Genomic DNA, 113,801 nt, shown 5'->3' with positions numbered 1-113,801 from the left:
TCACAACCATTCTCCCTCAAGTGTAAGTTAACAACGAAGCGGTGCAAGGACATATCTGGCTGATGAGTACATTTCATGCATCTCCATGTGCTACATTGAACCCTCAAAAGTACCAAACAGCAACGCCAAAAAATATTATTTCAAAAGGTTTTTCAAACTTGTGGGCACTTTTCTATTAGAGCACCAATGTTTTAAGATACCAGCGCTTGTAAAACTTCACAATCTATTTATTTATATACATTTATTCTGTCTAAAGTTTGCCGCTTAGAAAGTAGAGATATCACAATTTCTCACTGCCACTTTTGTCAATGACAAAAGACCTGAATTGATTTTCAAACCTGACAGCAAAATGACCGTAGCAATTTGAGATTCCAAGTTATGGAATGTAGTTGTAGAAATAAGGCAGTTGATGAAACATAACTTATATATTCACTTTTTTTTTTATTGTAAACAATGAGCCAGACAAAGATTTATGGAATTCATGGTGGAGGTTATAGGGGGATGCATAAATATATATTTTTTGTAGTTTACTAAAAGAAAAACATCTTGATTGCTTAACAATTCACCCCATGTTTGTAACATAATCTGTGGTCAAGCCAATTGTCTTATGAATTGTCAATTAGTTGAATAGTCTACACAGTACGCTCATCTTTTTATTACCATCTTCTAGTTATAAACATCTCAGCTGTTTATAACTAGAAGATTAAACTGAATTTAGGAAGTCAAATACAAGTATTAACTATTTAATGGATAAATCTGGGATAAATGTGTGCAGCTCCTTCAGGCTGAGGTGTAATTTTCCCATCTCCATTGTGCTACATACACCGATCAGCCATAACATTATGACCACCTGCCTAATATTGTGTGGGTCACCCTTTTGCCGCCAAAACAGCCCTGACCTGTCGAGGCACAGACTCCACTAGACCTCTGAAGGTGTGCTGTGGTATCTGACATCAAGACGTCAGCAGCAGACCTGAAGGTTTGCGAGGTGGGGCCTCCATGGATTGGACCTGTTTGTCCAGCACATCCCATAGATGCTCAATTGGATTGAGATCTGGGGAATTTGGAGCCTAAGTCAACATAATGTTATGGCTGATCGTTGTATGTGCCATGCACTGACTAAAATATAACATTGTTTTTTAATCTTCTGGAGCATGTATTAAAGTTCTCTGATGTTTTGTCTTTCTTTCAAAGAATGCAAGTGAAAGCTAGTATCAAATGGTTAACATGTAATTGTTTACTATGAATCAATCACACTGTCATCAGTCCCACATCACTGACAGACCTATCTTACTGACAAATTTGTGCACACACTTGTTAAAAAAAAAACGCTCTGTCAAAGTCCTTCTGTATGATTGAGAGAATTCGCTTGAAAAGGTTCTGTGCAGAATTACTGACAAAACATTATCCTTCAGCCACTTTTCGCTCTATCGGATTAGTTCTCCTTTCACTCAGGTCTTGACGATGCAGTCAATCATTCCCGCATGGGCCACAGGGTTGGGTTGTGGTTAGGGACTCAGTCATCCTCCGTCCCTCCAGTTTCTAACGTCTCCATAATCTCCTCCATTACCTCAGTTTTCCGTTTCTTCTTAGTGGTGTCTGAAATTGAGAAACAAGTCAAAACATCGGCCTGAAAAATGTTATTGCATTCATACAGTTTACTGCATCCATGTGCTGGTATGCACACACGCACGCACACGTTTGTACAGCTACCCTCATGGGGACCAGAAAATAGAAATTGCATGCTCCCTTGCCCTAAACTTAACCCGAAACCTAACCCTAACCTTAACCTCAATAAAGTGACATATATGCCTAAAGTTTACCTAGATGTAATGCCTAACCTTAACCTTAAACTTAACCAACAATGCCTGAACCTTAAAGAAACCCCAATTCTAACTATAAAATCAATTGTAAGTTTGGCCCTAAACCTAAACCCTGAGCCAGAAATTTACTTTTGCCTCACGGGACCGGCAAAAGGTCCCAATTAGGTCAATTTTTCTGGTTTTACTATACTCATTGGGACATTTGGTCCCCATTCGTTCAGTAAGACCTAACCCACCCATCCACCCAAACACACACCCAAACACACACACACCCAAACACACACAGGGTGTTACCGTGGAAATGCTCTGCTGTTTTTCTACGTAGGGTCTCCACAGTATCTTCGGCATCTGCCCACTCTAGAACCAGCCGTCGCCCATACAGATGGGTGCTGTGGCACAACGCTGAGAATGCTTTCTACAGGGGAAACATCACACTTCTTTAACAGCACTGTACATCCAGAGGGGAAAAACACACCATACTCATCACCTGAACTCACCTTGGCATCCTGTTTTGTTAGGAAGTCTACGAAACCAAACCCACGATGAGCCCCGGTCCCAGTACCAGACACCTTCTTTGGCAGACGAACCGTTTTCAGTTCCCCAAAGGTGCTGGGGGGGAAACACAGTTCATCATCAACATTAGTGAGCGTGATGTTTAAATGGAGAGGTGTGTTTCAGTTACAATGAGTGGAACATCCTGTCCTACATCAAGGACAACACTCCTGTCCTACATCAAGGACAACACTCCTGTCCTACATCAAGGACAACACTCCTGTCCTACATCAAGGACAACACTCCTGTCCTACATCAAGGACAACACTCCTGTCCTACATCAAGGACAACACTCCTGTCCTACATCAAGGACAACACTCCTGTCCTACATCAAGGACAACACTCCTGTCCTACATCAAGGACAACACTCATGTCCTACATCAAGGACAACACTCCTGTAAGTCTGACCAATGCTGCTACACAGACCTGGACTGGTCTTAGGATACAGAGGAACCTCAGTTCAGTAGGTCTCCCATTCCATGTGTTAGAAACGTGATCGTTTCATGTAATTGGTTAAAACAAGGTTACTCATTCTTCCCACAAAACTAGATCCATCACAAAAATATAAGATTCATGAAAAATGTGCATGGATGGGCTATGCTGTCCTATTTTAAAGGGGGAGCTGGTTCCACCAAGACACCAACCTTACTGGGCTGATAGAGAGGTGGCATAATATTGAACTTAGGTAGGGATGTGGGGTTTGAACCTTGACTGAAGTGAGGGAAGGGCAGTTCCACTGGCTGCTCTGTAGGAAAGCACCACAGGAAGCCAGAGGGGTGTGTGGAGCACCAATGGGACATGGGAGAACATGGGAAGATTGAAAATCAGACGGGACAATTCTTTTTCTGGATACATTGCAGGGGTTTGATGCCACAACAGGTTTCCCTACTGACACAGAATTGCAGTAGTACAGGCGTGAGATGACAAGTGCCTGAATTAGTCCCTGCACCGCATCCTGTGTTACTAAGGTCATCGATGTTTAGAAAACGACAGTGTGTTTGTGCAGGGTCATGCCAGCTTGCTCCAGGAGGGCAAAACAGTACGGCTGTCAGCAATAATGGATCATAGTACCATTCTGGAAGTGGGTTTGTGATCAGAACGCTAAAAGGACCAGGCGTTCTGTTGACGAGCTGAAACTGTCAGCCCTTCATTTTACCCTTTAACTGCCACAGCTATCAATGGAATCCTGCTGCACTGATTTGAGAGTGGCCTACAAATGGCAGGCATACATAAGTCAAGGGAAAAGCAGGTAGCGAAGTACTGCTCTGTGACAGCGGTTGTACAACTGACGTGGGCATGTGAAGCATGAGTGTGCGTGTGTGTGTGTGTTTTACCAGAAGAGCTCTCGTATCTCCCTGACAGTGGCCTGGAAGGGGACATTGCGTACAAGGATCTTAGAGCTGGTCTGTTTCTTCTCGGCCTGCTTCTTACGAGACACTACCGTAGACCTGTACAAAACAATGACATAGAAAAAAATAAGGAAATACTAAAGTCTCTGAGGAGAAGTTACAATGTTTCATCAGTGGATTTTAAGTACTATTACTATTCATCAGTTCTAAATGGGTGTAACCACAGTCAGTGTGATGGCGGGACTCACTTGGTGGCTTTCTCAGAAACTTTCAACTCCAACTGGTGATCATCCACACTACAGTGCTGAGAGAGAGATGTGTAAGATATCTGTAGCTGTAGGGGTTAAGGTAAGGGGCCACAATCAGGGCTAAGGTTAGTACCTGTAGCTGCCTTAAGGCCTTCTCTGCTGCCTTCTTCGTCTGATAGGTGACAAAGCCATAGCCCATCGACAAGAGCCGACCTACAGGGACAAAACAGGACTGAGACATCACTGATACACACATTGTTCATCTAAAAGTAATGTCCAGTAACAGTCTAAATATCATGTGGAGTACCAGTCTAAAGGTCATGTACAGAACCAGTCTAAAGGTCATGTCCAGAACCAGTCTAAAGGTCATGGACAGAACCAGTCTAAAGGTCATGGACAGAACCAGTCTAAAGGTCATGGACAGAACCAGTCTAAAGGTCATGTACAGAACCAATCTAAAGGTCATGGATAGAACCAATCTAAAGGTCATGGACAGAACCAATCTAAAGGTCATGGACAGAACCAGTTTACAGGTCATGGACAGTACCAGTTTACAGGTCATGTACAGAACCAGTCTAAAAATCATGTACAGTACCAGACTTGTCTTTTTTTTGGGAGATGGTACAGGACTTCACTGTGCCACATTTGGAGAAAGTCTGTAGAAAGACACAAACCCAACACATGAGACATGAAAATAAAACATCACACGCACAACGCATTCTCTAAACCAGGGGTGTCAAACCAATTCCACGGACGGTCGAGTGTCTGCAGGTTTTTGGTTTTCCCTATAAATTGGTTCCCAGTTAAGTCCTAAAAAACCATGTGATGGTAGAATCTTAGTGGTAGAACCAATTAGTGATCTAATAAATCAAACAAGTACAAGGTGAGAGCAAAAACCTTCAGACACTCATCCCTCTGTGGAACCGGTTTGACACCTCTGCTCTAACCACTCTTCTCATCCTACTTTTCATCCATTATCCCTGAAATTACAACACTTATCCTCTTATCCCGATTCCAGAAATCTAATGCTATTACCATACCTCTCGCAATGTCTCCTCTGTTGTAGTAAAGTTAAGGTTCTTGATGAAGAGTGTAGATCCTGCTTCTGCTTCTTCTTCTTCTTCTTCTGCTTCCTCCTCCTCCTGTTCTGTGGTTTTCGAGGTGGGTTCTGGTACAGATTGAAGTGTCTTGCTGGGCACGGGAGCTGAGAACACTCCTATCGGCGCCCACTCTAGGTATAAGGGGATGTGCTGGAACTAGAGATAGACCGGCAGAGAAAGACAAATGAAGAGTATGAGATTAGCCTCAAAGCAACCATGTGCTTCCTAACAGTATTCAAGTATTTAACACAAATGTCATGAACATTTTTCACATTTTAGCTGCCACATTTGTATGGAACAGACCCACAAACCTTGCTATATGCCAGTCTTGTGAAGGCTCGTTTGGCCTCTGTAGGCTCCAGGTATTCTATGATGGCAGTTAAGCCTGCAGGTGGAAGCAGTACTCTACCCAGGGTGCCATGTGGCGAGAACAACGCCTCCAGGTCTCCGACCGTCACCCCCGCTGGAAGGTTCTTCACCAGGAACACACATGTGCTTCGAGGCCCTGCTGCCTTTGAAGGAACCGAAAAACGTCAAATCTATATTTATTTACATATTCAATGATTCTTCATAATTTTGTATACCATTGTGTATACCATTGTGCAATTGGGCTGAACTCTTTTGGCAATACTCAGCCCTCATTTCAGGGTGGTTGCGGTTGGTGGGTGCTTCTCTGCTTGATGCTGGGCAATGTGGGTGGATTGATTTCCTGCCTGTTAGGCCCTGTCCGGGGCCACAGTGTCACTGGACCACCCTGTCTCACCCCCAAGGTCTTACACGCTTTAGATCCTTGTAGATCTAAGGGATGCATTTTCAAATATTTCCCTGTCTCCTGCCCTGTTTTAAACTTAGGAGGACATGAGGTCTTGGTCTTGTCCCTGTCCTCGTCCATCTGGTCATGCTTCCAACCTGGACTAGGTGTAAATAGACTCTGGACTCAGCCCACATGCATTTATTAATTATTACAATTTGTACTCTTAATATTTCACCCGGCACAGCCAGAAGAGGACTGGTCACCCCTCTGAGCCTGGCCCCTCTCTAGGTTTCTTCCTAAATGTCAGCATTCTTAGAGAGTTTTTCCTAGCCACTGAAATTCAACACTGTTGTTGTTTGCTCCTTGGGGTTTAAGGCTGCATATTTTGTAAAAGCATTTTGTGACTACTGCTGATGTAAATAGGGCTTTATAAATACATTTGATTGATTGATTGATGTATACATACACACTTAATTTATATCTTAGTAGGCAATCATTGGAATGTTGACGGTCAACAGATGTTTCGACAAGGTGTGAATACAGGGACACAAGGTTTGCTTGTTATTGCCTAGCTGGCTTGCTACTCAAGATAACACCACTCTGTCATATGAGATGGCCCCAGATCAGATCATAATATGTCCTTAATTGATAAGGGGTCTATTCTTCAGGACTAGTTTTGTTATCCTTATGTCAGTAAACCAACCATCACACGTTTGGTTAGGGGATATAGTTTGGGAAAGCTCTCTCTTACATTTTCCTCCCTCCAGCTTCAATCTTTTATCTTGTACTGTAATTGTAACTCTCTTTGTATATTAAAATAATTTGTTACATTAATTCCTTGACTATTTGGAATTAATCTAAAACAGGACTAAATCCCATTCCACCACCTTAACATCAAAATCAGAGGACAATTAAAAACCAGTATCCATGAAATGAACATTTTAAGACAAGCATTGACTGTTTCATACAGTAAGATGACTGTAAATTGTTTGCCCATTGACTTAATGTCTGTCAATTCCCATTACTTATATCACTAGTACTGCATTTAACATCCCCATCTATAATAATCCTTAATGTTTGGTTACAGACATTGAAGATTATTTAATATACACAGGTCAGAAAATTAGGGGAACACGTAAACATCCCAGTATAACATCAAGTCAAATAAACTCCAGGGATATCAATCTGCCCAGTTAGGAAGCATAAGCAATTATGAATCAATGTCACCTGTTTTGGTGCAAATGAAAGTGACAACAGGTGCACCGAAGAGGCAACAGCAAAACAACCCCCCAAAAAGGGAATGGTTTTGCAGGTGGTGGCCACAGACAATTTCTCTTTCCTTATCCTTCCTGACTGATTCTTCTCCAGTGTCCTTGCCACTACTGGCAGCATGAGGCAGTACCTGCAGCCCATTCAGGTTGCACAGGCATTCCAGCTCCTCCAGGATGGCACAGCCATTACACAATTTGAGCTGGACAGGGCCGTAGAAGGGCATCAACCCAGCAGGAGGACTGGTATCAGCTCCTTTGTGGGAAGATTACGAACACTGCCAGATCCCTACAAAATTACCTCCAGCGGGCTACTGGTGTGCATGTTTCTGACCAAACTACCAGAAACAGACTCCATGAGGGTGGCATGAGGGCCCAACGTCCTCTAGTGGGACCTGTGCTTACAGCCCAGCACTGTGCAGCTCGATTGGCATTCGTCAGAGAACACCAGAATTGGCAGGTCCGCCACTGGCACTCCATTCTCTTCACAGACAAGAGCAGGTTCACAATGAGAATATGTGACAGAGGGGAAAGTGTCTGGAGACGCCATGGTGACCGTTATGCTGCCTGCAACATCATCCAGCATGACCTTTTTGGTGGAGGGTCAGTAAAGGTCTGGCCAGGCATTTCCTTGGAGGGTCGCACAGACCTCCACATGCTAGCCAACAGTACCCTGACTGCTGTTAGGTACTGGAATGAAATCCTCAGAACCATTGTCAGACCTTACGCTGGTGCAGTGGGCCCTGGGATCCTCCTGGTGCAGGACAATGCCCAGCCTCATGTGGCCAGAGTGTGTAGGCAGTTCCTGGATGACAAAGGTATTGATGCCATTGACTGGCCCTCAAGTTCCCCAGACCTGAATCCAATTGAGCACCTCTGGGACGTTATGTATCGGTGCATACAACGCTGCCAAGTAGTGCCACAAATGTCCAGGAGCTCAATGATGCCCTGATCCAGGTCTGGAAGGAGATCCCCCAAGGACACCATCCGCCATCTCATCGGGAGTGCATTCAGGCATGTGGGGGCCATACACACTACTGAGTCACATGAGTTGCCGTGATGAAATTCACGCTGGAACAGCCTATGATTTCAATTGTTTACTTTGAGTTTGAATCCAGCCCTCAGACGGTTGGTGATTTTGGTTTCCATTGACCGTACAGTAAGGATTTTGATCTTTAATATATTTCATTCATCAAGATCCGATTTTCGAGCAGTGTATTTTTCAAGTTACTAACTATTCACCCTGTGGATATGCTTGTGGGTATACTTAACGCCATTTACAAATAGTAAATTTCTTCCTTTCATGTTAATGTACCACTCAGTTGTTGGCTGGCACACAAATGTATAACAGAAAAGTTCACATTTGGGAATGTCTGAATAGTATTTTGAATTGTCTTAACTTACCACGACCTGTTGAGCTTATCAATCAATTTTACTCAACAAAAAAATAAAATAGCCTTGAATTAAAAAATGTGTCTAAATTTTTGACTGGTACTGCAAATTAATACTGTGAGACTAGAGATCTTGGTTCCACTTAACCAGAGTCAGACAAACACATTGAAATAATTTAGGTTTAGGTCTTTGCTGACACCTTGGGGATTTCTGAAGTTATTTTACAGTCATTTTAGCACATTTGCTAGATTATTTTTTTCACTCTACCAATAATTAGAGGGCATTTTATATCTAAAATCATGCAGTATCATTTTAAATGAAGACTCAGCAGAATTGACTATCCAGACAGTAAAGAGCATAGTGGTTACATTTCCACAACAACGAAGAGTGTTAAAACGTGTTTCACCCTGGGTTTTGTCCTGTGGGTAACAAAAAGCACCAACATCAGAATAACCTCTATCATGTTCAGAGTGTTTCTGTGTGAAAGCCATCTATCTCGCCCATCTCTATTTGCAGTGCTGCTTGTGGCAAAGTCATTTTGCAGAGTCTACCTTTCATTAATGTTACATTCTTCACACAGTGCAAGCCCATCCTGGACATACCTGACTGAAGGAGTCCAGACAGACGTGGTTATCTAGCAGGAATTGGCGAGTCTCCTGGACAATCTGAGTCTCTCCCAGAGCCATCCTCACTGCTACACTCCCCTTGGACTCCTGAGAGAGAGAATCATTGAAGACGATCAGGCACAGAGGAAGAATGGTGTATTTGAGGAAGAGGAAAGTAAAACTCACATGGTCCAGGACTTGGCTCTTGGTGGTGTTGTATTTTTCAGCAATAGCATCTGCGACAGCACTGGTACCCAGAAACAGCGTGTTCCAGTTATGGGAGCTGCAAAGGAACAAACATCACAATGTTAACAAACACAGAAAATATCTACGGGGCAGCGCCAATACTGGGTTGTAAAAGGAAGCTGGACTACGAGAGAGATACTTGAAAGTACAAAGTAGGGTGGTCAATGAATAAGATCTTTTTTGGTCAAATGTTATTTATACAAAGTTGTTTGATGCTTAAAAGCCACCTTTTGATGAAATAATACAAATCAAGGATCAGTATTGGAAAGACAACCAGAAATAAAATAAAAAAGTTCCCGACTTGATTCACTGCAGCCACTGGCCTTCCCAGATTCAGCCACTTAAAAAAGTATTAATTATATTGAATATTTCTCTTGATGTTGCAGAATGCCAAAAGCCTACAAAAAGTGCTACAAAAAATGACTGCAAAAAGTACAACAGTGTAACTATGTGAAGTAAACTCCAAGTACAAAAATGGTATTCAGCCTGCAAAACAGCAGATTAAACTCGCCAATATAAGAGATTAGTGTATATTTCAGAACCACAGGAAGCGAACGATAACCACCACCCTAAGGAAGATACGTTTGTAGAGAATAACTGACCTGGAACTAGCTGCTTTGTCCTTGGCATCTTTCTGGCGTTTGTAGGAGGATGAGCCTGGGCCGGAGTGGGCACCATCAGACTTCTCCTTCTTCAGAGTGGATGGAAGAAGGTGCAGAATCCTACCCTGAGGGGGGTGGCATTATATGGACAGATGAGACGCAAGATGTGATAAACAAAATGCAGTTATGTATCTATGTTAGATGGAATAGACATAATGCAGATGCAGTACTACATCTATGTTAGATGGAATAGACATAATGCAGATGCAGTACTACAGCTATGTTAGATGGCATAGACAATGCAGATACAGCACTAAAACTATGTTTGATGGAATAGACAATGCAGATACAGCACTACATCTATGTTAGATGGAATAGACATAATGCAGATACAAAAACCCTTAACACTGAGATTGGTACCTGGAATATGTGTCCATCCAGCTCAGCCAGAGCTGTCACTGCGTTCTCAGGGATCATGTAAGAGACAAAGGCAAACCCTTTAGGCTTCTTGGTCAGATTGTCAATGGGGAAGACCACCTCAGACAGAGGACCTGTAACATGTGAACAATCATAGGTTTCAACTTACAGGTTTGTTTAAACTAAATTAAAAAAAGAAATGAAAATACCATAAAATCAATAAAATACAATGTGAAGATAGAAGGTATACTGAGTGTGTGTGTGTGTGTGTGTGTGTGTGTGAATGCAAGCATACCGTGCTTGGAAAAGAGGTCTTGAAGCTCCTCTTCTGTGCAGGTGTAGGGCAGGTTTCTTATAAAGAGTCTTCCTGACTCTGCTATATCTTCTTCCACTTCATCCTCCTTTAGCTCCCGGGTGAAGCTCCTCTCACTCACTTTCTCCCGCCTCTCTGACTGCCACTCACCCCTGCCGCGTGTTGGAAACACCTCAATATAGCGCCCCCCTGAGGACAGACACAGAACACATCGTTGTCATTTCTTTATTCTCAGGGAAAACACCAACGAGCATATGCTCATGCACAGACAGAGAGATGCTCACCCATGTAATCTTTGTTCTTCTTCAGAGCTTTTTTCACTTCCTCCTCTGAGTGCAGGTCCACATATATATACCCGGTTCTGTTTCCTGTTGTGTTCTTAAGGATTCGAATGGCTACAGGCTTCAGAGGAGTCATGAACTCTCGAACTTGTTGCTGTGGATGTTGCATAAACATTCACATAACACCACACATAATCAACTGGTGCGATGTTGAACATTTGTTGAAACTCTACTTTTACATTCTCACACAATTAGTCAATTAGGAAAAAACATTACATGTTCTTTACTACTATTTTGATGAAAGTAACAAAAGTAATGATTATTTTTGAGTAATCCAAGTGACAATGTCAGTGATTACTTAACTAACCAATAAGGCATTGTACTTGTCAAGTAATCCACCCCACCTTGCACACACACACACACTCACCTCTTTGACATTGAAAGGACATCCTCTCAGTTTCACTGTGAACTCAGTGGTGGGCTCGGTCTGTGGGGTCACACACGCAGGCACACGTTACCAAAGAGACCACAACAACCACAATTCTCTGACCTAATGTCAACGACAGAATGCTTTATCATCTGGTAACCTCCATGTGCGGAAGACTGGATCTGAAGTACAATCTGCAGTCCCAGGCCTGTGGGTCAGGAATCTGCCCTACCTCCTGCTTTTTGCCAGGCTTGCCCGGGCTTTTATCCAGTGAAGGGGTTGGTGCTGTGACCTTCCGATTACTGTCTTTGTCTCCACTCTCATAAGAACTGTCAGTCTGCATCAAATGGACAGACTTGTCTCCATCCTCCTCAGCAACCTCTGTATGAGCCACTTTGGAACGCAGGTAGTCCATATCAGACAGGCCTGACTTCAGGGCCTCCTTACTAGCACCTAACAGAGAAAACACAGTGTTCACACACACAGCTTAACCTAACAGTGAAAACACAGTGTTCACACACACAGCTTAACCTAACAGTGAAAACACACTGTTCACACACACAGCTTAACCTAACAGTGAAAACACACTGTTCACACACACAGCTTAACCTAACAGTGAAAACACACTGTTCACACACACAGCTTAACCGCCACCTGTCAAGGAAAGCTGGCGTGTATGCATGTGTACTCACCTTGGTTTCCCTCATCCTCCTCCTCCTCCTCCACCTCCTCCTCCTCCTCCTGTTCCTCATCGGACTCATCAGAGTCAAAGTTAAGGTAATCATCCGAGTCAGGCTTCTTCTTCCTCTTCTTCTCCTTGCCTATGTCAGAGGCTGCTGATTGGGGCAGCGTGTCATTGGCCCAGACAGGGACCTGCTTACGATTCTGATGCACTGATACAAACTCCTGGAAACCCTCATCATCCTCCAGCTGACCAAAACAAAAAATAAAACAGACATTTTATTAACCAGAACCCAAGCATGTCAATGCCTCTGTCCATAATGTGATACAGACATATGCTATACAGACATATCCTTACCTTGCCTAGAATATTGGATGATTCCTTTTTCTTCTCCTGGTGAAAGAACAAAAGAACAAGAAAAAGAAATAGATCATATAATAATCGTATACAATAAGTATATCATAATCATTGTTATTATGGCAAATAAACAGTAAAAATAATAAAACACCAATATCACCCAGGACCCTGTGCATAGGCATGACCAGAAGATGAAGAGAACACATCATGAAGAGACACATTTCAAAAACATTTAGCCACTGGACTGCAGCGCAGTTATCACAACCTACCTTAACATTCTCCACAGGGCCTTTAGCTGAGACACGGGTGTGTTTACTCCAGGCTCTGGCCTTAGTGGGGTCCCCAAAAGATTTGCACATCTCCACCTGGGCAAAGGAACAAAACAGACCATCATAGAGAACCATGACAGGATCTGTCCCCAGGGCCAAGCAGTCACAGCCTATTAGATGTTGGCATATAACCTGTCATTGGTTTGCTATCCATCTTTTATTTTATTTAACTCTTATTTTACAAGGCAAATTGACTGAATATACACTGATGAGCCAAAACATAGAGACCACCAGCCTGACAAGCTGTGTGTCCTCCAAGTACCGCCAAAACAGCATCTGAACTCTACAAGACACCTGAAGGTGTCCTGTGGTATCTGGCACCAAGACATTAGTAGCAGATCCTTCAAGTTCTGTAAGTTGCGAGGTGGATCGGACTTGTTAGTCCAGCACATCCCACAGATGCTCAATCGGATTGGGATGTGTGTAATTTGGAGGCCAGGGCAACACCTTGAAGTCTTCGTCATGTTCCTCAAACCATTCCGGAACAATGTGTGCAGTGTGGCAGGGAACATTATCCTGCTGAATGAGGCCACTGCCATCAGGGAATACCGTTGCCATGAAGGGGTGAACCAGGACTGCAACGCTGTTTAGATAGGTAGTACACGTCAAATTGACATCCACTTGAATGCCCGGACCCAAGGTTGCCCAGCAGAACATTGCTCAAAGCATGAAACTCTCTCCACTGGCTTGTCGTCCTCCCACAGTGCATCCTGGTGCCATCACTTCACCAGGTAAACGGTACACACGTACACTCCCGTCCACGTGATGTAAATGGAAACGGGACTCTTCGATGAGTCTTGGGTCCTCAACACCCTGTTGCCGGTTTGTCCCTCCTCTGACCACCGTCAGTAGGTACTCGCCACTGCTGACTGGGAGCACCTCAAAAGACTTGCAGATTCGGGGATGCACTGACCCAGTTGTCTGGCCATAACAATTTGGCCCTTGTTAAAGTCGCTCAGGTCTTTACTCCTGCATCCAAAAAGTTGAAAACGAGAACATACTGTTGCCTTGTCATCTAATCTACCTAGACCTTGACATGTGCCCTTGTTAGGAGAACAGCAACATTATTCACTTCACCTGTGAGTGTTCATTATGTTTAGGCTCATCAGTGTACATTCATCATTTACAGCAACAACCTAACAGGCAAATACTAACAGGACCAGGAGAGGGGATGGATGAGTCAGTTGGAAGCAGGGGATGTTGAGGTGATTATATGAGGACCAGATGGGAAATTTAGCACAAGCCTTGCACAGCCGCCTGATCCCGCAATCTGAAATTTAAACGCTACACAGATATCACACAGATATCAGTTTGGTCTTTTGGACATAGGGCAGTAAGAAAAGTTAATTTGAATGTGATTGGACTGACCTATAATTAAACGAACAATGCACATAACGTAGCACCAAATCGCCATAATTCACAACAACAAACAGTATTGTACATCAAGCAACAGCAATCAAACAAGTAGATCAGTAAGTGTAACTGATTAAAAAGTCTGAAAACAATTATTGACATAATCTTCACAAACATTTGCACATCAAACGCACCTTGGCTACTACCAAAAAAAAAAGCCAAGTACACATGATTACCTAGATCACATCCATAATTCTTGAAAGTGTGCTGATTGAATCGGTTAAACGGTAGCCAGCTCCAAACTTAAGTCTACTCATTACGACCAGACTGATATCTGTTCAGCGTTTAAATGTAAGATTGCCGGACCAGGCAGCTGTGTGAGGCTAAGCCAGCACTAGGATGCAGCGTGATATGCTGCTAGCTTCAAGAATCTTAATGTTCAACTGTCTCACCGTTACTCTGGACGTGTCCACAAAGCTTTTATTAAAATGTTTCAGAGCCTTGTCTGCATCCTCTTCAGTCTTGAAGCCCACAAATCCGAACTTGCGAAACTTGCCATCCTTGGTGAACTTCAGGTCGCAGTCGGTCAGGGTTCCAAAGGCAGCAAACATCCCCTTAAACCGCTCCTCTTTCATCTGCAGGTACAAGCTCAGTCATCAGCAACCTACTCCAGCCTAGCCCCTACTCTAAATGTATTCACTTGTGTAGAGAATACATTTGAATATTCCTTTATATCCACAACTGCATAAGGAGGCACAGGTTAGCAGTAAATGAGGAACATCTATAAATGTGCTACTGTTCATTTTCAAGTTCTCCACATCCAGGAACATCAACAATTTCACTGGATATGCATAATCTCTGTGAAACTCTGTAACTAGCTCATCCAAGTTAGCGTCCTGTGTCAGCATAGCAACATCACAGCACGTTAAAGCATTCAACAATGCTGCCACAGGATTATTGCTCCATTTATCTATCCTAAGCTGAGGCCAGAACTTTACCACAATCATGACTAGGTCCATTGCCATAAAAAAAAAACATAGTATCATCTTTTGGTTGGTAATAGTTACTACGTTTTTGTTTCTTATTTTTACTCTTACAGTTTTTCTCCCGAATTTCATGATATCTAACTTGTGATTAAAGCCATGCCTCATCGCCACATCTCCAAGTGGACTCAGGACAGTCTACCACAAATAAAAAACAAAGTATGTCCTAGTTCTTGCCAAGCTGAGGGACCTCAGGGCTAAACTGAACATGGATAGTTAGTCTAGTGGTTTCTCAACCATTTTGGGTTATGGCTCCCCAATGACTCCCACGGGGGTCCTAGGACCCTAGGTTGGAAACTGCTGACAACTTTTGTAGGCAAACCAAAAACTAAGATAGCTACAGTAGCTTGTCACGCCAAATGCAGGTTTGTTAAAAACTATCTGGTTAAGTCTTAAAGGGCTAACCCGTAAACGGAGAATGAATCATCACTTTGTCCGTTTCATAAGACTGCTGTTTCAACCTGAGCCAACCCTAAATCAGTTTAGTACACATTACTATAGCTTGATAGCCACTGAAATGTATTGACATAATGTAAATGGTCTTAGTGAGACGCTCTATGCAATATTCCATTCCAATGTAACTTACCCCGTTTGGAAGGTTTTTGACTATTAATCTCGACATTTTTCATAACCTAAATGATGACAATACACTAAAGATGAAATAACAAATGTCAACAACACACGCATGGACGCTTGAACTAGGTTGCCATTGCTAACCCGGAAACAGTTTGATTGTTCTACAAAATCATTCCGGATCAAATTAGCCTTCAAAATAAAAGTCGTTACTGAAATAATATGCAACAGTATACTACCTGAGTATTCAACATATCACAGCAAAATGTTATTCAGCAAATAGTTTATCTATTTTGGCACTTCTAACACTTCACTGCAAACCAACTAACATTACATTAAATCTCATTCTGGATGTATCTGCATTTGCATTTTTACATAAGAATATCCACTGGATGTTTTTTCTCAATAGTCCTTTTCGCACTAAATATACACTGTCCCATTAATCCACATTAGATTTTATTGTTTCTATCGTGGCTATATGGCACTGGGATTTTCTTTATCTATCCTTTATTGGTAAAGGAATCGTGTATTTTTGTCACGATTAAAACCGATATGATGGTTAATAAAACAAGTTACCTGTGTAATATTTCAAAACATGTTTCTAAAGTTCTACGTATTGATCACGTATATTTGAAAACGTGGTGTTTTTGAAAAATCCATTCCATTTGCCCATAATGCACCGCGTGGCACTTTCCATCTTCCCCAAAAGCACCTCGGATGTCGATATATTGTAAAGTTAGGGCTTCATGTTTTCGTTGATCAGTTACATACCCTGAATGTGATCGTAAATATATAGGTATTCGCAAGCAAACGTGCAATACTATCGTTGGCATAAAAATGTCCGTAGTGAATTATGCGCGAACGTTACAGAAAGTAATATTGAATATTGGGCCTAGATGTTATCACCGCTGGGTTACAACAGCTTCAGTGGCTCTACGTATCAGAGATTCCAAGCAGAACTTCAGGTGCCGACTTTGGTGTGGTCTTTTAACACCTGTACATTATCAGTACAGTACAGAAGGTAACACATCAAAGGTAATTGATTAGGAACGACAGTTTTAACTACCTTAAGCGTAATCATTTTCTGAAGTAAATGTTAGATAGTATATTAGAGTCTGACGGCTTGGAAAGCTGCTAGCATCCAGGTTGTGATGTAGTTTGTTGCCCAAGTTTAATAATTTCCATATTTCACCAAGGTACCCAGTGTAGCAACATGGGAGCCTGTACTGGAGAACCAACTACCTCCAGTTAGTAGGCTATATGTTACTTTTTTAATCCAGTGTTTTTATTAGATTATAAATTAAGATAAATCCACTTTAAATGACACTGAATTTCTTTTTTTGCAGGCTAAGCAAGTCCCTGCAGACCTTGTTGACAAATTAGAGAGACTAGCTTTGGTAGATTTCCCCAACCAGGAGGGGCTTGTATGTCTGAAGAAAGCCATCCGATTTGCTGATCAGCTGCATGTTGTTGACACAGAGGGGGTAGATCCAATGGATTCAGTTCTAGAGAACAGGTTAGAAGCCCAGACTTGACAAATCTTTAACCACACAAGTCCTTGAATGTTTGCAGATTTGACGATCAGGTTGCGTGGTATGCCATCGAACATTTTCAGTGGAACATTTGGTGGAGCATGGTAACAGCGGACCTGTAATGAAAATATCCTTTGTTCCTTGAGACAGTTAACCCTAATCTCTCCCTAAGCAACCAATGTGGCATCCCTTTGCATCTTACCAATTTGAAGTGGTCAGGTTAAAATAAGTACATTTTTGACAGATTTTCTAAAATGTACTTATACGCCCTCCCCCAAATTAATTGCTTCAGATCTACCAATGCTGATGTCACTTTAATAATCTCAGTCTGTCCTTTAGGGCATTGTATCTGAGGGAGGATGTAGTAGCAGAGGGGGACTGTGCAGATAGACTGCTCCAGCTTTCCAAAGACACCGTAGAGGAGTACTTTGTGGCACCGCCAGGTAAGTAACTTGGCTATTGTGTTAACACCTTGGAAAGTGCAGTTTGTACTGTTGTTCTCTTTTAATGTGGTTCCCTGTTTTTGTCTTGACACATCTCTACTATTTTCAGGTAACATTCCACTACCAGGGAGAGAGGAATGTTGAAACACATTCCGACTCAACAAAATAAGGAAGGACAGGACTATCTTGAAGACATAGACCTTTGTAAGGACATAAATGAATAAAGACTGCTTGAACCATAAGGAAAGTTTAGGTCTGGGTGCCTTCAAACCAGATGTATGCTTTAAGAAACTAAAACAAACATTCTAATAAGAGTCCTCGCTTTATTTAAAAAACAAAAACAAAACTTTTTTTTACAAAGCTGTTAGGAGATACAAACATTATTTCAAGAATGGGGACAAGAGTACTTACAAATCATTTCACTCAAGTAAAAGAAACAAAATGAAGATTAGTGCCAGTATTTGTGAGGCAACCATCCACAAGGCAGGGCCATCTAGACAGGCTGTTACAGAAACAAGATCAAAAAAAATCTAAAGAGCTGTATAATGTCAAAGCCCTCTAGTATGCAGTCTCCTTCACAAATCTCCCAAATCAGCAATATCTGAAGTTTGAGAATGAATCAATTTAAATGTGAGGCAATGCGGGTCTGCTGTCTATGCTATTTAAAAAGTCCTCCTTTGGAGACAGTCCTCATGATGGAATGCACATAACAGACTATAACAAAAACGCAACAAAAGAAAGTCACCGGTCTTGGGTCCCCCTGCAGCTGTATTATCGGTAGTGACGGGGGGGCGGGCTGCGGCTTTGCGGGCTGCGGCGTGCTGCAGATAGTCGACGTGGAGGAGGGCTATGGCGAGACAACCTTCGAGCAGGGGGTGACTGATAACGAGGGGGAGGAGAGCCGCGGCCTTGATACGCCGGTGAATAACGTCCCCTGGATCTGGAACGGGACCGCGAGCGTCCTCTGCTGACCCCCATCTCGCCATGGACACGGATACAGGAAGTCTCCCCCTGGAAGACGTCAACCATGTCAATGTCCCCAAATGCTGCATTGTTCTTAAGACTTGTAGAGCTGTGCATCTGAGCGCTTAGTTACCTGGTGTGATCTGAACTCTGTCCTGTCCAGGCGCCGCATGGCATACTCCATGTCCTCTCTGCGGAGGAACTCCACCACCCCTTCCCCGTCCCGCTGAACATCTGTGAAACAAACGTCTCCCGCCTCCCTCATGTGGTCTTTCAAGTCTTGCCAGCTCCCAGTCGGAGGCAGACCTGGGGGAACAGAGACCAAACCATTGAGCACACTGACCTTGACAGACAGGCCCCAAGGACAGCAGGGTAGACTGAGCCTACTCTTTATTTCCATACTCTCTAAATACCTGTCTTCGTAGCCTCAACTTTCTGCTGTCACAATATAAGAGAGAAATGGAAGATAGAAATTAGCTTTGATAAAACAACAATACAGACTTCATCCACTTACCAGTCACAATAACTCTGAACTCTGACCTCCGAGTAGGAGGCCCAAACCTCCCTTTAGGACCACCAGGACCTCCTTCCCCAGGCCCTCGACCCCCCCCACCCATAGGACCGTTAAATTTAGAGGAGGCAGAACGAGGGTGCTCAACACGCAGCTTGCAGTCACCAAATCCATAACCATTTCTTCCATAGACTGCATCCTCAGCATCCCTGATGAGAACATGAAATATCACACATTACATATGGTAGGCCTGGACCCTGTTTCCACAAAATGTCTGAAGCTCCACAACAATTATCTTACAACTCTCCCAATAACAATTTAAATGAGGAAAAATTTAGTTTGGTACAAATTATATTGTCTCACCTAGTTGTGTTCAGAAGAATGCACAAACTTAAAGGTTTGGTCAAAAATCTGTTGGCAATCTTAGCGGTCAGTGACTAGTAACTGATTATTGACCAATCCCGTTCAAGTTGTGGCTGTTAAGAAATCCCTTTTAGGTGCAGCAATATACAATGCCCTTTCATAGTACCAAGTTGAACACCAGTCTAGCACTGAACAATGCCATGGGTGATGCAAACTGGCTAGCATTGCCTGGGGATGCAGTATTTTTGTGTGCATTTTGTGATATCAAATCTTGTGATATCCAATTAATAACAACTCCAAGCAGACGTAGGACACTCAATGACGAGGTATGAGTCCTCCACAGCACATCCTATGCTTTTCTGGGTTTTATCACATTGCTTGCTTAACCAGGAAGTCTGTACAGTTATCTTTACACATTGGATGCAATTAATTTTCCAGGATCACACCTTGTTTGAGATTTCGTGTGCCCAAGTAGCCACAAGAAGTCCCTAAACCATGATTAGGCAATGCTACCATATTCAATTATTAAGCTCCCAAACCAAGATATTACTGGCCAATTGGACACATTACTAAAGGACACACAGTCTAATGTTTTGGACATAGATGTCTCACTTGTCTTTGTTTATGTAACCCCTAACTGCAGTGGTATAGAACTATGTAGTATATACATAGATAGTATACTGTACAGTGAATTATGAAGCATACAGAAACATCTTCTTAGCTCAAATACAAGCAAATGCTTCAGAACACATTGGATGAAACTACAACCTGCTGCAGCTCGATGGCCCCAAACATACCGTTTAAGCAACCAAGGAGTTTTAGACAAGGCCAAAAAGTGGAATGTTCTTGACTGGCCACGTCAATCAGTGGCCCTGAATCCAACTGAGCATGTGTTTTACTTGCCTAGACTAAAGGAAAAAATGCCCCGAAACAAACTAGTTGAAGATGGCTGCAATACAGGCCTGGCAGAGCATCATTAGGGATGATACCCAGTGTCTGACAATGTCTGTGGGTTGCAGATTTAGGCAGCCATAGAATGAGAATAAATATGCAACCAAGCACTTAATGACAACTTTGTATTTGAGATTGTTAATTTGTCCAATCACTTTTGGACACCTAAAATGGAAGGCAGTGGGGGTTATTTATAAAACGGGTTGCAACAAATGAACACCTGGTCCAACCCAAATCTGACTTCATTTTTTAATCCAACACAATCTAATTAGAGAGGTTCCTAGAGAGCAATTAGGATTCATGAACTTGCTTGAAGAGAGAACTGATCGTTAACCCTACTGGCTCTGGGATTCCAACTAGAAACCCTTCATAACTGCACCTATTTGCCACCCTTTAAATCACTGTTGTAGTGACTGTCAAAGCTCCTTCAAAAATCCTTACAAATGAATATGTATCTCTTATTTTAAAAAGTTGATTAGGCTGTCAACAGTGGTAGGGAAAACATTTGATTTGAGCATGTAAAAAGGTGAGTAAACTTTCACTAGTAACTATAAACTAATGTATTTACATGATAGGTTATGCCATTGAAGCATGCCATTTATGGACATGGTGATTTTCTTACCTTGGATCTTCAAAGCGCACAAAGGCAAAGGGAATAGTGCCTCTGTTGTTCTTCAACTCAATATCTCTGATTTTGCCATATTTAAAGAATATATCTTCAATGTCTCTCTCTTGCACATCAGCTGGAAGGTTCCCCACATAGATCCTGCCATCTGCCATGACGTTACAAGAATTATCCTGATGGAAAACACGAAGAGAATGTATCAAAACCGAACACTGATCATCAGTCATGAAAATATTGTGTCTACCAACAGTTGTCCACCAAATAAGTGAACATAAGACATACAACTTGAATATGGAGTTATTATTAAATAAGTATTATAATAAAAAACAAATGCACTACGAGCCAATATTATTTAGGCTGCTAGATACTGTAAAGCTAGTTGAGCAATTCACCGGATATTTCCTTTCAAACGGGATAACCTGGCTCGGGGGGCGGGACTGTCTGTGTAGTTCGCTAACCATCTGCACTAGCTAGTTAGCAATATTAATTAGAGAAATGCGTTGCACATAACATTGTGGTATTTAATCGCCTACGTCATAACCAAAATATGCTCACTTGTTGCTCAAAGTAGCCAATTCATTCATTACATAGCAAACCACCAAGTTGTCGACAAGAAATAGTTAGCTAATGAAGCTAACGTTAGCACTTAGCTATTTAACAACTTTGCCTTGCTGACTCGTGTGTCATGTTTTGTGTTTGCAGAATAATTAATTATACCTCACGTTCTTCTTGGTTTGTTGACCAGACGTGCAACCCTTACGGTTGCTGTGATTATTTTCTAAATCCGGTATTGCTTTATGTATTGCTTATTTCCCATTAATGGTTGCCTTAAATCTCTTTCGAATGATCTCTATACGGCTTTAGCTAGCCAGGCTAGGATCAGGCTAGGCTACCCACTTCCAATGACTTCCGGTTTCGTCGAAATGTTCCTTACTAAATCCTCCCTCTTGGTGGAGCCCCTACACACAAAAACCTGAAGTGCACGATTTATTCTTCGAAGAGACCGCATCACCATAATTTGAGAATGAAAACCGAAAGTGACGAGAAGGCAGAGAGAAAATCGAATCTTAATTCCAGGGGCGGGTTGATACGGCCCGGCTGTACACAGTATAAATTCCGTGTATTTTGATCAGTGGAAGTTGTTTTTGTCAACGGATTTGCGAAACATCTTTAACACCAACTTGCTATTACAAAAAATACTTTTTGACAATACTGATACGGTAAGTCATTTTCATCTTACAGAAACGTACAGATAAACAATTATATTGTCAGAAAACAGGCGTTCAGATTAATTATGATGTACTGTGTTATAACTGGCTCAACAAATTGCTTAATAAATTGCAACGCTTAAAACCTGCTGGTAAAAAGTATTTATTGTAAGCATATTCTCTGTAAATCCCCACCCTTTGATTAAGCTAAATGTTTGATACACATGACATAATAAGACATGAGGACTATACATATTTTTAACAAGTTGTAAAGCATTGATAGTAAATAATGTATAACCCAACTATGCACATTTAAGGTCAAATAATAAATTAAATTCTCTTTCAGATATCATGGAACTCACTATAACACTTTTGAACGGGGAATCAGTACCCCTGACGGTTCCGCTACACACTACGGTGGGGTCTCTCAAGAGCCTAATCCACCAAACATTAGGAGTGGCGACGTCAACTCAAAGATTGTCTGGTGTCAATGGGAACAACATCAGTCTCAACGATGATTCAAAAACATTAATCGACTATGGTCTGAATTCAGGATCTAAAGTGATGGTGCTGATTACTAATCCTATCCAAGTGTTTCTAAAAAACGACAAGGGCCAGATGCATACGTACGATGTGGTGCCGAATGAGACTGTAACCCAGTTTAAAGCCAAGGTGGAAAACAAGGAGAAAGTCCCTGCCAACCAACAGATGCTAATTCACCAGGGTAGGCAGCTAGAAGATGGCAAGAAACTGGAGGACTACGGCATCGGAAATCACAGCACAATCCAACTGTCGCTCCGTCTAAGGGGAGGCTGAAGAAACCCTGCATCTATATGAAACACTATGATTACATTGTTATGCATTCCATAGACAATTAGTGCACAAAGGTAATCGCTTGATGTTTTTTTTCAGTTATAAAGATTAAGCATGGTTGATGTAAACGTACGTTAAAATTATGAATATTTTTCTAAATTAATAAACAAGTTTATTTAAAAAGGAAAGATAAAGCATTAGATCGCAAAACATGCATAACCCAATGTTTCTACTTTAAACAGTTTAGACTTAACTACTCATTTAAATTGTTGTGTTGTTAGTTCAAAGGGAAAATTACTTTTTCTGACTCATCGTAGAAGGAAGAACGTCGTATTCTGTTCTTTTGTCACTATAAGGTGTCTTGCACCCGTTGGGGGTGATGTTAAAGTAGGTTATAATATGCTTAGATACTAGGCTACAGTCAGTATGCCAATGTAACTTTCCTCTAATGTTATGTGTCATACATCATTGTTTTGTTATGAATATTGTTAATATAGATTTTGAGCGTTATAGTTTCTATTGTTATTTTTTTTATCTTTATGGATGTTAATGTTGTATAACTTAATAACTTAATTGATTTACATAAAAACATCACCATCTGATTTATTCTATAAATGCCTTGCATACTTTTACAACCTTTGTTTTCTACAGAAATTATCCTGAGGATTTAGTGAAAATTCCTGAAATCTGTAATAGTGCAATAAAAGCTTTGAAAATCAATAACTTGTTCATTGATTGACATATACACATCAAACAACATCGGATTTATTCTACAAATGCCCAGCATACTTTTATTAGCCACCTTACTATTTTGCAGAATTACATTATAATTGGTTTTTGTCACGACCCCTCCTCCGTGAGGAATGTTTTTTCCGTGGGTCTCGTGTGTGAAAGAGTTTCTGTCTAGTGCGTTGGCGTGTTTGTATTTCCTCTTATCTGCTCCATGTTTCGGTATCCCGCGATACGGGGAAGGGGGCGTGACGTCAGAACGAAGGTGATTCCAGTGCCAGCTGAGTCCACTCAACCCTCACACACCCAGAGTAATCTGTTACATGTAAAAATAGTAACTGTAATCAGTTACGTTACCAACAAATATATTGTAATCGGATTACAGATACTTTTGAAAATATGTATGATTACTTTTGGATTACTTCAATTGAAAAAGAATAGGTGCGTGAAATAAGTATGACACATTGTATGTTTGAGTTTATTATTTAATGTTATAAAAACATTGTTATTTGAACCAAAATATGAATTGCGCCACTCAGTGTGTGTGTGATCATCATGCGCGAAAAAGTGGACGCCCATAACCAGTTTAGTGACGGAGGAAGCCCTAATTGAAATGTATAAGGTTTTGGTTGGTTGGATGGCTGCCTGATAAAAACAGTATATCTTTGATAATATTAGCCATGTCAAATACAATTTTATTTAGTTATCTACTCCAAGCATAATTCTCAGAACAATGATAGGCAATAGGCCTACCTGGTGTTACAGTATCTCACGAAAGTGAGTACACCCCTCACAGTTTTGTAAATATTTGATTAGATCTTTTCATGTGACAACACTGAAGAAATGACACTTTGCTACAATGTTAAGTAATGTGTGTGTACAGCTTGTATAACAGTGTGAATTTGCTATCCCCTCAAAATAACACAACACACAGCCATTCATGTCTAAACCGCTGTCAACAAAAGTGAGTACACCCCTAAGTGAAAATGTCCAAATTGGGCCCAATTAGCCATTTTCCCTCCCCGGTGTCATGTGACTCATTAGTGTTACAAGGTCTCAGGTGTGAATGTGGAGCAGGTGTGTTAAAAAAAGAATTGTTGCTCTACATAAAGATGGCCTAGGCTATAAGAAGATTGAGTATTTTTATTAACAAAACCTACTTGTGCTTTCCAGTGCATTTACATTTTGAACTTGAGAGGTTTTACTTCTCCCACTAGAAACATCCGATAATGGGGGTGGCGGATAGCAGGGAGACTACTGCAGACACTCGGCCCTCCATGGAACCGTTTTCACACCCCTGCGCTGCTATTTACAGAAGAGAGATTTCTTCAGATGAGCGAGTTACGTTCAAAGCATCAAACCTAACCAAACATGCAGCCAAATGAACAGGATTCTATACAATTTGTAAGAAGTTTAGATGCGATGGAAAAGGGGTTTCCAAACTATTCCATGGAGGGCCGTGTGTCTGCAGGTTTTCACTCTCTCCTTTTACTTGAGTGACTAATTATGTAACTAATTGGTTAGTTTCTACCCTCAACTGGTTGTGTAGGTTTGAACTGGGAACCAATTTATAGGAAAAACCATAAACCTGCAGACACACGGCCCTCCGTGGAATGGTTTGGACACCCCTGCGATGGAAGGTTGACGAAAAAATGAAATCACAGAGAAATACAGAGAGAGCCTTAAAGAAACCTGATCCAGGCCACAGAGGACCTCAGACTAGGGCAAAGACAACGCTGGAATGGCTTTAGCACAAGGCATTCAAATTAATTAGCCTCCTTTTGTTGTAATTCAGCTAACCTCCACAAGGTGGGAGCAAATGAGGGAGATCTCTTTTTTCAAGCAAAAAAAAATCAGAAATACAATTTTTTGGTTATATACCTCTCCCAGTTGTACTATGACCCGAAAATCCAGTTTTATTTTTTATATGTACAATTTGTGAGACATCAAAGCTGTGATTATATGAAGACTCAGATCGTCATTTCCGCTATAGGCCAGGCGGTGGATTCGAAGTAGAACTGAGCAAACATTTTGATGAGTTTGTCAAATATTCTGTTCCACGAAGTAGAATGTTATGAACTGAGTGGATGAAGTTGTTCTGATGCTAACTTTGACAAACTAAAAAAAACTATTGTTGGAGTAATGGCGAATGTAGTTGGTAAACACGTCTTTATGAAAGAAGGCTTTCCCTAAACACTATAATGCACCAGTATTAATCAAAGAAAAATATATTTAACTCAACTTTCTAGAACAGCAGCAGACTGCAACATACTGTAAAACCGAAAGTGAAACCGAAAAGTGATGAGGCAGAAAGGAAACCAAATCTTAATTTCAGGGGAAGGGCAGATCAGCTGTTTAATTACTGACAATGCTGTCCTACTTTTTAAATCAGTTTAAGTTGTATTTGGGGTGATGGATAATATAGATATTAAACACGTCTATAGACTACTTCCTAAAGAAGACTTTCCCTAAACAAGCTAGAACGTGTCAATATGAACCAACAGCTTGTGGGTTATGTTGTTCAGAAGAATTGTTTTAAAAAACTAAAGAATATATATATAGCCTAAATGTACAGAAATTATTGACCCGTGGATATATTAATTAAATAATTAATTGACCACTGAAGTTATCAGTATCATCTTGGGTTTTCACAAGAAGGTTGGGTTTCACTGTAAAATGTAATTAGGTTTCCCTTTTCTTTCTGTCTGACGTATCAACATTTTAGTATGATATGCGAAAATGGTCTGCTTGGGAACATTGCACTTTGTACTCTATGTGAACTTGTTTAGACTGGCAAAACACTATGGTGATACATTACCAAATACGACTCAAATAAGAACTTCACAGACTTCGTTGAAATTGGTTTAAGAACAAGTTGCCAATGGACTACTGTATTTCATTGTTTGCTATTACTCTGTACAGAGTGTTAATAAAATAAAAATAACTTGACTTCCTGCAACAAAAGTTCATCATACCGCATCTTACTGAGAATGGGAACCGAAAGTGACCAGGCTGGATGAGGCAGAGGGTAATAATGCAGGGGAGGGGCAGCTGTTAATATAAATGACAGAACTGTCCTGCTTTTTTTTTTAATTCTGTTTAGGTACTTGTCAACATACACATTTACAAAATCGGACTCAGCAATATAAAGGTAAGTCGCTTTCATCTTACTGTAATGGATAAAAAGCTTAAGAGCCATACTTATTATGATATATTTTGTTATTGCAACAGGCATAATAATCGTTAAGAAGATAGATATAGATAAATGCCATATATAATACATATGACTTGTGAACATATGACTTACTTTCAGTCATCTGATTCTCAGTAAACAGCCTACTATCCAGTTGATTCAGGGGAAATTATAACACTATACAATATATGTTTTAATAATTTGCAAATGACACGTGCAAGCTTTAAGTACCCAATTAGTTAATTGAGATCTAATTATGCTCATTTATGGCCAAATAATCAAATCCTCTTTCAGATGGAGCTCACAATAACACTTATAATAATAGCCTTATAATAAGACATGAGGACTATACATATTTTTAACAAGTTGTAAAGCATTGATAGTAAATAATGTATAATCCAACTATGCACATTTAAGGTCAAATAATAAATTAAATTCTCTTTCAGATATCATGGAACTCACTATAACACTTTTGAACGGGGACTCAGTACCCCTGACGGTTCCGCTACACACCACGGTGGGGTCTCTCAAGAGCCTAATCCACCAAACATTAGGAGTGGCGACGTCAACTCAAAGATTGTCTGGTGTCAATGGGAACAACATCAGTCTCAACGATGATTCAAAAACATTAATCGACTATGGTCTGAATTCAGGATCTAAAGTGATGGTGCTGATTACTAATCCTATCCAAGTGTTTCTAAAAAACGTCAACGGCCAGGTGCATACGTACGATGTGGTGCCGAATGAGACTGTAACCCAGTTTAAAGCCAAGGTGGAAAACAAGGAGAAAGTCCCTGCCAACCAACAGAGGTTAATTCACCAGGGTAGGCAGCTAGAAGATGGCAAGAAACTGGAGGACTACGGCATCGGAAATCGCAGCACAATCCAACTGTCGCTCCGTCTAAGGGGAGGCTGAAGAAACCCTGCATCTATATGAAACACTATGATTACATTGTTATGCATTCCATAGACAATTAGTGCACAAAGGTAATCGCTTGATGTTTTTTTTCAGTTGTAAAGATTAAGCATGGTTGATGTAAACGTACGTTAAAATTATGAATATTTTTTTAAATTAATAAACAAGTTTACATTCGTTTTAATGGCTTCAATTTAAAAAGGAAAGATAAAGCATTAGATCGCAAAACATGCATAACCCAATGTTTCTAGTTTAAACAGTTTAGACTTAACTACTCATTTAAATTGTTGTGTTGTTAGTTCAAAGGGAAAATTACTTTTTCTTACTCATCGTGGAAGGAAGAACGTCGTATTCTGTTCTTTTGTCACTATAAGGTGTCTTGCACCCGTTGGGGGTGATGTTAAAGTAGGTTATAATATGCTTAGATACTAGGCTACAGTCAGTATACCAATGTAACTTTCCTCTAATGTTATGTGTCGTACATCACTGTTTTGTTATGAATACTGTTAACATAGATTTTGAGCGTTATAGTTTCTATTGTTATTTTTTATCTTTATGGATGTTAATGTTGTATAACTTAATAACTTACTTGATTTACATAAACACATCACCATCTGATTTATTCTATAAATGCCTTGCATACTTTTACAACCTTTGTTTTCTACAGAAATTATCCTGAGGATTTAGTGAAAATTCCTGAAATCTGTAATAGTGCAATAAAAGCTTTGAAAATCAATAAAATATTCATTGATTGACATATACACACCAAACAACATCGGATTTATTCTACAAATGCCCAGCATACTTTTATTAGCCACCTTACTATTTTGCAGAATTACATTATAATTGGTTTTTGTCACGACCCCTCCTCCGTGAGGAATGTTTTTTCCGTGGGTCTCGTGTGTGAAAGAGTTTCTGTCTAGTGCGTTGGCGTGTTTGTATTTCCTCTTATCTGCTCCATGTTTCGGTATCCCGCGATACGGGGAAGGGGGCGTGACGTCAGAACGAAGGTGATTCCAGTGCCAGCTGAGTCCACTCAACCCTCACACACCCAGAGTAATCTGTTACATGTAAAAATAGTAACTGTAATCAGTTACGTTACCAACAAATATATTGTAATCGGATTACAGATACTTTTGAAAATATGTATGATTACTTTTGGATTACTTCAATTGAAAAAGAATAGGTGCGTGAAATAAGTATGACACATTGTATGTTTGAGTTTATTATTTAATGTTATAAAAACATTGTTATTTGAACCAAAATATGAATTGCGCCACTCAGTGTGTGTGTGATCATCATGCGCGAAAAAGTGGACGCCCATAACCAGTTTAGTGACGGAGGAAGCCCTAATTGAAATGTATAAGGTTTTGGTTGGTTGGATGGCTGCCTGATAAAAACAGTATATCTTTGATAATATTAGCCATGTCAAATACAATTTTATTTAGTTATCTACTCCAAGCATAATTCTCAGAACAATGATAGGCAATAGGCCTACCTGGTGTTACAGTATCTCACGAAAGTGAGTACACCCCTCACAGTTTTGTAAATATTTGATTAGATCTTTTCATGTGACAACACTGAAGAAATGACACTTTGCTACAATGTTAAGTAATGTGTGTGTACAGCTTGTATAACAGTGTGAATTTGCTATCCCCTCAAAATAACACAACACACAGCCATTCATGTCTAAACCGCTGTCAACAAAAGTGAGTACACCCCTAAGTGAAAATGTCCAAATTGGGCCCAATTAGCCATTTTCCCTCCCCGGTGTCATGTGACTCATTAGTGTTACAAGGTCTCAGGTGTGAATGTGGAGCAGGTGTGTTAAAAAAAGAATTGTTGCTCTACATAAAGATGGCCTAGGCTATAAGAAGATTGAGTATTTTTATTAACAAAACCTACTTGTGCTTTCCAGTGCATTTACATTTTGAACTTGAGAGGTTTTACTTCTCCCACTAGAAACATCCGATAATGGGGGTGGCGGATAGCAGGGAGACTACTGCAGACACTCGGCCCTCCATGGAACCGTTTTCACACCCCTGCGCTGCTATTTACAGAAGAGAGATTTCTTCAGATGAGCGAGTTACGTTCAAAGCATCAAACCTAACCAAACATGCAGCCAAATGAACAGGATTCTATACAATTTGTAAGAAGTTTAGATGCGATGGAAAAGGGGTTTCCAAACTATTCCATGGAGGGCCGTGTGTCTGCAGGTTTTCACTCTCTCCTTTTACTTGAGTGACTAATTATGTAACTAATTGGTTAGTTTCTACCCTCAACTGGTTGTGTAGGTTTGAACTGGGAACCAATTTATAGGAAAAACCATAAACCTGCAGACACACGGCCCTCCGTGGAATGGTTTGGACACCCCTGCGATGGAAGGTTGACGAAAAAATGAAATCACAGAGAAATACAGAGAGAGCCTTAAAGAAACCTGATCCAGGCCACAGAGGACCTCAGACTAGGGCAAAGACAACGCTGGAATGGCTTTAGCACAAGGCATTCAAATTAATTAGCCTCCTTTTGTTGTAATTCAGCTAACCTCCACAAGGTGGGAGCAAATGAGGGAGATCTCTTTTTTCAAGCAAAAAAAAATCAGAAATACAATTTTTTGGTTATATACCTCTCCCAGTTGTACTATGACCCGAAAATCCAGTTTTATTTTTTATATGTACAATTTGTGAGACATCAAAGCTGTGATTATATGAAGACTCAGATCGTCATTTCCGCTATAGGCCAGGCGGTGGATTCGAAGTAGAACTGAGCAAACATTTTGATGAGTTTGTCAAATATTCTGTTCCACGAAGTAGAATGTTATGAACTGAGTGGATGAAGTTGTTCTGATGCTAACTTTGACAAACTAAAAAAAACTATTGTTGGAGTAATGGCGAATGTAGTTGGTAAACACGTCTTTATGAAAGAAGGCTTTCCCTAAACACTATAATGCACCAGTATTAATCAAAGAAAAATATATTTAACTCAACTTTCTAGAACAGCAGCAGACTGCAACATACTGTAAAACCGAAAGTGAAACCGAAAAGTGATGAGGCAGAAAGGAAACCAAATCTTAATTTCAGGGGAAGGGCAGATCAGCTGTTTAATTACTGACAATGCTGTCCTACTTTTTAAATCAGTTTAAGTTGTATTTGGGGTGATGGATAATATAGATATTAAACACGTCTATAGACTACTTCCTAAAGAAGACTTTCCCTAAACAAGCTAGAACGTGTCAATATGAACCAACAGCTTGTGGGTTATGTTGTTCAGAAGAATTGTTTTAAAAAACTAAAGAATATATATATAGCCTAAATGTACAGAAATTATTGACCCGTGGATATATTAATTAAATAATTAATTGACCACTGAAGTTATCAGTATCATCTTGGGTTTTCACAAGAAGGTTGGGTTTCACTGTAAAATGTAATTAGGTTTCCCTTTTCTTTCTGTCTGACGTATCAACATTTTAGTATGATATGCGAAAATGGTCTGCTTGGGAACATTGCACTTTGTACTCTATGTGAACTTGTTTAGACTGGCAAAACACTATGGTGATACATTACCAAATACGACTCAAATAAGAACTTCACAGACTTCGTTGAAATTGGTTTAAGAACAAGTTGCCAATGGACTACTGTATTTCATTGTTTGCTATTACTCTGTACAGAGTGTTAATAAAATAAAAATAACTTGACTTCCTGCAACAAAAGTTCATCATACCGCATCTTACTGAGAATGGGAACCGAAAGTGACCAGGCTGGATGAGGCAGAGGGTAATAATGCAGGGGAGGGGCAGCTGTTAATATAAATGACAGAACTGTCCTGCTTTTTTTTTTAATTCTGTTTAGGTACTTGTCAACATACACATTTACAAAATCGGACTCAGCAATATAAAGGTAAGTCGCTTTCATCTTACTGTAATGGATAAAAAGCTTAAGAGCCATACTTATTATGATATATTTTGTTATTGCAACAGGCATAATAATCGTTAAGAAGATAGATATAGATAAATGCCATATATAATACATATGACTTGTGAACATATGACTTACTTTCAGTCATCTGATTCTCAGTAAACAGCCTACTATCCAGTTGATTCAGGGGAAATTATAACACTATACAATATATGTTTTAATAATTTGCAAATGACACGTGCAAGCTTTAAGTACCCAATTAGTTAATTGAGATCTAATTATGCTCATTTATGGCCAAATAATCAAATCCTCTTTCAGATGGAGCTCACAATAACACTTATAATAATAGCCTTATAATAAGACATGAGGACTATACATATTTTTAACAAGTTGTAAAGCATTGATAGTAAATAATGTATAATCCAACTATGCACATTTAAGGTCAAATAATAAATTAAATTCTCTTTCAGATATCATGGAACTCACTATAACACTTTTGAACGGGGACTCAGTACCCCTGACGGTTCCGCTACACACCACGGTGGGGTCTCTCAAGAGCCTAATCCACCAAACATTAGGAGTGGCGACGTCAACTCAAAGATTGTCTGGTGTCAATGGGAACAACATCAGTCTCAACGATGATTCAAAAACATTAATCGACTATGGTCTGAATTCAGGATCTAAAGTGATGGTGCTGATTACTAATCCTATCCAAGTGTTTCTAAAAAACGTCAACGGCCAGGTGCATACGTACGATGTGGTGCCGAATGAGACTGTAACCCAGTTTAAAGCCAAGGTGGAAAACAAGGAGAAAGTCCCTGCCAACCAACAGAGGTTAATTCACCAGGGTAGGCAGCTAGAAGATGGCAAGAAACTGGAGGACTACGGCATCGGAAATCGCAGCACAATCCAACTGTCGCTCCGTCTAAGGGGAGGCTGAAGAAACCCTGCATCTATATGAAACACTATGATTACATTGTTATGCATTCCATAGACAATTAGTGCACAAAGGTAATCGCTTGATGTTTTTTTTCAGTTGTAAAGATTAAGCATGGTTGATGTAAACGTACGTTAAAATTATGAATATTTTTTTAAATTAATAAACAAGTTTACATTCGTTTTAATGGCTTCAATTTAAAAAGGAAAGATAAAGCATTAGATCGCAAAACATGCATAACCCAATGTTTCTAGTTTAAACAGTTTAGACTTAACTACTCATTTAAATTGTTGTGTTGTTAGTTCAAAGGGAAAATTACTTTTTCTTACTCATCGTGGAAGGAAGAACGTCGTATTCTGTTCTTTTGTCACTATAAGGTGTCTTGCACCCGTTGGGGGTGATGTTAAAGTAGGTTATAATATGCTTAGATACTAGGCTACAGTCAGTATACCAATGTAACTTTCCTCTAATGTTATGTGTCGTACATCACTGTTTTGTTATGAATACTGTTAACATAGATTTTGAGCGTTATAGTTTCTATTGTTATTTTTTATCTTTATGGATGTTAATGTTGTATAACTTAATAACTTACTTGATTTACATAAACACATCACCATCTGATTTATTCTATAAATGCCTTGCATACTTTTACAACCTTTGTTTTCTACAGAAATTATCCTGAGGATTTAGTGAAAATTCCTGAAATCTGTAATAGTGCAATAAAAGCTTTGAAAATCAATAAAATATTCATTGATTGACATATACACACCAAACAACATCGGATTTATTCTACAAATGCCCAGCATACTTTTATTAGCCACCTTACTATTTTGCAGAATTACATTATAATTGGTTTTTGTCACGACCCCTCCTCCGTGAGGAATGTTTTTTCCGTGGGTCTCGTGTGTGAAAGAGTTTCTGTCTAGTGCGTTGGCGTGTTTGTATTTCCTCTTATCTGCTCTATGTTTTGGTATCCCCGGAGTCCACTCAACCCTCACACACCCAGAGTAATCTGTTACATGTAAAAATAGTAACTGTAATCAGTTATGTTACCAACAAATATATTGTAATCGGATTTTGAAAAAATGTATGATTACTTTTGGATTACTTCAATTGAAAAAGAATAGGTGCGTGAAATAAGTATGACACGTTGTATGTTTGAGTTTATTATTTAATGTTATAAAAACATTGTTATTTGAACCAAAATATGAATCGCGCTACTCAGTTGTGTGTGTGATCATCATGCGCGAAAAAGTGGACGCCCATTACCAGTTTAGTGACGGAGGAAGCGCTAATTGAAATTTGTCCGGTTTTGGTTGGTTGGATGGCTACCTGATAAAAACAGTATATCTTTGATAATATTAGCCAAGTCAAATACAATTTTATTTAGTTGTCTACTCCAAGCATAATTCTCAGAACAATGATAGGCAATAGGCCTACCTGGTGTTACAGTATCTCACGAAAGTTGAGGTACTTGTCAACATACACATTTACAAAATCGGAATTTCAGCAATATAAAGGAAATTGCTTTCATCTTACTGTAATGGATAAAAAGCTTTAGAGCCATACTTATATATTTTGTTATTGCATAATAATCGCACATTAATCGTTAAGAAGATAGATATAGATAAATGCCATATATAATACATATGACTTACTTTCAGTCATCTGATTCTCAGTAAATAGCCTACTATCCAGTTGATTCAGGGGAAATTATAACACTATACAATACATGTTTTAATAATTTGTAAATGATACGTGCAAGCTTTAAGTACCCAATTAGTTAATTGAGATCTAATTATGCTCATTTATGGCCAAATAATCAAATCCTCTTTCAGATGGAGCTAACTATAACACTTCTGACCGGGGTGTCAGTACCCCTGACGGTTCCACCACACACCACGGTGGGGTCTCTCAAGAGTCTAATCCACCAAACATCAGGGGTGGCGACGTCAACGCCAGTGCACAAAGTATCAGTTTTATTTTTATTCAATTGAAAAAATTAAAGCAAGCATGGCTGATATAGCAATTAGATTGTTTTCAAGTAATAAACAAATATAAAACACTGTCTGCCTTAGTTGTTATGGCTCCACATCAAAAGGTAAGGCAACATGGTAAGTTACTGGACCCATTTATAAAATACATTAGGCAATTGTTATTTAAAATGACTGACAGTTTCTTTCCGATATGTGATTGACAGAGCATCAACATTTATGAATCGGTAACTTACAGTATTTACCCTTGTGCAAACTAAAACACAACCATGTTCAAAGAACAAATACTCCAGTATTTCAAATACAGATTTATCAGTATTAATTATGAATATTGAACATTTCAGACACTCGCTATTTTGAAAGCACTGGATGAGTTAGGATTCGATTTGGGCAGTAGTGTAGCACCTTAGTTATTGTGTAAATTAAGTCCAACACATCGTCCCAGTTCTCCTAACTGGTTCTAGCAGCTTGATGCACTTGCATTCACAGGCATGCCCTTGAGAATTTATGTAGCTCCTGATTCAGACTTGTGCCCACTTCACTCAGTAATCAGAGGGAAAATCTTGGGAGTCTTCACTTCCTCACTGATGCAAGGTAAGCATACCAAAATAAGGCCACAATGTTGGCAAAGAGCACTCTAAACTAAGGGGGGGAAAACAACACAGATTAGTGATAGAGCATTACAATCAAATGCATTACAAATGAATGTATCCTTAAATAAAAATCCATTGAGAGTTGCTCACCTGTACAGGCACATAGATTATATTAAAGAACTGGAAGGGGGTCCAAACTTTCCAGTTCATTTTCAAGGCAGGCCAATAATTACACTTAATTTTGCTCCGGAAGTCCGTCCACCTCTTACCCTTAAACAGTATTAGAACAGATTAAAAGGAATGTAAAGGAATGAAAAATCTGCATTGTAAAGTAATTTTATGTAGAAATTAATTTAGTACTGCATAATTTAACCTTGACCAACCTAAACTGACAGTATAAGCAGTCCCTGAAAACATTTTGAATGAGTAATAGCGTATCAATATAGACATGAGGCTGCTATATTGCAGTGTGATACATGAACAAACCACTGAGAGCCAGTCAGGTGTATGGTTCCAGAGGGTCGATAAGGGGGCACTTAGGGAAGTATCTATAGTTACATTATACTGAACCAGTTGAGATGCTTGGCTAGTGAGCAGCTGACTAACCTCCAGGATGTTCATGACAAAAAAGAAAACCAGCAGGAATGCAGGTGCGAAGATAAGGCGATCCAACAGTAAGCGTTTGACCACACAGAAGGGAACAGTGGCAGGAATGAAAACCTCCATGAGTTGGTAAAAGTAATGGCTTACAGGCCCAGTAATGAGCAACCTAAACACCAAGGGGAAATAACATCAGTGGTGTAATAATTTCACAGTATTGTGCACTATAGTACCATGTAATGTCATTCAAGTGATGTGGATGTTAAATCACTATGCCTACCCATAAATGGCAAAGCGTGCAGGTCCTGAAATGTCAATTTCTTTCACTGCAGCCCCTTCTTTAGCCTTTCGTTTTGCTTCCAATGCTTGAGATAGAAGATTCCCCAAGGCTGAGAGAATGGCACTAGAAACATTTAGACAGTTAATTTTTAATTATGTTGGTTGTTATTTAATTTCCATTATACTGGCCAACTTTTAACTATTTGCCAAAGCATTTCATTGTCCAAAAATATAGGTGTACTCTTCAGACAAGGGAATATTGATTTGTGTTGCTAAGCGGTGCCCATTATCAGATTGGACTGTGACAATTGGATAGGATTACATTCAAATGTAGTTAGAATAGTGTTATTCTAAAACCCCAAAAAACTCATCTTCTGGCGGTTTTTTGTTTAAAATTTTAACATCTGGATTATGCCTATTTGAAAAAGATCATAACCATAGAAAGAATAGAACCGAATAACCCACTAGAGTCAACAATTTGTTTATCCAAAATGACCTTTGAATCAGTGATTATCGCCAACTAGGAAGGAGGATTTAGGATCAATATAAGAATTAAACCCACATTAAACACATTAAAGTATAATGTAGTCCCCTAAAAGGTTTAGAAAAAAATATGGCCAAGAAAAGATTATATCAAATTGTAAATCCCTGTCCAAATCAAAACCTAACATGGATTCCCTGTACTGTTTGTATAGAAGCCTTGCAATTTGTCAACATGATGCAGCAGAAAGTAAGTAGAATTGGAGCAAAGATTGACATTCATGTTTGGTAATGATTTGGAGGGGTGTTATATTATCTAACAACTGGATTCAAAATGTTCCTGGGCACGATAATGCAAACTACAATTTCCTTATCATAACGGTCCACTAACAGAAAAACTCTTGAGCCTGGGGAAAAATATTGACAAACACACACAGCTTTCCCAGTGACAGAAAGTTACAGTACACTGTACATGATGGTGATCCTCTAGGGATAGGTGGCAGAAGACATATCCCCCTGCTCCTACACCCACAGATTATTTTTAAAACAAAAAAGAATGGTCAAAAGTAGCAATCGGCAACTTGTGGTTTGCACCATATTTGTAGCCGCAGAAAAATAGGGAACGTATTACATATAATATCACTCACAGGCCATTCATGACTATATGTTGTTTAACCCTACTTTAGACCATCCTTTTCGCCTTCCAGGGTAAGGGCTGAATTCAATGCATGTCTCGTTCAAGGAAATATCATGGAGGGCCCCAGAGCAGAGGGATGATTGGCTGAAAAGACAATGAGAAATTGGAAAGGTCTAGGTCCTCAAAGGACTTCATCGTTCGCATGTCACCCCATAGGCCAGTGGCGGAGCTTAGCTTTCTCACCAATGGGTGCAAACCTTAGCTGCGAAGGCCCCCCCCTACCACAATCCCATTTCGCTATACACTGCGATGCTGCTCCTGTCATTTTAACGTCATATCTATCCATTTTCTCTTGCTTCTGCTACTCAACAACTTTACTAAAGACGTTTCTCAAAAGCACATATCATTGTAATATCACTATATCTTTTTTTATAATGCATTTCTTTTATTTCCTCTGCGTGGCAGACATCCACGTTACATTCTTGTTTTGTTACTTAATTTTCCACTGTTCAGATCCTTAGCAAATGAGCTAACAAAATCCGACGTTATACACAGGGTTGCCAGATTCACTAACTATAGGCCCAATTACCCGCAGACTCCACAGAAAACCGTTCACTATCATTAAATATATATAGCCCAGTTTCAAGAAACTGTCCCATCTGGCAACGCTGGCTACACACCCACGGTCACAGATTGGTCATCATTCAAATGCATTGGGAATCATAAAACATATAGATGTTTATCACTTCAATGTAAACTAAGTAGTATGCAGCGTATTAATCATAATATAATTTTACTCTCTTTGCTATAATTTTTTCAACAATAAGATAAACTTCTTGGGGGCTCCTATGATTGGCTGCCGCGCACCATTAAAGCTCTGCCTCTGTCATAAGCAGACTTAAATTGTCAGTTAAAAAAATATCTCCCACAAATTAGTTGAAATAGTATTAAGTACATGCATTTCTGTATGAAGAGAGATCAATTATTCATGTCTTGTACAGTACAAGTTTGCCAGAAAGACATTTAAGGAAATCCAAAAACTTCAAAATACCACTATTTTACACGTAAACATAACATTTTAAATTGACTTGTCTAATACAATTACTCTTCTACTACGGTCAATTACACCGGCAAAGCTGTAATAAAACAGAAGCGCACACACTGGGGAGGAGTATTTACTTAAACCCATTCATACCATTTGCAAAGGCTAGCTTGCTAATTAGCGAAATAGCTAACTATACTGACCTTGTTACTGATTTGGTAAGAATAGGGTAATTCTTCAGCAAAACCAAGTATTGCTGCAGTAATCCGGCATGAGGCGCCGAGTCTCGAATCAATAAACTTTGTACAGGCATTGCCAATATAAAAATGTCAAATTGGGAAGAAAAGTGTTGGTTGCCAGACCTCAGCAGATATGGTTGCTCAAGCTTGAAAACGTTACGATAAACTAAGCACGCCCTCAGGGGCGCGTTTAGTAAGACAGGACGGCGTGCAGCGTTGAAATCAACAGGAACGGTACGAACATTTGGAAAACGTTTTGTATGGCCGCCCATGAGGGCTTTGACCACATGATGTGCATCAACGCAGGGGCAGAGGAATATGGATGTTCCTCTGCCCCTGCATTGCTGACACCAAACAGACCTTGCAACCCATGCATAACCATTTTCTATGAAGATAAAACAGGCGACATAAGTTTTTTATTTGTAAAAAACGTGGCACACAAATATTTGCAAAATTACAATTACTTTTGTAGTTGAAAAAAGGTTTTTCACACTTGTAAAAAAATATTTGAGATCCGGGGCTATTCATAAAAGATCCGAGGCTATAGCCCCGGACGCCCAGGCCTAACGAAGCCACTGCATATCAAGTAGCAAGACAAGAAGTCATAAATATTTCGCATTGCAAGACGTGGCTGTTGTTAATAAAATAAAGTGGTCAGAGATCAGTCAAGGTGGACGTGAGGAAGCGATTTGCTGCACACCTAACCAGTGTCCAAACTACAGGAGGTGGGCAAAGTGTGACAGATATTTTTCCCATAGACTAGCAAATCGCTGGCATCATTGGGGAGATCTGAGAGAAGTCCTAGATAGGGACACCGACATGTCGATGTGGGAGGGTTGCAGTAAATGACCTTTTGCCAGTAGGCTAATCATAACATTTCAACTTCACATTCTAGAAACATATCAATACAGACATACAATCTAAGGGAATTGGTCAAGCCCAGTTCAAGTCATGTGGGACTCAGCTGTTATTTTCGCTACAGAACATGTCTGCAGTGGCATATAGCAGGGGCGCCGCCAAGAATTTTGGGCCCCATGACAAAAAATCTAATTGGGCCCCCTCTGCACAGCTGTTACCTATTTTGGGCCCTTGGAATTGTCCTAACTTTTCCCCCATATACAGCTCCCCTGCATATGGAGTGGGGTTGGGGGGCTCTGCAGTTCGGCAGCGTTCCGTATTGGCCTGTACCCGGTCGTCGCGGTACAGCCGGGGCTGTTTTGCAAACACAAGATCTGTTAAAAGAAACAGTCGCCTACAGAATGTGGCCAAGAAAGTTTATAACATTTCAGACGTTTTATAGACAATCAATGACTCTTGGAAAGACCTTTTGTTAAAATGATTGTTTCATTTTAGAGGAATGCATTTTTGTTTGGTGCTGCATGGCAATAGCCTATAACTTTTATTTTGAGTAGGCCTATTTTAGGTTCTATTCATTTTCATTCAGTAAGAATTTTAAATAAAAGGAATTTCTGAAATTAATATGCAATGTTGAACGTGTTGCTTTACGGACATGCACATGGGGCTAGTGTTCGTTTTGTTTTCAAACTGTATGGATATGCCCAATGAAAGGGCTACGTTTTACAACCTATTGGTTCTAATAGTTTTTGGATCAGTTACAGGCTGTAGGGTTTTTACGCTTGCTACATCCGTAGCCTATAAGCCTAGGATGTTGCTGGAAACAGTTTGCACATTTCTGTAGGCTATTCATATTTCTATTGATAAGATTTTTCCTATGTGTTCCAGCTTTTCCAAAATAGCATGGTATTTCTTCAATTCAACCGCTAGGCTGTGCGTACACATGGGTAGAAATTTGCGTAGATACGCACACTTTCCCACCAAGTTCAACGTTGATAAATGCCAACTTTCGCGTCAAAACTGGAGTACGCATGGTTTACGCACATATTTGTGCGTATGCACGATTGATTCATGAGGCCCCTGCTCTATACGACCAAAGTGCATGGGGCCTATTGCAACCGGGACATCAACTCCAAAAATGTTGCCTAAAGCAGGATTACTAATATCTACAGTTTAATCTGCGCAGTTGAATGAGTCTACTATAATTGTGGAAAACAGGTTAATGTTTGGTTACTTAACTGTCAATAATAGTTGCCTCATTGCTGTCATGTGAATGCATGAAATGAAACAAATTCCAGAATCTAGAAATAATCTGAGGAGTAGATGTAACTTCAAGGATTAAAACATGATAATTGAACTTTTTATGTGGAAAGGTCATAAGTTATGTTATTATTCAAAGTATGATACTAAAAAAAAAGTAGTGTTTTTTTCTTATCAGCATATTACGTTTATTTGTAAGCTTCCAATCCTCTTCTTTCACTCAATGGCCTTTGTTCCCTAGCTTGTGGCCTTGGTGCCCTAAACATTTTTGTGACACCGAAGGCCAAATGGCCTTGCCTAAAATGACAAAAGTCCAAAAAGGTGCATACTTTTGAGAGCCTGTGTGTGTGTGTGTGTGTATATATATATATATATATATATATATATATATATATTTACACCCCCGCCCAATATATACATCTAAATAGATTCCCCATAACAACTGCAGAATACAAAAAAAATCTGAATTGTATAAAATAAAGTTTATTTTAAAAGGAAGCGCAACAGGAAATACTGAACAGTTTAACATTTACAGAACAGCTACATCATGTAACTGCTGTTGACAGACCAGGCACATTCCCTGGCTCAGACATTGCATGGATTCACCAAAGTTTGTGAGCAATGTCATTCACTATCATAGATTGACAGACTGCTAAAACATGCATGGGATTTGATTAGCTTAAAATTCCTATCCTACTCCAAGATGTTAGGCTTCAGCAATGTCTGAGATGACGACATACTTATGAACAGCGCTTGTTGATGAGGTAGCCATTTTTGTTGAAATTGTGTTTCTCATAAAGCAACCAAGTAAAACTTAGGAATACAGGTGAACTTAGGTTGGATGTAGATACAATCCAAAGCAATTCTAAAGGGTGCAAACTGCCAACAAGAAAGAACATTTTCATGTGTCTACATGACATGTATGTATAGCCCACTGCAGAAAACAAATTCACTTTACCCAGATATATCACAACAATTGTACATTAAGCTTATGATTTGTGGTCAGTAGTGATCAGCCAAGTGTATTGTAGTTGGGAACCCATGCCCTGAAAGTAAGGTAGTGTGGAACACTTCAAAGTGCCTTCCAGTCTATGGGCTCCTTCCCTGAAGTCTTCAGGATGTCATTGGTTTTGGAAAAGTGCTTGCTTCCAAAGTATCCCCGATGAGCAGACAATGGAGAGGGGTGTACAGTGTGGAGGACATGGTGACGTTTCTACAAAGAAATATGAAGAATAATTAGCAAATGATTGGGGAAAATGTCAATAGTTACAGTGATATTGTCTGATATACTGTTTTGATAGCATTTAAATAAGTTTGATGGATCTGCAGGAAAGAAAACTGGTTTTAATTTTTCCTTTAAATCTTGTTCTCTATCCTTTTATATAGAGAACCAATTCATTTATGGTTCTCTATATAAAGAGCCCCCGACCGATAGGGGAGAGGGAGCCCCAAAATACATGATGGTTAAGGCCCCCAACTGACTATTATGCAAAAAGAAAGATTGTGGGCCAGTTTTGAATATACAGAATGTCCATTGAACTTCTAAACATATTGTGGTCAAGAAATAAGCTTAATCTGTGTTTGTTAAACATGTCCAGTGTTTGTTTACACCTGTCAGAATTCATAATTAAACAAAGAAAACATTTTGAAAATGATTATGAGTAAGTTATTATGGCACTTAAAACATAAAAAATGCATCATTTCATATAGTAATACAAAAGATAAAAGACAAAACAAGTCGATGTTAGTCTATCAATTATTACTGCTGCATCAATTTAATCAAGTGCAAGACTATTGTTGTTATGTTTTTTGTAAAATAATCTCGTAAATTACAGCTCAGTTTGAGCAACTCGATTACTTGTTTTTATCATTTGACACCACTAGAAGCAATACAATATTTAGTAGTTAATATTAAAATGAAACCAACCCTATCAATTGCTGCTCCCTTCTTCTGAGCATAGGCCCCCCACAGCATGAAGACAAGGCCCTCCAGATTAGTGCTGAGCCAATGCACTACAGCATCAGTGAAGGTTTCCCAGCCTTTGTCTTTGTGAGAGTTGGGTTGGTGCGCTCGGACAGTCAGCACAGCATTGAGCAACAAGACACCTGGAAAGGTTACCATAAAACCATTTTGCTCTTGACAACTACACATTAGGTGATGGCAGTTCATCCGTGCCCTATTCATACATACATTTACTTGATATATGAATGTTTGCATGGGCACTAATAGTGACAGCATAATTGAGGAGACTACCACTACCAAGACTACTACACTGAGGGTGTCAAACCTTGTCTCTGGAGGGATGTGTGTATGCTGATTTCTATAGGTTATATCCACTTAAGACGTAGGCAAACTGGCGACATTTCTAAATACCAATGACATTAATATATCAATCAAGTTGTAGGAACTAAATTATGCAGAACATTAGCCCTTGAGAACTGGAGTGCTGGACTAAACTATTATGCCTTTAGTACCTTGTTTAGCCCATCCAGTCAGATCTCCATGTCCAGGGTGCATGAAGCCTTCTATGTCAGATGCCAATTCTTTATACATGTTTACCAAGCTGGAAGAGAAAGAGGGTTGACATTGGAGAGGTGCCAATGATAACAAAATCCAATACAGTATGACAAAAAAAGCAACCACTGTCATTCCAATGTGTATATTTAAAGCAAATGAAATGGCAGGAAATAATGTATTTCCCGCACCAGGATGTGTTTAGCATAGTGTACTTTGTGACAGTCCTGTTACCTGGGTGGAGGTGGGACAGGGTGCTGCACACTGAAGCATAACCCATGGGCTTGGTTTGGACCATGATAAGGATCCTGGCCAAGAACTACAACCTTTACCTGTATCAAGAAGACATTGTATAAACAGAACAAGAATTGACAGACTATGACAAGTCCTATAAACATGTATTCCCTTCAACTAGTTAGCCATTAAAAGGAAATTGTACTTACTAATGATAATTTAAATGTTAATTAGATGCCAACATACATTTAATTGATAAGTAATATAAATAGGTAATAAGCTACTCTTCAGGGCCATATTGAATATGTGCTAACAAAACATAATTGAGAAATAAAGCTTAATAATGGGCATTCCAAAAAAAGCAAAAAATCTATGTTGCAAATTTAGGATGTTGTATCGTGTTATATTGTAGGTAATATTGAAAAATATAATATTGAATATTGAAAACATTTTTGATTTGACAGATTTCAAATATAGTGCTGAACATAATGTACTTCACTGCAGCGGTCTCAAACAGATTGATTGCAAGCTACTGGTAAGACGTAGCTCAAAAAACAATTATTTAGGGGCAAACAGTTTTATACATGTACCACAGGGCGTGACCCTGGACAACACCCTGCCGATCTCTGCAAACATCACAGCAGTGACTCAAAACTGCACGTTTAAGCTCTACCACATGTGCAGAGTATGACCTTACCTCACCATTTTTTTTAAGTATCTACAATTATTCCACAATCCCTCAATATAAAAAACTACTTTTGCCGTTTTGGTGAAAAACATAACCCTACATCTTGGATTTCACACATCTGTGTCCAAGTGAAAACATGCTCAGGTGGTGGGTAGACAGTGTGTTGTTTCCTCTCTCCATCAACAAAGGACATCAACTGTAACACAGTAAAACAATGGAGAGGGAATTAGAGGAATTAGGTTATCCACATTTCTGATAATATATAGTAGGAAAATGTGTGTAGACTGTACGCTTACGTTTTTAAAGTAAGGCTTGCCAAACTCAGTGGCCAAACTCTTTCGCCAACTCTCCCCAAATCCCTCTGGTGCTTTATTAGCCAGTCTCAAAAGCGCAGCATTCTTGTTTTTTAAGATCTGATCCAGTTGTTCCGGGCTCAAGGCAACTGAAGAAGGCAATGCCGGCGTCTCATTGCTTAATCGTTTCAGTTTCTTCACCTGTCCAACCTTGTTTTTAAAACGCACAGTCGGTGAAACAAGTGGGACTGTCAATGGTTGATGTAAAAGTCTTGCAGAACGTCTGAAATATGGTCCATTCATAGCAAACATTTACAGGATGCTTGATGCAACGAATCTACCAACTTCTCAAAAACACTCATGCCAGTAAACACACCCCGCGTGATCAGTTACTGTTATCGCGGGATTTGTAACATCACCCGTCTTAGATCAATAGACACATTTAGCTGACTAATATATTTTCATTGTTTATAAAACACCGTCATCAAGACAACGTTACGTGCTATTAAAACCATATATAAACCTATTCAAAAAAGGTAAAGTACAATATGACATTATTCTGGCTACAATCATTAAGACATTGCATGTCATGGAGCTTGCGGGCAAACAACAACATGCTAATTCTCACGTGCTCTTGGGCATCCACTCCGTCTTCATGCTCCTTTTCCGAAGTTCTCTTCTTCGAAATTGGCAAAAAAAAAGAATGTATTGTTTTCTGCCCTATCATTCTACTACCCTGTATTACTTGTAACTAGCGGAATTTACGATTGCTTTCCTTGTTGTTGGTAACCCTCCTTTCTTCACTGAAGCTTGTTTTGAATCGACAGCTTTCTCCAGCAGAATATTTCCCGCCAACCTGTAATGACGCATGAAGGAGGTTTACGTCTACAGACGTTTGTGTACCTGATATGAAAACTGTTTTTGTTTGATGTTATTGTTCATGATCATACTTGAGATTTGAAAAGTATTGAAATATTATTATAAGTCTTTCTTATATCGTATTTATTTATGTAGACATATTCCTCCTGGTAGTTATCTTAACCACTAGGTTATTTTTTCCCTTTAGGGACATCATTCCAATGAAGTCTTTTCATAATGGATACATTTGTGAGTCGGACAAGGAAGGGCCCTATTGACTGGGCAACAGATGAGCAGAGAGAACCTGGCAGAAATAAAATAGAAGAGAAGTGCAACCAGGATATCATAAAAAACACTGTGAAAGAAGAAGAGGATGATTATTTCACTGGGTTCCTGGAACCTATTCCTTGGCAGAAGATTGAAGCAGAGGGACTGGACTGTGACTATGCTTTACTCTTCCCTAAACAGGAAGCAGACAAACTCTACACACAACTAGAGGAGGAGGTGGTTTACCTAACAGGTAGATGTATTATTTTTGTCTCACAACAATTCAATGACTAACCAGCACTTTTTTTTCTTGGTGTGTAAATGTGCCACTCTGGTTTTGTTACAGGGGATAAAACAAAGATTCAGGTATTTGGAAAGGTGTACAGTGTCCCAAGAAAGCTGGCAACTTATGGGGATACAGGACTAACATACACCTATTCTGGATTGAGTCATCAGGCAAGCCCATGGACTCCAACCTTGAGGTACATTCGGGATGCTGTTACAAAGGCAACAGGGCATGCTTTCAACTTTGTTCTGATCAACAGGTGAGTCTGTACACTCCCAAAGAAACAACATCTACAGCACTGTCTGGGTGTGATTCTGTTTGCAACACTATGAAACGTATTAATTGATGCGAGTGTGATCCCGGCTAGGCAAGCTGCTCCTGTTTTTCTTCAGGTACAAAGATGGGCATGATCACATGGGTGAGCACCGTGATGACGAGAGGGAACTGGACCCCCTCTGTCCTATCGCCTCTGTATCTCTGGGAGCGCCCAGGGACTTTGTATTCAGACACCAAGAGGCACGGCGAAAACAGCACAGACGGCAGATCAACCCGGTGAAGCTGGAACTTGCCCATGGAAGTCTGCTTCTCATGAACTCGCCAACTAACACCCACTGGTACCACAGCCTGCCGGTTCGCAAGAGGGTCATTACACCCCGCATCAACCTCACCTTCAGGCGAATCCTACAAGATGGCAAAAAATAACTGTTAGACAGGTCATCAGTTTCACTTGGTTATGGCTAACTGGGTGGTATAATCACAGCAAATACATCATGGGTCGGGACTAAAGGTCTTGATGCTACCTGACTGAAATGTATGTGGTTTTTATATTATATTTGAAAGAAAAGAATTCCTGATTAAAATAAATCTCTCTAAATCAATTTTGTTTCAGGACAGGTTCTTTCAGCAGTTACTTGTCACTGTGCCTTTGAAACCTATCAAGTACTCTACTTTCTCCAGATTTTGTTGTTCTAGACAAGATATTACATATACATATTTGCCATTAATGTACACATACTGCCCTATAATGACAAAGTGAAAACATTTTAGAAATGTGTTCCATTTTATTGAAAATAGAAAAAATGTCATACATAAGTATTCAGACCCTTTACCATGGCACTCCAAATTGAGCTCAAATGCATCCTGTGTTTTGAACATCCTTGAAATGTCTATACAGCTTGATTGGAGACCAACTGTAGAAAATATAATTGATTGGTCATAATTTAGAAAGGCACTCATGTCTCTATAGTCCATGTATTATTTCATATGTGGAAAGTATTAAAACAAAAGAAATATCCTTAAATAAGTAGGTGTGTCCAAACAATTTGACTGGTACTATACCTCTAGGGAAAGTTATTTAAATTCCCAGGAGCACAGTTCCATAAATGTAAAATGGAAGAAGTTTGGAACCAGAAAAAATTATTGCTATAGCTTTCTACCCAGCCAACTACACTGTTAAAAAAAACAAAAAACACAATCATCACAGTGTAACACAAAGCCAATTAAACTTCAGGTATATCAGTCTGTCCAGTTAGGAAGCATAAGCGATAGTGAATCTATGTCTCGAAAGGCTTCATTACCATTCTTCTAGCAGCAGGATATTATGCTAGCAGCGCTAACGCTGATTTTCATTTTCAAAATAAAAGCCATCATTGAACTATGTAAGGCAATATATTTAGTGAAATAATTTATGTGAAAAAGAACGGACAAGAATAACACTGGGACGGACATTAAACATAAATATGTACAGACTAGATTAACTATATTGCCTTATATATTTCAATGATGGCGTTGATTTTGAAAAATAAAATTCGTGTTAGCGCTGCTAGCATAATATCCTGCTGCTAGAAAAACGGTAATAAAGGCTCGAATGGCGGTCCCTTATTTATACAGTCTATGGGCGGTCCCTAGGCACCATACACACTACTGCCACATAATGAGTTGCCGTGATGAAATTCACAAGTTGGATCAGCCTGTGTTTTCAATTATTTATTTGAAATCTGAGTTTTAATCCAGCCCTCAGGTCTGAGTTTTAATACAGCCCTCAATCGGTTGGTAATTTTGGTTTCCATTGACCGTTATTACGTCATTTTGTTCTTAACGAATTACAGTGAAGATTTTGATCTTTAATATATTTCGTTCATCGAGACCCAATGGTCCAAATCCAATGTCCACACTCACGGACTTTGAAGCGCGTTCTCGCTAAGTCCGTGAGGGTTTAGGGCTGTACCACTGTCAAATCGTCTAGTGCGCGAGGGCTCTTTCGCAGACATTTTGAGCCATTTATGCACCCTTTTCCTAAGTCCGCATTTCTGCCGACTTTGCCTGGGGGAATTGCCCACAGTTCATTGCGTTGTGACGTGAAACACGGGGGTAATGCTGGTAACCCCAGCATTATTATGTATATGGTTACCAGGGAAAGCCCGGATGCCAGAGAAAAATTCCGGCAAACCCGCCTTGAGAAGAACGGTAAACTGCACTACATTAACAGTGATTTAAGATGGCACATAGAACACATGAGATCAGAGCAAGGTAACACGATAAAGTCGCAGTGCTGTCCCATTACGATTTATAGCATTTAGAGCCCTTGCAGCCTTTTGCACTCAATCACTTACCTTGTGAAGTCAGTTAAGTCTGTGAGGGTCCAGGCTTAGGGTTTAGCGGAGGACATTGGGATTGGGCCTGTGTGATTTAAGTGTTCCCCCAATGTTTTGAGCAGTGTATGTAACATGACACCTTAATGAAAAATATGCTCTGGTGCAAAACAAGTTATTTTATAGGTAAACTATGAAGGGAAAACAGCGACATAGGGTTAAATTCACATGTTGCACGCTTGTGATTTTTTTTTTTACAAACAAGGACAACTTTTATACAACTACAAAAGTAATTACGAGAATCCGACAGTGCATAGCCATGTTTTTCTTAATCGGGCTTCACTGCGAGTTGAAACCGGTTGAAACACTGGCGCTGCGTGTTCCAGAATCTACTCAGATTGGTTAAAAGGTGAAAACGTGACAGGGGATGCATGCAGTTCATTGGTCAGAAAAGCTATGTCGTGCCAATCAGAGTCCTCATGGGTATCTCCGCTTGCAAACGCAGTGAAACGTACAACAGCCGAATCTTGATTTACAAATAAATATAATATTGTCACAGTTGTAGCGAAATGTTAGTGACAAAACTCTGAGCGTCCGTATTTTACGTTGTCAAGTGTTATGAATGATTTGCATGATTCCAAATATCACAAAGCTGTAATCCCTTCCCATGGCTTCTCTACTAAGTACTTTATAGTTTTATTTAAAAAGAAATGGGCACAAAATTAAAAAAACATGTTTTTGCCTTGTCATTATGGGGTATTGTATGTATATAATGATATTTTAAACAATTAAGTTACGTCTTTCAATCCAACCTACAGCGGATTCATCAAAAACTATTTTACTGTGAATGTCAAGTAAAAATGCCTGTGTCAGACAGGAATTTGATTAATATAATTTGTTCTGGATATCAATCTTGTAGTTGGTACCACTCCAATACTGATTTAACTAGTTTCTGAATAAATAATTTTTCAAAGGTCCTATTCATACAAATCAGTTGGTAAGATTTGTATCTTAATATGAAAACAATTCTCTACAAATTTCTCACTCTCTGAAACACACGCAGTCATCAGCAAACTGGTAGATCATTTTTTAGAAGTCGCATTTTAATTTAATACCGGGAAAAGAGTGAATTAAGTGGTATGTATATTGAGCAATACACTGAATATTAGATTTTGTAGTGATACACACTGAACCCGCAACTTGAAACACTTTGGCAAATCAACAATATATGGACCATTTGTAGTAAATTATTTTCATTTCATTGCTCTACAAAACATGCCATCATGTTGCTTTAATATTATCTTCTAGGAAAAAAAATTAAAAAATACACATGTAGCTCAAAAATGCGTGTAATCAATTGCAGAAATTATTGTGCACAACATTACCTGGTCTTAAGAAATGTGTCTAGACTACAATCCAAACCACCTGCACATTGACATGTTAGTCCTTTAGTAAACACTCTTATCCAGAGCAACATATAAGAGCAATTAAGTTTAAATTCCTTGCTGTCTCGGATTTTAACCAGCAACTTTTTTTAGTTACTGTCCCAATGCCCTAACCACCAGCCTATCAACCACCACCATATGATAGTTAACTAAATCTGTTACACAAGTAGAAAAAATAAGATACAGAAGCTTGTATACAATGTGAATTGAGACCTCTTTTTAAATAGACATTTGACATTATATTGACAATTATTATTTCCAACCTAGAAATGCCTGAAGACAGTGATTACATATAAAGGTCCTCCACTGACATTCATAATCTAGTAACAACTTGATCAATAACGCCTTAAAAAGTCTTGGTTGAAATAATTCAAGTCTTTTGAGATAAGAGATACGACTATGAATTAGCAGTCATTCTGAAATACCAGTCCAATGCTTCCTACATGTAGGCAATATCTGGGCTCTAAAAGGCAGTGTCTCCCAAATCAGTCTCCTAAATCCATTAACCAGGGAGACAATCATCATTTTAATGTACAAGGTCATAGTATAGCAGCATCATCTTCAGTTCTGTTGAAGCACAATCCTAAAGGTACATCATTGGGGCTGAGAACTACACTTTAAAGGAAAACGTTTTTCTGATATAAATGACTGTGTTGACCACAGCCACTCCGACAGGTTCATTTTCATCAGTATCTGTGACACTGCTCTCTCAACGAGGGGTTGTACGTTAACAGACAGCAGTGATAACAAATCCCTATTCAGAAATTATTGTGATGTTTTCAATTAAAAAAAAGATTTGATAGACCGGTAAACCAACCATTTTCATTGTGCTGTCCATTCTGCACTGATCCAATTAGGCACAGGCCCAAAGTATCTGGTCCGGGTCAGTGCTCCGGTGCTCTACAAAGTGGTCTGACTCGTTCATAGAAGAGTAGGTAAGCATTGGAGGAGAGCGCCTCCTGCAGGCTGGCCTTGCGTACAGAGTCATCAGAAACCCACAGCCACTGGGAGCTGAATGGAGGGGGGCTGCAGGACAAAGGTGGGCAGCGGCGGTATGTAACAAAGTGTCCTGAGTGCATATCACCATGGTGAACCAACACAGCCATCAGTTGGAAGAGGTACTCCGAGGAGCTGTGGAGACACACAGTGTATCAATGTTATCAGATTGCACTGTAAATTCCAGCAGATTTGGAAGTATTGGTCTTTTTTTACTGATATATGGTTTTAAAGGGGATTTTTTATTTTTTTTACCTGTACTCATATGTGAGGTTGAGTTGTGGGCTGAGTCCAGGAGAGTGGAGAAAGAGTGACGAACAGGTTCCATTGGACAAAGGTTTGTTGTTGTTATGGTGTTCTACATCTGAAAATAAGTACAGTACACTATTGCATATTATATAGGCCTTCTCAACGGCCTAGAAAACAATAATTACTTTGGGATTTCATACATTTGTCATTTTGACTAATAAAAAACACACAACCTTTCCCATTGGGAGTGGTCTTGGCCACATTTTCTCCAGAGTCCTCTGCTTTGGTGGTTTTGGGTGTACAGCTGATGCGTTGAAGCCTCTGAATGGCAGCACGGTGTTTGTAGCGGTCCATAGACAGGTACTCTGAGATCTGGACATGTTCTTGTCTCTTTATGGGCGTGCCCTCGTTGGACCACGTCAGTCTCTGCAGGTGGATGCAAAGACACTGGGGGAGCTGGAAGGGGGGGGGTGTCACAGACACACACTGGAATGGTAAATATTAGCAGAGGACAAGAACAATATGTTGCAGCCAGATGCTAAAACACATTGCCATTTACAGAGGGAAGCCATTTAGTACACTGCACTTGCTTCAAACATGGTCAAGTAGGTTACTATTTTTAGTGGGAGTTTGTTTAGTTGCACTGGCATTAATAATAAGTTTCATTACCTTTCCCAGTTTAAGCTGTTTGATGAAGGTTGTCCTCTGGCTTTCCAGGACCCGCCCATTCACTAAGGCTCCTTGTTGAAGCTGATGGTAGAGACAAGGATCTATCCAAAACTCCAACAGTAACACCAATAGGCTCAGGGATGTAAAGTCGCTTTTCTTTTCGCTTACACACCAACGAATTGAAAGTGAAGTACCTTGGTGCAGTTGTCACACTCCACCTCTTTTATGGTCTCTGAAGAGATGAAATGCTGGAGACACTGATCCAGAGAAACAGGTCGGCCCTGAGGGAAATATACTCTATCAATCGTTAGCACTTTGCACATACTGTAGTTTACAAGCAATTTACATACAAAATGTATTAATTTATTTTTTTCCCTGTCATCTACTCTACTTACCCATTGCGATGAAGGGATGGATAAGGAGAGGCTGTCGAAAGAATCATATCGCACAGGACTCTGCAAATAAGTAAAGGAATTATTGCACAACAAATCTCTGATTTACTGATAGTACAATTTCTGATACTTAATATGAATGCATTACCTGTTGTTCGCAACGCTTGCATGCCATGTAGCTTGTTAGGCGGCCGTGGAAAGGATGTGGAAACTTCCAAGGACTTCGTATAGGATGAAGAGGGCCTGGAGGAGAAAAAGTCATTTGAATTGGAAGAAATATTTTCTTAAAACATATTTTTTTAATAATATTCCAATCTACCATTTGTCTCATTACATCAGAAATCTGGAGTGTAGTCTTCGTTCACAGGACTTTATCCACCTAACTATCCCAAATGCCCAAACTAAAAAGTGTTTTACTCTACTACATTGTCTTACAGAGGGAACCCCTTACAAAATAGTTCTAATTTGGAAGAACCCTTGTGTTTTAAAATCACTGATGGTCTTTTGAGTCCTTGACCAGTCAATGCTTTAATTAGCTGTTGATATAATTGTGAATTATGATAGTGATTTCTTTGTTTGTAATTATGAAATAATTTGTACAGTGTCCCAACTTTTTTGAAATCGGGTTTGTACATTTTGTGATAAATTCCTGGCCAAGATGGGCAGCAAAAATAATTGTGAGTAAAAAGGAATCTCATAAACTTATATTTAATTCACAATAGAATATAGATAACATATCGAATGTTGAAAGTGAGACATTTTGTAATGTCATGCCAAATATTGGCTCATTTTGGATTTCATAAGAGGCCGGAAAAGTTAAATGTACAGATAAGGAACAGCTGGAGGACCAATTTGCAACTTATTATGTCAATTGGCAACATGACTGGGTATAAAAAGAGCCTCTCAGAGTGGCAGTGTCTCTCAGAAGTCAAGATGGGCAGAGGTTCACCAATTCCCCCAATGCTGTGACGAAAAATAGCGGAGCAATATCAGAAAGGAGTTTCTCAGAGAAACATTGCAAAGAGTTTGAAGTAATCATCATCTACAGTGCATAATATCATCCAAAGATTCAGAGAATCTGGAACAATCTCTGTACAAGGGTCAAGGCCGGAAAACCATACTGGATGCCCGTGATCTTCGGGCCCTCAGACGGCACTGCATCACATACAGGAATGATACTGTAATGGAAATCACAACATGGGCTCAGGAATACTTCCAGAAAACATTGTCGGTGAACACAATCCATCGTGCCATTCGCCGTTGCCGGCTAAAACTCTATAGATCAAAAAATAAGTCGTATCTAAACAGGATCCAGAAGTGCAGGCGTTTTCTCTGAGCCAAGGATCATTTAAAATGGACTGTAGCAAAGTGTTCTGTGGTCAGACAAATCAAAATGTGAAGTTCATTTTGGAAAACTGGGACGCCATGTCATCCGGACTAAAAGAGAACAAGGACAACCCAAGTTTTTATCAGCGCTCAGTTCAGAAGCCTGCATCTCTGATGGTATGGGGTTGCATGAGTGCGTGTGGCATGGGCAGCCTACACATCTGGAAAGGCACCATCAATGCTGACAGTTCTATCCAAGTTCTAGAACAACATATGCTCCCATCCAGATGTCATCTCTTTCAGGGAAGACCTTGCATTTTCCAACATGACAATGCCAGACCACATACTGCATCAATTACAATGTCATGGCTGCATAGAAGGATCCGGGTACTGAAATGGCCAGCCTGCAGTCCAGATCTTTCCCCCATAGAAAACATTTGGCGCATCATAAAGAGGAAGGTGCGACAAAGAAGACCTAAGACAGTTGAGCAACTAGAAGCCCGTATTAGACAAGAATGGGACAACATTCCTATTCATAAACTTGAGCAACTTGTCTCCTCAGTCCCCAGACGTTTGCAGTCTGTTATAAAAAGAAGAGGGGATGCCACACAGTGGTAAACATGGCCTTGTCCCAACTTTTTTGAGATGTGTTGATGCCATGAAATTTAAAATCAACTTATTTTATCTTAAAGTGATACATTTTCTCAGTTTAAACATTTGATGTCATCTATGTTGTATTCTGAATAAAATATTGAAATTTGAAACTTTCACATCATTGCATTCTGTTTTTATTCACAATTGTACAGTGTCTCAACTTTTTTGGAATCGGGTTTGTATCATCTCAAATGTGCCTTTCCTGGTTAAAATAAGGTAAAAGAATTACCTCGACTTCTACAGCTCAACATCTTCTCATCTATATCTGGAAGACTCTGAAGCCAAAAACAAAAAACAAAAGAACATATTGATATTTTATTTAAATTCATAACAATGCTATCCAATTGTTATAACTTTAAATAAAATGTACACTGTGCTGAAAAACACAAATCCATAAGTTTTGAGTGTTAGAGTAGGAAGAGGGATGAGAGCATTTTACCTCAAGTGACTGAATGTCAAAGAGATGGGTGACTTTGGGCTGTTGGTCTCGCTCCTCTTCCAAAGAGGAGGTGAGGACATGGAAGAGCTCATGGGCATCCTAAAAGTGGTAAATAGTGAGAGATGACATTAATGGCTGTGTGTTGAGTTATTTTGAGGGGATAGCAAATGTACACTGTTATACAATCTGTACACTCACTACTTTACATTGTAGCAAAGTGTAATTTCTTCAGTGTTGTCACATGAAAAGATAATCAAATATTTGCAAAAATGTGAGGGGAGTTATCACTTTTGTGAGATACTGTGTATAGTATATAAAAAATTTAAATCGGTGCAGCACTCCAGACCTCACTGAAAACAAAATGTGCTTCTAAAGGGCAAAACAAAATGGAGACCCCAGAATTAAACATTCTGAAAAATGTACTACTGATGCATTACATGTAAGGATAACCTACCTGCTCCTCAAAGGAACTGATGTGCCACCTGTAGAGTCTTAGGACTTCCAGCAGACACCCTGCATCCAGCACATCATCCTCACCAGGGTCCTCGTTAGACAGTGCTGCAAATCAGACTGCACTGTCAGGCTGCAGCACAAATGGCACCCTACTCCTTACAATGCATTATAGGGGTCTTTGTCAAAGGTTGTGCACTATTTGGGTAAAGAGAATTTACTGTACAGCACAATTAAGAGAATAAGGATTTAGGGTCCTTCTTTGATTATCACAGTACCTTTGAGAAGCTGCAGGAGAGTTTTGGAAAGCTTCAGGTCCTTCTCAGATTTGCCCTCAGACAGACCTCTGTGGTTAGTGAACTCCTCCAGCCACTTGATGAAGGAAGGGCAGGCCGCCAGACCCTGGAGCAGAGAATTCATGAAGCAGGTGTTTCCCAGATTCAGCAGGCCTGGTACCATGCCTGTGGGGGACACTTAAACATTCAGTGGACCACATAACCATCCATCGACATAGTAATACCAGCGTGAACTGCCTAACAGACTGACACAGGTCAAACTTACCTTTTTTATTTTTCTTACGATCTGTAATTGGACCCCATAGAACATATACTCCAGCAGCCATTGCAGCCGCTATTCCACCGATTATTCCCCAGTTTTTCATCATTTTGTTCCTGAAAGTGACATAAATTATTGACGCAACCTCCTGTTATACATGTTCATCTTTTTTTACGGTTTTAAAGAATTGGCCCTGTTTTTTTTTTACCCCACTTACCTTTTCCTTACACGCCATTTCAAACAGTTAAACTGAACTTCTTATTGTTTAAATAAGGTCATATTTTAAATCCAAGCAATCCTTGAAATTAGTACAAAACGTTTTTAATAGTTGGCTGAGCTGGTGTGATGATACAGAAAATGTGTAGTTGATTAAGACTAGTGGCGGCCAGAGGTGTTGAAAAAAAGAATGGTGACATTGTGTTTTTTGTGAAAGAGTTACGCGGGGGGGGGGGGGGGGGGGGGGGGGGGGGGGGGGGGGGGGGGGGGGGGGGGGGGGGGGGGGGGGGGGGGGGGGGGGGGGGGGGGGGGGGGGGGGGGGAACCAAGATGTTATAAACACATTAGAACACTGATTTATATTTATGTTTATTGCAATTCATTAATCTTGCGGTAATCAAACAGGTCTAGGTTAGTTAGCTCGTGCCATAATCAAGACTTGAAAGTTCCTCGGTTGACCCTTAACAATTGACAATTGTTACTGACCTGCGATAACGAATGACAACATTCAACAATGTTAGTTCTAGTCTAATAAAGTGCATGGGTCAATACCACACGAATGTCACTACAGAGTTAGGTAATTCCTATTTGATGAGAGTAAAATACGACACGTTACGTTAGCAAGACTGTAGGTTGTCTATTTTATCATCCATGTTTGCTACTACTACAGCACTACACTTGCGCATCTTTAAAATATGTTGAATGTTTGCTTACAGATCTACCTTATGGTATTTCCATCGCAGTAGTCTAGTCCTTGATTTCAGATCGTTCAAAAGTCCTAAAGAGTTTTAGCTTCAACTAGCTAGCGGCTTTGGCTGGTTTGTTTATGTACGCCACTTAAACATGTCGTTCGTTAAGTAGCCCATTAAGAGCGAGCGGATTAACCACACTTGCAGTAAACCCCCAAAACGATCATACATTTAAAGCGTTTCCAAACATTCACAGACCTGACTATGGATCCAGAGTACAGGAACCCCCGAATAAGCTTTTCAGATGTTACTGGTCTGCACCACGGCATGACGGACCAAATGTCGTGGAACAAAAGTCGGGAGTCTTTCAATGTTTTTGACGGACCATACACCTAGCTGTACAGGAAGTCATTTGGAAAACATTTGTAGAAACCGGTAGAAACGATTGTTCATAACTAAACCAAGACTGCTCACAAGCTGTAATTTCCAATGGGAGGCTAGTGGAGTCGGGTGGGCAGAGCTCAGCACTAAGGGCTAACGAGATTGGGCAATATTTGAGTTCTAGCGTTTTTCTGTTAGGAAACGCCTACTCTGTGAGGTGCGCATGGGCAATAACTTCATTATCACTGCTCTACGAATATATAAGGCATTCAAAATATATTGGCAAGGGGTAATCTAAAAAACTTGGTTGACTCAGTGCATAACATATTTTAAATCTCAAATAAGAAGAAAACGTTTTGAACATTTTTGATGATAAGTTTAAAATAAAAATGGTAGATTGTGGTACTTTTTTATCAGCTTGATGCTTCAGACTTATACATCCGGTGAATTTTCTGGCTCCTTGTCCATCTCTGTCTGCATAATGAGCATCATCCAGACAAGCTATTTCTGCTGCGCATATTACGCAGGTTGTCAGATGCTTTGTTTGCGTATTAAAAAAAAGAACTAGCTGTCTTTATCCGCAGACATGTTTGTACATGTACTAAATCTGAATATCTGAAATACAAATCTGACTTGCATGAAACATGGTTAATAAGCTTACATCTCAGGCTATATTACAGAATGGTGCCAATTGAGATTATTTTTAAAGTGTGTGTGGGTGAGTAGATGAAATCAGATACAATAAAAAAAATATTTTAGAAGGTTTTCATGAAAATGTCTTAATGACTCCAGTCCCGGACGACTAGCCTGCACAGTGCACGTACATCATCCAAGCTGGCACACTTCTCATAACACTGGAAGCTGGAATTGTGAATAAACCGCCTCTCATCCACTGAGTACCAGAAGAGGTTGCTCTCCGCAAGACCGTGGTGCTGAAATCTCGTCTCCATATGATAACAATGTAACGGCAATGACACAATTTACTGTGGAAACCAATAAACACTACCAACATGGAGGATGATTTGTTCCAGTTAAGACAACTCCCGTGAGTATACTCTCAACAACAGTAAATATATATACTTAATTTTTCATCTGCTTTTAACTGGGCCATTTTGTTTAAACGACCCTTCGTTCTGTGACAGTCTTTCAGTGTCAAATATTTTCATGATTGTTTGAATTTGAGCTACAGGATAACAGAACGTGCAACATTTGTATTCTTATGTTGACATTGCCACAGTTAAATACGCTCCTATACGATAATACAATGTGCATGTCGAGGAACAAGCGGTTTTGTTTGAAAGCATAAATGACTGGTGAACAGTAGGAAAACCCTGACCTAACTGCACATATGGATGCGTCAACAATATCGGCAACAATTTGTATTTACAGCATATTTCCCTTGTATCTCTGGGTCTTTTTAGTGAAAGAGACGGTGTGCACATTTTTTGTCTATGGAGACACTATGAAAACATCTTTCGTCATGCGTTTATTTTGAGTCTCCATGAGCTGTTCCAGAAGGTTAGATTGGGTTGGTTAACATCTAACATGCTACGCAAAATGTAGCGTATTGTCATTTTGTATCCCTTATATATCTGCTTGGCCACGCGTTTAGCCTATCAATTACTTTAGGCATCGGTACCAGCTATATGTGCCTGCTTATTAGGCCTACAGTTTATTTCGTTGCAAGAATTATGACATATTTGGAACGGGTTTAGAACATGAATGTAGAACAGTTCTATCTACTGTGCATAAGACTTTTATGCTAATTTCTTTGTATTGCCAAAAAGGAAAGATACGCTTTTCACTGAAGGTACATAGAGTTTATGAAGACTTTAGTTTAGCTGTCAAGTTGTCCACACTTGGCTGCCATTCCCATTCCCAAAGTCTCGTTTAGACTCTCTTTTCATTCAGTACATTTATATTACGAAGGTATAACACAATTGCACATTGCTGGCTCTAAGCCTCTCCCCACCCACTCCTCTCCGTATCAGAAAAATACGTACAATTAAAATAAGGTGCATACATTTTGGACCAGCAGTGTGAACATCAGTGCGTTATTTCTCTCAATTTGCCTAACATTTCACTCCTAAGAGGGTTACACCACTCATTCAGAAACCACAGACAAGGAAAGTTTTTAGGCAACAGACACATTTTGGTTTTAAATTCATTAAGTGCAGGCACAACTTCTTCTTTAAAATAGGTTTGCATAATGGATCCAAGTTGATCTTTATTTATTATAGATAGTCATAGATAACAAAGAATAGCCTAACCTGTTCATCTGATTTCACTAGTCATATCAGGAGTATTATGATACATTCATGGTCATGGTCAACACTTTTTTGGGTGACTGGTTGTAGATGTTTCAGTGTTTGAAACATTGTGTTCTACTGTATGCCCCATGGCATCAAAACCCAACTGGGAATGTCATGGATAACTAAGTATGACCATTTTTTTACTCATAGATTATGCAAATGTAAACAACATATTACATATCCAGCCCAAAATTGAGTATTTTAAAAGATTTGTCACAAAAGTCCATTAATGCATCTTTAGGTAGGAAGGTAGACGATTGCCAAAAGGCACTTTAAAAAATATATATAATAAATATAAATTAAGGTTCATCATTCTCTTTATAATTGGGCCTATGTTTATGAACAGTGCCTTTGCGGTATGCCTAGTCTCTACATAACTCAGAACGTGAATTGTGCAAATGTAACTGTTGCTGCAAACTGTGTTTATCCCCATTGTGAACCCACAGACATATTTTGTAACTGGATACATTCCACTATATCATATGCTGTTATTTCACAGTTGATAATGCTTAAGGCATTTAGGTTATAATTTAACATTTCGGCTAATAGTGTTAAGCCAATAACACAAAGTTTTACAAAATCTCTCATTTGTGCAATGCCCTGCAAATCTATATGGGACGTTCTTGATATTTTTCTGTACAGATCTGAAAGGAGCCAAAACCCAGTAAACAAGGCATGTCGATTTCTAGGCTCCTCAATGTGCCATCAGCTGTATTTCTTCTGCTCTTGCCAAATTTGTGTAGTAATTACAGTGATTAAGACATCACTGGCTGCCTCCATGGTTATTTTAGTGTTTAACCCTCTATCAGCAAACTGTTATCTTACAAAATGGAATTATTATGTGTCACAAGTTTGTCAGTAGCAAAGAGCAGTGTGTTACTCTCCCCAGTTCGCCGGACACCTCTCACTCATTGGTGGAATTGTTCTACATTTATAGTCAATCACTCATTTATTGACAGCAACAGTTTTCAGGCAATTGATTCATTTGATGCTTTATTCAATAATTGCTGGCAGAACTTCTTCCTCTCAATAGGCTTGCAAATGGTTCCAAGTTGATCTTAATGGCTTTCTCTCCTTCAGCGTGGTCAAGTTCCGTCGCACGGGAGAGAGCACCCGCTCTGACGACGATGGCGGGGGAAGAGAGCAGGAGATCCAGATCGATGGGAGGCAAGCTTACATGGAGTCTGTGGCACTTCAGGATAGTGCACCAGTACCCAGAGAGTTTGCCAATCCAACTGATGGTATGAATGGGACTTTCATAAGGCTCCACTGTTACTTTACCATACAAACTCCAAATAACGCCCACCTCTCCCACTGTCCTCACACTGGATAGCACTGCCTGGAGAGCTCTTCTAAGGGATGTAATCCTGTAATTAAAATGACTGTAGCTACTCATTGTGTACACATATACATAACTTGCAAACTGACTCGAAAGTCTATAAATCATTTGAGAATATAATTCCTTGAGTTGGTATACAATTTATTTGTTATTTGGTAATACCTCTCATTCTCCCCAGACACATTTATGGTGGAAGATGCTGTGGAGGCCATTGGCTTTGGGAAATTCCAGTGGAAACTCTCCATCCTCACAGGACTGTCCTGGGTGAGCAGCCAGACTTTAGACAGGGCTGGTCTGGTCAGAGATGAAACAATGTGTATAATGTGTATGTATGTATTAACAATGTGCATAAAATATCTATGTGCTGTGCTCAACTTTGTACATGTGTATGTAATGTACTTTTTGTGAGCATAATTCAATGTTTTGTTTCTTTCCCCACTGGTCCTTAAACCTGTTGTTTTTTCAGATGGCTGATGCCATGGAGATGATGATTCTTAGCATTCTGGCACCACAGTTACACTGTGAATGGAGGCTGCCAAGCCTGTGGGTGGCGCTACTCACCTCGGTAATGTTTGACTCTTTCTTATATTGATTCCCGGGAATACATCTTACTGGGGCTGGTCTCCAATTGCTAAGTAGACAGCCCCAAAGTACATGCCCTCGCCACTTTCCCCTTGAGTGAATCCCACTCAAAACTGGATGCAATTTTCATTGCCATTTTAAATGCTGGTCCAAATTGAAAAAAAGCAGATGTCTTGGCTCTTGATTTAACCGGAGGGAAGGAATGAACAAATGTTCTCACTTCCAGGGTTGAAATCATCCACAATTCAATGCAATGCTTTGAATGGCCGCAGTGTCCAATTTAATCAACACTTCTACTGTCAGACAAAACCTCATTGGTCAGACACCTTGTGAGGTCGTTTCAAGTTAATCAACTCTGTAGTTTGCTAACTCTGAACACACTGTATAACAATTGTTTTTTTGTTCCTGGGTAGTAAGTGTTATTTCCTAATTGCTTATGCCTCAAAAGTATAGAAAATGTATATTATTCCAGGACAGTGATATTTAGAAATGTACCTATTTTCCAGTACATTCCAGATAGATTATGTGCTGAGTAAACTTGGAGTTACTTCTAGTAACTTCCTCGAAATTTCCAGTAAAATAAATAATAGTATAAATACAGGATTACAACAGCATCAAGACCTTGCTGGATGTCTTCAAGTATGATAAATACGTCTGGGAGGTCATAAGATACTTGGTAGCATTCCTGATGGGTCTCCAAGGTGGTTTTACCAAGTTTACCTGTTATCTTTGCCTTTGGGACAGCAGGGACACCAAGGTGCCCTACTACAGGCGGGACTGGCCACCGCGGCCCGAGTTCTCTGTGGAGAGGAACAACGTCAGGTGGGAGCCACGGGTGGACCCCCAGAAGGTGCTGATGCCACTGTGCATCAAATTGGGCCGTATGAAACAATTTGTCAGAGCTCTAGATAAGGAGTCGGCAGCCTTCAAGTACCTTCAATACTTCTTCCCTAAGCTGTCTGAGGCAAAGGTCAAAGCCGGTGTCTTCGTCGGACCACAGATGAAGAATATCCTGGAGTGCAATGAATTCCACAAGAAGCTTACTAGCAAAGAGAACAGAGAAGTGTGAACAGCGGCTTGGAACAGTTTTGTTGCAGGGGTTTGGGGCTTCCTGAGCAATCACAAGGCCGAAAACTATGTGGAGCTGTTGAGACTCTGGTGAAAAACTACGGCACAATGGGCTGTAGGATTTCCCTAAAAGTCCATATCCTTGTTGCTCATCTTGGTAAATTTAAGAAGAACATGGGAGCGTACTCGGAGGAGCAAGGTGAGCGCTTCCACCAGGATAAAGTGGAGTTTGAATGTCACTACCAAGGACAGTATAACGAGGGAGACTACATTTGGGGGCTGGTTCGTGAAAGTAATTTACAGAATTATCGGAAATCTCGAAAAACTACTCACTTCTAAATATTTTGTAGTCATTATTTTATTACTTCAGTATTAATGCATGTTAATTTGGATTCATATGATATTTCTGACTTTATTTTAATGAAAAGACACCAGTTTGCCCATTTTCTCATTGGAAATAGGTTTGTGGGGAATAATAGCCATTTTCTATACTTTTTTGGCATAAGTAATTACAAAATAACAGTACCCAGGAACTAAAATCTTGTTACGTAGACTCATCAATCTCCCTTGCATTAGCAAGTTCACTTGCAAGTACACTTGGATGTGGCAATGTGAAACATCATTCCAGGGTTGAGTGGTGCAATGTTCAGTTGCAGTCTATCTTGTGACTGGAGTCCAGTCTGGGTAGTTTTTCTGGTCAGGGCACGGGCAGGGACACTGGTCAATTTAGTTACCAGATACATTGCCAGTGAGCTATGTCTCTAAGTCAGATGTCTTGCTTTCTGTATCTCTGGGTTGGGGGCTTATGGTAGCTGAGATGGTGGTAACTATTTTAATGACTACTACTGGTAGTGATGAGTGTTATAGCAGCAGCTGTTTATGTTATTCAGTTTCAGTTATCACTTTTCATTACTGACAAAGCCTTTGCATATTGTGTTACCATATCTGTTATTTTTACTCCAGGCGGTGTTCATTGGGATGATGATAAGCTCCTCCATTTGGGGCAACATCTCTGACAAGTATGGCAGAAAAACTGTGAGTTCAACAACAAGGTTAATTAATGGGAGGTTAGAAACTTTCACAACAGGACAGACAGACACATTATCGATTTCTATTGGCCATTTAATACCATCGATTTCTACTCGCCATTTAATACCATTGTGCTTTGACAGGCTTTCATAAGATATCATTTTATTTTCATATCAATGTCTTGAGAAGCGATGGAGACATGAAGTGGCATTGTGATGTATGGTAGAGACTGTTAGGGTATATTACTGCCAGTGTCAGAGCTCAAATCTGTGGATGTGTGAGTAAACAGGGTTTGAAGATGAGTGTGGCGTGGACCATGTTCTACGGTGTCCTCAGCGCCTTCGCTCCCATCTACGGCTGGATCCTTTTTCTTCGTGCCCTGGTTGGCTTTGGCATCGGAGGGGCCCCACAGTCGTACGTCTACCTTGTCTATTCCTGTTGGCAATAACATATACTGCAGTAGGTCATAGTAATGGATGGGGATATCTACTCAGTTATACTTAAGAAATGCTTAAGATCTATGGCAAAATGCATTATCATTATTCCAAGTTTAGTGATGATCTGTCCAGCAATGTCATCAAAATCAGGCCAGTGGTGTGTCAATAATGGTCTGGTTTAGCTGAACTCATACAGAATCTTCAATCATTTGTGACAGATGTGATCGCTCCATCAAGGTGAATCCACTAGTTCAAATTCATTTTCAACAAGTTTTATAAATATTCTGGGCAGTGGTATTTGGGATATCATGTGTAACAAATTTACAGACATACTCAAGAACAAATGGACAGAGACAGATCTCTTCCCCCGATTTCATAGTGGGGAACAACTAGGCAAGAATATATAATATTTTAATATACTATAGATATTCAATATGAGTAGTAGTATATACATAGTGTAAATCAATAATATAATACATTAATAGCACATAGTAGTGTCAGTGTCATAATGGTGATCATGTGCTTCCTCCTTCAGAGTAACACTATGGTGATCATGTGCTTCCTCCTTCAGAGTAACACTATGATGATCATGTGCTTCCTCCTTCAGAGTAACACTATGATGATCATGTGCTTCCTCCTTCAGAGTAACACTATGATGATCATGTGCTTCCTCCTTCAGAGTAACACTATATGATGATCATGTCCTTCCTTCTTCAGAGTAACACTGTATGATGATCATGTCCTTCCTTCTTCAGAGTAACACTATATGATGATCATGTCCTTCCTCCTTCAGAGTAACACTGTATGCAGAGTTTCTCCCCATGAGGTCCAGAGCTACCTGCATTCTGCTGATAGAGGTACTTAACTATAGTCATATGTTAGTCTGTGACCTTTCCAAACCAAATAATTTCTCATGTGCTTGTACTACATTTCTCTGTCCAACTCTGCAGTCCTGTGAGGTCCACTTTTAACTCTGTCATTGTCCTTCATTGATTAGAGACAGTAGAAGTTGTGAGGTGCGTATTGATCCACTTGTCAGTGGATCCTCTTGATGCCTGGTTAGGGGTCCATCAGGGGTAGGCAAGATCTCCACTCTGATCTGGATCAATGAAGCTGCTTTAATGGGCCAGGAAACTCACCATGCCAACCTTCTTCTGTACCTATTTTTGTGCCCTGCAGATATTCTGGGCTCTTGGCATTGTGTTTGAGGTGCTTTTGGCCATCCTGGTGATGCCCACTCTGGGCTGGCGCTGGCTGCTTGGCCTCTCCACCATACCGCTCTTTATATTTGCTATCCTCTCTTTTGTGAGTATAACATTAACACCAATCCACTGTAATTCTGTTTTGCTTTTTACACTCTTAAACAGCCAAGACTTTTGTTTTGAAAAACAGTGGCTGCCAGAGAGTGCCCGCTATGATGTGCTGACAGGGAACCAGGAGAAAGCCCTGACCACTTTGAAGCGGATCGCCAAAGAGAATGGAGTCCCCATGCCCCTAGGAAAACTAGTTGCTGCGAGACAGGTGTAGCTCAGTACACAACATTAATTATGAACTACATAAAGGACAAACAAAAAGTCTTCCATTGTTAATCTGTTTTTACCATTTATCAATTAGGAGGACCGTGGGAAGATCCAGGATCTTTTCTCACCACATTTTCGATGGACTACAATTCTGCTGTGGTTTATTTGGTATATAACTCCTTTAACAAAATAATCTTTACATTTCCTAATTTCTGTATGGAGGTTATTATACGTTAGTAGATCTCATTGGATGACTCATTTCAATTTTTCTAAAATACTGTATCTATTAAAAACAACCAGCTTTGCTCCATTACATAATGTAAAGATATTCATAAGAGTTGCATATTCAAAACTGTCATTCTTAAAATGTATTCTTAAATTTATAAATCTGTGAAAGCAAGGTCAAACCCAGACTTTACAATAGCTTTTGCATTTACATTGTTTACAAATGTTGGAGTAAAAAAAAAACATATAATTTAGATTCTGATGGAGTATTGCAGTTGAACTTAGCTTGTGAGGTATGAATAAGTTATATTCAGTTCAGTTGATACATACTGTATAATTAATTTATAAGAAAAAAACAAACGTGCAATACTGTGCAAAAGTCTTAGGCCACTCCAAACAATTCAAATTCAAGACATTAATCTGAACAGTAACTGGTAGTTCATTTGTATATAAATATAACATTCAAGTAACATGAAAGTAAACACAAAATAACATTAATACAATATAAACCTTTAAAACCACAATGTGTAAAACTGAAGCAATTTTTGTTGGTAAACTATTTATGGGCAATTTATTTCCAAATAGTCCTTTGCTAAATTCTTCCAAGCTACATTCAGAATATACCATAACCCTTTTCTTGACTTTGGCTGCTTTTTGTTTTAAATATTTGTTCTTCTTGAGAACGGGGGTCTGAAGTGGCCAGTCAAATATAGTGTTCCATCTGTAGGTTTTTTGGGTCATTAAAGATAAATCAGTAATTTCCCCAAGAAGTATGATGAATCAAACTACTTTCATATATCTCAGCATTTATAATTACATTAATTTAGACCAGTTCCCATATACAGTAGTCTGAAATGCAGCCCCAGACCATGACAAAGCTGAAAATCTGCTTCAAAATAGGCTTCAACCGGGTTTCAGTGTATTTTTCACCATCTATTCTTCTGACATGCTGGCAAACCAAACATTCCAAATTTGGAATCTGTTCCATAACACTTTCTGCCACTAGTTGTTGCTCTAAGCTTTATGCTCTTTTGTGTGCTGCAATAGCTTCTGCTTGTTGCCTTTCAGAAAGAATGCTTTCTTAGCGGCAACATGCCTTACAAGTATTTTTATAGTAAGACTTCTCATGGTTGATGCATGTAAATTGGTGCCAGATAACTTGGCTGAACAATCACTTCACTTCAAGGACCTGTAAGTCCTGATCATCAGATGAAGACAGCTTTCATCATCAGCTGCAAAATTCTTTTACATTTCTCAAAAGATATAATTACCTTTACAACACATACATTCTTGTTACATTTTATTATATTGTTTATTTGTATTTATTCCTAGTGTTTTTACAAGCAAATAAGTACTTACTGCTCAGATCAATAGCTTTAAAAAAAAGTGCCCTACGACGTTTGAACAGTACTATATGCAAAAACGAAGAATCCCAAGTTGAATTAAACCAGTTTTCCATTTAAGAAGGTTTTGATTGACTGAGCGCTGTGATTTATGTCTCAGGTTCTCTAATGCCTTCTCATACTATGGCCTGGTCCTGCTTACCACTGAACTCTTCCAGGATGGGGGTGCCTGTGGGGGTGAGTCACTGGTCCTTCTTCAGACATCAGTTACATTCTCAAGTACAGCATATAAACCAGTTGAGCACCTCTGATCATTTAAATTCTTAACGTAATGGGAGAACAAAACCAGTGATGGTTATTTTAAACACTTACCATGTCATCTTGACAACTCAAATGTGTGTCAGGCTTTACCCAGAATAGCTTTAACGGACATGATGTTAAATTACCCTTTAAGTCTGAAGGCTTTTCAGGACCTTTGATTCTGGTGTTCTGTTAAGGGTGCATCAGCTGTTTGCTGTGTTATGTCTCCATCTAGAGTCTAAAGGTAATAAGAGGGAGCCTAGATGTAGCCTGGAGTGTAAATACCTGACCTCAGATGATTACAAGGATCTGCTCTGGACAACCCTGTCTGAATTCCCAGGTGAACTTCTTTTGCATTCAATTTAAACACGAGCAACCACACTTGCTGTATGGTGTGTAGTGAACTTTGAAATGAAGAAGAATGTAAATTGTTCTGATTGATTAGTGTGACTAGTTCAGTATCTGAATAGATTTTTTCATGTATTGATGTTGGGCAGGCCTGCTGGTAACTTTGTGGGCCATCGATCGGCTGGGAAGGAGGATGACAATGGCGTTATGCTTCTTCATCTTTTCTCTCTGCCTTGTGCCACTATATGCCTGTGTGGGGAGGTAAAATGATTAGTATTATACATAATTATTAAATAATCACAGCGCCAGAGCATCGCCACTCTCAAGTTTAACACTACAACCATATCAGACCTTGTTGGATTGAAAACTGACAATTGAACAAGTGTTGTTATTACATTTTGTTGAAATCAACCTTGTTATTATGTTTTGTTGTTATCTTTATTGATAGTGTTGCTGTTGTCTCCACTTCAGGACCTGGCTGACAGTATTGATATTCATCGCCAGGGCATTCATCGCAGGAGGTTTCCAGGCTGCTTATGTCTACACCCCTGAGGTGAGGTCATATGCCATATTAGCCCACATACACTGTGGATACATGGTTGACTCAATAGATCATCAGCTCTTTTCCAAAACCAAACTCAGCCTTGATCACACATAGACAACACATAGAAGTGACAAAATTAGTTTTATATCTAATCATATTAAACACAGCCTATTTTTCTGTTATAAATACAGTTCCCTCTAACCGCTGGGACGTCGAAATCTGTATTTTCTTGTTTTGACTTGTAAAGATTGGATTGTAAATCAGTTACTATGAAGTTAATGCATAGATTCTCCTATTTTATAGTACTTGTGAATATATTGGTTTTACCATTTAGAAAGAACACTTTGAAACATAGTACCCCAAATTCAGGTCATCAAAAGTTTTGGGACAGATTACTATAATATCCAAATTAAACAGACATGTTTACTAGTTGGTCACATATTCTTTGCATGCATAGCAACCTGAAGTCTGTAACCCACTGGTCCTACCAAACACTAAGGATCTTCCATGATGATGCTCTTCTAGGGCTGTATTGCAGCCATCTTTAGTTGTTGTTTGCTTTGAAGTCTTTTAGCATTAACTCTCATCTTTAGCAAATGAAATGCATTTTTACTTATATTTAAATCTGGACAAGCTCAGTCAAGATGGACTATGAAAGAAATCCCCAATTTTGTAATATTCAATTTGTTATTAGGCCCCTGCTTCATTAAAGCAACTCTCAGCAGACTCGGCATAGACAATGTCAAGATATGTCTTCTGAAATACGCCCAATGTCCTTCTGGTATTAATCTTGCCGCTTGCCCAAACAGTCCTTATATCTCTGGAAGGAAGGCACTCTGTTCCGAATGGCAAAACATCTGTGTTTAGGCATTCAAGGACTTTTTGGCCCTAGTTTATATAGTATGTTTGGTGTCATTGTCTTGCTGTATGATGCAGCAGTGTCTAATGAGTTTGGCGAAATTTTCTTGTACTTTAGCAAACAAGATATGAATGTACACTCCAGAACTAATTCTGCTCCTGCCTTTAGCTGTTACATCATTAAGTGAGCCAGTTCCAGTTACAGCCATGACACCATATTTCATATTGTTGTCAATTTTTGTCTCATTTTTCAAGACCAGAATTAATTATTCCAGAATTATTCAGTGCTATTTTGTGCAATCTGGTTTTAGGCATTTTTTTTTTATATATTATCACAACATTAAGAGAACAATGTGCTTTCTAGTTCTGACAGACCTACACCTATCTCCTAGTGTTTCTGATCTGTCTGACAGCTGTTGTAATGGTTTTTCTTCTTCATTATGGCGAGCCATTTTTTTAAAAATTATTTTCCAAACCAATAGTAATAAGCCTATGGTTGTCAAAAGGTTTCTCATTTATTTAATATTTGTCTTTATAGTCCTGGTAAACCTAGAAAAAAACAATTGTTTAATTGGTCAGATGCTTTATTAAGTTCTGGGTCTATATGCATTAAGATATAAAAAAAACCTGAAATCTAAGTACCAATGTAATGTATGATATAAAAATGACACACAGCTATTTAGATGGCACAATAATTAACTACAGTCTTTTTTCATATTTACAGAAATTGAGTCAAATGTGTTGAATTGTAGCAACCAAGAAATAGAGAGAAGTTCCAAGTCCCTGACATTTTTAATCTATATGCTAGAGGAGGCAATGACGACATCTCATAGGGCCACTGAGGACGGTGCAGCTTTTTCATTTGAGGACAGAACCTGCTTGTCCAATGGAATATCTACATATTGCATATTGCTCTAAGTCACACTTTTAGTTCCTACTTTTCTTCCACACTGATTCATAAGTATAAAATGTCAATATAGTTATATGTATTGCAACTAAATATTACTGTAATGACAGTGTGTGAAATTGACCTTCCCTTCTATTTAAACTGCACATGTCTGTCCTGAATGTTAATAATGTATTCCTGTGGTGTTGTCCTAACTCCTCAGGTATATCCAACTGCAACCAGGGCATTAGGTCTAGGCACTAGTAGTGGAATGGCCAGAGTGGGAGCCCTCATTACACCCTTTGTTGCACAGGTAAAATTGCTGAAAGGTTACCATGACTAATGTAAGGTATATTTGCTTTGTACTTAATGTGTGCTGTAAGACATTCAGACCTTCACAGAAAGACTCCTACTACAGAAGGGGTGGTGATAATGTTGGCATTCTTTCCCTTGTCCTACAGGTGATGTTGGAGTCGTCTGTGTACCTGACTCTGTCAGTGTACAGCATCTGCTGTTTGCTGGCTGCCATTGCCTCCTGTGCTCTACCCATTGAGACCACTGGCCGGGGCCTCCAGGAGTCCAGCCACCGTGAATGGGGCCAGGAGATGATGGGCCGGGCTCCTGCCCACAGCTCTGGGGGCATCCCACACTCCGACTCTGGGTCCCAGGACGACTGAGTACATGTACAGGAATGGTGGAGGAGGGACAATAATGTGGAAGAGAAGGGCAGTGAAGAAGCGGCAAGCAGCCATTGTCCATTTGCACCTCATGTGTCATTACTGGTTTGTATATAGGCACCACAGTGGCTTGAGCGAGCCTGCCAGCAAAATGTTTTTCAACAAAAAAAGTATCTTATTTTAATCCCTATTTTTGCCAGTGTACAGTAACCACACTGAGTGGGAATGAGCTCACTGGAGTATTCAGGGTATATAGACACATAAGTGAGACAGCTAATGATAATAATGACTTTATGAATCCGTAAATAATAATAATGACATAAAATCCATCTGTCTAGCTGTCATATGAATTATTCACAATCATATTCTAGTCTTGAGCGGGTTATAATGTTTTTTCTTGCTGTGACTATAGTTTAAGTATAATAGGACAACTGCTGACAGGTATTTATGAAAGTTCATACCAGGTGTAAACATTCTCATTTTAAGGCTTTATGAATATGCCATGACTGTGTGTGTTATCACCCTGCATCACACAAAGATGTGAGTCTGGTACACTACAGTGTATTTCGGGGTACACCTCATGCTTCACTGGGTATACTAAGTCACGTTAATCAGTATTCACATGCCAAACACTCAAGAAGAAGCTTTTCTTACTGGGCAGAAGTGAGCTCTGTAAATACTATACCAAATCCTGGTTTGGTTGGTGTTGTCCTTGTCCGTTGGTGAGGTGGTGCGGGGATGTACTTTGTCCCCTTGTAAAAGTAACACGTGAAATAAGGTATTGTTGAAAACGGTAAGGAACCTTGCACTTGTCCAAGCTGTAAGCTGTCTTCTACAGGCCTGCCTTTGCGATTTAGTGCCACATTAAGAGTCTGTGCACAGAGTCTTATCACTGCACTGGATGTAAATGTGTATGATACAATAATAAATTATGTTTTAAAAAAGGAAAAAGAATGATTTGTGGTGGGATTTATGATTTATCATCAATCCTGTGTGAGCTCTCAGATTTACTATTATTTCAAGATATTTAAACTTTTTATTTTAACATCTGTATTTTCAATATGTTTTGTATGCATTTTAGCAAAAAATTAAATTGTAGTTATAAAAGTGTAACTTCAAATTTCATTAGATACATTATTTAATAGTATGATTATAAAACAAAGACAATTGGCAAATTCATTAAAAGCTATGCCGATGGATGGCATTCAGCCATTTGGTAGTCTTTAGGCCAGTTTCCCAGACACAGACTAAGCCTAGTCCTGTCAAAATATAATGTAAATTAATAGATAGGATATATTCACCACTTACATCTTTATATACTATTAGCTAATATACTCAACCAGTATAAACGTAGGTCCACAATCCATTGAGCTTGACTTCTTCATCTAAGATTAGGCTTAAGATGCGTCCTTGTAACTGGCCCTTTGTGTTTAAAGAAAACTGATCTTGGGTTTATCAAGATAACTACTATTCAACCTCTGATTTAGACATGATTATTATCTGAAGGTCCAGGATTGTCCTCCTCTGTGGGTTTCCATATAAACGGTTATGATGTTAAAATTGAAGTGCTACTGATGCTAATTCTGCTTTACAAACTAGACTTTGGCACCCAGTCCTTCAGCTCCAATATCTCCCCAAAAAGCCTAGCTGCCTCCTGGGCACAACCTCGGTGGATGGTCAATCCGAACCCTCCGTGGCCATAGTTGTGGATCACCTGAAACAGCCAAATATCAATGTTTTGTCTATCTACTGCTAATCTACAGGGTAACTTAAACTAGCCAGACAACACATTGGTTGCTCACCTCAAATTTGGATTGTCCAGATTGCATGGATTCTCGCACCAGTCGAACTTTACTGCGAACAGGCCTGAGCCCTGTCCAGTCCTCCACTATCTGGGCATGCTGAGAAGACAAGGGATGAAACTAGATGATGTCGCTATTGTGTCAGCTCCACATCAGTATACAGAGTAGACAGATATTGTCACAATTAAGGTAATCAGTTCTGCCATTAATAAAAGACACAAACTGGTTACATATTCTGAAAGTGAACAGTCTGGGGAATATGACTTTCACAGCTGTCGCTACATACAAATTAATTCATGGACGCAAATGTTATAAAATGTGTCTTTTAAAATTGGGGCCTAAAGGGTTTTAGCAATAAATAAATAATTGAATTTGCCTCAGAATCTCTGGAAACCATTATTTGTGTTTTACAATGCATTTTTGTGCACAATAGCTGTGAAATCTACTGTGAACAAACTTATCTAGGCATACTGAGAATATAGAGAGGAGCTAGATAATATAGTTATTCTGAACCTGTACATGCTTTCTATGTCTTATCCACATTAAACAATATAGTGTAAACAGCAGAAGACAGATGCTGTGACAATTCAAGGTCCGGCCTTTTTCAAATGGTCTGTGACCTCTAACCTTAAGGCTGGGTTCCAGCTTGCAGGCCGCCTCCCAGATCCTCTGGTGATCCTCAGAATTGTTTTGCTCGCTCCAGTTCCCTATCTGGAAACAGCCACCAACCACCACTGACTGACTTCTACAGAAACAGGGTAGATGTTAATTCAAAGAGACTGAATATTTAGGCAAACTAACCCAAACACCTTCATTTACTGAAAGACGGGCCAGGTGAGAGACGACTTGACAGCATGAGCTTCCACAAATAGCCACAAGAATGACCACAGGTCCTATCCACGTACATGCACTATGCTCCCGCAGCGCACAGGGCATTTACCTTCCATTGCTCTAACAAAGCAAAGGCAAGGTGTAAAAATGACACCAGCTCTAAAGGCAGACTGGTATGACACAATACATGCAAGTTTGAATTTTGCTTTTGGAATCAACTTCACTTTGGAATCACCATATGCAAACTAATAACAGAAGGGGTGTACAGATTATGCATGGAATAACATGCTTGGCCTAAGTCAGAGCCATAAGCAGTTTGGTTTTGTATACTGACTTCTACATCCCTGGTTCAAAAAGAGATATGCAGAGCGTATATATTACCATAGCCAAACCCCATGGCATTCGGTCTGAAATCTGGCCTAAGACAAGGCAGATCCTACAGAAACTGTGCAGTCAAGAGATGGGACATGCAGTATGCTGACATAGCCGCTAAGACACCTTCAACATAGAGAAAATGTACCCAGCTGGGACAGCTCCTGCAGCAACAAGAGGTTCCCATTTAGGAACTAGGAAGGAACAATACATTTGTTTTGATCATCATGTCTTTCACTTGTACATACAGCGTTTCTCAACCCTGCTCCTGGACGCCCCCCTGCCCTGCATGTTTTAGATCTCTCCCTGCCCTAACATACCTGATGTAGCTCATGAAGGACTTGATTATGAGCTGATCATTTGAATCAGGTGTGACAGGGCAGGGAGAGCTCTAAATCATGCAGGGCAGTGGGGCGCCCAAGAGCAGGGTTGAGAAACTCTGATCTAGTGGATTTGATGGTGGAGTCCATTTCACGAAAACCCCATCGCCCAGGTTTAGAAGACCGGGAAGATACTGTATGTGGCTCCATCTCACTATATGGAGGCCAGATTCAACAACTAAAAAGAATGGGTCTCCTGTCTATTGAAATACGCCACGACTGACAAGTTGTTGGTCCAAACCAGAGCCCTAGAACACTGGGCAACAACTCCAGGTGACTGAAGTGCAGTGTGCTCTGCACAACTGACCTTGGTCCCTTCATTGAGTTGCCCAGACTACTGTGCACCCCATCCGCCAGAGAAACATCTGTTGGGATCACCTTGCATGATAAAGTCTGCCCATGGGGACTAACTGTAAGATCAGCTGGGGTCCCTCAACCAGGCTAGTACCTTAGGAAAAATGCAAACACCTGGACCGTTGGAAGTTGCACACCCAGAGAAGGAATTGGGCACATCTATAGCAGATCAATGGGCACGACGATCATCAAAGACAGCGAGATGAAATCTTTCCGTCCTGATCTTTAACAAAAATCCTTGCTTCCCGAAATGCTTTCCTGTGCCTCTGCTAAGGGACAAGTTGAATAGCCAGTGTACAGTAACTAAAGGGGAGAGCAGGTTTCCTCTTTCAAAACAACACTAGGGCGTCAGGAATGAATGTTAAGGAGGAGACCGGTGCTTACTCCCTCATCCTGGAAGGAGTACGACGCTGGCACCAATCCTTCTGGTGCCGATGTTTACCAACAGATGGCATTGTGCAATCACAGGAGAACCTAGAGCATGGTAACCCCACACCTTGGAGCACTTTGGAAACAGTTTACTTTGACACTGTTACTATGTTTATCAACTTTAAAATACAATTTGGAATAACTTCTTTATTAACATGAAACAGCTTTCATATACTTTACCCAGGTATGATGTATGGTGCATTGTAGGTTCCAGCTGTGAAACTGTGGGTGATGATCCAATGCTTTAACCATGGCGCTTGCACCTAAAACAGATTAGGAGGAATAGGGTCAGCCATGCTCCTCATGTAATTACTACACTGAACTTTCAACCTTGCAGTCTGACCTTTAGTATCTGCCCACGGCCTGGTGTGAGTTCAGGGTCAAACTGGAGGTCACCTGACCTCACCCCTGTGCAGTTGATGATGATGTCCACCCCACTGTCTACAAGCTGACCTCAACAGACAAGAATTAAGAAAAGGCAGAGGTGAACATTTTTTGTTATTGTAATTTAGCAGTTTCAATGGGTAGAGCTAGAATAAACATGGCTGATATTCATGAATAACATGGTTTTATTAAGGCCTAAACCCTCCCTCTCTCTGGAAAGGTCTATATGATTTCATTGACTATTGATATTGGATATTAATACATTCAGGATATTTGTTAAAAGTAAACACAAGGTTAAACTAATATGGTTGAGCTACACTCTGAGCATGAATGCACTGTACTGTGTGAGGGACTCAAGTTAGGTAAGGAAAACACATGCCTGGATTAAATGGAAATTGATATAAACATGACCAAATTACTGTTATCTTGGCACAAAACAGAGCAAAGGCCTTGGAAAAAACAGCACTGATTTTTGGGCACTTGTGTCACAGTCGTGGAGGCAGGACACAGGCGCAGGTGTCAAAGGTAAACATCCTTTTAATGTTCTTCTCCAAAAAAAAAAAAAGGCGCCATACAACCAAGAACTGAGGCAAGCAGCACAAACAATGAACCACAAACTAAAGCGAAACAAGAGCAACTTAAATAGGGTCCCCAATCCGAGACAACAAGGTGCAGCTGCCTCTAATTGGGGAGAACAGAAAACAGAAGCGCAGAGATGCCTAGAGGCATCCTCATGGTCAGACCCTAGCTGTGGCCCCCCGGGCGCATAGAGATGCCTAGAACAGTGTTTCCCAATCCTAGTCCTGGGGACACAAAACGGTGCATGTTTTTGTTCTTGCCCTAGCACTCACGCACCTAATTCAAACATTGCCTTACCAGTTACTCACTTGATTGACATAATCAACCAATCATCAAGTCTTTAATTTGAATCAGGTGTGTGAGTGCTAGGCAAAAACAAAAACGTGCACCCCTTTGGGTCCTGAGGACCAGGATTGGGAAACACTGGCCTAGAGGCATCCCAGCCAGGACCTGACACCTTGGCACAACCCAATCCAAACAATCACTTCTACATTAAAGTAATTTAGAATTCTCACCTCTTTGAATGACTCTATCTTCCTCTGGTAAAATTTCACTCCTCTTTCTCGTAACCTAGAAATTACAAATTGCGATTTGCCATATGTACTTTAAAGCAGTATACATTTATATAGAAAATTAAGTAAAACAGGGTACCCAAATGTAACCTAATTTAATTATTTCAAAATTATTATACACTACAGGTTGGCGCCAAACATCTTTGAACTTGAATGATATCAATTGCACACTACCCTCACAGCTGTTAATAGCTAATAGTCAGTTATTCTCAAATACAAATACAAAGTATTATTTATGAAACTGAAACACAACCAAATGGCAAGTTCTGAAATCTGTTAATATTTTTGGTATATCACTGATAAGATAAGTAATCCCTCACCAGTCCATCAGCCAAGGCAAGTATGTCTTTCCCTCCACCATGAGAGCAGTGTTGAACCACCCATAACTATAAAAGTCCCCAAAATGCATAAGGGGAGAATGACAGTAAATGTCAAAAACAATGACAAACCGATCCTGCTACATGTTGCATAACAGACTCATTTTTAAGTCTTGAATGGTGTACAATTAGATAACAAGAGTGACCATGACTAATGCAACAACAGCTAAGCAAATTTGTCTCAACAAAGTACCTGTATCCAGGAAACAGTTCCAGCTCTCTCTCTGTAAGCGTTCTGAAGCCCAGAACACTATCTTTAAAAGAGGGATCCTGTAATAAAGGAGGGTGGATATAGTTATTAGTTCCTTATCCATTTCCATTACATTCCATGATCATGCTGGCAGTGAATGTGATGTAGGTGATTCATTATCTTTTAGCCTGGTGACAATGAGACCCATTTGGGATTCGGTCACCATGTCTTCTAACTACATGGATCTGTCTTTGTGGTTCTGAACAACAGTCAATGCAAATGGACTGTGTGAATTCTGACTGTTTTCAGAACATACAAACATAATAAACTGAGTGAAGCCACTGCTAAGATTAACCATTGCTATATGGTAATGACTATTGACTTTGGACTCAAGTTTATGCAGTAGCTGTGTACCACAAGCATGACAAGAAAATGGGGATTTGTGGTATATGGTTTATATTCCACAGCTAAGGGATATATCCAGGCATTCTGTGTTGCCTGTGGTAAAGTGTGGTATACCCTAAAACAGGTCATTTTGTTTAAATCCATTACTATCCTTCAGGACTTATTGCATAATTATATCAGCTTAAAAGATCCAAGCTTAAAAGATCCAACTACTAGACCTTGCCTCCCTGTAATTTGAGTGATAAGATGTGGCCAAGTGAACATGGTCCAATGTTATCCGAGTGTAAATCTATTGAATGCTGTTTATCATGATACACAATACTCACTGGTGCAGACTCACTGCAAAGGTTGTAGCCAGACTGGAGGAAAATACCCATTTTGATAGAGTCTGGGGAACGCAGAAAACTCAGCAGATAGTCAAATGTCTCCTTACACCATTTACTAAAATCAGTCCACATGCACAGAGACAAAGTGTAAGCATTCCATTTTAAGACATTCTAATGACTTAATGACATGACTACAGATACAATGAATAAACAAAATGAAATCATAGTGCCAAGCAGAAATCTCTCACGTCTCCTGGACATTGCCTTTGTCGTAGAGGTATGGCTGCCAGAATCCTGCAGCCCCATCGCTGGTGGTCAGAGGAGTGAAGCGGTCTGCGTATACCTCAATGGTCAGAGGAATGATTAAAGAGTGGTACTGTTCAAAGATGCTCTGAGCTGTGGACAGGCCACTGACCCCAGCTCCAATCACTGCCACGCGCATGTCTGAAGATACACAGAGCAGCTGTTTGTTAATAGTGTAACATTATGATATACAATTACAATCAATAATGATTATGTTATTTCACTAAAAATAACATTAGATTTGCTTGCATTTTGTATGGCTGGTTTACATGCTTCTGCTCAGAAACAGATACCAATCCATTCTTTGAACAATGTCAAATTGTACATCCACTTGAGAATAACAAATTAATTTAAATAATCTGATATTGTAAATAGTGTAATGTACAATAACATTTTTATGTCAATAAAAAAGTTAATAATTAACTATGTTAATAATCGATGAAAAACCTATGGCAGTACACAGAAAACAAACTTACTGCGCTTATTGACCCGTTACCAAGCTAATTATAGCAGTGAAAAGTGATGTGATGGGTCTCATATGCCACGGATTTTAGCCAATCAGCATTCAGGATTCAAAACACCCAGTTAATAAGTAAGCAATAAGGCTGAAGGGAGGGGAATATGACCAATATACCAGTTACTTTCGGCTAACTAATTATATCAACTTAAAAGCAGCATTGTTGGGGCAAGTATAAATAACTGTGTGCGGGTAAAAATGGGCTTGGTCGGATTGATTCACAGACAGGGATTTTATGGGCAAAATAGTCTTTGTTTTTTGTGGAGTCCACGGGTGATTGAGCAATATATTGTTAATGAAACCTGGCAACCCATCTAGAAATTGGATGGCATGAAAGGATTTAAAAATTATAAAATGTAACCTGTTCCCTGCAGATTATGGGATTTTAAACATATCAAATTGTACATGCTTGCAAGCTTATGTTTGACAGCTTGTTTGACAAGCTTGTACACTAGCGTTTGAACACATGTTACAGTTGGAATTCCAATATATAGGTATAAATTAAACTCGAATTGCAAGCAAATGATGTTTTTTCGCGCTCTCGTAATTTTGACATTTACGAGAAGTATTTCGAAATTCCTAAGTGAAAATACAGCAAGCAACAGATGTCTGGGCTTTCTACTTTTGACCAACTAATTACATTTCTCTAATTAATTACATTCCCCATCCCGAAATTTTACAGAAATTTGACATTTTTAATGTTCCATAGCAGCGCATTCTGGTCCTTGTTTTTCAGTGGGGTCAGATGGAAAAACATTTTAGGAGGGGATCCAAAGACCGGTAAGATACAGCCTATTTGAACGTGGATTTCACAAATAATTCTAGACAACTTTTGCACATTTACACTGGAGAATTTTACTTAATCATATACCTTGTGTTTTAAGCATTTTGAAAAACTCCGGGTTGGGAGCCAAATCAACCGACTTTGATTTGTATACGACTCACCGAAAAGACTCGAATGCACATTAAAGTCTCTGCGATGTGCTGTAATATAGATTTGGTGACCTAATATAACTAAACTCCATGAGTAACGGGAATACATTATCGCACAAACAAAACTCCATATGTAAGTAAGTTCCCAATGTATTTTGACATTAGAACGTTTGCAAAGCTGGAATTCTGAATTGCTGCTCCCTGACTTAGTAGGCTACTAAAGCAGATGTGCGCTATCCAACTGTTCCACAATAACAGAATTTACTTTTAAGCAGTTTGTACATTGGCTACCAACTTCTAACGTTGTCTGTATCTAGCAGGATATTTGTTTTTGATGCAACTTGAAGTGGTAAACATTCTCGAAAATGCGATGTCGGATTGTTGGATGCAGCATTTTAAGCTACACAGGAGTGGTGAAAGTCAATTAGAAATCATTACAGAGACTAGAAAATTGTATTTACCTTCGAATTTGCCTTGTTCCCGTGACAGTCTGAGTTCAAACTTATCGCGTCACATGGTTCAATGTAAAAAAACGTCAATGGTACAATCCCTCATGGTAGCCTTGGTTAGTTAATAGCTGTGGGAACGAAATTGTTTTATAACTATATAATATATTAGGTTACAACTATGGGATAACGAATAGTTTTTATTATTCGTTATTACTAGGACTTGCGAAGCAAGAGTGGTCAGTGGTCATCGAAATTTCTTATTTAGAACGCTATCTGCTCATATGGTTAAAACTAGACACTCAACAGACACCTACATTGGGTTTGTTGTTTCAAGCATTTTACAATGCCAGCCACATCATGCGTTTGCTGACAGAAGTCATGTTTTATTTTAGGGAAGAGAAGAGTGACAGTAGAGGGGAAAACCACTACCTGGGTATGTGAAGCTAACCTTTAGCGCGCTATGGAGTTTGGTTGGTGCCAAAAGTTGCCCATGCACAGAATGACTCTTGATCAAGGCACTACAATCTCAACACAGCTTGTAACAAACAATTGTAACTTTGTTGGTGTCGCCTCCCTGGTGTACATGAAAAAATCTGGTAAATCTGATTAATCGCTGCTCATCAGCCTTATCCATGCCTCTTATTGAATTATCTTGTGGTTTTTAAATATCTTAAATTTTAGGGGAAGCTAGTTCCACCATTTGGAGTGCTAAGATGGGATGTTTGGCAGTGCATTTCCTGAAAGTAGTGATTGGTTAGTTTCTCTTGCTGTTAGGTAGTTAAGTACTGTAGTGTAGTAGAGAATCCAAGGTTGAACTTTAGGTCCATGGAGTGTAGGGTTATGTGGAAAAACTTTAGAAAGTTGAACACCAGGCAGTCTGTGGCACTCTGGATTAGTTGCAGGGTGATGGCAGAAGAAGTGAGTTACTGTAGTCCTGAAGTGAAATGACAAATGCCTGGATAAGTACCTGTGCTCCGTCCTGTTTGAACAAAGCTTGTACTCTACATAACTTGAGAGCAGATGTAGTCATCCTTCTCAGGGACCCCCAGCCAACCCTCCATGTATTTGTTCTATTCCAGATCTAGCACATCTGATTAGACTTGTCAGGTAATCATCAAGCCTGGTAGGGATGTAGGATTTGAACATTGATTAGATTAGATTCAACTTTATTGTCATTGAACAAGTACAGTACAATGAAATACAGTTAGCATCCAACCAGAAGTGCAGATAGAAAAGGGCAGAGAAAGTATTAAGTATATTGTATGTTACATGTGGGATACATAGTTGTGCGGGTACAAATGGCAATTCTAAATTTCATTCTAAATGTGCAATAGAGGCAAAATGAAGGGGTAAGGTAGCATGTGCAACCGGAATGTAAAGATAGCAGCAATGAGGTCTCCGAGGTGAACATGTATATGTAACAACAAAAATGCAAGTACAATGGCAATTCTAAATGTGCAATGAAGGCAAATTGAAGGTGCAAAGTGTCATGTGTAACTGAAATGCAGGGATAGCAGCAGTGGAGTTTCTGAGGTAGACACATACCTGTAACAACTGAGTCCAGTTATACAAAGGGAGTAGTGCAACAAGGTCCCTGAGAGGAGGGGGGGTATGGTTAATGATGTGTCACTGCATTCAGCAGGGTTACAGTAGATGGAAAGATACTGTTCCTGAGCCTGCTCGTGCGGAAATGAAGATACCTGTACCGCCGGCCTGATGGTAGGAGGGCAAACAGTTTGTGGCCTGGATGTGAAGGGTCCCTGAAGATGCCGTGCGCCCTGCGCTGGAGGTCTACGATGGCTGGGAGCTGGGCACCAGTGATGGGCTAGACGATTTTCACCACCCGTTACAGTGGCGCAGTTAGTCAGTAGGCTCTTGAATGTGCAGCAGTAAAAGTTCCCAAGTATCTTGGAGCACAGGTGGGCCTCCTTTAGCCTCCTAAAAAAGTACAGACGCTGCTGTGCCTTTTTGACCAGGGCTGAGGTGTTGAGGGTCCAGGAGAGGTCCTAGGAGATGTGGATCCCCAGGAAATTGAAGCTGGACACACGCTCCACTTTAGTGCTGTCGATAAGAACTGGGGCATGACTGCAGCCTTTTGACCTCCTGTAATCCACAATGAGCTACTTAGTTTTCTTTGCGTTGTTGTGCAAAGAAAACTAATGGTGTGCCCACTTGTTGTGGGCACACCATGCCATTAGGCACTTGACCTCCTCCCTGTAGGCTGACTTGTCTTTGTCACTGATCATGCCTACCACCGTGGTATCATCTGCAAACTTCACAATGGTGTTGGAACTGTGTACAGGAACACCATTGTTTGAAGGTAAGGAGGAGAAGCTCTTCTTCTTGCTCTGTAGGCAAGCACCATGGCCTTGTAGCAGTTATGAGCTTCAACTGGAAGCCAGTGGAGTGTGTGAAGAAGCAGGGCGACATTGAGATGGTTGAAGACTGTTGCAACAGTCTTAGTTCAGTGGCCTGATTTGAAGCTGCAGGATCTTTCAGATGTAAAGTCACAGCACTTCAGAACATTTCCACAAAAATAAAATGTTGTGCAAACCAAGCCCCAGAAAGAGTTAAACCAAGCCCCAGAAACTCTACTTGTAAAGTATAAATGTAGTTAATTTTGGACATTCCAAGTGTTTTTTTTTTTTGTCAATATTTTCTCTCCTCCCTATTTGGTAATGGATTTGCTTTATCACAACAGTTCCACAGCAGGTTTTAGGAGAGTTTAAGATCAAAATATGCATCTCAGTGCACATCTGGTCAAGCCATTCTTATTATGACAGCTTACTCAACCAGAAATTACTCACCAGCACAATATGTGATTGAAGGAGAGCATATTCTCTGGTCAACTACCACGTTTGAGCTGGCAAGCACCTGACATACCACAAGGAGTCAGTAGAGCAATACCAAACAAGGCAGCCAGACATCATACCCATCCACCATGAGCAATGCCTTAACCCAGGGGACTGTATGCCCTGTGTCTAACAATTTTTTATTATTCCTATCGGTTTAACTTTTTAACCCTACTGGAAAGGCAAGCATTTCACTATTAGGTAACAAATCATGTAACAAGTAGAATTTAATTGATTTTATATTTTTTTTAAACTACAGGACGCCACGCAAAGACGTACAGTAGGGCTACTGAACCCAATACCTAAAGACCTCAATAACAGTAACGTCATAGTTGCGCGGGGTAAGCATGTTGGACTGTTTTGTGTATACGACTAAGCTAAGTAAAATAAAATAGGAACAGATTCTGTGAGTATTTGACCGATATTAGTGAATACTTTACAACATCAATCTCACCAGAATGTTTTAACTCAGAATTACTCTGGTTGGCCAGCTGACGTACAATCGCATCCCCTGGTTGAAGCGGTGTCGAGCAGGCCAGGCTGAGAAAGCCAATAGCATCCCGCTGTAGACGTCCGCGGGATGTATTTCGAGAAAGCCGCAACATGGGAAATCTATCTATGCTCTTTGTGTTCTTACGGTTCTTTATATGACATTAATATGTTTTTATTAGAGAAAATTCAAAAGCAACAACTGGCTGCCAGATTTAAGACGATGGAAATGTAAAGACAATGACATTCTCTGCTTCGCCTGCTGTAGACGCTGATACCAACAAGAAACAACTTCCTCGACTCACCCGGAATAAACCTATTCTCTAACAGGCTTCAACGGTCTGTCCAGATTTTCCCAGTCATGGCTCTGGTTACATTGCAGCGCTCCCCTACCCCAAGCGCTGCATCAACAGCCAGCACAACCAACACCAACGCGGGGGAGGTAAGCTAGGAAATTACCGGAGACGTTCTAGAAACGTGAAGAAAACTCAAGAAAACCGTGGGGATACGTAGGAGTGACAGGCCTAGTCATGTTAGCTAGATCTGTAGCCATTTGTCTAACTAGCTTCAAAGGTAACGTTACAGTACTAGGCTCAACTTTACTAGCAAGCAATATACCTGGCTTCCTATCTAGCGTTATATTATTACGAGCTGTCTAGAAAAGCTAGCCAAGCAAACGTTACATGTCAGGAATCTTAACACACATGGATGTGGCTATTGGTATGTCAATGTAGTACAGCGAAATTATTAGCTACCGGCAATCATCTATCGTTAGCTAGATTGCTAACGTGTTAATGAACGAAAGGCTAACTGCTTTCTCGTTTGCCATGGATAACAGAGATAGCATGTGAGTGAGTAAATGAGGCAGCTAGAAATTTCCAGTTGCATGGTTATCATCTTATACCTAGTCACGTGGTTCACTTTTATCGCATTATAATTTTCATGATGTTGCAACACAAGTACACTGCAACCTCCTTTAATAAGACCGGCTACAGTAAACCAAGCTGGCTAGCAGCATGACAAGTGGTGTCAGTTTGTTTATCCTGATGGTGAATGCATTAACGTTAACTTATATTGCTACTAATGTATATCTAGCTAGCTAGCCACGTGATGGAAGTCGTGTGATAAAATGTAATAGGCCAAAATGTTTACATTTTGCTGGCCTACCTAACTATGTGCCTGATAAGTGGATCAGGTATTAGGATTGCCGGCGTGTTTATTAGGCAAGCTAGCAAACAAGCTACTGGCTAAATTAAGTAATGTAATGGGCAACATAGGTTATTTTCTATGATAAATCGGGTGGTTTTGAAACCTAAATGCTGATTGATTGATAACCTTGTTATGAGACCTATACCACGGGTATGATATTACAACACATTTTACTGCTGTAAATGCTTGATGACTGGTATATAATAACAATGTGGTATCTCAGGGGTTTGTCCTGTATTGCCAGTGTAGCATGGCTAAGCAACGTGTCCATGCCCTCTATGTAATGCCGAAGAACAGCTCTTAGCTGTGGTATATTAGACATATGTGGTATATTAGACATATACCACATCCCCATGCTTTATTGCATAAATATATAGTCTTCTGTGATAATAATATTATGGTTATGGAATGTAATGAGTCCTCTTAATACCACAACATGTGGCATAACTTCATAAAGTCATGTAGATGTCTAGTCATACTTTCCTCTTACAGAATAGAGTCTGGCAACCATGGACTGTTTAGCTTTGAACACTTTCAGGACGCCAAAGCCTCATGATACCTCAGTGTCACTCAACAAAACCTAACCTTTTTAGTATTCCAAAATATAACTGTTACAGCCTACACAAATTAAAGTTATGACATTGTAATATATATTTTTTGAATATAGCGACAAAGTACTGTTTTTCTTCAACCTTCTCAACCAGTTGGGGGCGCTAACTGTCAACATATGTACAATAATAATGCTTAATAAAGGCACTAGTCTTATTATTGGAAGCCATTATTGAAGATGTCAGATATGGATATATTCTTTTGCGCATCATCTACAAGTTCCTATATTTATCTTCACTACCAATTGGTGATACATTTAGGTAATGTGAGGATGATTTAACTGATGAATGAAAAAATGCTAACATTGGTGCCAGGACTAGTATTTGTGCATTGTGTCTTGGAAATTAAATCAAAGCATGAATTCTTATCAAACCTTGTCCGTACCAACTGCCATGTAAAAGAAAATGATCCTAAGTGAAAGGATACACATTTGTTGTGAAAATGGTTGAGAGATGGTGAGACTGGACCAGCTTTCCCTGTCACTGCCTTTTACACACTTTCCATATGGGCTAGAATTGACTGGCTGCACCCAGGGCTCTGTCCGAAGCCTGTCTGATGAAGAGCAGCCAAGCCCCTCAGGATACTGCTGCAGCTATGATGTCATTCACACATGGAGGATGTAGTCTAGAGAGAAGAAGGGATGAGAAGTGGAGGGAAAGTGGTGGCACGGAGTAACAGTATGGTACACTTGTGATTTTGGTAGGTCAACCAAAAAGAGATGGTGCTTTCACTATTTCCTTTTCAATGGTGGTCGGAGTTTGGTTGAAATTCAAGGTGTGTGATCACAAAGCTTTCATAATTTGCTTGTCATTATTCCCACAGCAAGAGCTTGGTTTTCACTGTCTTTCATATGCTCTGTTTATTTACCCTAGCTGAAAATTGAATCCCCTTACATATTAGATTCTTTGCTACATTGTGAAATTATCCTTTGTCTATTCAGAACAGCTAGTTAGTTGCTTTTGTCATGTTTCACTGTAGTAGAATAATTATCATCCTCCCTTTCTGCAGACTGAATCTAGTGGTTGGGGGAACAAACTGTAGTCCCATATCGTTATTTTATGTTTACTGATGTACTGTTTTAACTATTGCAATATCATTTTTGTGCTATTTGGCTGTACATGCACCTGAACTCCAGACTTTTTCAGAGCTTGTTTTCTAGTTTATTAGCACTTTTATTTCCATTAGTAATCAGAACAAGTTTCCCAAGGCTCTTTTTTTGTGCACTAGTAGATAGGGTGAACAGTATATTTAGAAGCAATTCAAATCATTGAGTTATGAGAATTTGAATATATATTGTATTGGCACCTAAGTATCATGACAGTATTGTATCGTAAGGTCCCTGGCAATTCCCAGCAGTAACTGAAACCCAATTTAAACACAGCAATTGACACCTCCCTGGTTTAAGTTTCACCTGGACCTTGATGGCATTAGCCTAGTTGAATGGGTATACTGTAGAGCATCTACAGAGGCATCCGTATCATATTACATGACATTTTGTATAGATGGAGGAAAAAAGCCTTTACCTACAGATTTTGTCATTATAACAATTTTCTAACAATGGCATGTCTGTTTGCCGTTTTGAACGCATTCTGCTCAACACAAGTGTGATGCTCTTTGGATGTTTATGCCTTATTGTACAGGAAAGTGGTGAAAGCTAGATGGTGGAGTTTTGTTTCTGGAAGAGCAGTAAGTTGGATTGAAACCCACACTGCTGGAGTGTATGTACACCAGATGAATCAGCTTAGACCATTGGACCACTTTAGACAGCATGTGCCTCTTACTGGTAGCGCTTTGGTGAACAACCCTCAGGCTTTAGTAGGTGAAACTGCTGGAGAATGGTATGCCTACCTCACAGTCACCTGTCACCATGTAGCTATAACTTGATACTCCCACCCAGTTTATGATGTCCCTTCTGGTACAATGAAACCTTTAGAAAGACATAACTGTGGTGAAACTTTATCATAAAGAATGTCCCTATTCCCTCTGTCTGTAGTGTTGATTCATTGGGGCACCGGTGGATTTCTCTGTTACTGGGTTAGGTTAGGTTGGTATGGCATTAAACAAAAATTGAAACATGAATATTGGTTGTAAGCCTATCATTTTGGGGCTTTTGTTGTAGTAAAAATTATATCTGACATCTCTCTGTTGTGAGTCATTAGAATTAGGTTCCTGTCATTCGTCTGTAGCATAATAACCTACTTAGCTAATGCTATTATCTTGCCTTATTATGAGGCAAAGCATATTGCTTACACTGAATTGTAAGCACAACATGGAATTATGTCCACCTGATACAAATGGCTGGACTGTATCTAGTATCAGATTGGTAACGGTTGTTTCTGTTTCCTCTACCTTTTCTTGGTTTGCAGGACTTTGGCAGTGACGATGAGCGTCGTTTGAATCAGAGGTAAGTGTGGTAAACACTCCCTTTCCTTGAGCTACTGCTTTCTATTCATTGCTGTCTATTGTTTTGCAGAAAAGCTATAACAAGTTAAGAATACAGAAGTATATTAGCGTAATCTTGGTTTGTTAATGTGTGTAAATGGATCTGTCTGATTTGTCAATGACACGCACCACTGTAACAAACCATTAAGGCACTGTTGTCTGTCTATATAAAGTGGTCATCAATCAATAATAGACAGACAATGTGGTCTTTTGCCATTTGTTAGAGACTGTTACTGTATGGTGCTAAGGCTTTGTCTCTGTCAATTCACAGAGACAAAGCATTTATAGTTACATGAATCACAGATTACCGCTAAACCTGAAATATGGGTCATCACAACCACCAAAGCAAACATTTATTTTTATGCGTCTTTGAAGTAAAAAGTTGGTATTCTGTTCTGAATCTATAATTTAAAAGTCTTGACTGAAGTTAGATCTGCTTGGGGAGCGGTTCTCAATTTTAATGTTTCCAGTCAAGCCTACACAGCCAGATTGTTACCCTGCTGGATGGGGACAACCACTGACTGTTCAAATGCATTTAGTCTCCACTACTCAGGAGAACTCGCCTTTAACTTTCTGCTGTATGATCACGTTGTAAGTCATGGGCCACGGGTCAGACTGCGCTGCAGACGTGAAGAGGTAGTGAGACTTCACTCCGGGTTGATATCCAAAACTGACTACGAGTCTTATTCTCAGACAGATTGGTCCAGTATGTCCATATCTGTCCCACGTTTGATTACATATTACAAGTCTCAATCTAAAATATACTGAAAGCATTTAGCCATGTGAACCAATAAACTATGTGTGCCACTAAACCTCAGTCGTTTTCCCTTGTAAATGAGTGGCCCTCCCACTCTGTTCTATGAGAGATGCTGCTCTCTGGCTCCACAGCTTGCCAATATTCTCTGTGATTCCTCACAGGTAGATTTACTGTTGACTAACCATTGCAGACTTGGAAACAGGCAGGAAACTTTGTAGTTAATGGTTGATTTGACCTTGCCACACATTACAACTAGGGCTGTCACCAATTAATATTTTGGTAATCAAGTATTCTAACTAATATTCTGACCATTAATAATTTTTTTCGGATAAAAAGGCATGTTCAGTATGTTGGATAAAAGTAAAACTGTGCACAATATTTATAAAGTTATTCAAAATTTTACATCGCATGCTTTTTGGTTATGATTGGCATTGCGGAACATTTAACCTACGCAGTAATTAAATTGCAATTTGGGAATTGCACTGAAATGCAATTTTGGTTTATCTTGTTATTTAATTAATGCAAAGTACATGCAAGGATATTGTGCGATTGTCTTTTATTGCAAAAGCAAGTGTTAGTAGAGAATGAGTGAGCAAGCACCTATCTAGGGCATTAGATACATGTCTAAAACTTGTCCCCTTTATATAATTGCATCATTTTTGATAGCAGATGCAAGCATTGCTTTCAAACTAAAACCTTGACTCTAACCTTAATAATAATGTTGAAATAAAACTTCTAGTTGTTTGTTAGTTAGTCCGCTCCAGCGTCTAACGTACTGTACATTCCTTACCCTTCCTTGCTGGAGAACACATAGTCAACACAGCGCTCATACTGTCGGCTGCAGGTAGCTACCTGGCTAAAAAACCTTGCTAACATAGCAAGGGGAACCTAACCTCCGCATGTCTGATTCTGATTCCCCCACGAGTGAATGGTTCCTTTTCAAATGTTGCAGAATGGAAGAAGTCATCTTGTGAAATGTGAGTTCTGTCTTGTCGTAGTGACCTACAGCCAGGTTATCTTTATCAGACTTCAAACATCTGCCTTATTTTGTTGTGTGTTATTTTGCAAGACCTTCTTCAAATTTTCCCCACCCTTTTTTTTATTTATTTTTTTAACAGAAGCCTTGAGGCAGTAAATTATATTCAAGGATGTTTTTGTACTTTTTTTGTTCGAGTTACTTGATGGATCGTGATAGCCCTCATTACGACATCTAGTGAAATATTCATAACATCTGTGTACCTTTTTGTTGTGCAGTTTTTGATATTGGCACTCAAAGTGATGCACATCTTTGAGGAATGATATCAGTAGGATACAAGTTAAGGCCTGTCTGTCTTCTAGGTTACACTATTGGACATGCTACCCTGTTAGGCATCTAAACTGCAAAAAAACTCCACTTATGTAATGGGTAATTCTATTTATCGAGTTTTAGTAGGCAGGCGACACAGGACATTCAGTCCACCAACTGACCTGTGAAAATATTATAAACAAAGTGCTGTATTTACCTGGCAACTGTGTCTTTTCTTTTTAAAGCATCATGAAAGGACGCAATGGAGTCAATGTGTGGAGACAAACTAAAGAACCACTACAGCGATGTTGCATGTGGGCATGCTGGCACTCAGTGCTTCCACCCTGCTGAACTTGATAAGGATGACAAGACCGGGCCTTAGTGTAAAGGCCCAACATAAACACTGTAACATCATCCAGATCAAGGGGCGATGGTACCTTGCCTACTTATGATTTCACCAACTTAACCAACAGGGTAGCAGACTGAAGCAAGAACAAGTGTGCGAAAGGTTGAGAGCTGGGGTCTTCACTGGGTGAACGTATAAACTGAAGAGTTGCTCAAACAGAAGAGGGACAGTTTTATTCAGCGCACAAGCTATCTCCCATCTGTCTGTCAACGGTTATGTCACTCTAGTATCAATGATTTGATGCAACATGTTGCTTTTGCTTGTATTTTGCTATTCATTAACATTTGTAAGTTAACTTTAGGGCTTGTAGTCTGGGGCCTGTGGTGGGTGGACAGATATTCGCAACGTGTGTGTTTGTGTGTGGTTGCTGCTTGTTCATAGGTAACAAATCAAGGTAATTTATTTTTGTTTCCTTATAACCGATCTACTCTAACTGATGGCTGAGCAGGCCAGGTTGTCGTTCCTCTCCCTTCTGTGGTGTCAGTGGGAAGAGGACATCATGAACTTGCCCGCCAGAAGAGGCTTTTCTTCCATTGTACTGGTGTTTGCAAAAACCCTAAGTACCAACCCACCTGGCGAGTAGCACCTCCCCCTCTGCAGGCTGTGGAGAGTCCTTTACCGAGTAATCTATTACACCTTGTGAACACCTGGCCGTTCAGATCAGATTACTGGCATTGTAGACTTAGTTCAGACCAGTTCAAGGCATTGTTGGCCCTTCTGGCTCCAGGAGTAATTCTACTAATGCCCAGTCACGTGGTTCAGGCCTGGCTTCTCCCTCTCCCAGAGCTGTCCTCACTGGGCTGTTGGCAGCACTTTCTCTGGCTAATGTTGAAGGACATTTCCGTCTAGTGGTCGTTGACTGGCTAGTTGCCTGTGTCTATGAAAGTATCACAGACCTCGTTCCGGTGATGAGAGACCTTTGTCGTGTTCAGCACGTCCTCGCCGACGAGCTGGGTGATTTTCTTTGCCATATGCACTTATCTGCCTAACTTCAAATGTACAGTCTACCAAAAATGCAAGTTCCAAATACATTTTCTAAAGTGTCCAGATGTCAGCATATTTGTGTATGTAGAAAAGAGGGGTCACACCATACAGTGGCTTTATGCATACGCCTCAACTATTTCTAGGACCAGTCGCTAAGGTTTTTATTCTGTTTCAAATATGGACATTATTTCATTATTGAGTATGAAGGGGACAGAGTCAAAACAATTATATTGGAACATTTTGATGATTCTTCTTTATCCACAACTTTTTGTTTGTCCAGTTGAAACCACTGTGGAAGGTTGCTTACTTGCATCTAAATTTTGAAACTAAATACATAGCTACTGCATTTCCAACCGCAACTTCTTGGCTTTCATTCTAAGCCTCCAAACTTGTCTAGCTAACAGCTGAATGTTTTTTTTTGTTTATAGTTGCATTTCTCTTTGGAGGCTTTTTGAGACTCGACATGTTGTTATGGAAAATATTAATGTTATTTCCGAACAACCAATGAGAAAGGGCAGTCTATTTGTCAGTCAACAGGAGTGGCAAGTGTTGGAATGTTAGCCATACATTTCTGTCACATCAGCTGTACTAGTTATGCTCTGGTCCTGTATTTAATACTGTTAGTGTGGTCAGTTGCAGTGCTGCAGCAATCACACATCCGAGCAGACCATTTTGCCTTTAACTGGCTGCACTACTTGTTATTATGAAAATATTGACATCAATTCTATATTGTTATACCCTGGTAACGTACAGCTGAGACACCCATACTTATCTCATGAGACCTGCAACCATCTTCACAGTCCCGAAGTCTACTGTATAACTGACACAAGGAACCGCACCATTTCAGTGAGCACTGCACTTTTGGTTGCTTCATATATATATATATATATATATATATATATATATATATATATATATATATAAATAAATAAATAAATAAATAATATAGCGCAGGTAAGTGAGAGATGTAACAAAATAATGTTATCAATAGATATCAGAGTTTCATAGAATGTTCCAAATCCCACATGGCTCTGCCCCAAGACATTGATTTTTAGGACCAATTATTATTTTTTGTTGTTGTTGCTTGATGTCTTTATGTAACATTATATAAATTGAAAAAAACTGAAAAGGAACCAGGCAAGCCTAGTTCAGCCGGCCCGCAATAAAAAGTGATATATGTTGTTGATCTCAGTGGATTCAAACCCAGGTCTCCCATGTGAGTGGTTGTGTCTTTTCCTACTACACCATGCTGCTATATGTTTGCCTAGTTTCGGTATAGCATCTCGACATTAGGTCATTTTGTCACACATTAACATCACGCCAAGTTTGACTATTTCGCTAGACACCATTAAGCATTGTGTTAAACTGACTAACATTTCTTAAGTTTACTTCCACCACAAATAGCATTTATGAAATGTATATCATTTTGCCACTGGCCGTTTTAACTGCTTATTAGCCAGTAATAGGTTTACTAGTATCTAACTTACTACTTGAACTTAACACAGCCAAAGCTATTTTATGGCACAAAACGTTTTTCTTTCTTTCGTTCGTGAATTACATAGGTATTGTATCAATCAATATAGGTGACGATAATTGACTTTTTCGTCAAGTGTAAAGACGAATCATGGAAACCAATACTCTTTCACTGTAAATGGGGTTTTTATCTAGCTTTGATTGCCCCAAAAATCATGCATGGGTGCGTACTTTGAAAATCCACCAGAAATAGTCGCAACATTACCATGAACAGTTTTATTTTAGGCTTACTATAAAGTTTTTTTCTACCTGGAACAAATCCTAATGCATAATTTGCTTTGACTGTGACGGGATTCAAGCGCGGGTCAGTCACTCACTCAGTAGGAGACATTCGATCTTCTTGGCTGGATCCGCTTACGCCGTCCGGCAAAAATGAACATAGTTGTCTGGTAATTGTTGGACTACAGGAAGACTAGCTGTGGTGTCGCGCTAGGCTTCAGCTAATGGAAATCCCAATAAACATAGGAATGGGAGTGAGTGACCGGCAGTGGCGCCCCTGAGGTTAATTTAATTTGGGAGGAGCTGTGTGTGTCAGGTTTGCCTGTCCATTATTGGCCCATATAAAGAGCTTCTTGGCAGTTCTGCCTGGAAGTCAGTGGGCTGCTTGTGTGGCAAGCAACCTGCTAGATAAAGACATCAAGACATCTATGCTGAATAGTTGGCCATAGTCTCTATTCTTCTGAAAACAAATAGGTTGCTTTTCTGACATTAAAGAAGGGAAGAAAGCTCTTCTTAGAGGTCTTTAAGAATAGGTTTCTGTTAGACAGTGGTATAAGATCCTGGTTGAGAACTGTTTTCCCCCTTGCTGAAGGGGAAACCTGTTTCCTAACAAGTGTGTGTGTGTTTGTGTGTGGATGTTTTCCTGTGTGTGTGAAAGAGAGAAGAGGGGTGGTTTGGTTTTGTGGGAGAGAGAGAGAGAGAGAGAGAGAGAGAGAGAGAGAGAGAGAGAGAGAACACAAGCCCCTCCCTCAGGCTGCTAGTGGAGACAGTGCACCAAGTCTCAGGCAGGAACACTCTGACGGGCTTTTCTTCACCATACTACCACAGATAGACGGTGTGGAAATTGGAGAGTAGGTTATAGATTTGTTCAGTGGAGGACCATAGGCCTATACAGTGGAGCGGGCAGCTGCCTGCCAACAACCCTCCGATAAGACGGGACTAAGTAAGTAAATCACCCAGGCATTGGGTCAGTACCTGAAGCCATCTCTCTCTTTACATTACTTTCCTCCAACTCACTGTCTTGGGCTACAAAGTTAATAGGGGAGGGGCTGTAGCTGTCTGTGGCCCGACAACAGTATGCATTTGGTGGTTGAGTCCTCAGGAGGCTGTTTGCTGAAGATGCTGCCCTGTTTTATGGAGAACGCTGTAAATATATTTGAGTCTAGCAGGGTTCTTCTGTGTTAGTGGTTACTTGTTAACTTGTTTTCCAGCTACTGGTCAGCTAGCACAGTGAATGCTTGAACATAGGCCGTTGTGGTAATTTACGAAAAGGCACTGTACACCGCTGCCCCACCTGGGTAGTTCCCCTAAACCTGTGTCTATATATGTAGGAATTATTTAAATGACGGGACAACGTGTTTATAGTTTTCAATTTCTCAGCGTCAAAATGGGCAAGAATGAAAATACCCCAAATAAATACAAAAATCTTGGAGTATGAATCCAAATGTTAGAGAGAACCTTCCCTATACATACCTTGGGGTGGATGTACAGCCTGGCTGCTGAGGAACACTTCAACAGATCAGACGGGAAATCAGATCAAGTTCTTGCATCTTACATGTCTTTATAAATGTAGTCAAGCATTTGTGATTGAATGAATTCCATTCATTCAAAATCTAGAGCCTGTCTTTTTTACTCCCATTCAAACAGACGCTCTAAAATCATAAGGGTTCATTTCGGGCTGTTTAGCAAGCCCTCTTTGTCACTGTCTTTGTTTGCCGTAGTAGCGGATATATTTTTAGCCCTGGTGTTGTGGAGAGGCTGTCTGATAGCAGGGTACTGTACGTGCCGGAGGACTGGAGACACCATCGCAGAAGCTAGTTAATTAGGCTGTCTGAGTGTGGATCATGGTGGTGGACGGAGGCTTGGCAGGAAAGGAGAGGATGCTTCACGTTCAACACATCCCCAGGTTGATTTATCACCCAGGTTTAGGCATGCAGCATACTTTTAGATCATACTGTATTGTATATACCATGTTTAGATTCCAACATGATTGAAGTTTTTTATTTCAAAGTCTTGGGTTTGTCAAGTGCACCTTATAACATGCGTCATTCAGAACAATTACATTTTTGTCTACAGTACTATGAGATTGATGGCATTTTTCTTATTTTCTTGTTTTTAATATTTTCTTTTTCATGCACTGTGGGATTATTCCTCTATAACGAAAAGCCCTTTACAAATGCGATAAAGTTTTGTTTTTATTGTTATGTCACCGGTAATGAAGTCAAGATGGTGGATGTTGAGTTGAAAAGGTGTTTGAGGTTTAGTGGCTTTCTGATGTTGTATCTTTACTCACAGTGACTTGATATATTCTGTAGTTCTAGCCAGCTGCAGCTCTACCTAATTCATTGTTCCCTGAAAGGGGCTATCCACATGGCCACATACATCTTAAAACAGGGAGCAAAGGAGGAGAGAAACAAAAGGCCAAAGTGAAACAAAAGCTCTTGTGATTAGCGCCCTGCCACCCTGGTCAGTGTGGAACTCTCTGCGGTGGAGGCGGGTGGGAGGGAGGGTTTCTAGTGTGATGGGCGCACAAAGCAAAGCTTGTTGTTTCGCTGTTATCGTATGCTTAGGCCAGGCCTCCTCGTCTGTTCTCAGGAAGTCCAGTCAGGGACTTACAATGTGGGAGGGGGGTGGAGGGACCGTTCTTGACCCTCACTGGGCTTAAATATGGGACCCCCAAATGTTTAGACTAATCGCCGTCACAGCCAGGCTTTTGTCAACAGAGCAATCGATGTGATTTGTTTCACCTGAAATTCATATTTTGACATTTAACAGGCGCCTTCATAGGCTCTGATATTTTCTCATTTTATTTTGAGATTTGTTTTGTTCCTATGTCTCATCACACCTGTACTTTCCAATGATGTGCAAGTTCGCTAGACTGCACTAACAGGGTACTTTGGGTATATGTTCCGCCCTGCTGTCAAGTGGATTTACAAGCCTGGGGAGAGAGAGACTAATTCTATAAGCAAAGTGAAAGAAAATAATTGGAGTTATTGTGGAGAACAGCTTCAGCCCTTGTTTTTCACCACCACCATGCCATGTTGCTGAGGAATGCAATGGCAGTTTGGACGTTTTACATTGGAGAGGTGAGACATAAATGGATAGCTCTGAGGAATGCATTAGAAAATGCTGCAGCTAATTATTCAGTCCGTTTTGCATTTTCCTGGGCTAGCAGAGACCTGACAGATCCCATCAGGACGCAGCAGCTCACACAGGAGAAAAGAGCTAGATAAAAATTCAGGATCAAATCTTGATTCATAGCTGCCGCAGAGCTGTGTTTGGAGCCTGGTTCACTCACCTGGCTTATTGCTGTACATTGCCAATTCCTTTTTTTGTTGTAATAAACCAAGATAAATTCTCTCAGTGCTGGCCTGGGCCTCCTGACCTGTATGAAACACTTGTTTTTTCAGTCAGGTGCGTAGTTTGTCTTATCTTCTCCCCTGATCTTTCTGTAATGTAGGGCTGGGTGACGGTTCCTGTCGGACAACAGTTATCAGACCCAGTCCTGATGTGGGCATGCGGCCTCAACCGACCGTTTGATCCAGCGGTCCTAACTGCTCTCTCCGTATGTTGTATTCACAGCCTGAGCGAGAGCTTCTTCATGGTGAAGGGGGCCGCCCTGTTCCTGCAGCAGGGCAACAGTCCCCAGGGCCAGAAAGCGCATCCTCATCATAAACATGCAGGTGAGTATCTCCCACAACATCACCGGGCAGGACCCCGGTCGAGGTCTGCTCTGCCTGGCAGAGTGGGTAAATTCTCCCAAAACTCATTGCGTTGTCCAGACAGTGGTTGCAGTTGTCGTTTTGACTTGTTACCCAGACAAAACAACCTGCTGTCCTTGAAAGTGTTTCAGATGAGTGAGTTGACAGTGCCGGGGACGGTGTCCAGCAGGTTATTAGCATGTTCCAGACATGTGTAGCAAAGGCAGATCAGTGGTTAAGGAAGGATTCCCAGGCTTGGTCCTGGGGCCTCCCAGGGATACACATTTTGGCTTTTGCCCTAGCATTACTCAGATAATTCTAATAATCAACTCATAACTAACCTTTAATTATTTAAATCAGCTGTGTAGTTGCTTGAAGTTTCTGGGTACTGGTTGTATTCATCTGAACCCTACAATACAACTAAAGAAATATCCAAATGTATTTTTCCTTTAATGATTAGTGATTTGGGTTCTTTTAATGTTCCTGTAATGTCCAGAGTTAACTCTAAGAAATTGGGCATCGCGGGTGTGTTATATGTCCAATATGTCACAGGCAATGTCCTATCTAAACACAATGCAGAGTAGGTTCCAAGCATCAACATCTTTCAAAGCCCCACCACACCTCAGTGCTTTGCCAGTAGTATCATGTAGGCTTAAAGATGATATCAGGTGTGATTCTGAGGCAGAGGTTTTAATTGACAGTTGCTTAGAACAGGTAAGCACACACTTTCAATGTTTCTTTGGTTAAACACATTTGTATTATCCCAAGTATCATTTTAATTTCATGGGAGTTTGATGAATATTTTTTCACTCTTTATGGACCAATGTTTAAGTTTCACTCTGCGAACTTGGACATTTGGAATGCGGAATGGTTTGTATCACCAAGTTAATTGACTGAATTTGAGAACACCCAGAATTGGCTGCTAGCCCAGTTGTTTTGCATTGGTAAGGAGTTAGGATGCGGTCATGTGTTTGTTACAGAGAAAGCTCTGCCTGTATAGACTCTGATCTGTAGGCTAAATAGGCCAGCTTTTTGTTTGCTGTAATACATAATATTTGAAAAAGGGTAATCTCCAAGGCCTTTGTGCTATACGTTATCTATTAGTTGGTGTCAGCACACATTGTGGCTTGGTGTAGTTAGGTTGTGATGAACCCTCAGGTTGTAAGGTTACAGATTTCAGATCCATGAGCTGGAGTCATCCTTTCTAGTGAAAGCTTTAGAGGGCATTATAGAACTGCCATTTTTTTTAAAACATCAAGGCCTGCATGTCAATGGAAGTGGGCCTGAACTACAGTACAGAGATCTTGTCTGTTAAAATATCTAATATAAAATATAGCCCTTGGTTTTTATCATTTTGGGAGGTCCAGAAAAGTTGGCAAGTTGTAGCCAAACCTACCAATGAATCAGAATATCTTGTCATGAGGCGTCTATCTATTGATGAACTATGAAGCTGCAAAGCAGAATGAACAAGCTGTAATTCAAGTTGTCCAGGAAAGAACAGTTTGTTTGTCATCAGAACACCATGACTGGCAAAAACTGTGCTGCCCTTTTTAAATTATTGTCACTGTAATAATAAATAATAGTACACTTGTAAAGTGCATTTTCCATGCTCTGTGCAAAGCAAGGGTTAGAGTTGTTAGTTCTTGTTATAGACTCTGTTTAATATGATTTTTCAGTGGTTTTTCAGGAATATACTGCTACTCAAAGATAGAAAATGTTTTATGATGTAATGGTTAGATATGAAAACAGAGAGAAATTGCATATACTTTGATTTTAAATAGCAGAAAACAATGTTGTTGATTTTTTTAATAAACAGCAAATGCATAGAACCTGAAAATGTAGTGCACTTTATAAGGCTACTCAACTCCAGTCCTTAAGGGCCCAAACATTTCTGGTCTTGATCCTCTATGTTCATAAGAGCAGATGAGGTACAAGTTAGAATCATAGTGTTTTAATCCTCCAGGAGTGGAATCGAAGAGCCCAGTTATAGGGAATACAGTGTCATTTGGAGCAGAACCACTCCCTCCGGTTAGCCTCATTTACATCCGTCAAGCCTGGCAGGATGCACTTACACACACCACTGTGTCTTCTTCACAATCATGTTGTATTTCTATGGTTGTCTAAAGCCAAGGTTGTGAGGTCTCAATATGTACAAGCAGGAAGCAGTTCTTGTCTTCAGTCAAGTCAAGATGAGAGAGGATTCATGATTCTGTGTCTAGATCTCAACAGCAGGGAGCAGTGTTACTACACATACCCACGTCGTGAGTGCTCTCTGCTGGGTATCCTTTCATGACACCACCATTGTTTTATTTAGATGACCTGATGGCGTAGTTGGGCTGGGGAATAAAAAAAAATGTGTAGTGTGAACAAGCGAAAATATCCGTTGTCTCCATTCACCTTCCGAGGTAACGTGGGACACTTTTGACAGATCCTCCTCGCTGCTGCTGAGGTCTAAAGACATCTCGCCCTGTGTGAATCCAGTGGAATGAGCAGTGTTGTTGGAGGTCCTTTCAGCTCCACGAACAGAATCAGAAACTCACAGCGAAACTAGGCGCATTTACGTGTTCATTCAATGTTATATAAATGAAATTGCTCACGACAGTTGGTGAGGTCTAAATGGGATCTAACCCTATGTGCCTGCTTTCACTCTCTCGGTTAACAATAGCGTGCATTAAGTTCAACTCTACTTGATGATCTCACTCAACGTCCATTGCCATGTGGTATGATGAGATAAAATATTCATATATATGTTATGAATAACATCATAATTAGATACATATATTTGTAATTACTTAATTGACATATTTGATTTCTTGTTTTCATCAGGGGACTTACCTCAGCACCTGCAGGTGATGATCAACATTCTGCGCTCAGAGGATCGAATTAAACTGGTATGAGACACCCACACAGCCCTGGCCAGTGACTAACCAACTGGCACCATGTAATAGGCAACCTGCCTGAAAGGTTTTTATTGTGTACTTAAGACTCTCGTTTGCTCACTGTAATTATTAGCTCATGAGAACATGTTTGAACGTACACAGGAGACTATTACCCAATTTTTCCATGTCTTGTGAAATAGTTTGTCAGTTATTCTTACCTACCACTATGTTTTCACACTCTATTGGAATGCTGCCTCCTATGTATTTACAAAGAGTTTTTGACTGGAACAAATTACTTTAGAGGATTGACGTGTAAATGTGAAGGTGTTGCTCTAATATCGATATGGACTGTTGGTCTAATGCCCATGCCCTGTTGGGGAGCCCATGTGCCTCCTCAGTCACCCTCGAAGTTCAAAGTCGATTAGCATTAGTACTTGGTGTCTGACTGACATGTTTGGGTAGTTGCGTGCATATGTGGGCTCAGGGCAGGCAACCTGGTTGTGATGGAGTTGGTGAACCTGTCATGTCCCTGGGTGCAGGCTGTGCGGTTAGAGAGCGCCTGGTCAGACAGAGTGCGGTACATGGTGGTGGTGTACACCAGTGGACGACAGGACACCGAGGAGAACATCCTGCTGGGGATGGACTTCAGCAACAAGGACAGGTGTGTATGGGCCTGGTCCTGGTCCTGGGCCTGGTCCTGGGCATGGTCCTTGGCCTGGGCATGGTCCTTGGCCTGGGCATGGTCCTTGGCCTGGGCATGGTCCTGGTCCTGGGCATGGTCCTGGTCCTGGGCCTGGCTGTGTTTGGGTATGGCACTCTTCTCACTGTCTTTACGTCCTTGATGCCAGATCTTAAACTTCCTGTAGCGGATCAAACCAGATGTATTTTGTATTGATCTGCTGGGAACGTTTCTTTGTGTGTTGTTCCCAGTAAAAGCTGCTCTATTGGCATGGTTCTGCCTCTATGGAGTGACACCAAGATTCATCTGGATGGAGATGGGTGAGTGAGATGCTATATTTCAGGTTACCCCCGGCTAGACACTGGAGAGGGACTGCTCTTTTGGTTTAGAGCTGTAATAGCTGTAATAAATGTCACAAACGTCCAGAATTCCTCCACGGCCATGTAAGAGACTGATCATCAACTACAAACCTGGTTGCAGTCATTGCAGCTAAAGGGGGCTTAATAACGACCAGTTATTATGTGTAAGGGATAATCACTGATTCACATGGGATATTAGGTGTTGCCTAACACCGTTCATTAAATTAATAAGTATTTACATTTCTATTTGTTAGTGGTTCCCTTTAAAATATAAGGTTTTCTTGAAGATTTCAATATATGTCAAAATATGCAAAGTGTAGATTAACCAAAAGGGTACCAATACCTTTTCATGGCACTGTATATCATGAGTAAATGTATCATTTGTTCCACATGCTATTTAACAATATTTACACAAAAAACATATTTGCTCCCCGACCTATATTGAAATGGACTCCAATTTAGTTGCTTATCCTATTGTTCATGTGAAGTGCAGAACATTACCAGAAAATCTTTTACTGAATAAACATAATTGTGAAAATCCTAAAAACATATTTGGCAAAGCAATCTAAACAGATTGTATAGGCCCCCATTATGCTATGTTTTCATAAGAACATCCTTGAGTATTTTTAAGTACAACCCTGTTTCCAAAAGAGTTGGGGTGCTGTGTAAAATGTAAAGAAAAACAGAATGCAATTAAGTGCCAATCATTTAAACCCTATATTCAATAGAAAATAGTACAAAGACGACATTTCAAATGTTTCAAAATTCTTTCTTGAAAAATACATGCCCTATTTGAATTTGATACCAGCAACACATTTCCAGAAATCTGTCACAGGGGCAACAAAAGACTGGAAAAGTTTTGTAATGCTAAAAAAATAACCTGGTTGAACATCTCACAACTAATTAGGTCAACTGGCAACAGATCCGTAACATGATTGGGTATATAAAGAGACTTGAGAGATGAGGTGGGGTTCACCACTCTGTGCAGGCAAATACTGAAAAAATTTAAGAATAATATTTCTCAATGTAAAATTGCAAAGAGTTAGGGGATCTCACCATCTACTGTACATAATATCATTAAAAGATTCAGAGAATCCGGAGTAATCTCTGTATGCAAGGGACAAGGCTGAAACCCAGTATTGGATGGTCGTGATCTTTGGGCCCTCAGACGAAACTGCATTAAAAACAGACAGACACGATTCTTTAGTGGACATTACTGCATGGGCTCAGGAACACTTCTGAAAACCATTGTCTGTAAACACAGTATAACACTGCATCCAGAAATGCAAGTTAAAACTCCATGCAAAGAAGAAATCATATAAAAACAAGATCAATATTTGAAAAAAAATGTGGGAATCATGGATGCTGCTTCCTCCGGACTAAAGAGGCGAGACACCATCTGGCTTGTAATCAGCACACAGTTCAAAAGCCAGCTTCTGTTATGGTATTGGGGTGCATAGGTGCACATGGCATGGGTGACCTGCACATATGTGAAGGCACCATTAATGCTAAACAATATGCACAGGTTTTGGAGCAATGTATGCTGCCATCCAGACAACGTCTTTTTCAGTGAAGGCCTTGCTTATTTCAGCAAAACAATGCCAAACCACATTCTGTATTACTACAGCATGGCTCTGTAGAAAGAGTCTGTGTGCTAAACGGGCCTACATGCCGTCCAGACCTGTCACCCACTGAAAACACTTTACGTATTATGAAACGATAAATATGACAAAGGAGACCCCGAACTGTTGAGCAGCTGCCATCCTATATCAAGCAAAAATGGGAAAACATTTCGGTTTAAAAACTACAGCAATTGGTCCCCTCAGTTCCCAATCGCTTGTAGAGTTTTGTTAAAAGAAGAGGTGATGCAACACAGTGGTAAACATGTCCAACTTTTTAAAAATGTGTTTCTGGCATCAAATTCATGGTGTGTGTTTTTCCAGAAACAATAACAAAATTCTGTTTCAACATTTAATATGTTGTCTTTGTACTGTTTTTGATTAAATATGGGGATAAATGATCTGCACATCATTGCATTCTGTTTTTATTTGCATTTTACACAGAGTCCCCACCTTTTTGGAACCAGGGTTGTAATTCAAAACTAGAGAACCAAGCAGATGTTCAAGGATGAGCGTCAGGCTATGGTTATAGTGATACAGGAGGTCCTAAAATACCTTGCTGGGCCCAAACGGTGCCCTTGGTATGTTCCGCCTACCTCATGCTTTTCACTGTTTATGTAAACCCAATATGCTGCATCAGTTGGCTTAGAAACGCCAACCACACCGCCGCCTACACGCACACTTTCCACCTGGTTTTTGATTGAGCCAAGTATGTTGTAATGGTTACTGTGTGTGATCAGAGTTCTGTGCATGTCTTGTCTCCCTCAGGGGTTTTAGTGTGAACACAGTGAGTCGGAATCACGTCTTCAAACCTGTGTCTGTACAGGCCATGTGGTGAGTAGACGGCAGCGTAGAAATGAACCAGTGCTCACTAGGTTATTCTTAATAAAACTATCCCACAACAGTCGGTTATTCTTAATAAAACAATCCCACAACAGTACGTTATTCTTAATAAAACTATCCCACAACAGTCGGTTATTCTTAATAAAACTATCCCACAACAGTAGGTTATTCTTAATAAAACTATCCCACACCAGTACATTATTCTTAATAAAACAATCCCACAACAGTACGTTATTCTTAATAAAACTATCCCACAACAGTCGGTTATTCTTAATAAAACTATCCCACAACAGTACATTATTCTTAATAAAATCCCACAACAGTACGTTATTCTTAATAAAACTGTCCCACCACAGTACATTGGTGGCCCATTTCACATCTAAGAACAAGTTTGTGGAGTTTCAATATACACTCACTCTGCCATCTACTGGTCACTATTCAATTTATTTTATTAGTACCTTTTGGAAATCAGGGGTTGTTTCAAAGTGCTTCTCAGATGCCCTTCATTCAAAAGTTTGCCCTTCATTCATGTAGATAATCTGAATAACCATTAAAAGTGTAGGACATGGTTTAGTTGCGCCACATTTCTTCCCGAAGTGTATATTGATTGACCCTGTGTGTACAGGGATTGACCCACTCTGACCACAGTGTCTTTCCAAACCCAGGTCGGCGCTACAGATCCTCCACAAGGCGTGTGAGGTGTCCCGCAGGTACAACTACTTCCCCGGTGGCATGGCCCTCACCTGGATGGGCTACTACGAGAGCTGCATTGCATCGGAGCAGAGCTGCATCAACGAGTGGAATGCCATGAGAGACCTGGAGACCTTGCGGCCTGACTCTCCCACCATGTTTGTTGACAGGTCAGTCTGCGGGAATGTCAGATGACTATGAAATAGCGTGTGTACAGAGATCCTTAAGCAAGGCAGTTCACTCTAATTGCCCCGGTGTAAATGTCAAGACGTGTATAGGAGAGGTGTGTTGGTGTGGAATTCTGCTGGTTCTGACTGAACCGTTGACTGAGAGTGGAGTAACATGCTGAAGAAGTCTCTGTGTCTGTCTCTACTGATGCAGGCCCACAGAGAGGGAGCGAACAGAGTGCCTTATCAAAGCCAAACTCCGAAGCATCATGATGTACCAGGACCTGGAGAACGTCACCTCGAAACAGGTGAGCATCTCTGCATAGTGCTCTTGCTTTGACCTGGGCCCATCGTGGCATTCTGTGTGTGTGGACTGCCATCTGGGGCATAGTACTTGAAACATTTTGTGGTCTTCAGGGCTTTCTGATAGGACTTGGTTGATGAATTTGCTTTGGTCTCAGATCCGAACTGAGTTGGAGCTGCATATGAGCTGTAACCTGATGCAGTACAAGGAGTTCATTGACAACGAGATGCTCCTGATCCTGGGCCAGATGGACAAGGCAACACTCATCTTTGACCACCTCTACCTGGTTAGTCAGCTGGACACTACTCAAACTCTAGCCTGATCGCAGAACTGCGTTCACTAAATCCATTGTTGTCATTTGCATGACAATAAGTTAAAAGACTATGGCATGGTAAGAAAACTGACCATCGGGCTTAATGTAGTACATTTTAGAAAGAGCTTTTCTCATTGGTTTTAGGCCAGATCATCTATTTGTCTCAATGACATTTGGCCTTCTTATGCCATGTGGTTTGTATGATACTGCTTTAAAGAGACATTCTGGAAGATCAATATTTAGCCATCACTGTGCAGCTTGTTGTGAATGTTTCTGTATTAATGTGTAGTCAGGCAGACACTTTGACACATTTTCTTCCAGGGATCAGAATGGAATGCCTCCAATCTAGAGGAGCTTCAGGACACCGGGTGAGAAGAATGTTCTGCTAGATTCCAAACATTTTAAATGTAAAATATTAGTTTACATAAAGGTGTGCGCGTGGGCGGGCTTGCGTGCATGCGGGTGCGTGGCCGTGGGTGGGTGGGTGGGTAGGTAGGTATGTATGTATTGATGGGAGTCACAATATTGTGAGAATATTATGGGATAGTGTCTGTCTTCATTCAATAACAAACTGTCTCTTAATTAGGGTGGGCTATATCCTCAACGTCACCAGGGAGATAGATAACTTCTTCCCAGGAACATTCTCCTACCACAACGTACGGGTCTATGATGAAGAGGCTACCGACCTGCTGGCACACTGGAACGAGACTTACAACTTTATCGTTAAAGCAAAGTATGTCCTGTTAAGCTAGAAACATGTTGGGGGGGGGGGGGGGGGGCGGCAAGGGTAATAAAGCAAGCCACTCTATTTCTATTAGTTGTTTGTTAATTCAGTTGATAGGTGGCTTTAGGTCAGAACCAGAAACTGCATCTTACTGAAGTTTTCCCTAAGATATCAGGAGCTTCCCGGAGACCTGATTGTCTTGACTAGGGTAACACAAGAGTGTGTGGGACCAAGTCTGTGATCAAGTTGTCCTAGAGAAGTGAGCTGAAGACGGTTACCAGTAGCAACCCAGAGTGTGTTGTCACCTTTGCCTAAGATGATGAATGGTCACACTGCCTGAGGGACAGAACTGCCAGAGGATTCTTGTCAGATTCTCCTAACTACCTTGCTTTTTCTCGAACTCCACCAGGAAGAATCAGTCCAAGTGCTTGGTGCACTGTAAGATGGGCGTCAGCCGCTCGGCCTCCACCGTTATCGCCTACGCCATGAAGGAGTATGGTTGGTCGTTGGAGAAGGCCTTCAGCTTCGTCAAGCAGAAGAGGAGCATCACTCGACCCAACTCGGGCTTTATGAGACAGCTGGCTGAGTATGAGGGCATCCTGGACGCCAGGTATGATCCCAGTCAGATATTCTGTTATTACCCAAGCCCAGATAAACTAGGGCAGACCTTCTGACAGAACTGAAGTAGTGCTCTGGGTTATACCTTTTGCTCCGTTATTATTCCAGTAAGCAGCGACACAACAAGCTGTGGCGCCCTGACCGCCCCGACCCGGACTGTGACCTCAACGAGGACCGTGCTAACCGGACCCCCGAGCTTGGGACGCCCCCCTGCTGTGAGGAGGCCCTGGAGGAGAAGGGGGCCGCACGCCCCCCCTCCCCCTGCGGGATGATCAGTCTGGAGGTCGACCCCGCCTACAACAACTACTACTTCCGCAGGCTGTCGGATTCGGCCCTGGACAGTGACCCTTCCACGCCGGTGCGCGCCCCGCCTCTTCTAAACATGGAGCGGGTCTTCATAGAGATAGAGGACGTTGAGCGAGACGCCCTTCTGGACGACGAGGCCTACGAGGGGCGGGAGGGCCTGTCACTGCCCCACTTCGGGCTGGCTGGGGAGGGCACCGCGGCCCAGACCTGCTGCCGAGGACCAGAGCCCCTGGAGGAGCTGCGCCTTCGCTTGGAGTTCAGCACTGTGGAGGAAGAGGATGAGGAGGAGGCCCAGAAAGAGGAGGCAGAAATGGAGGCCCTAGCACAGCCAGGAGGACGAGTGGAGAATGCACAAGGAGTGGTAAAGATGGTTCTGGAAGACGAGGGGGAGAAGGAGGACCAGGTGCTGGACCTGGTTGCCTTGAACCAGAACTCCAACAATAACAACCACTTTGACAACCTGTCCAGTCTCAGTGTAAGTGGGTTTCTTCCAGGTTGGGCCTTCCTTTCTCTGTGATATTCAAACCTGCGTTTAGTAGCTCATGTGGAATTGATAACTGAACTGCTGAAGGCGTGATCATTCTTTGTTCATTTTGACTTGTTGTTTCCTCTCTGTTTAGGATACTGCTGTCTCCACACCCCTTTACCCAATCAAGCCTTCAGCCGTTCCTCAGTCCGAGGACAAGAGCAGCCATAGAGTGGATTCATTGGTCCAGGATGCACATTTATGCCTTAACCTCGCACCCCTCCCCCCTGTACCCAGTGTCACCTTCCCCTGTTCCCCCAGCCCGTTGGGCCCCTGTGGCCCTCTCTGTGACTGTGCCAAATGTGCATCCTCGGCCTTAACACCTCTAGCTGACGCCCCCTGCTCTCTGACCTCTGATGACACAGCCAGTGTTCTGGAAGGGGAGGCTGCGGAAGGGAAACCTTTCGGGGTACCTGTGCTTCCCCCTGTCCCGGAGCTGCTGAGCCCAGGGGAGAAGAGGCCGGGGGCAGCCTGCAACCTGACACCACAGCTGGAGACACTGGTTGAGCTGCAGAGGTCAGGGCTGGTCCGCCGGAGGGCTGAGAGGCTGGAGAGGTTGTCAGGTTTGTCCCAGGAGGGGCCTCAACCTGTGGAACTTCTAAACCCACCCGACTCCGGGGCAAGGGAGGGCCACAGTCCTGGAGAGGTCTCCACCTTCCCAGGAGACTTCCACGCGGGGTGCTCTGTGTCCCTGGAGCCTCTGACGGTTCCTCTGACTAACGACGCCCTGCTCGGTGCTGTGGCTTCTGGGGGGCTGACGCCCACCTCCTCGCCCCACGGCTCCACACTAACCCGCAGCTCCAGCAGTGACAGCATCCGCAGCGTGAGGGGCAAACCTGGCCTGGTACGCCAGAGGGCTCAGGAGATCGAGGCTCGCATGCGCTTGGCCGGTCTCACCGTGCCGTCACGCCTCAAACGCTCCAACTCCCTGGCTAAGCTGGGCAGCCTCAACTTCTCCTCCGAAGACCTGTGCTCCGTCTGCTCCTCGGACACAGGCACCCTCTTGCTCCTCTCCCTTTCTCCAGAGCCAGGCCTGGAATGGGAGTGTCCTGCGAGCTTCTCCTCTTCCTCCAACTTCGTTTTGTCTCAGCCCAGAACACACAGGGACCAGGCCACCCCAGAGAGAGCTCTGTCTGGGGGTCCCTGGAGCTGACAGGAAGGATGGAGACACTCCCTTACATAGCCCTCCACGAGCTGGCGGTCACACATATCTTTGAGAGGCAATAGGGACAGTCTTAAAAACAAATTGTCTGTGTGTGTATATAGAATTATACATATATAAATAAACATTTGAATAATATAAATATATATTAATATAAATCCACTTCAAGGAAGAGGAAACAGAATCCAAATATGATTTTATAGTCCAGATGGTGTCTTAGTTAAAGGCTGTTTCTGCATGGAGTGCAATGATTGTGTGCAAAGATGAATACATACAGAAGACCTGGTCTCCATCAGGACTTAAAGAAAAATACTTTGAAAAAGTTCAATTCCCTGCCTTTCTAGTTGCCTAGAGATCAGAGTTACAACTTCATCATCATACAGCCTGCCTTCAACATGCAGATTGTCTTTTTAAATCACAGACTTTAAAATGAATGGTTTTGTTTACTTTACCATTGGCATATTGTAGTGTTCTTTATCTTAGTGCTGTCTTAGAGTTGATCAGATTATACTGATTGTCTCTTGTTTGGAACGGAGCTGCTGAAGTATCACTGTGCAAAGTGAAGAAGCTGTAGTTGATGCTGTCTCTACTGTCTTGGGTTCAGTAGGGGGAATGGACAACTGACACACAGGGCACCATACATTCAGTGTGCACCTTGTTATGGCTGTCACGTGAAAGGTCAAATGGATGTTCAGATGTTTTCTTTTTTTCTTTTCAAGTAGGGAGGTTATTTTAATGATGTCACATTATAAATGAATTTCAAATATCCTATAAGCATTTAGTTCAGTGTTGGGAAATGCATAAAAACTGTTAATCCGATTCTTTTGGGATGAGCCAAGTGGATGCCATAAATGATTTTAAAACAATTCAAATACCAAAATAATAGAATATAAAAAAATACACCATATCTCTCTCCTGTAAGTACTGAGTCATGTTTCTACTTCTGTCACAAAAGTCAGTTATTTCTAGTCATATCGATTTGCATCTCTTTCATGCTATAATGTCCTGTAAACATTCCCTGTGTCAAAATGTCTAGATATAAAGTACCAGTCAAACATTTGGACACACCAAATGGAGGGGGGGGGGGTGTGAGTGTGTCCAAACTTTTGACTTGTACTATAATTCCAAGAGTTGTTTAGGACCATTCTACCTCTGTTGCATCACAGTGATTTAAATGTTGTTAAAGTGAGAAGGTCATTTCCTCTGTCTTGGAGATCCTATATCTCTGATTGGTATGTTATATCCCTATACAATCTCTATGGGCGGTATGTTTTATCTCTACAGGATCTCTATGGGTTGTATGTCATCTCTGTAGGATTACTATGAACGGGATGTTATATGCAGGGTAGCCTGTAGATCAGAGGTCTCAAACTGGTTCCTTGGAGGGGCCGAGTGTCTGCAGGTTTTCGCTTTCACCTTGTATGTGATTGATTAATTGGGTCACTAATTGGTTAGTTTCTACCCTCACCTGGTTGTTTAGGTCTGAACTGGGAACCAATTTTAAGGAAAAACCAAAAACCTGCAGACACTTGGCTCTCTGTGGAACCAGTTTGACACCCCTGCTGTAGATGATAGATTTGTAGTCTGCTGAGCCCTGTGTACCTAACGCTAACACAGCCAAACCTCAACTGAGATTCAGCTACAATATGGTGGAAATGATATGCTGACAGCCAAATGTTGCTGCACCTCTCTGCCCTCTTGTTCCGATGTTTTAGCCTGTGTCTAATTCCGGGTTTAACAGTATAGTTGTGGAGGATCTTTCTGACACCGGACTGCCCCAAGGTCAGAACCCATTTGTCATTTTGCTTAGCTTGTGGATAACTGCTGGCTACAGTGAACACCAATCTCATTGATACTGCTCTGTGTCAATTTTACAAGTTTAGCAGAAAACTCAGTGGATTCTTCCCCACCTGAAACTGCTTTTTGGTTAACACTTGGATCCATGCTAATTATCATGTATTTTTATTGCATCAGAAAATTGGTTTGTGAACCAAGTTGTGCTGTAGAATTAATTTTGTTAGCAGTTGCTTTGGGGGTCGTACAAATTCTTGTTTAGGTTCCAGACACAGTTTTTCTTTATTTCCTCTGTGGGACTCCTCTGGGGAAGGTCACCCCACTCATTCATTTGGTCACAAGATCCAAGTGTCATTCCACCATCCATTCTCTGCTCCCTCTTTCACTGTTGTTTTACTAATGGTTCACTACTGTTTTGCTAATCTATCACTGCTGTTTGTTTCATGTTTCTCTATTGTTTACCTGAAAATGTCCAACTCATGTCCCATGTCGCCCAATTCATTCCACGTGGTGCGTCTTCATATACTGTCAGTGAAAGGATTAGAGGTTCTTTATGCAACAGCTTGCTACTTTGCCATAGCTTCTTTTCTTTTGTTTGTTTACAATTATTTTGCAGTCAAATATTTGCTTTTGAGATTTTTTATTCAGTGTTTGTGTATGTGTGTTTGTGCATGAGAGAGGATATATGATTACTGTGAACAATTTATGAGAGAAGTGAAAAGCTTAAACAAATGAATAGGTTCATATTGCACATGCATTTCTCCAACACGTATGAGAGCACCTTATGTACTGTATTTCAATATTTTTGAACAGTAGTCTATTACATTACAGAAGAAACTGCTGTATAGTGCTGTATGTGTCTGGTAATATGGATTGCACACATTTGGTTCTTCTCCATGACTCCAGTTTCTGCTTGGACACATTGTTACTGCAAGCAGTATCAACTCATCTTTTTTAATTACTTGCTTGTTTTATTTTTGGTCTCTGAAAAGACCCAACCCAAACAGACACTTCACACTAAGATCTTGATCTGAAGAACATGTTCCATTTGCTGGCCCCTTTCCTCTGTCATTGTATGTCAAAAGACATGTACACCATAATCACATCTGTGATGCAATATCAAGGAAAAGAAACTGAGTATGTGTGCATTTGGTGTGCCACACAGATGCGTCTGGTATGTGATATGTACATGTGTGCTGTAGAGGTGGCTCCAGTGAATCTCTCTAGTATTCACCCTCGCTGCTTCCATTAGAGGGTGAGGGTTTAGTTGCTGTTTTTCCTTCAGGCGGTGCAATAGAATCTAGATCTAGTGAGCACAACCATAGAGTTGCTTCCTGTGTGCAAGGCTAGAATCTTGGGACAGCAGGGCTGTCCTGAGGTGTGTGCGTGTGCACATCATGCACACATCATGCACACATCATGCACACATCATGCACACGTCATGCACACGTCATGCACACGTCATGCACACGTCATGCACACATCATGCACACTTTGTACATGGTCATTTAATTGGAGCCTTTCAAAAAGTATGCCAACCTTTGTTTTGGACTGCTCGAGTTTCTACCCGTTAATCCCTTCCAGGTGATTACTACTTTGCACCTGATGCTTCAACCAGTACAATTGGAGGTACTTAGTGCTATATGAGTGTGTGAGTTGTTAGTTCACCTATGTTTAGGTTTGATATAAGGACACACACAAGTGCCTAAGCCATGAGACCAGGGGCGTAGATGTGTGATGCTGCCCGTGTTGCAGAGGGTTTGGAAGAAAGAATAGGATAGATACTTGTTTGGACACTGTGGCAAAGTTTCCCTCCCTTTAGTATATGCCAGTGACCATGCGTTTCTAATTATTTTTTGTTTCACTTTTTTTAAGGGATGAAACAGGATTTTGATGTCTGGTTTTGGGCAATTCCACTGTAACAGAATGAGACTCACTGTTTTACTTTAAGTTGCAGAGTTTGGTAATAAAATGTGACGGCACAGACCGCACTAACCTTTATACTGCTACCAAACTTTGAATCTGCACTGTACTTGAAGTGAATGTGTTTGGGTAACATTTACATTAGACATTCTGTCATTGTGCATAGTTGTTTTTCACTTTTTCATTATCAATTATGGATTTTGTTTGGCATTCATGTTTAAAATATCTGGGTCTCCGCATTATTCTGCTGTTGTGGAATTGCCAGTTCTCTTTATTATTACCAGGGATGTACTTTGATTTCCTTATTACATTGACATTTTCATTATAGTTGCCAAGATAGGATTTTGTGTCTAAACTCATTTGTACTCGATGAAATGTGGGAGGAGACCAAAGTTCTGTGGGTGTTATTAATAGATATACACCATTGAATCTGTTTAAAATTTGAAATAAGAATCATGATGATATCATGCCTGTGGTCTCCATTACACCCTATGTATTGCACCTTTGGGAGAACCAGCGTGGAGAGGTACAGTGAGGTCAGAGCAGCAAAGTGTCATATCGATAGATGAGTGTTTATATCACTAATGGTTTATGAAGCTTCTCATAGACATAAAGTCAAACCATTTTAACGAAGATCACAGCGATAGGTTGCTCCACTGTTTTTTTTTTCTTAGTTTTCTTTTTCAAAAATGTAAGTATGCAGTAATTTTTTTTGTACTGTACATTTGCTGTAGTTTGAATGCATATTGCACTTTTTTTACGTTCAAATGTACTGTATGTGTTTATTATGAAAATAAATGTTTTTTTTCATGCTATCACAGATTACCTATTTACTTATTTTTAAAAATGTATATATTAATATAATTAGATTTCTAAAATGATTATCCCACATACTCTTTTTTCACACAGTAAGGAGAGATGTGGTTTTAGCAATCTCTACCTGACATTTATATTTTCTACTTTACATCATATTAAACAGTGAATGATTACATTAAAAATGTATGGCCAAAAATATGTGGACACAGTGAATTCAGCTATTTCAGCCACACCCCTTGCTAACAGATGAATACAATTTAGCACACAGCCATGCATGCTGCATAGACAAACATTGTCTGTAAAATGGCCCATCCTGAAGAGCTCATTAACTTTCAAGGTGGCAGCGTCATAGAACGAAGACCTTGTCAGTTCATCAGATTTCTACCCAGCTAGAGCTGCCCCAGTCTGCTCTATGTGCTGTTGTTGTGAAGTGGACATGTCTTGGAACAACAAAAGTGTGCTGAACTGTATAGCGCATAAAACCCATCTGTCCTCGGTTGCAACACTACTAAATTCTCAACTGCCTCTGGAAGCAGTCTCAGCACAAGAAATGTTTTGGGGGCTTCATGGAATGGGTTTCCATGGACTAGCAGCCGCACACAAGCCTAAGATCACCATGAGCAATGTCAGGCCAGTGTGGTTTCATGCGTGCCAACCTTGGATTCTGCAGCTCTAGAAGCATGTCTGGAGTGATGAATTATGCTTCACCACCTGGCAGTCCGACAGAGGAATTTGGTTTAGGTGGATGCCAGGAGAATGCTACCTTCCGGAATGCATAGGGCCAACTGAAGTTTGGTGGAGGAGGGATAATGGTCTAGGGCTTTTGTGCTGGTTCAGGTTTGGCACCTTAATTCTAGTGAAGGGAAATCTACAGCATACAAGCAAGTGTTTTCATACTTTTGGCAATGGAGTGTAACATACAGGGGAGGGGCTGACTTTCCGTAATAACTGCACACCATTGATTATAATTGTCTTCATTCAGAAATGGAATTACATCATATTGCCCCATCTGTATAGTTTGGCAGGTGAGTGGCTTTATAACAGCCAGATAGTGTAATGTTTGGCTGGCAGCCTCAGTTTGTATGACATCAATTAAGCAATATTTGTGGTTCTTCCTGGTGTGTATAGCACTGTGTTTGATTAATGGTGGACTTTTGTTCATAAAATGGCATCTGTGTGAGCTGTATGGGTGTGGAGACAATCTTGCATTGCTGCACTGGTATGTGAAAGGATGCCATACAGGGACTTAAACAACTGTCAATGTTTTTCAAACACTTTTGTTTTACCTTTTTATCAGTCTAGTATTAACAATGCCTAAAATATAGGTAAGGTCAGATTTTCCCACAAACTGTGACCGCTTGAGTTCAGTGATATATAATACCTAGAATTTTGTCAAAAGGACAAAAAGGTTGAGAGTATTCCGTGATGATTGAGGATGGAGGCATTACAAGGTGACAGACTGTATCAAATGTAATCCTTCCTCAGCCAACAGGTAAGCTGTCCACCTCTGACTTATTTAGATTTTAATAGGATCAGGGATGGGGGGCTGCTGGGTGAATGAGTTGTTGTAGTTACAATGTGATGACGCAGCCTCCCTGGAGTTGTATTGCACACCTCAAACAGACACTGGTTGCCGGTGGCATGTTTTGGGGAAGTTCTGGCAGTCTGCACAGCACTAGCCCTGAGATTCATTGTTGGCTGTTGGCTGTCTCTTCCCCTGCTGCTGTAGCTGTGTATGTTGCTGGTGAATTCTTGACCTCCCTCTTTGTTTTATTATCTGAGTAAGTATCCTGTTTTGGAAGTTACTATGGAGATGGGGTGGAAAACAGAGACATTTCTCAGATATTGTTTAGCCTTGTCTCCCTCCTGGTTTGTCAGGGGCCTTGGGTTGTCATTACTGCAGCTCTACAGTGGAGAGGAACTCTGGCACTTTTTCACA

The 113,801-nt window shown here is 40.5% G+C and overlaps 13 protein-coding genes across 28 annotated transcripts; 7 read left to right on the top strand and 6 right to left on the bottom strand.

Moving 5' to 3' along the window:
* Positions 1-1,216: 1,216 nt before the first annotated feature.
* Positions 1,217-15,859, bottom strand: rbm19 (RNA binding motif protein 19). Its single transcript, XM_034296648.1, has 22 exons — positions 15,728-15,859; positions 14,551-14,733; positions 12,686-12,781; positions 12,417-12,452; positions 12,070-12,307; positions 11,610-11,830; positions 11,378-11,437; positions 10,954-11,104; positions 10,652-10,858; positions 10,360-10,490; positions 9,940-10,064; positions 9,278-9,374; positions 9,089-9,199; positions 5,384-5,584; positions 5,013-5,228; positions 4,568-4,628; positions 4,106-4,185; positions 3,973-4,028; positions 3,710-3,823; positions 2,321-2,432; positions 2,118-2,238; positions 1,217-1,599 (listed from the first exon to the last, which is right to left on the bottom strand). Exons 1-22 carry the CDS (start codon positions 15,761-15,763, stop codon positions 1,517-1,519), a joined length of 2,736 nt encoding a protein of 911 aa, XP_034152539.1. The 5' UTR covers positions 15,764-15,859; the 3' UTR covers positions 1,217-1,516.
* A 540-nt stretch (positions 15,860-16,399) lies between these two features.
* Positions 16,400-17,931, top strand: gatc (glutamyl-tRNA amidotransferase subunit C). 2 transcript variants are annotated; one of them, XM_010896363.5, is made up of 5 exons: positions 16,400-16,749; positions 16,911-16,961; positions 17,061-17,230; positions 17,574-17,689; positions 17,799-17,931. In XM_010896363.5, the coding sequence occupies exons 1-5, from the start codon at positions 16,552-16,554 to the stop codon at positions 17,831-17,833; spliced, it is 570 nt and encodes a 189-aa protein (XP_010894665.4). In that variant the 5' UTR covers positions 16,400-16,551; the 3' UTR covers positions 17,834-17,931.
* A 67-nt stretch (positions 17,932-17,998) lies between these two features.
* LOC105025588 (serine/arginine-rich splicing factor 9-like) lies at positions 17,999-21,984 on the bottom strand. Its single transcript, XM_010896365.5, has 5 exons — positions 21,820-21,984; positions 21,100-21,275; positions 19,167-19,372; positions 18,786-18,958; positions 17,999-18,700 (listed from the first exon to the last, which is right to left on the bottom strand). Exons 2-5 carry the CDS (start codon positions 21,255-21,257, stop codon positions 18,461-18,463), a joined length of 777 nt encoding a protein of 258 aa, XP_010894667.1. The 5' UTR covers positions 21,258-21,275; positions 21,820-21,984; the 3' UTR covers positions 17,999-18,460.
* Positions 21,985-22,236: 252 nt separating this feature from the next.
* Positions 22,237-23,479, top strand: LOC105025616 (polyubiquitin-like). Its single transcript, NM_001310916.1, is given in 2 exon segments — positions 22,237-22,322; positions 22,657-23,479. A coding segment is annotated over 1 exon segment (465 nt). The 5' UTR covers positions 22,237-22,322; positions 22,657-22,661; the 3' UTR covers positions 23,127-23,479.
* A 3,036-nt stretch (positions 23,480-26,515) lies between these two features.
* On the top strand, positions 26,516-28,722 carry LOC117595416 (polyubiquitin-like). Its single transcript, XM_034296334.1, has 2 exons — positions 26,516-27,003; positions 27,492-28,722. Exon 2 carries the CDS (start codon positions 27,497-27,499, stop codon positions 27,959-27,961), a length of 465 nt encoding a protein of 154 aa, XP_034152225.1. The 5' UTR covers positions 26,516-27,003; positions 27,492-27,496; the 3' UTR covers positions 27,962-28,722.
* Positions 28,723-31,369: 2,647 nt separating this feature from the next.
* On the top strand, positions 31,370-33,576 carry isg15 (ISG15 ubiquitin like modifier). 2 transcript variants are annotated; one of them, XM_034296328.1, is made up of 2 exons: positions 31,370-31,857; positions 32,346-33,576. In XM_034296328.1, the coding sequence occupies exon 2, from the start codon at positions 32,351-32,353 to the stop codon at positions 32,813-32,815; it is 465 nt and encodes a 154-aa protein (XP_034152219.1). In that variant the 5' UTR covers positions 31,370-31,857; positions 32,346-32,350; the 3' UTR covers positions 32,816-33,576. The 2 variants fall into 2 exon arrangements, with proteins under 2 accessions (XP_034152219.1, XP_034152220.1); XM_034296329.1 differs by lacking the exon at positions 31,370-31,857 and adding an exon at positions 32,124-32,199 and having other exon boundaries at positions 32,357-33,576.
* A 700-nt stretch (positions 33,577-34,276) lies between these two features.
* On the bottom strand, positions 34,277-38,904 carry pxmp2 (peroxisomal membrane protein 2). Its single transcript, XM_010896367.3, has 5 exons — positions 38,641-38,904; positions 36,280-36,402; positions 36,006-36,168; positions 35,550-35,669; positions 34,277-35,448 (listed from the first exon to the last, which is right to left on the bottom strand). The coding sequence occupies exons 1-5, from the start codon at positions 38,748-38,750 to the stop codon at positions 35,380-35,382; spliced, it is 585 nt and encodes a 194-aa protein (XP_010894669.2). The 5' UTR covers positions 38,751-38,904; the 3' UTR covers positions 34,277-35,379.
* A 2,350-nt stretch (positions 38,905-41,254) lies between these two features.
* Positions 41,255-45,403, bottom strand: LOC105025592 (uracil-DNA glycosylase). 2 transcript variants are annotated; one of them, XM_010896370.5, is made up of 7 exons: positions 45,150-45,403; positions 44,525-44,731; positions 44,329-44,424; positions 43,541-43,638; positions 43,267-43,355; positions 42,719-42,897; positions 41,255-42,004 (listed from the first exon to the last, which is right to left on the bottom strand). In XM_010896370.5, the coding sequence occupies exons 1-7, from the start codon at positions 45,246-45,248 to the stop codon at positions 41,864-41,866; spliced, it is 909 nt and encodes a 302-aa protein (XP_010894672.1). In that variant the 5' UTR covers positions 45,249-45,403; the 3' UTR covers positions 41,255-41,863. The 2 variants fall into 2 exon arrangements, with proteins under 2 accessions (XP_010894672.1, XP_012992167.1); XM_013136713.4 differs by lacking the exon at positions 45,150-45,403 and having other exon boundaries at positions 44,525-44,938.
* On the top strand, positions 44,960-46,810 carry alkbh2 (alkB homolog 2, alpha-ketoglutarate dependent dioxygenase). Of its 2 annotated transcripts, none has more exons than XM_010896368.4 (4): positions 44,960-45,057; positions 45,588-45,899; positions 45,993-46,191; positions 46,325-46,810. In XM_010896368.4, exons 2-4 carry the CDS (start codon positions 45,617-45,619, stop codon positions 46,632-46,634), a joined length of 792 nt encoding a protein of 263 aa, XP_010894670.2. In that variant the 5' UTR covers positions 44,960-45,057; positions 45,588-45,616; the 3' UTR covers positions 46,635-46,810. The 2 variants fall into 2 exon arrangements, with proteins under 2 accessions (XP_010894670.2, XP_010894671.2); XM_010896369.4 differs by lacking the exon at positions 44,960-45,057 and adding an exon at positions 45,395-45,485.
* A 2,949-nt stretch (positions 46,811-49,759) lies between these two features.
* On the bottom strand, positions 49,760-57,150 carry usp30 (ubiquitin specific peptidase 30). 3 transcript variants are annotated; one of them, XM_010896372.4, is made up of 13 exons: positions 56,861-57,150; positions 55,705-55,814; positions 55,422-55,604; positions 55,148-55,251; positions 54,694-54,792; positions 54,484-54,529; positions 52,423-52,517; positions 52,278-52,337; positions 52,077-52,163; positions 51,883-51,963; positions 51,447-51,669; positions 51,220-51,328; positions 49,760-51,099 (listed from the first exon to the last, which is right to left on the bottom strand). In XM_010896372.4, the coding sequence occupies exons 1-13, from the start codon at positions 56,929-56,931 to the stop codon at positions 50,853-50,855; spliced, it is 1,515 nt and encodes a 504-aa protein (XP_010894674.1). In that variant the 5' UTR covers positions 56,932-57,150; the 3' UTR covers positions 49,760-50,852. The 3 variants fall into 3 exon arrangements, with proteins under 3 accessions (XP_010894674.1, XP_019907784.1, XP_010894675.1); XM_020052225.3 differs by lacking the exon at positions 56,861-57,150 and adding an exon at positions 56,628-56,822; XM_010896373.5 differs by lacking the exon at positions 56,861-57,150 and adding an exon at positions 56,636-56,821.
* A 364-nt stretch (positions 57,151-57,514) lies between these two features.
* svopa (SV2 related protein a) lies at positions 57,515-71,381 on the top strand. Its single transcript, XM_010896382.3, has 16 exons — positions 57,515-58,028; positions 60,376-60,536; positions 60,813-60,898; positions 61,101-61,199; positions 63,248-63,319; positions 63,603-63,727; positions 64,544-64,607; positions 64,930-65,055; positions 65,143-65,271; positions 65,365-65,438; positions 66,999-67,075; positions 67,374-67,478; positions 67,636-67,747; positions 67,958-68,039; positions 69,998-70,087; positions 70,236-71,381. The coding sequence occupies exons 1-16, from the start codon at positions 57,994-57,996 to the stop codon at positions 70,449-70,451; spliced, it is 1,653 nt and encodes a 550-aa protein (XP_010894684.1). The 5' UTR covers positions 57,515-57,993; the 3' UTR covers positions 70,452-71,381.
* Positions 71,382-71,467: 86 nt separating this feature from the next.
* On the bottom strand, positions 71,468-83,377 carry LOC105025596 (D-amino-acid oxidase). Of its 5 annotated transcripts, XM_020052708.2 has the most exons (12): positions 81,200-82,402; positions 80,622-80,774; positions 77,701-77,896; positions 77,453-77,567; positions 76,725-76,801; positions 76,475-76,540; positions 76,098-76,152; positions 74,963-75,067; positions 74,800-74,882; positions 72,881-72,998; positions 72,254-72,352; positions 71,468-72,165 (listed from the first exon to the last, which is right to left on the bottom strand). In XM_020052708.2, the coding sequence occupies exons 3-12, from the start codon at positions 77,892-77,894 to the stop codon at positions 72,040-72,042; spliced, it is 1,038 nt and encodes a 345-aa protein (XP_019908267.2). In that variant the 5' UTR covers positions 77,895-77,896; positions 80,622-80,774; positions 81,200-82,402; the 3' UTR covers positions 71,468-72,039. The 5 variants fall into 5 exon arrangements, with proteins under 5 accessions (XP_019908267.2, XP_010894683.2, XP_010894679.2 ...); XM_010896381.5 differs by lacking the exons at positions 80,622-80,774; positions 81,200-82,402 and adding an exon at positions 83,301-83,377; XM_010896377.4 differs by lacking the exons at positions 80,622-80,774; positions 81,200-82,402 and adding an exon at positions 82,961-83,130.
* Positions 82,762-108,250, top strand: ssh1a (slingshot protein phosphatase 1a). Of its 6 annotated transcripts, XM_010896374.5 has the most exons (16): positions 82,762-82,847; positions 83,264-83,437; positions 87,180-87,217; positions 96,022-96,122; positions 98,967-99,031; positions 99,559-99,680; positions 99,950-100,018; positions 102,445-102,510; positions 103,185-103,379; positions 103,591-103,684; positions 103,838-103,966; positions 104,315-104,361; positions 104,580-104,726; positions 105,127-105,327; positions 105,444-106,116; positions 106,262-108,250. In XM_010896374.5, the coding sequence occupies exons 2-16, from the start codon at positions 83,357-83,359 to the stop codon at positions 107,318-107,320; spliced, it is 3,087 nt and encodes a 1,028-aa protein (XP_010894676.2). In that variant the 5' UTR covers positions 82,762-82,847; positions 83,264-83,356; the 3' UTR covers positions 107,321-108,250. The 6 variants fall into 6 exon arrangements, with proteins under 6 accessions (XP_010894676.2, XP_010894677.2, XP_034152315.1 ...); XM_010896375.5 differs by lacking the exon at positions 82,762-82,847 and having other exon boundaries at positions 83,331-83,437; positions 99,956-100,018; XM_034296424.1 differs by lacking the exons at positions 82,762-82,847; positions 83,264-83,437 and adding an exon at positions 83,829-85,512.
* Positions 108,251-113,801: the final 5,551 nt, after the last annotated feature.

This window comes from Esox lucius, chromosome 13 (genome assembly GCF_011004845.1).
Source record: "Esox lucius isolate fEsoLuc1 chromosome 13, fEsoLuc1.pri, whole genome shotgun sequence".
Classification (NCBI taxonomy): domain Eukaryota; kingdom Metazoa; phylum Chordata; class Actinopteri; order Esociformes; family Esocidae; genus Esox; species Esox lucius.
Note: the sequence above shows the minus strand (reverse complement) of the source record. Positions and strands in the feature narration are given on the sequence as shown.

Bases quoted from the DNA above. Each gene is read 5' to 3' on its own strand.
- rbm19 (XM_034296648.1), bottom strand. From the start codon at position 15,763: ATGTCGAGATTAATAGTCAAAAACCTTCCAAACGGG. The intron at 11,438-11,609 runs GTAGGGCAGATT...GTGACCCCACAG, and splicing joins AGCCTGGCAAAAAGCAGGAG to ACCGAGCCCACCACTGAGTT. The intron at 9,200-9,277 runs GTGAGTTTTACT...TCTCTCTCTCAG, and splicing joins AGAGCCAAGTCCTGGACCAT to GAGTCCAAGGGGAGTGTAGC.
- svopa (XM_010896382.3), top strand. From the start codon at position 57,994: ATGGAGGATGATTTGTTCCAGTTAAGACAACTCCC. The intron at 65,272-65,364 runs GTGTAGCTCAGT...TTTATCAATTAG, and splicing joins AACTAGTTGCTGCGAGACAG to GAGGACCGTGGGAAGATCCA. The intron at 67,479-67,635 runs GTGAACTTCTTT...GATGTTGGGCAG, and splicing joins AACCCTGTCTGAATTCCCAG to GCCTGCTGGTAACTTTGTGG.
- LOC117595416 (XM_034296334.1), top strand. From the start codon at position 27,497: ATGGAACTCACTATAACACTTTTGAACGGGGACTCAGTACCCCTGACG.
- gatc (XM_010896363.5), top strand. From the start codon at position 16,552: ATGTCCGTAGTGAATTATGCGCGAACGTTACAGAAAGTAATATTGAAT. The intron at 16,962-17,060 runs GTTAGTAGGCTA...CTTTTTTTGCAG, and splicing joins TGGAGAACCAACTACCTCCA to GCTAAGCAAGTCCCTGCAGA. The intron at 17,231-17,573 runs GTTAGAAGCCCA...TAATAATCTCAG, and splicing joins GATTCAGTTCTAGAGAACAG to TCTGTCCTTTAGGGCATTGT.
- LOC105025596 (XM_010896377.4), bottom strand. From the start codon at position 83,111: ATGTTGCGGCTTTCTCGAAATACATCCCGCGGACGTCTACAGCGGGAT. The intron at 76,153-76,474 runs GTGAGGGATTAC...TGTAATTTCTAG, and splicing joins TTGCCTTGGCTGATGGACTG to GTTACGAGAAAGAGGAGTGA. The intron at 75,068-76,097 runs GTGAGAATTCTA...TGTTGAGGTCAG, and splicing joins AGATAGAGTCATTCAAAGAG to CTTGTAGACAGTGGGGTGGA.
- ssh1a (XM_010896374.5), top strand. From the start codon at position 83,357: ATGGCTCTGGTTACATTGCAGCGCTCCCCTACCCCAAGCGCTGCATCA. The intron at 83,438-87,179 runs GTAAGCTAGGAA...CTTGGTTTGCAG, and splicing joins CCAACACCAACGCGGGGGAG to GACTTTGGCAGTGACGATGA. The intron at 106,117-106,261 runs GTAAGTGGGTTT...CTCTCTGTTTAG, and splicing joins ACAACCTGTCCAGTCTCAGT to GATACTGCTGTCTCCACACC.
- isg15 (XM_034296328.1), top strand. From the start codon at position 32,351: ATGGAACTCACTATAACACTTTTGAACGGGGACTCAGTACCCCTGACG.
- alkbh2 (XM_010896368.4), top strand. From the start codon at position 45,617: ATGGATACATTTGTGAGTCGGACAAGGAAGGGCCCTATTGACTGGGCA. The intron at 45,900-45,992 runs GTAGATGTATTA...GTTTTGTTACAG, and splicing joins GGAGGTGGTTTACCTAACAG to GGGATAAAACAAAGATTCAG. The intron at 46,192-46,324 runs GTGAGTCTGTAC...GTTTTTCTTCAG, and splicing joins AACTTTGTTCTGATCAACAG to GTACAAAGATGGGCATGATC.
- pxmp2 (XM_010896367.3), bottom strand. From the start codon at position 38,750: ATGCCTGTACAAAGTTTATTGATTCGAGACTCGGCGCCTCATGCCGGA. The intron at 36,403-38,640 runs GTCAGTATAGTT...AAATGTTTCTAG, and splicing joins CTTACCAAATCAGTAACAAG to TGCCATTCTCTCAGCCTTGG. The intron at 35,670-36,005 runs GTTAGTCAGCTG...ATACTGTTTAAG, and splicing joins TTGTCATGAACATCCTGGAG to GGTAAGAGGTGGACGGACTT.
- usp30 (XM_010896372.4), bottom strand. From the start codon at position 56,931: ATGCCGTGGTGCAGACCAGTAACATCTGAAAAGCTTATTCGGGGGTTC. The intron at 55,815-56,860 runs GTCTGTGAATGT...TGTCACTTTCAG, and splicing joins TACTCTGGATCCATAGTCAG to GAACAAAATGATGAAAAACT. The intron at 54,530-54,693 runs GTAAAATGCTCT...TTTTGGCTTCAG, and splicing joins TTGACATTCAGTCACTTGAG to AGTCTTCCAGATATAGATGA.
- LOC105025592 (XM_013136713.4), bottom strand. From the start codon at position 44,833: ATGTTTGCTATGAATGGACCATATTTCAGACGTTCTGCAAGACTTTTA. The intron at 44,425-44,524 runs GTAAGCGTACAG...ACTGTGTTACAG, and splicing joins GCAAGCCTTACTTTAAAAAC to TTGATGTCCTTTGTTGATGG. The intron at 42,005-42,718 runs GTTGGTTTCATT...ATTTCTTTGTAG, and splicing joins AGGGAGCAGCAATTGATAGG to AAACGTCACCATGTCCTCCA.
- LOC105025588 (XM_010896365.5), bottom strand. From the start codon at position 21,257: ATGGCAGATGGCAGGATCTATGTGGGGAACCTTCCAGCTGATGTGCAA. The intron at 18,959-19,166 runs GTAAGTGGATGA...CTGTTCCCCCAG, and splicing joins GTTCAGAGTTATTGTGACTG to GTCTGCCTCCGACTGGGAGC. The intron at 18,701-18,785 runs GTAACTAAGCGC...GACGTCTTCCAG, and splicing joins CAGAGTTCAGATCACACCAG to GGGGAGACTTCCTGTATCCG.